This window comes from Excalfactoria chinensis, chromosome 5 (genome assembly GCF_039878825.1).
Source record: "Excalfactoria chinensis isolate bCotChi1 chromosome 5, bCotChi1.hap2, whole genome shotgun sequence".
Classification (NCBI taxonomy): Eukaryota; Metazoa; Chordata; class Aves; order Galliformes; family Phasianidae; genus Excalfactoria; species Excalfactoria chinensis.
This window is the reverse complement of record NC_092829.1, coordinates 9,017,385-9,158,242: the sequence shown is the minus strand read 5'-3', so window position 1 is coordinate 9,158,242 and position 140,858 is coordinate 9,017,385. Positions and strand designations below refer to the sequence as shown.

At 44.7% G+C, this 140,858-nt stretch overlaps 4 protein-coding genes and 1 non-coding gene across 19 annotated transcripts; 4 read left to right on the top strand and 1 right to left on the bottom strand.

Moving 5' to 3' along the window:
* Positions 1–509: 509 nt before the first annotated feature.
* On the top strand, positions 510–8,059 carry EIF5 (eukaryotic translation initiation factor 5). Its single transcript, XM_072338256.1, has 12 exons — positions 510–726; positions 902–1,093; positions 3,085–3,364; positions 3,624–3,705; positions 3,932–4,104; positions 4,415–4,526; positions 5,246–5,385; positions 5,889–6,047; positions 6,230–6,391; positions 6,647–6,811; positions 7,055–7,189; positions 7,669–8,059. The coding sequence occupies exons 3-12, from the start codon at positions 3,293–3,295 to the stop codon at positions 7,759–7,761; spliced, it is 1,293 nt and encodes a 430-aa protein (XP_072194357.1). The 5' UTR covers positions 510–726; positions 902–1,093; positions 3,085–3,292; the 3' UTR covers positions 7,762–8,059.
* LOC140253659 (small nucleolar RNA SNORA28) lies at positions 4,916–5,039 on the top strand. Its single transcript, XR_011903935.1, has one exon. It is a non-coding gene; the product is annotated as a small nucleolar RNA SNORA28 (small nucleolar RNA).
* Positions 8,060–27,673: 19,614 nt separating the features above from the next.
* On the top strand, positions 27,674–86,905 carry MARK3 (microtubule affinity regulating kinase 3). 9 transcript variants are annotated; one of them, XM_072339237.1, is made up of 19 exons: positions 27,688–27,872; positions 39,990–40,181; positions 46,059–46,112; positions 52,774–52,822; positions 53,479–53,544; positions 56,012–56,082; positions 60,942–60,998; positions 62,154–62,390; positions 62,489–62,608; positions 63,303–63,402; positions 63,654–63,766; positions 64,540–64,693; positions 65,892–66,109; positions 68,971–69,048; positions 69,700–69,803; positions 74,368–74,532; positions 75,249–75,506; positions 82,530–82,574; positions 84,424–86,894. In XM_072339237.1, the coding sequence occupies exons 1-19, from the start codon at positions 27,822–27,824 to the stop codon at positions 84,767–84,769; spliced, it is 2,478 nt and encodes an 825-aa protein (XP_072195338.1). In that variant the 5' UTR covers positions 27,688–27,821; the 3' UTR covers positions 84,770–86,894. The 9 variants fall into 9 exon arrangements, with proteins under 9 accessions (XP_072195337.1, XP_072195338.1, XP_072195333.1 ...); XM_072339232.1 differs by lacking the exon at positions 68,971–69,048 and having other exon boundaries at positions 74,431–74,532; positions 84,424–86,905; XM_072339233.1 differs by lacking the exons at positions 68,971–69,048; positions 82,530–82,574 and adding an exon at positions 77,865–77,891 and having other exon boundaries at positions 74,431–74,532; positions 84,424–86,905.
* Positions 86,906–97,584: 10,679 nt separating this feature from the next.
* On the bottom strand, positions 97,585–105,322 carry CKB (creatine kinase B). 2 transcript variants are annotated; one of them, XM_072337015.1, is made up of 8 exons: positions 105,219–105,322; positions 104,330–104,542; positions 103,096–103,250; positions 102,095–102,227; positions 101,060–101,231; positions 99,437–99,560; positions 98,522–98,711; positions 97,585–97,949 (listed from the first exon to the last, which is right to left on the bottom strand). In XM_072337015.1, exons 2-8 carry the CDS (start codon positions 104,520–104,522, stop codon positions 97,771–97,773), a joined length of 1,146 nt encoding a protein of 381 aa, XP_072193116.1. In that variant the 5' UTR covers positions 104,523–104,542; positions 105,219–105,322; the 3' UTR covers positions 97,585–97,770. The 2 variants fall into 2 exon arrangements, with proteins under 2 accessions (XP_072193116.1, XP_072193117.1); XM_072337016.1 differs by lacking the exon at positions 104,330–104,542 and adding an exon at positions 103,728–103,915 and having other exon boundaries at positions 105,219–105,312.
* A 2,957-nt stretch (positions 105,323–108,279) lies between these two features.
* TRMT61A (tRNA methyltransferase 61A) lies at positions 108,280–130,721 on the top strand. 6 transcript variants are annotated; one of them, XM_072337020.1, is made up of 5 exons: positions 108,413–108,513; positions 109,208–109,343; positions 110,736–111,100; positions 119,273–119,539; positions 127,815–130,715. In XM_072337020.1, the coding sequence occupies exons 3-5, from the start codon at positions 110,770–110,772 to the stop codon at positions 128,141–128,143; spliced, it is 927 nt and encodes a 308-aa protein (XP_072193121.1). In that variant the 5' UTR covers positions 108,413–108,513; positions 109,208–109,343; positions 110,736–110,769; the 3' UTR covers positions 128,144–130,715. The 6 variants fall into 6 exon arrangements, with proteins under 6 accessions (XP_072193123.1, XP_072193121.1, XP_072193120.1 ...); XM_072337021.1 differs by lacking the exon at positions 108,413–108,513 and adding an exon at positions 108,670–108,685; XM_072337019.1 differs by lacking the exons at positions 108,413–108,513; positions 109,208–109,343 and adding an exon at positions 108,550–108,685.
* Positions 130,722–140,858: the final 10,137 nt, after the last annotated feature.

The window sequence follows — 140,858 nt, the reverse complement described above, 5'->3', positions numbered from 1 at the left end:
AAGGCACAGCGATAGGAACTGGAGCCTTCTTGTGCTGCCTGGCAGCACTTAGAGCAGTAAGAGCTGATGAAGGGTTGATTGGAAAGAACACTGTTAGTGGGCGTGGGTGATGGGGAAGGGCTGATTTAGCTGACCTTAATGATTCAATGATTGATTGATTGGAGTTTTCAGAATCTCTTTGCCCCTCGAATGTTATTCATGTTCTAAACCATCCAAAATCTGTAATTCTCATTGCATTGGAAGGCAGACTACTTGGAAACGATAGAGCCAGGAAGGAAAAGGCCTCAAGCTCATAGTTTCAAGGTATCCACAAGCCCAGGCAGGGTCCCAGCAGGGCTGAGGGCAGGCAGGGCAGGGGGCGGCCCCTCAGCACAGGGGGAGCGAACTGACGGCCCCGCCCGGCCCCGAACCCGCCGCCCGGACTCGGCCCCGCACCCGCCGCTCCCCGCAGCGCCGTCCCGCGCTGTCTCGCGAGACCCGGCCGCTGTAGACGCGATGTCCTTTGGGGCACTGGGGGGGGGAGGGACGAGGGAGGGAAGCGAGGCGAGGGGTGGATTGATCGATAGTGGCTTTCACCAATAAGAGTGAGGGACGGAGAGCTCGGGGCCAATAGATTCATCCCAGGGCGAGCGGCGAGCCAATGGAGGGGCTGGGGAGGCGGGGCGCGCCGCTGGCTGATTGATCCCAGCTTTGGCGTTGTTCAGTCAGAGCGAGAACATTCTAGAGGTGAGTACGGGGCGGCCATTGCTGGGGTCCCATCAACCGCCCCCTTCTGCCCGAGCTGCGCGCCGGCCGCCGCAGCTCCCTCCCCCCCCTTCCCTCTTCTCCCCCTTCCTCCTCCTCCTCCCTCTCCTCACAGGTGCCGGCGCTAACGATGCCCCTGATTGTGTCTCCTCCGCAGGTTGTCCGGCACTGCTGTCCCTGCTGATAACGCCCGTCACAGGACGCCCGGACCCGGAGGCTGCGGCGTCCGCCTCCGCCTCCTCCCCCGCCCGGCTATAAGCGCCGCACGGCCTCGTTCTCCTCGCACACTCGGCTTCATCGCAGCCCAGGGCGAGCAGCGTTGGGTTTATGTCTTTATTGGACGAAAACGGTGAGTGTGGGTGTGGAGGTGGAGCGGGTGAGGGCGGCGGGGCTGAAAGAGCGGTTGGGCCCCGGGAAGGGGCGAGCGGGCTGGGCTGGGGCTGCCGTTGGTGGGCGGGGGGCTGTGAGGAGCCGTGCCAGGAGCCCTCCGGGAAGGAGAAGGAGATAACAGGAGCTGTCGCGTTAACGGCTCGCCCTCGTTGGTTCGATATTTCTGGTGGCTGTTTTTCCTTGGCGTTATTTTTATTATTTTCACTCGGTATTTTCCCCACCACCCCCTGCGCCATGCGACGAGACAAGATGGCGGCGGCCGGGCCGCGCCTCCCTGCGCTGTGGGCGGTTGGGGGGAGGGGGGGGGGGAAGCACACGGGGCGGGGGGAGCTGTGGCGCAGTTAGAGACACTGCGGGGGGGGGAGGGGGCGCCGCTCCGACAGCGGAGGGGATGGGGGGGGAGGGAATGGGGGGGGGAGGGAGAAGAGGCGCACGCGGAGCATCCCCCCTTTAGAGCTGGGGAACGCATGCGCGGTTGGAGGTTTCCCCCCGGTCTATTCCGGGGCTGAGTCAGTGCTTAATTGCTGCATTTATGACTCATCACAGGCCCGATCGGGGCGGGGAGTGTTGTTGCTGAGCGCTCTGCCCTCCCGCTTTTTTTCTTTTTTTTTTTTTCCTTTCTGTGCGCGGCATATTGGGGGGGGGAGGGGGGAGGGTTGCTTGCTTGGGAGGAGGAGTCGCGGGGACCAGGGGAGGGAGCTTCAGCCTGCAGCCCGCAGATAGAAGCTGTGAGGGGAAGCGGCTCGTTAGCTCTGCAAGCTCCCACAGAGAGGTACTGCTTCCTCAGCGCTTCTCAGGCACATGCTCAGGTCACGTGGGGGCTCTTTTTTAGCCGTTCTGAGGAAGGACACCTCCTGCCTGAAGCAGAATCCTTGGGGCGGCTTTTGCTGAAGAAGGGTAAAGCTGTGTTGGGACTAATGTGGAATACATAGAATGCACGTATCTGTTTGCTTCTCACCGAAGGATTTGTAAACCCGAGCAGAGGAACTCTGCATGGAATCGCACTCTTCCACAGGAACATGGAGGAGTCTGTTTTAATGTGTCAACACTCGTGTCATTAACGATAACGTGGTGACGTGTTCAAGTGAGCATGCTGCAGGCAGGGCTGCCAGTCTAGTCAACCAGTTGTGGCTTACGTAACCTTAGATCTGATTACAGGGGCGCATGTTTATTTAAATATGTAAATACTGCTTAAGGCAACTTTAATAATAGGATTCATCCTCCTTCCCCCAAGAAAAAAAATCAACTGGAGAAGCTGTTGCACTGCTCTGTACTTGTCTGTGCTGCTAGGCTTTCTATAGTGAAGCAGCTTATGTCAGAATTTATCAGGCTTATTAAGTCAAAACTCCACAGAAGCTGCATTGAGAATCTGTAAGTGAGAGGGAGAATTACCTAATTTTCCATTCTGAGCCAGAAAACTGGTAAGCCACGTAAAAGTACTGTTGGACTGTGGATTGCTGCTGCTTCACCTTGCAGATATTTCTCAGTGTTCTGACAGACCAGGGTTTATTTAATTAGTTCATGCTATGATGCAGAATTTGAGTCTGTTTTTTTTCTCCCACATCCCTTTCCACTTCAGCGTGGACCATACCGCATGACCTTAGTGTAAGAGCCCTTGGTCTTCATTAATCGGGCAGTGTTCCTTTCTTTTTCTTACTGATTATGGCAGTCTTGGGAGTTAATTGTACAGAAAATACTGTTCAGTTGCCCATTGTTTTTTGGGGAGTAAGGTAGAAAAGAACTTAAAGGTCTGTAGCATAGGTGAGGAAAAGCTATTCAGCAGTGCAGTTCAAGGCTATTGTTTTCAGCTTCACAGGCTGAAGAAAGGTATATAGTAATGAACTTAGTTTCCCTACCCATAAATATAGTTTCTCGTATAGCTGCATGGCAAGATTTTATTGGTGTATGTGAAGATAAACTTTTTACTTTTCTGTCTGTTAATGTTTGCAGAGCTGTTGCGCAGCCACTGGTACCTGTATTGGGGAAACATAGCATACAAGCAAGAACCTTACAGCCTCAGTGGCGAAAATTTTTTCATGTCAGAGACCGAGAACTCTTGCAGTCGTTTATGTCATCCCGTCTTCTCCAGACAGAAGATACCAAAAAACTGCAATCAAAGATCTCTTCATCTTATTGATAAAGCTACTAATAAGGCAAAATGTCTGTCAACGTCAACCGCAGTGTTTCAGATCAGTTCTATCGCTACAAAATGCCCCGTCTGATTGCCAAGGTAACTTAATAGCTATTAGTGATAAGTAGATAGGGTTTCACATTGGTTGCTTTCTATATAAAGGAATGGAGGTAATGTTATCAACCCTAGCCAGTCATAGGGAGCAGATGTCTGCATCTTTCTGTCTGGACTAATTGTACATTAATGCCTCTGAAGTAGACCATTCAAAGCAGAACTTCATTGTAGTAAGATGGGAAATACATGCTGGGTTGGGCTGCTGTGGTCCTTCTAACTTAAGACTTGGTTTTGTTTTTTAAAGGTTGAGGGCAAAGGAAATGGAATAAAGACGGTTATAGTCAACATGGTTGACGTTGCAAAGGCGCTTAATCGGCCTCCAACGTGTAAGTACTCTGTGCAGTGATGCAGCCTGGTTTTAACTTCATCTAATGCTTTCACTTCATTTGAAGTTGTCAGTGCAAGGAATTTTTTTCAAGTTTTCTTAGGAAAAAAAAAAACAAACAAGGGGGAAATAGGAGACAGCAGCATTGGCATATTTACTTGATGTTTATTTACTTCAGTCAACAAAGAAAACTTAAAGGCATTGGTTGTTATTTTACTTCCTTGCAGATCCTACCAAATTTTTTGGTTGTGAGCTGGGAGCACAGACCCAGTTTGATGTTAAGAATGACCGTTACATTGTCAATGGATCTCATGAGGCGAATAAGCTGCAAGACATGTTGGATGGATTCATTAAAAAATTTGTTCTCTGTCCTGAGTGTGAGAATCCTGAAACTGATCTGGTGAGTGCTCTATCTGTATGAATGGTAACAGCACGGTACAGAAGCACTGTGTGTAGGGTTTGTGGAAATGGTGTGGGTTTTAAAAGCTGACTGGAATAGCAATTCAGAGAGATCTGATTTATTCCTACTCAACCCAGGCTGTAGGTTTACGCTGGTTCAGAATTTCTTGGCTAAATTGCTTGTTTAAACTCAAGTTGTTAGGGCTAATGAAAGCATAACTTAATCCTAGGAGATTACAAGGTAAATACCAGATGTAAGCCTTAATGTGTGTCTGTTTTGTATTTTTACTTGAGTTTGTTCTTTCTTACAGCATGTCAATCCTAAGAAACAAACTATAGGCAACTCTTGCAAAGCCTGTGGCTATCGAGGCATGCTTGACACAAACCATAAACTCTGCACATTCATTCTCAAAAACCCACCTGGTAAGTGTATGCCCCCTTATTTTTGTGGGGAGAGGGAGATGATTAATAAGGAATTTTTTCAGTGTGAGTGTTGTTAATCAAGTAGAAAAGCAAACAGCTGATTTCTGAGTAAACTGTAAAAATGCTGTGGTATGCTGCTAGCGTGTTAGTGGGCTGGGGGCAAAGTAGCTTTGTTCATAGTTTAAATGTGAAAAGCAGGATGCAAGAGAACTGGCTGCTCAGGTAGGAAGTATCTGAAGAATTTTACTTGCCTAGACAGGACCAAACTTGCTAGGAAGTTGTCAGCAGGTGCTCACAGCTGATTGCTGGTTAAGTCAGCGTGAAGCAGAAGGTTAGGAAGTAAAAGCCATATAATAAAAGTGAACTAAAGTGGACAACTTCCTCTGTGCAAGCAACACTCTGTAGTAAGCATTTGGTTGCCTGCTGCAATTTAAGCTTGCTAAATTAGAAAAGTCTAACCTATTCCGGGGATCTCTGCTTTGTGAGGTCGCTTGTTATATAGACTTGTACAGCCTTAGTGTGTAATGAGAAAATGGACTTTGCTAGAACAATGGATTTTTCTGAGCAGTGTATGCTTTCTTGTACATATTCAGAACAGTAAGCATGCATAACCTGACGCTGATTTTAAAACCACATCAGTTTCCCATGGGAGTTGAGCAGCAGTGCAGTAGCACAGGGAGTTCATGCAATAAAGCTAATACGCTGAAGTTCATTTTCAGAAAGTGGTGACACTGGTACAGGGAAGAAAGAGAAGGAGAAGAAAAATAGAAAAGGCAAGGACAAAGAAAATGGTTCTGTGTCCAGCAATGAGACACCTCCACCTCCACCACCAGAGGAGATCACTCCTCCACAGGTTGTGGTAAGTAGAAGGAAAAAAGTGCGGAGATGAGGATGTGTGGTGTTTTACTTTGATTTAAAACTGAAAATCACTCCTTGTTAGTCAGCACTGCATTGGAGTTTTACTGTATGTGAGAAACTTGCAACTGGAGTAGAAGCAGCCCTGCATCTCCCCCATAGTAACTCCTCAGTATGCATGTTCCTTGCTAAATGTGTGTTATGTACTCTTTATTCCTCAAGAGATCTAGATTATATCTAAATGGCTTTAATAGGTAGTGGTAAGACAGTGCTTGAAAGTAACCTCAGAGCTGACTGTAAATGTGTGTTTAGTTAGCATAACTTCTGCATTGGCTTTATCCATTTCTGTGACATGTAGTTACAGAATCAGCTGTGCTTCTGTAGGGAAGAGTCGGAAATACTTGACTATAAAATGCTCTCAGATCTGTCTCTAGAGACAGCGTTCGGTTTGTTTTAGTAAGCTTGTGGTAGAACTGTATGAATCTCTTGGACTTGTTTACTCTTAAGGAGGAAGAGGATGATGATGACTGGGGTGAAGACACAACAGAAGAAGCCCAAAGGCGCAGAATGGATGAAATCAGTGACCATGCAAAGAACCTCACACTTAGTGAAGACTTGGAAAGAACAGTGGAAGAGAGAGTCAACATACTGTTTGATTTTGTGAAGGTGAGTGTATGTAAAAGTGCTCATAAGGAGATGAAGAATGAGCTGTTTCTTCCCTAAAAGTCTTTCAACCCTAGAGATGAAGCTGTTACAGCAGTACTGCTTCCACTGTTGGTTGGGACTCTCCTGGTAGAACAGTAATGCAGTTTTCAGAAGCTTTAAAATATTCCCTTCCTGTCTTGTAGAAAAAGAAGGAAGAAGGTGTCATTGATTCTTCTGACAAGGACATTGTAGCAGAAGCAGAGAGACTGGATGTCAAGGCTATGGGCCCTCTAGTTCTGACTGAAGTCCTTTTTGATGAGAAGATTCGTGAACAGATAAGGAAATACAGGCGTCACTTCCTTCGTGTAAGCAGTCTCTTGTTCTGTACCCAGTGCAATGGCTGTTCTGGTTTCTGTGAGAACGGCTTGGTTGGTTCTGGATTGTTTGCTACTGTGGGAAGATGACTTGTCATTTGTTTAACCAGTACTTCCTAACTGGGGAAAACTGGGCGGGGGGGGCTGATAAAGCTGTAGTAAATTCTGCCATCAACAGCTGAAGCAACAGCTCATCCTGCAGAGGGGAGAAAAGCTAATTTATCTGCTCTTCTATCCCAACTCTAGTTCTGCCACAATAACAAGAAAGCTCAGAGGTACCTTCTCCATGGCTTCGAGTGTGTGGTAGCCATGCATCAGTCTCAGCTTATTTCTAAAATACCACATATTTTGAAGGAGATGTATGATGCAGATCTTCTAGAAGAAGAGGTCATCCTTGGCTGGGCAGAAAAGGTAAAGGGAAAAATATTCTGTGCTATACCTGCTTTGTACCTGAACGTAGCTTAGTGCACCTCACCATTCTGGTAAGAGTTTGTATGTGGACTTGGCAAGTCCTGAGACTTTAGTTCTCAGGAGAAACAGATCTCCCAGAAACAGCCTGTTGAAGCTGGTAGGGTGAGGTTTGACATGCTGTGTTTTCTGTGACCTGATAGAATCCCTTTGGTGTTTTAAGCAGAACGTCCTTCTGTTTTTCAGGCCTCAAAGAAATATGTTTCAAAGGAGCTTGCCAAAGAAATCCGTGTCAAAGCAGAACCATTTATTAAATGGCTGAAGGAAGCTGAAGAAGAATCTTCCGGAAATGAAGAAGAGGATGAAGATGAAAACATAGAGGTAAGGCTTATTTCTTCTTACTGAGTAACCTGAGAGCCCTGTGTTGTGCTCTAGTCCTGATGCACTTGGTCTTGGTGCACTATGGAGTAGCACACTTGATGTATTGCTGTTGATGTGGGGAAGCATGAAAGCTTTTAGAAGAGCCTTGTGCTTGTGTGTTAGAGACGTTAACTAAAGGAGAAATGGCTGTTTTTCTGCACAGCTTAGGCCTTAGGTTAATCTGTTAATTGTATCCAGCGGGTTGTGCCTGTGCTGAAGTCTCAACATGTGTATGTTTAGACTGCATATACAGGTAATGGTCTCATATGGGAAGCTGCTGGGTGCTGCATTTAGAACATGCAGCAGCATGCTGAGCATTGTTGACAGACAAGGGGAACTGCAGAGCATGTAGACATTTGTCCCCTGCAGTGTTAAAGCAAAACTCATGTATGATGCTCTGCCTGCAAGCACTAGTAAAGGTGCATTTCATGTCTCCACAGGTGGTATACTCTACAACTGCCAGTGTACCTAAAGTTGAAACTGTGAAGCCTGCAAACAATAAAGATGATGATATTGATATTGATGCCATTTAAAGTGACGCAACGTAGCTTCCAGCATAACTTCTCTGCGTTCTCTGCCAGAAGTGTGACTTGTATGTGCACAAACTGAAATGGCTTAACATCCTGCTACTCTTTGTACTCTAAAATGTATCTTTTTACTGTGACTGGTCTTGTGTAACTAAGCCTAATTCCAAGGAGTCAGCACATCGATGAACTGATCTAGTTTGCGAATGGCATGTTCTGTTTTGTTTTTCTAACTTGTGTTGGACACCTACTTGGAGCACATTTATACAGTTACGGAAATAAAGGATTTGGGTTTGGTCAATCTTCACTCGTGCCTCAGCATTGCTTTATTTTCCGAGTAAGTATTGACACAACTGGGTGCAATTTCCCTGGTGGGATGAGCATTGCAACACGGGTGTGATCATGAATTACCTCGGACCGAAGACATGCTACGGGTAGGAGTTTTGTCTCAGGTTTAGCACAAATTGTCTTAAAGAGCTTCTCAGCAACACCATTAAATCTGTAGGTCAGTGCTTTGAGCTGCCACTGCTGGTGGTGTAATGCATGTCCTGAGGTGAGAAATCCATGGTGTGAGCAGAGAGCGGGCTTAGAGCAAAGGGAAGATGTTGTTTGCTGTTCAAGAGCTTCAGGTTGGACTCCTTGCAGTAGCTGGGTGTAGAGCTGTGAGCTGAGCACTGCATTGCAGGCCATCTTGGATTCAGGTTGTCAGCACTCATGCATTGGGCAGGCTGCGTTAGGGGGGGTGAAGTTGCCACGGATGCCAGCTCACTGCAGTAATAGAACGTGACTTGTAGTGGGGTTAGTCCTGGCGTTGTTCCTGTATCTCAAAAGTAATGATCAGTTGTTAGACCTGTTTGGAATGTGGAAGGTGAGTTACTACCAATCCCTGTGTGACCTTTCCAGAAGGTGTTTCTCTTTCCTGGTCCAGGCTCACACCTCTATTGTGTGATAGCTGTGAGCACAACAATAGCAGCATTTTGCCTGCTGTGCTGGAGTTGGGTGTGAGAGCAGAGATGAAATAGAGCTCAATGTATTAGAGGGTAGCTGTTGCAGAGCTAATGATTTTTGCCTGCTATTATGGTAGCAAATTATATGAGCAATTTTTGGTTAACATAGGTAGCAATTAAGAGACTGGGATCTATTACTTTCATCAAAGCAATAGGCTTGGCATGCAGGGCTGGTGACAACAGAAGCTTAAAAGGGAACAGTTAATGATGCTGCCTGGTTTCCAGTGGAGTTTCAGCCTGGTCTTCATGCTAGCTTGGATCAGCAGGGTTTCATCTTATGGAGGGAACGAAGAGTCTTGCATGTTGCCAGGGCTGTGTTCTGCCTGCAATGCTGAGCAGTTCTGAGGTGCCTGAACTGACAGCACAGAAATGTTGTTCTCTGCAGGACGGGCGGCTCCAACAGAATTAGTGCAGCCTGACTCCTAGTGGGTGTAGGTCAGGGTCATTCACCAATGTAATCACTTGATCCATACTGACAGCCTGCAGATGTGGCTTTGCAGAGCCAGATATCTCCTGTCCTGAGTGTCACTGGAAGAGTTTAAAGCAGGGCTTTGTGCAGTGGTGGCCGCTACCACCTGTGTAGCTGCTTTCGCATTGAAACAGATTTGATTGTAATTGTAGGCAGCCACTAAAGGAGATTTCTCTCTTTCCACTCCAGACCTATTGACCTCCAGAAGGGAATTAGGAAATAAACTCTAAAAGCAGCTTTCCCTGGGATTAGTGAACTGATGAAATCATAACCGAGCTGTATGATGGTAAACAGATGGTGGGAGAATACAGTGAGTGAAAGCATTCCTCCTTTTAGCAGCCCACAGGTAGGTCACATTGTGTTACAAAGCTGTACCCTAATAGCCACGTTCTAAGAATGGTGAGGCTGGAGCGTGACATTCCTGGTTGGAAGTGCAGCACAGTGCCCGATCTTCATGTGTGCACTGATGTTTCCATCTCACGTAATCGGGGATTCCACCAGTTAATGAAAATGAGCTTGTTTTGTTAGGGAAGAACTCTATGGGGTTTCCCCAGTCTTTGAATGTATTGCTGCTATCTGATCAACAGTAACAAGTCGGCATTCAGAACCTCGGCTGGCTATTTAGATGCAATCTGCTTCAAGCTTCAAAGGAACTCCTGGCACCTGGAAAGGAAGCAATGAGCATTGGGTGATTTCCCTCACTCCTTACCCTACAGTCTGTTTAAAAACCTCATATTGAACGCACTGATCACAGCAGGTGGGAAGTTTTAACAGCAGATCCATGACCTGGGCTGTATAAACCTTCATCTTCCCCTCTGAGCCTGCAATCCAGAGCTCTCCTGCAGCTCAGCAGCTCCTGTCAGCACCCAGCACAATGGGAGCAGCTCTGCTGATGGGCTGCTCGGGGCAGCAGCAGCACAGCAGTATTGCAGGTGAAAAAAGCTTCAACTGGGGTTTGAAATCCTGCTGGCCATTGTGTAAAAGAAGTAAAACTCTCTTAATTTTTATCGCCTAGAGCCTAATGCTTTTCATTTCATTCTAGGTGATCATGAGGTCAGGGCTTCCCTCAGATGGATGTGATAGACATGTATCATGTCCAAGGATGCTCTTCGCCCCCAAGAGCATATAGCTCAGGCTTGTAGTGAGGCAACGGCTAAAGATAATGCAATGTGATCTGAAGCAGTTGAGGTAGGCATAGGAACGTGCTCAGCTCTTATTGATTCCCATTGCAGTAGCTGTTCCAGTCAGTACAACCCCAGTGCACAGCTTCCAGAGAGAGCATCTTTGCAAACAGCGATTCAGTCTGCAGGGCCACTTATAGGAGGCATTGCAAGCACAGAGCTCATCATCTGCACGCACTGCGTGGCACTTCTCTGCCTCACATTGCATGCATTCCTGTGTCCTCGCCTCATCTTCATGCACAAGGCTCTGAGAGCTTTCTTGTTTGGGTCGCAGTGCTCGCTAGGAGATCCCAATCTCCACCAATGTCTCCAGCTCAGCTGATTTGTTGCTCTGCTGATAGGCCATAAAGTCAAACAAGCTGATTTGTATCTGATGAAATTACACTTAGCACATGGGAGTGTTCCAGTTGTGCAAGATCTGCACCTTGATGCCTGAGAGAAGAGATACTGCAGAGCAGTGGTTAACAGTGATCCGTACCAAAGCTGTCCTTCCACGTGATGGCTGCTGTGCAGCAATAAAGATCACAGCAATTCCGCATTCCCAGAGAACAGAAGTGTCTGGGATGGAAGGAGCAGCAGCTGCTGACCCTCCAATGGGTCTTGCAAAGCACAGCAGCTGTTTTCTTCTCTAATTACTCCGAAAGAGCCTGGGAGGGCTGTTGCTGAGAGTCGACTCCTTGGCATTCAGTGACACCACTGAACCATGAAGATGCGGAACGGAAACCCCAGAGGGAAAGACAACAAAAAGCACCTTGAAAACACATTGCTCCTTAAAGCCTTATCTGTGAAACGCTGTTTGCGTGCTTCACTTTCAGCTTCGGTTATATAATCTTGTTGGAGCCACTGGCATTGATTACTTACGTGCTTGATGGGCTGATGGTGTTGTTAACCTGTTGAAGACAATCATGCTGCTCCATGGGCCACACAAGTCTGTAGTGGTGGAACAGCGTGGGGTGAAGGCTGGCAGCCTGGGCAGCAGGCACGGCTGGGAGCAGCAAGGTGCATGGTGGGGGCAGGCAGGGCCTCTCCCAGCTCACCCTGCTCCTCCTGCACTGCTCAGCTCTAAGGTCGCTCTGCTGCACCGTGTTGGAGCTGCCCTTGAACACCAACAGCCCTGCAAGGCAGGGGAGAGGCTGAAGAGCTGGCTCCAGCTCTCGGGGCCTGTTGTTTTCCAAGGCTGCGGGTGGAGAGTGAAGTCTATTTGACTTGTAATCTTATCGCTGTTATTAGATGTGTGTCATGCACAGCAGTTTCTTATCAAGAGAGGAACAAATCAAGCAAAGAGGAGCTCTGGTTGGAGTCTGGGGTCCTGGGAGCACCAGCTGTACATTGCAAGTAAGGGGAGCAGCAGCACTGGGAGCTCTGTGTGGGTGTTTGCATCACCAGCTCCAAAGTTTTGCTTGATCCTGACTGATTTTTATATTGATCTGCTACTAATAAAATCCAGCCAGCAACACTGACGTCAATGGAGTTAGCCTGGATTTGTATCTGTGTCATTAAGGAAGTCATCCGGCATCTTGAAAAGAAATGTGAGGAAACAAGCATGTTATCCATTCCTGCGCTGACGGGGAACTGCTAATTTAAGAATCACTCCTATTAGACAAAGTTACAGGCATGTAGGATGTCAGCAAAGTAGTTCGCATAGGAAAAGATTAGGTAAAAACGTAAGAGGCTTTTTCACTTCATCTCTGCTGCTGGGACAGCTGGACTGAGAGGTTTCTGTCTCCTGCCCAGCCTGTGTCTGTGCGCTGCACCATGAGCCAGGTGGGCATGGATGGAGGTGCATGACTTAGGGCGGCTCTGGATGGTGGGCAAACACATGCAGGGGTGAAATGGATCACCAGAACACAGCCGTGGTCACAGGAAAATGCCTCGGGCAGATCCCAGTGGGTGGGTTCAGGTTGAGGTTGGACATTCACCCACCTGAGCTGCTGCCCACAGTGCAGCACTTCCAGAGGAGCCAAGTCCCCCTTAGAGGCACAGACAACCAGAACTGAAACCCCCATACAGTGTAAGCAGGTGGCATTCAGGGCCGTGGCTTAGTGGGCACGATGGGGGTGGGTTGGGGTTCATTTATCTGAATCACCGAGGGGGAGCAGAGCGTCCCTATGCGAGTTGAGGTGTGAGAGCTGCTCCCTGTCTGCCGTTACAGCCTTTCCTGGGGGCGTCTGGTGATGTTTGCTGGGAAGCTGTGGGGCTCCACCAGCACAAGGTATGAACCACCGCGGGTTCTTTGTTTTACGCAGTCTTTTATGATACCGTCGCCTCCTTTGTTCCTTATGCTGGGAGGTGGGAGTGGAAGGCAGAGAGAAGCAGCGCAATCATTAATGCCAGAAAACCCGTTCAGCAGGAAAACCCGCAGGTGCTGCCGAGCCGGATGGGAAGGAGTGGCCGCGCTCATGACACAACCTGCAGCGCACGGGGCCGGCCGGGGGCAATGAGGGACCGCAGCCGCCTTCCCCTGACCTCAGCGGCGCACACCCGCCCTCACGCTCGGATCCAGGTGCCTTCCTTGGGATCAGGATAAGCTGCTCTTTGGGGCCTTCGCCCAACGAGGCTGGACCCTCGTGCTCTCCCGCCTCACAGCCAGCCCCTTCCCAAGGGAACCCACAAGGAACCACCCGACCGAGGGTTGGGGCTCACGGAGCTGCCGCCAGGGGGCGCCCGTGCACCAGAGCCACCGCACCGCTCCCCCCATCGGCCGGCGGAGGGTGGCTGCGGCAGGGAGAGGAGTGAAATACAATGAGATAAAATAATGGCTCCCTCTGCAATGTTCAGCCTCTGCTGCAGCGCCCAGAGTCTATGAATCGGAAGGTGTTATCCTCTGGGAGGTGTCAACGAGTTGCTCGCTGAGCTGTAGCCTGTACTGCGCCGTGCACCGATGGATGACCTTAAAGCCCCGCGCCCTGTAATGCATGTGCACGAGCAGAGGCTGATCCCTGCAGCGGGCACTGCGAGGGCAGGCAGGCCCAGCAGGGAAGAGGCGTCCTGCAGAACAGGCACAGCCTTCAGATGGCAACGGGTGCAGTCTGTGTGAGGCTGTGGGAAATGGGAGGATGATCCTTTGCCGTAGATGGAGACGGCGGGGCTGCTTGGGTTGTGTTTGGTTTGTGTTTGGTTTGGTCTCTTTATTTAAAAGCTCCTTTTCTTTTTTACTTCATGTATTTCTAAGCTCTCTGCAAACAAGCACGGCCTGCATTTCCGGGGAGGGCTTTTAGGTGGCTGTCAGAGCACGGAATTTATGGCCCTGCAGGTGTCGGAGAAGCCAAACCTGATCGTCAAACTGCAACACAGCGATTTCAGCGTATTTCAGCATCACGGCTGGCTGTGTGGGCAGGGCTGACTCGCCCTCATCTCCCATCCCGGCCATCTGCAGGAGCTGGGCGCTCCCTGCATGTGACATTCCCCAGCGCTGCCGTGGTGGCAGCTTGACAGCGCGCTGCTCCTCTGCCTCTTGCTAACCCACGTGGGGACGTCAGACCCCTTTGTCTCAGCTCTCTGCTACGTGGGTGCTCGGTTCCCCCTGCCCACCCTGCCCCACCTCCCGGGCTTTGATCACAGCAGCTGTGGAAGCCAGACTTTGAAAACGCGGTGATTTCAGAGACGTGTTGATTAGGAAATTCTGAGTAGCAAATGAGAACCCAGCTGTACTGCCGGGCTCTGTGAGGCTGCAGCTCCCACCAGGAAACGTGTTTTCCTCCTTTTTGACACATCCAGGGTGTTGTATTATTAATAAAAAATGCAGGCAGGACTTCTTAAGAGAAAATGACTTCCAAAGGAATAATAGCTTTCTTGGTGTGTGTGCTGTGAATCTGCAGCCTTCCTTGAAGGCAGCTCAGAGCTTCCTCTTTACTGCAGATCAGAAATGGAGCATAGGAACAAAAGTGAAGCATAACCTTACCCTGCGGTGGGGACCATCTCCTGGGCAAGGAGAAGGACCGGTGACTTCTCTCCCTTAGCAGGTTGTTCATCAAGGTCTCCAGGTTCATAAGCAAATGGATTGAATGGAGGATGGAGGTTGGGCCTTACCTTTGTAAGGCCACACAGTGACTCCAGTCTGCCCTCAGCAGAGCATGAGCTTGGGCAGTATTGCACTCCAAACCTTGGACAAGCAAGAGGGGAACTCACACAGCCTCACTGGCCACTGCCATAGCACCATGGGGCCGAGCAAGGAGTAGGAACAGGGGGAGGCCACCTCCTTGATCCCTTGGCATCTGCCTGAAGGCAGCCACAGTGTAAGTCTGGTCCTCTCCCTGCAGCTGCAGGTGCTTTGTTCCTTTGGCAGCAAGAGCCCGGGTAGACAACAGCCTTCAAGCCCCATCAGCACAGAAAGGGTGAAGCCATTCCTCTCTCAATCAGTTGCCTCCCTGCTCTTGGTACTGCTTAAAAATCACTCCAAAACTCAAAGCCAGGAATCAGCCCTTACTTTTGTAGCTCATTCTGCAACAAGACACCCTGCTGGAAAGAGAGTTTTCATAGAGAGCAACTGAAATCCCCGTTAGCTCTCCAAAGAGCCCACAGCCCTGCAGGTGCCATTGCAATACAATAACTCAGCATAAGACTATGAAAAAGCCAAAGTGGTAATGGATGGCAGCAGTCAGGAGCTTCTGTAGGAAGGACAAACTGCAAGCCATGCAGTGTAACAGCTTGGGAGCTGGGGAAGAGGCTGCATTCATCTATCACAGCATCCTGGGCTGACTGGAGGGCTCGAAGCTCAGCTTCCTGTGGGGGGCTGAGCACAGCAAATGCTCTCATCCGTGCACATCTGGAGCTGCCTGGGGACTTCAACCTGCAGCAGTCCAAGTATTACAGAGATCTCCAGTTTTAATTCCCTGTTCCCATTGCCTCCCCTCAACTCACCGGCCAGCAAGGAGGCAAAGGCATGCACGGGTTTCACTATGTGTCTCATTTTTAATGCATTTATTTTTAGCTTGTTTTGTGTGTGTGTGTGGCCGGTAGAGGATTCCACAGGAAATCCTGCAGCCAGGGGATCATGAAAAGCTCAGGTTCCCGATTGCGTTACATACGTTAGCAGAGATGTGAGCTATATGTTAGTTATAAAAGGCAGCTATAAATACTTCCTCCAGCTGCACCAATATCCCCTCGTCCCTCTTCTCCTCACAACACCTGTTGACACTCGTGTACCAAATAAAGATTCACTGCTCAGTGGGGAGGAGACACCATGGCTCCAGCCTTCAGTAAGGCAAGCCGTGTGGCAGCAGCACCTGGACTATGAGAAGAGGGGCTTCTCTTGGTCTCCAATCAGCTCTGCAGGGAAGGTGCTGCTCCGGGTGCCCATGCCTGGAGGAAGCAGCATTGGGAACCTGCCCTCTGGGTTTCAACCCCCATCCTAAAATCCTGCACCTATGATAAAGCTGAGCAGGCTGCAAGGATGAGATGAAGTCCCTGTTCCAGTCTGGTCACAGTGGGAGCTTTGCACTGCTCTGGCCTTGGGCTTGCTCCAAAGTGCTCCCTGGAGCCAGGAGGGCTATTGGGCTGGAGCTGAGCTGAACTGGAGCCATTCAACGTTCTGCCTTTCACAAATCAGTGTTCACTGGTACAAATGCACCCAGTGGCTGCACCATGACACAGAGAGCCTGGTGCAGGGGGGTTGTTTTCAAGATGTGTTCGGTCTGAAGTTAAAGTCACTGGCAGTTTAGCCCATTGCTTGGAATGACCCTCACCTGTGTTGTGTGGAGCACTGGAGCACAGACACAGATTAGAGGCAGAGGACGTTGGCTCAGAGGTTCATTTATTGTCAGTGAAGGTCTCAGGTTTGGACCTGGCACTGCAGTGAAGTCTCTGGCCCGGAGCAGCTGTGGTTACACACCTCAGGACCTCCAGCCCTGTGTGGCCTCCTGCACCAGAGGGGTCATACTTAAGGGAGCAAAGGAAAAGCAGCCTTTTCTTTCTTCTGTTTGCTCCTCCCCAGCCCTGTCAGGACTCCTGGCAGCCCTTTCAGCTGAAGCGTGCTCCAAAAACGTGTGTAGGGTTATGTAAGACACGTACCCTGTGTGACTCACAGGCCGTGCCGCAGCACGCAGCTCCCACATCCGTGGTGCACACAGCCACCTCAATGACCCACAAGGATCATTGAGTCCAACTCCTGGCTCCACACAGGGCGACCCAAAATCTACACCCTACGTGCTTTGAAAGCATTGTTCACATGCTCCTTGTGACTCCGGGGACAGATCATCAGTTGGGTTAAGTTAGAATAGCTGCACTGAAGGCAGTGAAGATGAGTAGATATTTTCCTGGTGTCTTGCCAGCTCTTGGTTCCTGTCCAGGGCTCCACACCTACCCCGGCCTACCCCCTGGTGCAAAAATGCTCTGTTTGAGTCAGAGGATCCGCAGCTTGGCTTATTAGCAGAAAGGAATCACAAAGTTAATGAAACTCTTCTTGTTTGTGCCTGCCAAGGATCCAGCTCCCGGTGTTCGGTTGCTCTGCAGTGGAGGGATTACATATTGGGGCTGACTCTCAGCTTCAGACTCCACTTTTTGACTGGTGTAAAATGATAGAGGTAATCAGACTCATTATTTGTGATACAGGCCAGAAAGCTGCTGAGTGGAAAGCAGCAGAAGTGCCCACTCCAATGCACAGCTCCAGCTCCCAGCTGGGAGCCCAGTGCAGCCGGTGTTGGGATGTGCTGAGGAGGATCCAGCCAGCTGCTCTCTGGGATGAACAAGGCAGGATGGACCCCCACACGGTGCTCTAGCATCTTGGATCCACATGTGCACACTCTGACTGCCAGCTGCCTCATGGGGGTGGGCTGGACTGAGACTGGGAAGGTGGCATAAGGAGCCACGAGAGGAAAGGAGGGACTCAGAGGACATAGGACTGAAGGTGGAGATCTTCCCCACAGTCAGAAGTGTCCCCCACAGTAGCTGGGGTGAAAAATAATACTTCCATCTACACTTCTCCTCTACCATCAGAGAAGACTGAGGTTACCAAGTCATTCTCTCTGGAGTTAGGAAATGCAGGAGGAAGGCTGCCTCTGCATGTTTCTCATTTTGTTATTTCCCCAAGGCTCGCCACCCTGCCTCCTCACTGAGCACAAAATGGATGGCGCCCACCTGCAGAACAACTGCTAAGCAGAAATCTGGCTTGAAGAGAGACCTGAAGTAGCCCTCTGTGAGCCCTAAAGCAGTTTAACTGCTGAGCTTAGGGTAAATTAGCCCACTCCATTGTGCTAATGCATGCATATTGCTCCTGGTAGAGACACCGGCTCCAGCTCAGCAACACCCGCACATCCTGGTGAACAGTGCTGTGATTTTCTGTTCTCCAAGCTGCCCAACATGCCGGCTCTGCCCTGTGGTTACAGCTGGTCACACAAACTTCCCTCAGGCTTCAGTGTCACAGGGCTCCACGGCTGCTGTTGGATTGAACCCAGCTATGATGGCACAAGGCAGCATATCTGGGGAATAGAAATAAGGTGAGATTTGGGTCCAAAAGTGTCCCTGTGCCCCAGGAACGAGTCCCCTGCATTCCCACTCTTCCTCAGCCTTATCAGCTCCAGTAGCAAAACAAAGGGGGTTTCTCTGCAAAGGCAATGGGATCTGTAATTAAAGCCTGGATCCTAATGCACAAGCACAGAAGCCACACACCGGCTGATTTACTTTGTAGCTTTGAGAGCTTTAATGTAGGAGGGTTGTTGGGTTTTTCTTCTTTCTTTTTTTTGCATGCACGAGCAACATAAATAGCGCTTCATCTTTTATGCATTTTCTTGTGCCTTCCAGACCCAGAGCTCCTCTCTATCATTTGACATTGCTCCTTGTTTTGATAGATGCACTTACTGGAAAAAGATGTAAGGGTATTTTCATTGCAGTACATCATATTCACATGTATAAAATATTAAAAGCAATAGAGCTGAGCCTAAAAACAATGCAGTACTTTAGAAAATAGTACTAGTCTTTTCCTTTGGTATTGCAGAAGGTGATAAATCCCCCTCTGTTAAACACTACAGCCCCCAATGGGCTCCCAAGGGATGGGGATCCTTGGGTGTGATACTTGCAGGTAGTGGGAGTGTCTGTAGCAGAGACAGCAAGAATGTTACGCGTGCATGCAGAGGGATATAAATATATGTATGTGTGTGTATAGGTTCTTACATAGCATTTTTCAGCAGTGCTGCTCTCTGCAGAGCTTGCATTTCCAAAGTCCTGTCCTGGGGTCTGTATTGCATCTGCACAGAGGACATGGAGCATGCAGGACACAGAGCCACTGGTGATTACAGGACATGGAAATGTGTAGCACACATGCAACCAAAGTATGGCAACAACATGTTTTTGCTGCCTTGAAACAAATACTTTAGAAGTTTATGTTAATATCCCTGGTTCTCTTTGGAAAAGCTGGCAGCCCAGGCCCTTGAATGTCCTCCAGAGGTCCCCTCTCCACACACTGCAGTCAGAGTTAGGCCCAGGTGAGCTCAGGCTTGGTCTCGGGTGGTTGCAGTTGATGCCTTGGTCCTTCAGCATCACGCCCTGGGGATCAGTGCTTTGTCAGGTCAGATGAAGGTTGCTGAAGGCAGGTGACATTAGAAAATAAGAACTGAGAGTTAAGCCATCAAGGATCACACGCAGTGTAGGTGCTCTCGGTTCGTCCCTCCTTATGAGAGGAATGAACTTATTCAAAAGGAAAATTCTTCAGGGTCAGTGTTTGGGTGTTTTTCCATCAGCTCTTTCCCCATTCCTCAGTCCCGTGTGCTTTTCCCCTCTGTCAGATCTTGCCTTCTGTCCCGAATGCTCCTTCCTTCCATGCTGTCCCCAGCCACCCCTGGCCCCACTGCAGCTGCCCTGCAAGCACCACATGCCTCAAAGAGGCACGCAGCAAAAGGTTGATATTCCAACTACTGGTTGCTCTTCTTCATTGGTATTTGATTCTCTCTTCTTCCTTTTTTTTTTTCCCTCAAAGATCAGGTGGCTCCAGCTGCAGTAGGTACTGGAATGAACAGAAAACAGGGAAACTTGTTTATAGGCACAAGATGTTAGTGGGAGAAACAGTAAGGGTGTTAATGGTCATATTAATACCATGAGCAGCACCTCCTATAAATGGGTAATGGAATGTTATGGTTGGCAATCCTGGTCAATGAGAGGAAGTATTTATGGGCACAGTGGGATCTTATGCTTGCAAGGGTAAGTCCTGCTAGCAAGACTTACTGCTCTGCTGCAGAGAGGGGAGTGAGGATGTGAGTGGAAGCAGGTGGTAGATCTCTGCTGTGGGAGAGGCATACTTACAGGGGGGCTGGTCAGCCACCACCTGAAGTAGCAGGTTAAAACAAGGGAGGATGAGTGGAGGGAAGAAAAGCAATGAGTGGTAATTAAGGTAATATATTTGTAATCACATCTGCCTCTGAATGATGTGAAGCTGAATAATGTGTAAAAAGAAAGTTGATATAAGATATACAGACAACTCTTCGGTTTGATGCCAGAGGTGGATTTTCTCTACAGAGAATACCTGCAGCACACACAGACCTCACTGCCAGAAGGAACAATTCATTTATTAGGTTTATATAGCACTGAACACTTCAAGCAAGGCACACAGAGCCACATGATTCATGCAGACTACAGAGCTAATCTTGAAATGCCCATTGCCACCAGTGAAGGAGTGCTGTGCTGTGACTGGCACTCTGTCCCAGGTACATGCAGAGCTTCAGCCTGCTCTACTTGGAGCTGAGGGCATCCCATTGCTCCAAACCTGGGGCTGGGAGCAGCAGCACCATGCCCTGCTCAGGTGTGCTCACTGAGCACAGCAGGGGTCATCCAGCCCTCCCCAGCACCTTCTGACACCCCTACAGACTAACACACTTGTGAGAGAATACAGGGCTTCTGGTTGTTATTTGTGTTTGTTTGAGAGACAGCCCTAATTTTCAATTGCTGCTTTTTATTTCAGTAACAGGGAAACATTCCTTCCAATTCATTTTGCTCTTTTCTTCTATGCGTCTTGAAAACAGCGCTGTGCTCGGGTGATAAAACATCCTCTCTCTCTCCAAAAGTGTTTTTATGTTCTTGTGTGATGGGAATTCTAATCAGGATTGTGGCAACAGCATTAATTTGATATTTTTCCAATTCAATTTGAAGCTGTTGACCTCCTGTCAGACACTCTCCAATCAGCAGCTCATCTTTTCCTATGAAACAAGCCCAAATACGTTCTGTATTTGTCATCTTCTTGATGTTCTGAAACGAAAGGAAAAAAAAAACATAAAAGGGTGATGATGTTACTACACAGCTACTGTAACAGTGGGGATGTTTCTTCATTTCCTGGGTCACTGTCAGCATTAGAGGAGAATGAGAAGCAAAAGGTGGTTTAGTGCTGGAAGAGTGTTGTGAAGCCCCATGCTGGGGACAGTGCACCAAACCTGTCTGTCCTGTGCAGCCTGTACCTGGCCTGCCATAAATCCTTTTCTTTACATCATGCACACTTTTCTTTTTAAAGACCCTTCGTAGTTATAGCTCTATATTATAATATAGAAAGTCAAAGATGAACAGGCAAAGTAAATCTTCCCGTGTATCCGCAAAGGTTGTTTGTAACTGTAACATAAATTCTCTGTTCAAAACCCTTTGCTCCAGCAGAATCTAACCTGTGCTTGGCTTTGTCAGGTAATTATCAAGGATGTGTTCCCTCTCACATCAAGGCAAGGCAGAAGATGTATGCAGGCACTGGTGACTTTCTGGGCTCTGGGGAAGCTCCAAAGGAAAGCAAATGTGGAAGCTTATAGGAAAGGAGGCAAGAAAGATATAACTACAGGCTTGTCTCTGACACGAGTCCCAGCAATATAATGAAATGACTCATATAGATCTCGATGAACAAAGAATTAAGGGAGGGAAATGCAATTAATGCCAATCAAGTGGATTTTATGGGAAGAGACCCTTTCCAACAGACATGTTGGAATCATTTCGAGGAGCGTGCAAGATTGAGTGATAAAGATAACAAAGCTGATGAAAAACACCATGACTCCTTTAAGGCCCTCGACTTGTTGCAGCAGAACATGTTGATTGAGAAACCAGAGCTATGGAACCCATGGTGACATTCATCAAGTATCAAACTGCTTGCCCTTGCAGCACCGCAGTGTCCTGGAAGGGTGCTGGAACCCTTTGTCTGCTCAGCAGCCCCTGGCCCTGTTTTGACACCTCAGCCCTTACACCCCTTCTTTTGCTCAACCCACAGCTGTCTGTTTTTTTTTTTTCACTGATTTATTCTCCCTCCAGCCTTTTCCCAGCCCAGACTGCATGTTGTGTGAACGTTCAAGGTAGCAACTCCTTTTTATCAGCAGAAAAACATAATGCAGTGATGGAGCCCAGCACGACTGGTTCTCGGCCTGCACCAATGTGTGTGGGACATAAGGGAACAGAAAGACTGACCAATAAGCCTTGCAGCTGCACCCAGGATGGAGAAGGGGCTTAAAATTAAACGGTGGCATTGGGGCAGAGCAAAACTGTTTGCAAACGTGTGTTTGGGTGAGTGATACACATTTTATCAAGGCCAAAGTTACAAATTATGCTTGCGGGAAAAACAAAGCATACTTACAAGATGGGGGACTCTGTGTGGAGGGGAAGGGTCAGAGATATTGAAAGGGCATGTGAGTCACAGGAATGTGGGTTTCCAGAGTTCAGTTACTGTATCTGAAAGGGCTACACAGGTTCTTTGACTGTGGCATCAGCAAAATAAGTTACATCACGTCTGTATTTGGGTTGTGCATTATTACAACTGGAATACTATGTTCATGCCTGGCATCCATGGCAGAAACAGATCGATAAGGTGACAACGCATCAGGGAAAACCTGCATGCTAACACTTAGGGAATCGGATTCGTTTTAGTGACAGCCTCCAGAACTGAAATCTCTCTGGCAAAACCCAGCCCTTGGGGTCTACTGAGGGCCATGGGAACTTCAGCTGAGCTGTGTATTTTCCACTAGCCTGTCAACAGTTTTAGATGTTCCTTTTTGAACAAGCGTGGGCTTGTTCTTTTTTAGATAACCTGTGCCCAAAAAGCCTGCATTTATCTCTCCACTACCAAGGAATTGCTTCCCACTGACACTCAGGCACACCAGTTATTAATCTGAGCTTGAAAACGTTACGTGTGCTGGAGTCATCTATTCTTTCCCCATCGCTGTGAATGGAGCCTTTGATTCAGTATTAACCACACAGGAAACAGTGTAGGAGGAACAGTAACGTGCCTGACTCAGATGGCAAGGCATCCGATTTTGTGTTCAATTTGTGTTTAAGATGCAGCCCTGCTGGGGTCATGCACTAGCAGGAATAGAAGAGGTTGTCATAAAACACCTAGGTTAGCTTCAAACATAGGGTCAAGTTCAGAGCACGGCTGCCAACTGACTGCTTCTCCTGGTGTTTCCTTCAGAGCCTGCAAGGCATCAGGTTTATGGAAAGTTAAGGAGGTATTTTTGTTTCACTTTTCACAACATTAACCCAGTGCCAACACCAGAACAACACTCTCACCCAGCTCCTCAGAGCAATGTGATTCTGCCCCAGACCCCATGAGCCTTGCAACTGGAAACAGCAGTGGAAATAGTGCAGTTCATGCTCCAGATAGATATTCCATCATGAAGGTTCATGTCTCACACGTCATGCTATATGGTTCCGCCATGCACAGCTTGTCTGGCCTGACAGGTAAGGAATTACATGAAGCTTGCAATCCAGAAGCCTCTATTGCTCACTCCTGCTTTCTCATACTCACAGCCCAGTGCCTGAGCTCTCTGATGCCTGAGAAATGACGAGCAGTTGCACTGCCACAACCAACCTGCTGTCCCCAGAGACCCTGAGGGGAAATGCAAGACTGGAAGTGAAAACTGCATGGATGAAAAGAGGAAGTTAGCAAACTAAATCTCATCCCACCTTTTGGATCTGATTCCAGGCTGGAATGACAGCACAGATGCAACACTGAGAAGGAAGATCTTTTGCTTTTCCATTGTTTTCTCTGCTGTCAAAACCACGTGTCAGCCTGGCCTTGCAGTGGGTTGCACTTGGGCCTCATTATATGAGCAGGGACTATTGATTCAGCTCATAGACAGTAATCAGTACTTTTCTATCAATAGCTTTGTCATCACCATTATCGAAATCACACATTTCTCCTATTATAAAACACTGCTTTCGTGCATTCTATGGAATTCAACATTTGGAAAACAAATACAAATAATGATATCAGTTTCAGAGGTAACCCTGATGATGAAATGGTCCTAAAAACCACCCACCGCATGGAACTGTTTTAGAATTTCATAGAACCATAGAATCACAGAATGGCATGGGTTGAAAAAGGCCATAATGATCACCCAACAACATGTTGGAATAAGAAGAAATAATACTGGGTACGTTACTGGGGCTTTTAAAACACATTTTGTAAAGGCTTGAAGGAACAAGAGTGGCACCAGGGTTAATAATTATCAGCCTAAACTGGTGTTTTTGTGTAAATGAAGATGATTTCATATTTCAGCAGACTCCCAGGCGGTGTATTCTCTCATAGCTGCAGTGCAGGACGAGGCGGCTCTAACAATTACATTAGCTGATCCCCTACTCTCCTCTACCAGCTGATGTCTTCCAGTCCCCAGCCTCTAAAGTGAGGTGAGGGGAATCTAATTACCTAAGTCAATTCTGCACACGTAATCCTTTTTGCAGAATTAAGCCTGAAACCTCACGCGTTTGAATAATTTAAAATGAATCCTTGCATTTTGTCCAGCATTTTTAATCGATTACATCATTTTTGCTCTGATCACAACGCTAAAGTGAGGATTCACTCTGCACGTACATTGTGCTGCTCAGAGATTCTTAGCGATCGCTGCGACTTTCAGCATTCAGAAGAGAGAGAAAATAAAAAGAAATTGAAATGCTTCATCATAATGATGTTGTTTTGAACCAGATTCTTTTGTTTTCTGCGTGTGGTGAGAGCCAGAAAAGTGACATCAAAACGGCACCTTAACTGAGCTGCTTCCTGTGTGTCTTTGAGTCATATTCTCCAGCTCCACTGACAAAAACAACTGTTACAATCGTAGCGGCTGTGCAGCTCGAAGCACAAGTTGCAGCTTATCCTGGATAACATTACAAGCGTTGTCATCAGAGTTCCACCTAGGAAAGCACTGTCACTATCGCCTGTGACGGCACAAGGAGCAGGAAAACACAACTGGATTATCAGATTCCTGTGTTTTCAGAGCCCTTCTGGTTGTGAATGCAGCTTAAGCAGTACCTGATATTGCACAGAGTATTTATGAGCACCAAAGAAATAAGAAAGCCATGCAATCTTTATTTATTTATTCATTTCTTTTAAAGTATGGCCGAATTTCTAAGAAAGTTTATACGCCTCACCTGTCTGAACATGAGAAACAGAATATAGCAAGAATTAAATGAAACAATAAAGCAGCTGCTATGTCGTTTGTTATCCCCTGTGCAGGTTTTGCTGCATGGAACTGCCAACACAAATCAGTGTTTCCCATTACTGGTGATAAAACAACAAAACGAGCTGCTGTTGTTTTCTGTGGTCTCGAGCACTTTCTTCAAAAGCTCTTGCTTCAGCATCACTTCACCAGTCAGAAACATCACTCTGAAAGAAACAAGCATTCCTTCCCCCACGGCCCCCCTTCCTTTGTCACCTGCTATCAACCCCACTTAATTTGGGCAGTGTTAGATGTGGGCTTTACCCAAGTAGTGGAACTTCTATTGCCTGGACAGGCCTAGGACTTTCACCTAACCACCCAGAATAGCATAGTTTGGATTTATCTGTGCCCTGGAATAGCAAGGCATATATATATATATATATATATATATATATATATATATATAGCCCCCATACTTCGGTGTCACTTGGTGTATGTTTGTACATACAAACAGCACTGGGGAAATCAAGGCACACTCTGAAAATCGCCGCCAGGTTTTGATGCTGGCAGTTCGGCACTCCCATGTCAGCTGCAGTTCCCACCAGCGCAGGATGAGAGCAGTCACCTGGTTAACAACCAAAGCAAATCTCTGCCTATTTTTCCTTTTTCTAACTCTGCCACAAGTCAGTTACCATTCTTCATAAACAAACTCTAAAGAACACCTTCTGCTGGCAGCCAAAAATGAAGAAGCAGCAGGCCGGTGGTAAAAGCAGCGAGCCAGGAGATCTGGATACTTTGCCTGGCTCTGCTGTGACTGACCTTGGCACATCAGATAGACACAACTCCCTCTCCATTCCCAGCACAAAGGGTCCTGCCTGCTACAGCAGGAGGGAGAGCAGCTCTTATGTAAGCTGATGTGCACATCAGAGTTCCACCTATATATGTGCACACATGTGATGCGTCGATTATCGGATTAGATGATCTTAGTGGTCTTTTCCAACCTTAATGATTCTATGAAACACAAACACAAGGGGTAAGTATTCAAATTACCCCAAATTCCTGCCACTGACATAAAGGAAGGTGTCAGCTTGGCTTGAGAACAAGGAGGACATGAGTCCATGCAAATCTACTGAGTTTCTCCTTCCACTGGTTAGGTGTGTGGAGTTTGGTAGTCTAGATGACAAAGTAACAAGACAAGCAACTCTCTTACTAGATAGTGCTCAGGGGCTGCCTCTCCTCGCTACTGTCTCGGAAAGTGGGGAAAATATCACCTATATTGCAGGATGGATTTCAAGGCTAAGCTGGTAAATATTTATGAGAGACATGAAGTTTGTCAGAGAAACTATGCTTTAGAAACACACAGTGTTAGCACTATGCTGCCAGATCTCCAGAGATAAGTCGCTTACAAATCCCATCCAAACCCACATTTATTTCTGCAGAGTTTTTCTTCTGCCTTTTCTCCAGAAAAATAATACCAAAAATAGGTCAGTTTTGAAGCTAGCTATATACTGAATACATAAAGGTTACTTCTTTTTCCTGTTCTTATTAGATCCACTCATAGCTACATCAAGATCTTAAGCAGGGTCTGCTGTGATAGGATAGGGGAAATGGTTTCAAACTAACAAGGGAGATTTAGACTGGATATAAGATGTTTTTTACACTAAGGGTGGCGAGGCACTGGCACAGTTTGCCCAGAGAGGTGGTGGATGCCCCTGCAGATACCCAAGGTCAGGCTGGGTGGGGCTCTGAGCACCTAGTGGAGCTGTGGCTGTCCCAGCTCAGTGCCATGAGGGTTGTAGTAAATGGCCTTTAAGGGTCCGTTCCAACTGCAACGGTGCTACAACTCGATGAACTTCCTCGTATACTCGACAGTGACCGCAGTGATCTCTGGGCAGACGAAGCACGTGGTGAGAGCACAGACTTCCTCTCGCCAGCCAATGAACCTTTACAGCTGCAGCCCCTCTGAGCCTGGTGTGCTCGGTCGGAGCCAGCAGCCTCGGGCTCTAACCACACGTGAGGCGCCCTCATCACACGTGCGCTGTGCTCTCTGGATTCAGGGACACACGGCAGCAGGGCAGCAAGGCTCAAGGCCCAAACTGCCTCACCACACAGAGCGGGAAGCTCCCCTGACAGCGAGCAGCCCTACAAACGGGCGACAGGACCGACCCCGCACCGCCACAGTCCGTCAGAGGACGAGGGCTCGTTTTTTAGTGACGTCTTTCCACTGATGTTCCCCCACGCTCCCTCCGCTCCCCTCCTTCACACCGCTCCCACCCGCCCCTGCCCTCCCGGCCACCCCAACCCCCCTCCAGAGCCCGGCTCAACGCCACGCCGAGGAGGAGCCCGCTGAGAGCCGCACACGGCCCGGCTCCTCCCCTCTCCGCCCCTCTCTGCCCATAGCAACACGCCGCCGGCCTCCTCGCCGCGGCCGGGCGCGGGGTGGGCCCTTCCGGTTCATGTCGGAGCTGGGCTCGGCGCGGAGGAAGCCGGGCGGCCATCTTGGCTCGTCAGGGAGCGGCGGAGGGGCGGGGGGCGGCCGGCAGCGAGCGCAGGAGGGAGGACGGGAAGGAGAAGCGGACGGGCGGGCAGTCGCCGTTCTCAGCCCGCCGGCGGCCCGCGGGGTGCCGGCCTTTTCGGGGCGCGGGGCGGGATGCGAGGAGCGGCGGTGACCCGGTGAAGCGGGGGCGAAGAACGGGGAGCTCTCCCCCTTAGCGGGCGGCCTGCGCTCAGCAGCCGAGAGGCCGGCGAGACGGGCCGAGCCGCTCCGCTTCCCCGGCAGCCCCTCCGCCGTCCCCTTCCCCCCGCCGTCCCCGCCCGATGAGGCGCCGCCGCTGAGCCCCCCGCCCGGTCCGGCTGAGCGTAGGATGAGCCCGCAGCAGGCGGAGGGCGAGAGGCCGCCCCGCTCCCTCGGGGGGATCTAACGCGGCCGCGAAGGCGGGGGGGGACACGGAGCGACGCCGCCCCCCGGCACCTCGTCCTTCATGGTGGCTCTCTGCGCCCGACGCCTCCCAGCAGAAGCGCGGCCCGGCCCGGCCCGGGGGTGGTGTGCGAGTGCGTGTGCGCGCCGCGGGCAGCGCTCCTGCCCGAGCGAGGGAAAATGTCCACTCGGACTCCATTGCCCACGGTGAACGAGCGCGACACCGAGAACGTGAGTACCGCGGGCGGGGGGGGGAACGTCGCCCCGAGCTCTGCCTGCCTCCGTGCCCGGGCTGCCTTATCCTTATTCTCCTTTCTAGCCCGTTGAGCGCTGCGTGCCTCCCGGCAGACCCGGCGGCCTGCTCGGCTCTGCTGCTGTATCGCGGGGTTGCTCGGGTCCCTAACGCGGTGGAGAGGAGGAATCCCACCCCGCTGCTCTGCTCTCCGTGCCCGGAGCGGCCGCAACGCCCCGGAGCGAGCAGATGGCAAACACTGGGCGTCGGGAGGGGTGGGCGAGGTGACCTACATAATGGGCCTCTTCCCTGCTGGGTGTGCGGGGTTCTGCACGGCAGTGACGCTCTCGGGCTCTGTCACCTGTGCCGATGGCATGAAACGGTCCGTTTTATTGAAATCCCGTTCCGATCCAGAGAGCCTGTTCCTTTGTAATTGTTTTTCTCTTAGGTCTTATTGACGAGATCGAGTTGAGGCACCGGATTAATAATTGCACAGGCTAAAGGGGGGGGGGGGAAACAAACTGAAGTGGTACCGCATGAGCAGGCAGCCAAAAATGAAGCTGGGTGGGAGCCTCCCTTTCTGCAAATAAGAACTGTGTTTCTTCTGTGTGAAAACTTACTTGATCCCAGGGTAATCCTGTCTGAGCATTTTTTATTGCTGGGGGAAAATGCAGAGGCTGTGCAGAAGGGAGTTGTCAGTCACCGTAGCCTGAAATGAGTCGATGGGTGAAGTTGGTATTGAGCTTTCTGTAAAGGCTCTCAAGGGCTCTATAGAGATGAGATGCTTAACTTGACACAGGAGGGTTTTTGTGAGGGCTTGCGTCTGTGTCCGACATAAAAGGTGGAAACTTTGGTTACGGATCAGGAAAAACTGTTGGATTGTTCAGCCCATAAATAGTCCAAGGAAGGTGATGGTTGCCCCATTGTTTAAAACAAGACCAGACAAAGCACTGGAAAGCACGCTGCGTGGAACAATTACTGCATTACGAGGGATTGGGATTTTATTGACATAATAGGCACTTCTAACTTGTGTGATCTTTATTTGTTTTAGCACCAGATGCAACCTGCAGGCTAAGGGCTGCGCTGGAACAAAAAGCCAACCAAGCATATTTGGTTGTAAAATCTCACTGCGCTTCCTGCCTCGTGGAAGAACATAATTAAAGTGCTATGTGGCTCTTCCTATGCCGTGGGGAGAGGTGATGCAGCGCACTCCAGAAAATACAAAGTTTATTCAGATAATTGTTTGGTCTATAGGTGAACCTGACCGAGGTTTTTGAGCTCCGGTATATGCATGAAGGCCTTCCAGTAAATCCTTTTAGGTGCTGCTTAGATAAGGTCCTCCAGTGTGGTTAACTCCAACCCTGCTATGGATAGCTTAATGGTAGGAAGACTTAGCATGTGCTTGATGAAATGCATTATTCACAAGCCGAGTGTTTTAGCGCTTGAAGTTAGGCTTTACATATCTTCCACTTAAGGCACCTTGTTCTCACTTCAGATTGTTGGTCTGGCACTTCTCTGTAGTAATCTCCATAATTTAACATACAGGGGTTGTCTGGCTTGCAGACGAATCGCCTTAGGTTTTGATTAAGGCGTATCTTTCAACTGCCATGCTTTGGCTGGTGACCACAGAAACACCTGTAGGTAGTGATGCTGGCAGGAAACAATCAACCTGAGTCGCCTCCAGATCCGTTGCACCGATCCCACAGCACAGTGCTGCAGCCCTCGAGAAGCAACCTCTGATGTTCTGACTGCTGGTGGTCTACAGCTTCACCCAAATGCCGACTTGTTTTGCCTTTTTAAAATGTCAATCCAGGTTGTTTAGTCTGGGTGAGTTAGTTACCCATTGGGCTGGAAATGGATACAAAATGCACTGTTTTATTTTTAAATGCAAAATATAGCGTTTTTGATTTGTCAACTAATTGTTCTTCCAGCCTGAAGCTGAATGCTGCTTTCACAGGGGAATGGAACCCTTGGTTTTCTTCCACTTAAGAGAAGTTAGTTCAGATTCATAGGACTCTTTGAAGTTCGGATGGCTTAAGAAGTGCCAAGGTGTTCAGCCAGCCTTTGGGGCATGGCGGTGGACCCTCCGAATGCTGTTTGGGAGATTACCACTGCTGAGAATGCCTTGGCTGGTGTTGAATGTGGTTTAAGTGAGCTGATCATACTTTACCCGTGCCTATACTTGCAGTTTTGAGCATGGAGTTAGCCTCCAGAATGATGGTGCACTTAAATTATCATTGCCTATACTTGCAGTTAACCACGTTCAGCACTTGGCAGTTCCTGTTAAATAGACAAGGTCTAATTGTCAGCACTTGATGTTTTTCTTTGAAGGCGGTGTATACCACTTCTTACTCAGGTGCTTCGTGCACGTACTGCTGAAGTGGAAATGTTGTCACAGTGACTTTCCCTCAAAGCCACTGGCAGCCATCAAGCTGTAACCGCCTCTGAGATTAAAGAATTCGGCGAGGAGTCACCTGGTGTTGAGAGGAAAGGCATCCCAGATGATCTGTGATCATAGGAACTTCACACTTGGGCAGTTGGGAGCTGGCTGCTTGCCTGCAAATGAGCCTGCTGCTCACCACAAAGGTGGAACAACTCCTCGCTGGTAGTGGCAGAGTGACTGCCAGCTGCTTAGGGGACACGAGCGAAGGAGAGGATCTCAGAGCTGTCTCCCCTTCTGCCATCTGCAGAACTGTGTCCTGAATGTAAGAGAAGCAGCAGAAACCTTCATCCAAAACTGGGAGTAAAGGTCAATACAGAATAAGGACCTTTAGGGACAGATGGATGAGCAAACCTGTTTTATTAGTGATGAGGGGAGAGGAGATCCATGGAGGAGGAAAAAGAGTGGAAACAGTGAAAAAGGATGGTAGATGGTGGAAAAGAGGAGGCACAGAGCGTTGTGCATATGGCAGGATGGAGGACAACCAGGGACAAAGAAACTGGAGCAGGAGGAGAGAGATCCTGGAGAATAGGACAAATACTCATCAAAATCCCCAGGGAATGGCAAGATGTGAGGGAGAGAACTGTGGGTAGAAAGAAGGAAATGCAGGTGGTAGGGAAGGTTGGCTTAATTTAAGAGTATGAAATAGCAAAGTTTTAGACTAGCGAATTTAATTTGAACCTCTGTGTTAGTTACACGGCTGTGTTTCTGAGGGGAAGGGATGGTAATGCCAGTGCTGCAGACCGTTCTGAATTCCAAATGTAAGTAATTTGAGTAAAAGCGAGACTAAAATATGCTCTTATCTCCATGACTGTGCCTAATGTGAAAAATTTGCTATTGAAGAATGCCAGTGTGATGGCAACTGTGCTTGGACAAGCCTATACAAAAGGATTCTGTGCAGCAAAAGTGTCCCGTTGAATTTTTCATTTAAAAAAGATTTAGTAAAGTTGAGAATAGATTCAAAAATTGAAGATGCTGTGGAGCTTAGTGCTACCTCTTGGTTTATTATTACCAGTTAGGTATGAAATGCATTAAAGCATTTGCAGACAATAGACAAGCTGGCATTATTCTATATATATTATTTGTCAGACTTCTCCTATGGCGAACGGATCCATAATCAGAATGCTTTCCTCCATGGTGTGGCTTTTTAAGGAGGGGATGAGGAGTGCAGCATGCCCATGGCCCACAGTTGTGCATTGTCTTCTACAGGGATAGCTATGTTTCTCTCCCTGTTTTTCACCAGTATAAAAGCTCTGTTTTGAGTTAAATCGGGTGAAGGTAGCAGGATACCTGCAAATGAAGTATGTTTTATCAGTTCATCTGGGGTGTGTTTTTATTCCGTTTTTTGTTTTATTTTTGTTATTTACAGAATGGTTTCTGTACGTTTCTTAGCACCTGGAATACCTGATAGCCTGATACCGTGGTGGTTGTACTCAAGAAGATAATAATACCCAATTAGGCTGTGTAGTATTGCAGTCAAAAGGGGACGGTTGATGCTTCAGCCCTGCTAAACAACCTGTGCTGTATCATCTCATCGCTGTCAGTTCCACTGGTGTAATGCTGCTGTAGGAATTGGCCTTGGCTGCCTCTTCCTACCCATGGTTTGTGTTGGCGCTGATAATTACGGAGCTGTACAACAAGTCTGGTCGGCTCTGTGATCTGACTGAAATGAATCCTTTAAAACAGTGGTTTTATTCCCGTTCTGTGTGGCTGCAAATACTGACAAAGGAGAAAAGGGAGCCATCCAGTTCAGATGGGAAAGGCTAGAAACACATCTTAGAGTTTTGGTTCTGTTTGATTTAAACCAGCCTAAAGGCTGAGATGAAACAAGGTTGCTTTTTCTTTTTAACAAGTGGCTGCAGTGGTGCACCATTCAGATTGTGTTCGTGTGCTTCTGCAAGCTCACGTTTTATTTATCTTTTACCTTGTTTCAGTAGCTCAGAAAAAGCAGAACATGGGACCTTATGCCAGAATTAGTTAGAAAATGAGACTTGGTGTGCCTGTTTTTTATTTATTAGTACGTCTCAGTGTGGCTTATTAGATGAAGCAGCCTGTAGAACAGAACACGGCTACGGAAATTACTGAAAGAAAACTGAAAGAGCAGATCTGGTTTTTAATATCCAAAACTTGGTAGGCTTCCTCTTAAGATTTCTTACCAGTTCACTCACCTGCCAGGTGCCGTGTTTTAATTCTAGTTGAGGAACGTTCCTGTTGATGTGAGCAGACGATCCCCAGTGACCACACATCACAGGTGACTTAAGCCTAAGGAATTCTAAGAGTGGAGGCATTTGTCTCTCTAATCTCCATTTCATGTGATATTTAAATAGCATGCGTCTGCAACTTCCTCCTCCGCCAAGTAATGCTGCCTTGTTGACGGCAGCCAGATCAGAAATGGAGGTGGCTTTGGTTTTGGCTTGTGTCGTATTGAGGTTGGCTCTGCTTAATGTGAAGATCAGCCTTTAAAAATCATGGAGTGTGTATGGGAGTGGAGGGCTGCTGCTATTAAGGCACAGGCCTGAAAGGTGCAGAGTACACCTGTGATAACACTGCTGTCAGCCTCCCCGGTGAAACCCTCAGGTTAGTAAGAATTCTTGGCCTGTAAAGCAGCAGCTCGTTGAGCTCTGTGTGTATGTGTACATGTAAACAGAAATTAACTTTCAAATAGAACTTGTTCCTGCAGGGTTAAAGCCTGAACACAGCTCTCTATCTGCAAGCTCAGTGTGGTCTTTGAAAACAGACTGCGAGGTTTGTTTTTTTTTGTTTAGCATGTAATTACTGACAATGATGATTCTGGAAACGACTTAGTTGGCAGTATTGTTGATGAAGGTTAGAATATAGTTGGCTCTTCAGCTTCTGTTCCCCAGGCTGATGTCAATAAATATCCGTTTTAATCAGCAGTAAAGAAACTTTGGCTTGAAAGATATGGTAAATGTCAGATCTTGATAATGTGAAGCAACAAAAGAGCTTTTAAAAAGCTTTTCTGACCGGCCCCAGACTTATCGTTTTGATTGTATAAGCAGGATTTCTTCGCTGCTGTTGTTCAGCGCTAATCATGGAATTACAAATTCTCTCTTTCATACATTGTATGGAGTATGACCCAAACAGTATCGAATGCATCAACACAGCCTGTACTGTGAGAGGTGAAGGACTCCAGGCTGGAACCTGCACGTCTGAAGGGCAGCCTCTGTGCTTTGCCAAAGGCTGTAGCATGGGCTGCCAGCTCTGTCCCACCCTCTTCTCTAGGGTGGTGGTGTCCAACTCTGTCACATTCCTTTAGCACAGGCTGGCTATGGCCAAAATCTGCAAGTGTCTGAGAACTGAGTGTGATACCCTCATTAGCAGTGTTTGTGAAGTGGGGGGGTCCCTCGTGCATCTGTGCCGCCTGCCTGCGTGCTGCCCCATGCTGGGAGGTGGTTGCAGTGCTTTGTATGAGCCTTGGTCTCTCTCACTGCTGGTTTTTGCCCTCCTTTCTTCCTGTTCACTCACACACATAGGAAGAACTGAGAATATGTGTCAAGAGGTATACAAAGATTGTGTTTACTCTTAAGGTTCTCTTTAAACCGGTTGTTTGTCAAATGTGACCTAATTGAACTGGCCACTCATTTTCCCAGTGTCATACCAGATAAATAAATGAGTACCACAGCAGGCCGCGAACTGTGTGGTGAGTCCTCCACCTTTTGACAGTAGAAGCATCCAAATTAGCATTTCCACTCCTTTACCAGCTACGCTGTATTTACAGAAGGTCTCTTTATTTCTCGCTGAGTCCTGACCCTCTCAGTTGTTCCACTCAATCCCAGCAGCCGCAATGGCTCAGTGAATAAATCTGCTGTCATGGGTTGGTAACTGTAGTGCCACATTGGAAAGCTTTTGCCTTTGTAAGACGCCTTTAAAATTTCATGAGATGGAAGCCATGGCCGTTGTTCCTTAAGATTGATTATGTAGCAAGCTAATTTAAAAACTGCCTTTTAAAGATATGTGATGAAGCCCAAGAGTTATGCATACGTACACACAGCACAGTGGGCCTGACAAAGTCCATTCCACTCCATGCCCTGCTCTGTGCACTGGCCAGTGGTGCAAGGGAATTAAATACTTCGCTGCTACCTTCCTATTGTATAATACGGGAAAATAATGTGATATTTTATAATTAAACAACAATTTGAAGATTGAGTACTGATTTATATATAGATAATTGCGGCCAAGTGTTTGCCACGAAACCTCTTAGTTGTTACTAGAAACTGAGGTCTTTGTTTTGACTTGCCGGCAGAATTCCTTTGTAAGTAGTCACAGGATACCTTACTCTGCTTTTTCATGGGTATATCTGCACAATAAGACACTCCCTTGGTGAATATTTTTAGGGCTAACCTCTTTTCTCTTACACTGAGTAGGACTCAGCAGTCTGTGCGTTTGAATGTGTATTAATGATAAATGTGAAGTAAAGTACAACATATCGTTACGAAAAGTTGCAGGGGAGTTGTGTGCACAAGATGAAGAGATTTAGTGTCTCAAATGTTTATTGTGTCCCGGAATGTTTAGGTTATTAACGATGCAAAGATTAGGTTTTAAATGTAACTTGTAGCTATAATTACAAACTCTGAATCTGCTGAGACTGTCACAGTTCTTGACAGAGTCTGACAGCTCTCCAGGAAGCTCTGTAACATCTCTGCATAGCATCTCATGCACACATGATAACAGCTAAGGTAATAAACGTTCCCAGAGATTTTTGTAAGGGTAGTTTTTCTAAGTTCATTGGGTTGGTCGGAAAGTAGTTTTCAACACTGTGCACAGTATGTGGGTAGTGTTTGTCCTCCCTGTTTCAGGAAGAACACTCCCCACTGACCATCATTAATGGGATTTTTGTATCTCCTGGCCATTCTGAATTTTTTCATATGTTTCAGCTCTCCCAGTGGATGTCAGATTCTGTGTCTTCCAGGTGTTTTCTTAGTTGCTGGAACCTTTTTAAGTACTAGAATAACTTTGATAGTAGCCATTCCTTACCATGCAGGTTTCAGTGCTCTGAATGTTAAGATAAGGGACTGGATAATGCTAACACCTACCAGCGAGCTTTCAGTTAACCAGCACCTTCATGCTTCGTTTGCTTTTTACTTTCTTTTCTTTTTCTCCCTCTTCATGCTAATCATTGTTTGGCTGTGAAAGGATGTCAGCTCATCGTTGGGGGAAGGCTTTTGTGGAAAGGTGGGTTTTGTGTTGTGTTGCAGTTATAGTTGGTGTTGGGCTCAGTCCCTTGCAGTAAGGCCTTTCACAAGTGGAGATGTTTTACTGCATTTCCAAGTCCTGGGTTGAGTATTAGCAGGGTGGTGCTGGAATGGGGGTCTAATTGGCTTGGAAACTTAAAGGTTTTCTTAGAGGACTCCCCTACTATGTGCAAACAAACAAATAAAAAACAAGTCTTTGAAGTCTTTAAAAGATTTAAAGATTGAACCTGATGCATGCTAAAATATAGAGGAAAACAGTGTCTTCTCACAAGTGGAATGCAGGCAACCTTGATTTTAAAATAAGCTGGGTCATTGAGTAGCCCAAGCCCGCAGATGACATTTAGTCCCCTTCCTTCAGGTCTCCACTTGCAGGACAGCAAGCTTCCCTACACCGTTGTTTCTTCAGGGGGAGATAGGGACTGGTAGACTGCAGTGATGCTTTTTGCTGTATCAGAGTAGCTGCTGAGGAAGCTGCCTTGGGAATCAGCTTAGTAGTCAAATGCTTTACAATCCAATGCCTGATGTGAGCTGTTCCCGGACCATCTATGTTCTTTTTGCCTGTACCATTTTGCTTTTCTTCCCATCTACCTATTGTGGATTCTTGAAAATGATTTGAGTGGGAGCAACACTTTTAGCACTTTCTGACCTTGCGCCTTTTTGTACTGTATGCTACCAAGTTCTCTTCTTCCTTCATTTCCATCATTAAAAAGAAAGAATCCATGTTGAAACTGCAAACCTGTTTTCTGCAGTTTTTAGAAAGCTTGTCTTTCGTTCAATATAATTTTGTGTTTGACAGAAGAAGGACTTGCTGATAGATTTACTGATGTGAGATGAAGTAAAGGTTGAAATTAGGTATTCCTGTAAATGGACAGATTTCTATGGAGCTGAACACAAGCTCTGTGCAAGTCAATTGGAGAGAACTGAACTGCTTAGGAACACACAGCTTGATATTCCAAAAGCTCAACTGAAAAAGGTCATATTCTTGAAAAGAAATCAGCAGAGTTAGGGTGGAAATGCAAACCTCCATACAAGGAGATTATGTTAAATTTATCAACACTCATCCAAATAAGTTCACAGCTGTTAGTTCCCCCCTTTAAGTGCAAAGCTAGAAAGCATGAAGAAAATGATAGGGCACAAGAAGTCATTCCTCAACAGAGGACAGTGAAGCTCTCAAAATTATTGACTGAAGTGCTTTACTACATTACATAGAACATATAAGTATCTGTCTTTTACCTAATACTGCTTATACAGAGTAGGAGAATATGAGTAAGGTCAGTTATGAATAGTCTGTACACAAGTTCTCTGGTTTGAGGATACATTGTGTCTGATACCCATGTCTGAACTGCACGCAAGGTAGGTCAGGTAGCTCAGGCAGTGTGTGTGTGCCTGTACCATGTGCCCAGATGTGGAAATGCTGTCGCTTCATTAGTTCTGCTTTACTTTCCTTTCTGAGGTAAATCATCGGCTCAGTGTAGTGCCACGTAAGTAGGGCAGCTGTATTCCTGGAGTGCTGTATGTGAAGCAGAAGTGAACCTTCTTCTAACGCACCCAAGAAATAGCCTCATGGTGCTGTACAGGACATCCCAGTCCCTGGTTGCAAGGGATAGCAGTTTAGAAGGGTGTTAACATCTAGCATCAGCAGTTGCTGCTTTTTTTTTCTAGCAGGTCTGAATGACTTGATACTTGAAGATAGCAGGGCAGTTGGCAGAGAAATTCTCTGTGTTGTCTGTTGCGAGGTGTGTTAGAAGTCAAAGTTTAGTGGACTATAATGGATTGGCGTAGCTATGTCACTGCATGCAAGGATGAAGAGGGCATTCCAGACATCCAGCGTTGGGCTGGCGTTAATGGCATGCAGAGCAGTGACATTGTTGGAAGTTGGAGAGGATGCAGTCGGTCGTGTTGATCCTCTCCTTGAGAATGCTCTATTGGTAAGCACTGAGCAGTTGTTGTAGGTCTTGAGATAGTATTGAAAACGTGGGATTGTTCTCGAGCTCTTGAATGAAGATCTTGTTATGGTTGTGCTTTTGGTTCTTGTGCCATTAGTGGTTTGGAAGACATGTATACTGCCACTCCTAAAAACTAGGATGGAGGTTGCTAAAATACTAAGTAGGTCAGCATGGGCCAGTCATCAGGAACATGTAATAAGCTGCATATGAGGAAACTGTATTTCACTGCAGCCAAAGGTAAGGTAACATTTGTGAGGAACCAGGAGTGAAAGTTGTGTGTGTTAAGGGACTGGGAAGCAGTAATTCATAGAGCTGGGGTTACTTTTGGGTGTTGCAATCTCTGTGTTTAGTTCAGCTGCAACATCTGTTGGTATGGTGTGCCCAGCATTAGCATGAACACCACTAAAGGTGTTGGAAAAAATGGAGTGCTCTGAAAAGAGCTACAAGAAACATTTCCTAGTCTTTAATCATTTGTACAGCAGCTCTCTTAGGGAGGCTGTATGTATCTTACTAAAGTAAATGGATTATGTGACCAGAGTAATTAAGTGCTACACTGGAAGTAGAAATCTGGTAACAGTGGCTAGGCCATAAAGAGAAGCCAAAGCCAGGCTGACACTAAAACATGATATGCACCACCATTATTATTTTTTTCTTTTTTAATAGTAACTATTGCAATAAATCTCTGAGGGCTGATATGGCCTTCCTATCGCTAGTACTTCTTAAATGAAACAAATGACTTTTTAAAAATAGTTTGATCACAGCTGTTGCACTCAGATTAACAAACCAAGGAACGTAAGGTGCCAGAGTATGTGGTCACAGGGTTACAGCAGGTTATTAAATAGTGCCTGAACTTGCCAAGTGCCCTACAAGCATGGGTGTTTTATTTGTGCTTGTACCATGGTTGTTAGCTCTTCAGTTCTGTTCTCTTATCCCTTTGCTGCAGTGATTTCAGACTGAGTGTTGCTGTCTGCCAGGTTTTCGGCTGTCCCTGTTGGGTTTCAGCAAGAGTAGAAGAGCTACAACTAATGCAGGAAGGAGTTGGAGGGATGGGTAACTAGATGGGGCCCTTTGGGGCTGCAATAAACAGCATGACAAGTGTTGGAAAGAGCAGAAGGGAATGCGGGATAAATAGAGGTAACTTTTTGCTGTCATACGTGATACAGACTTCAAGGAGGGAGAAAGCTATTGCGTTATTTGGGAAATAAACACTGTGATATTACAGAAAATGTACTTCAGTCATACAGAAAATGTCATTTTCCTTTAAGAAGCAGGGCAGCATACTTAGACTGCTTGAGAAGAAAATGTACTTCTAAATGCTTTATTGAACGTTCTTTCCTTAGAGGCTTGTGTATGTGCTGCTTTCTTTATTTATAATATGGTGAGCCTAATCCTTATTCTCGAATTCCCAAAGGAGTATAAAATATATGAAGCAAAGCTTATTCCATTCTGCCAGTGGATGACAAGATAGATGTCTCCAGTAGAAGCAGAGTAGATTTACCCATGGGACGTAAATAAGATCCCTTTTCTAAAGGTGGTGCTTTGTGGTAAAGATGAGGCCACAAGCAATGTGTTAAACAGATACCTGAGCACATTGTTACAAGTCCTTGTTGCCTGTTGGTGTAACAGATGTTTGATAGTTATGTTTTTGTAAGTAAAGGTGTATTTGATACTGAGACACTGAAACAGAGAGAATGATAGCTAAGCCTCTGCGTACTCACTTGTTTGGGGTGGAACTGGATGATCTTGAAGGGTCCCTTCCAACCCGAACCATTCTATGGTTGTGTTTTTGAAGGAGCTTCGAAGTTCTATCCTCTAAGCTGACCTGTATGCTTGAGTAGTGTTTGAAGAGAAGATCAAGCTTCTTTGTGTTTGGGTTACAGCAAAGATTTGATTGAGGCTAATGCTTTAACTTCTCGATGAATGCCATTGCTTCTGGAAACTGGAATCAGCAAAAAAGAATGAGCAAGGAGAGCAGAAAAACATAACGTTTCGAGAGGGGAGAATTAAGAACACCTTCTGTTTTTTGCCCTAAACCTCCTCTGGATGTCTCTAGACAGAGATGTGGGAATTCTGGGATGGCAGTAAATTTAGCCTGTTCACTTCTGTGGAGCCGAGCCTTTGCTCCACATCTGCAGGCTACTGAGTGTATCTGAGTAATACTTTAATTGGTGGGCATGGTGTATAGACTGCAGGCATGAGCTGGGGGCTAAGGGATATGAGGGGGACCTTCTCTTTCAGAAACAAGCTCTGCCAGGAGATGAAGAAGTCCTGTTAATTGCTATTAATTATACCTATTAATATTTGAGGTTTCTATATATGAAGATTACTTCCACAGTTCTCCAGACTGTTTTGTGTATTTTCAGACGTGATGTTTTGTAGGAACGGGCATCTCAGGACAAGAAGGAAAAAACCCTCTTGGAGAAGCATTTTTATTTTATCAGTAGTATTGAACCGTCTGAACGTTGATGTTCTTTTTTCTTCATTTCTCAGTTTTATGTGTGTATGTTTTCATTGCAGCACACGTCCCATGGAGATGGACGGCAGGAAGTTTCCTCTCGAACTGGGCGCTCCGGAGCTCGTTGCAGGAATTCTATAGCTTCCTGTGCAGATGAGCAACCACATATTGGAAATTACAGACTCCTCAAAACGATTGGAAAGGGGAATTTTGCAAAAGTAAAGCTGGCAAGACATATCCTCACAGGCAGAGAGGTAAAGTAGTATGGATGTGAGCAACAGTGAATTGCTGTCATTTGAATTATCTCTTAAAATAATATTATCCAAGTCTGTGAACTTTTTACTAGAGCTATTGACACTGATGCAGGGGGGAAAAGCCTAAAAATAAAATCTGCATTTTTATGTCTATTGATCTTCAAGTAGCTTCTTAAATTTGTCTTTTCTGCAAATCTCTGTGCATGTGAGTTAATGTTCGGGTTTGGTACTAGAATTCTTGTCTAAATTCTCCAGTCCTGGAAAACAGGCTAGATATACAGTAATCAAATAAGCTTGCCGGGAAGATTGCTTCTTGGTGTTGCTAACCAGAACAGCTCAGGGCTGTATTGGAAGTGGAGTCAGGGAAGGCAGTGAATCCACGTAATTGATTATGGTGATCTGCTTGGTCTGGGTAGCCAACACAGCATTTTCTGGTTAAAGCGATGTGTCTCTGAGTGGCTCTGCTGGTGTCTGCAGTTCTGGGCTGCCCTAGGAAGACGTTCCAGTTTGTTCTGTGGGTCTGCTGCGTGGTGCAGACAGACTTAACTCTCGTATCTCATCGTAGTGTCTAACTCAGCCTCATAATTAGTTTCTGCATGCCACTGTAACATAATTAATGACTTAAACATAATGATGGTTCTGGTTTGGAAAGTTATGTTGCTGTTTGCTCACTACAGCAAGGTGTATCTTGGTGCTGATCTTATTAATAGCAACACTACATACTAAAAGAAAGAGAAACTCCTTGTTGACCTATTCTTTCCAAACCTGTGTAATTAATTAAATGTTGATTAAAGCAAGAATTTTTAAAGAAATCTAAGTAGTTGACTGTAGCACTTCAGGAGAATTTATTTTTCTGAGTTAATATGGAATCCAATCCAGTATCGCTGGGAAGAGCTGAGAGGCATCATTTTGCAGGAGCTGCTGAGAGGGATTATTTGTTTTGTTTTGGTTTTCAAAGCTGTCAGTTGGTGGTCAGCAGTTGCCTTCTGGTGCTAAACTTAGTATTCTTTTCTAGAAAAAGTCTTCAGTTAGTTGCTTTCCCCTTAAATTTCCTTCTCTCTGTACTGGTTCTTAACACAGGAAATACGTGTACTTGGTTAGTATTTCTTTGCTATTATTGTAGGTATGAGTGTTGGAGATAAGTATCATAGAGCCTATTTGGAGCCTTTGCGACACACTGCTTTGCAAAAATGCAACTATGGCTTCTTTTTGTTGCACACAGCTGTGTGCTGTTATTGTTTGAGATTTCAACAAATCATGGGATGCCATAAAATCTTTGGCCAAACTTGGAAAGATTTAGGTACTAAGTTTCTGCAGCTCTCGTGGAATAGTTGCCGTTCAGTCAGTTCAAAGCATAAATACTTCCAAGGCTCTGGCCATTGGTCCAGGTCACCTAAAGGAGTGCATTCCTTTGAAGGAAACAAGCTACTTTCACAAGAATATCTTGAAGGTATTTTAAACTGTTTTTCCTTTTTGTAGGAGTGATGTGCAAAACTTTCTCTTCCTTATAGATAAACTGTAGTGCATTGATAGTGCTTTCAGATTTTAGATGTACATGGCCAGAATTGTTCCCAGCATACTGGATAACAGTTTCCCCACTGCCATTAATTTACCCTTGCCCCTACAGAAGTTATGGGATCTATCTTTAGATTACAGTTACCTTGTTCATAGCAGTTACATTAATGTTTGGTTTGGTCATGATCTTCATCAGCACCTTGTGCTTTGAATCTTGTTTTCATTGCTAATTCTCATCTCCAAGCTTTTTTTACATCTCTTCTCCATCATCTTTGACGCTGACTCTTAATTCCTTCAGCAAACTTAACACAGGAAGTCAAGCCATAATGATAAAGGCCACTGATGCAGGTATTAAACGGGATGGGTCACAGGTCTAATCCTTATAAAACTCTTATTTACTTCCAACCTAGTATGTCTTCACTGAGTTGTTTATCTAATTAATAGACCTGCACACATTCCAGTTTGTTTAGTACAGTAATTTGTTTGTTCTCCTAAGTGAGGCTTTGCAGTAACCAAGGTAGGCATACTTGGTGTATTTCCATCAGGCTCAATTAGAGGTGGGGAGGTGTGTTGCATTTAACCCTTCTCTCCATTTCCCTGCTTTTCCCTTGCAAGGTTTGAGCTCAATGATTTGGTGGTAAATGGTTCTGCCAGAAAGCTGATAAGGTGCTTCCTTCACTTTTCCCTTAAAAAAACCCTCTCAGTTTCTAAATCTGTGTTGCCATGTTGTATTTGTTGTATTTGTGTTATAAGTCTCTGCTGCTACGACAGAAAGGTGATTCTTCAAACCACTCTTAGTCCTGGAATAATGTTCTTGGTACGGTCTCAGCCAGACAGCTCACATCTTCCTGAATTTGTGACTTCCTGCTTTACACACTCGTTCCTGCTGTCTGTCCTGTCTTTGTTCCTGTTCCTTTTTCCACCTTATCTACTGAACCCCAAAATAAAGTACTTAGTTTTGGGAGTTGCTCTTAAACATGTTTTTGTCTCTCCCACATCCTTGCTGTATTTTAACCCTACTTGTCATCTTCTTGTTACCTGTGTGGCTATTCCAGCTCCATTTTGCTTCACAGCTCTTCCTTTTTTGTATCTCTGTACTGATTAACTCCTAAATCATGCAGTAGGTCTGCACTTTTCTGATCATTTTTTGTGAGGTGGGTATATTTGTTCAAGCGTTCTTCTAGGGTATTTATTCATCTTACATCTGGAATCCTTCCCTAGAGTTTTCTTTTTTGAGATAACAGCTTTCATATTTCCAATGGAAGCAAATACAAGGACTTCTTCCATTTACATCTTCAGAGTGTATCTGTGGAAGTTTAGGATGAGAACCTACCCTTAAATCATGGGAAGGGAAAAATGAGCAGCCCTTTGTGGGGGATCAGAACACCAGCTTAACCTAGGGGGTTGAATTCTGCCAAGGAGTGAATGTCCTTTGTTCCCTGTGGAGGTGAGGAGGGGGATTTAGCTTCCCTGTACTAGAGCTTGTATTTAGAAGTACTCCTTTGAGATCCACTGTCTAGGAGACTATTATCTGTAGTCTGTCTGCCCTTTTGAAATCAAGAATCTTCATTGTAAATCTGCTTTTGTTAAGTCTTTGGCTTTAAGCCGTATATTTGCTGCTGCAAATTATCAGAGATTATTTCCTCTGACAAATTTTCCATGCTTGCCAAAATTAATCTAAAAGATAAAACTACCTTTTGCTGTTTCCAAGGTGGTTGGAATCAGAGCCAAGAACATATGGACCCTTCTGTTTGGTAAGGGCTGGTTTCAGCTGATAGCCAGGAAGTTAAAGTTTCCTACTAGGACAGAATTCTTTCAGGATCCAAGTCTGACTCCAAGGAGTTCATTGTCTCTCTTGCTCATCATTTGGAAAAAGAGTAAAACTGAAGAGGGAGAAAATAACCAGAATGCAGTCTGGTTGCTTTGCTTAGTGTTTCAGCTTTTTTTGACTGCCTAAAGTGCCTTGTTCAAGCCATGTAGGAGGGATGTTTTAACGCACGTTATCATCATGTATAGCGAAAGCAAAGACAGTTGTAATTCTGTTAATAATCTCACGGAATATCATGGCTGCTGCAGCAACATAATGGTGTAGGTGAACTTGCATTCTTCCAGCCTTGGCTGTTGCACACAATGCTTGAAATTGTTCCAGACTTGCTTTCTGTAGAGAGCAAAGTCTGTGCTTGAGAAGGCAATTTGATGCTTCACTAACTATGCTTAGTAAAACCGGATTTTCTTTTTCAAGCTCATGAGAAATATTCTGGAGGGCAGCCTCCCTTTGTTTGTGCTTTGAGGGTCTTATCAAGAAGCCTGAAGTTGTCCCGTTCTCTGAGCAGTCCATGTTGGCATACTGTACTGCTAGTGTTCATGTGGATAGTTCTTTCAGTCCTGCCTTGAAGGCTATAATTAGCGTGCTGAACAGTCCTGTGAGTCTACCTGTCAGAACATTGAGGTGTGTACCATCCCTGTATCTCCAGGGCTGAATTATTTTGCCAGTGTTAGACCTCTCAGTTTGATTGGCAACACCACACCACACAGGGAGAGAGGTGAACTGTGTTTTGCTGAAACCCAGTGCTTTGTGGGTTGAAACAAGTTGAAATCTTTAGGAGGGGGTAAGGGACAGTATACATGGACAGTATAGCAGGGGTAAGAAAGCAGATGCAGCTTCTCCTGACTGGGATGCGTTTAAGGAAACAGATGTATTCTGTGGCATAGGTAGACTTGGGATGGCAGATGGGTTTCAGGTAACGCCTTCTGCTGTTCAAAAAGTTAATGTTCACTCTACATCCAGTCTGAAGGAAAGAGATTCCAGAAAGTAACTGTTACCTGCATGAGAAGAGTTCAACAGGCATAAGGCAGAGATAAATATCTTGTTTTTGTCTTCAGCTGCTAATATAAAAATACCGATTGCTTAATGTGCATGTCTTTTGTTTGTATTTTTGAAGCGATTTCTCAAGGTTTGTGATGGAATTTTGCTTTAGGAAACAGTGATCTGTAATTTTGGTAACATACCTTCGGAGGTATTTCTCAAAGCAGAAGTATTCTTAAATAGTTTCTTGGTAACATCTTGCAGTATCTTCCATCTAGAAGGGCTCAAAATAAATCGTGAATCTCAGTTTCAGAAAGCACCACATGTATCATGCAAGTCTGTGACACACCCAGGCATTGAACGCTGTGTTCACCTCTTCCCTCTCCATCATAATAACCACCCATGTGTTCTTGCGCTTGATTGCAGGGAAACAAATCTGCTTTGGTGCAGGATTTTCTGTATCCCATATGTTGCCAAGCCCAGGTTGATGAGATTACAAAGATGGCACAGAGTGATGCAGGGAAATAGGAGCTGTGGCATAGTGTCTACTACTTGAGCCAAAAATTCAAGGGGAACTGAGAGCCCTTTCTTTGTACCAGCAGAGTATTATAATCAGCTGACTTGCAGCATCTTGCCTCTGCGAGAGGCACCATCTCCTTGGCTTCTGCAGAGTTTCTTCTGGTATGTTTAGCCTATAATTTAGAAGGGAAAAATACCAATTGGCACGTAATTCTAGCAAGATTCCTCCTTGTTTTAATGCAGTCTCTATCCAAATTGCATTGCACTAAGGCTCATCTCTGCCTATTCATTGTCTCAAATCTTCAGGCTCTGACTAGTTACCATGGTACTGAATTTCTTTTGGTTATTTTGTGGAGTTTTCATTCTGTTCTTTTTAACATTTCTGTGCAGTATTTACCCAGAAGGTGAGAACGACAAAAAAGGAATGAACTTTCCCAAATTGCTGCAGTACAGCCAATGGGTTTTTGATGACACAGAAGTGGTTTTTCATTTAGTAGCCATCAGGGAGCGAACTGATACAAATATGCAGTGAATTTCCAAGGGTGAACTTAGTTTTAGCAGAATTTGTGCCGTTATTTTCGATTTGCTCTGAAAGCTTTGCTTTTAGATGCATCTTCATAAATTGCCAATGCACAGTCAGTTCTGCATAATCCGTAGTGTGATTATGTTGTGTAAATATCATCTGTAGGCACCCTGCTCTCTATCAGAGCACTGTCTGGTATCAGAATTTCCACTGTAATGCGTGTGATGACTTTAGTGTAAAGTCAAAGACTAAGTGACTTTCTCTTGTCTTAATAACATTAAAATACCAGTGTGTTTTTTTTCTACTCTCCTGTTTATAGTTTGAAGTAGAAATAAATTATACATCGGTCATTAATTTCAAATGCTTTCAGCTTAAAATTGAATACAGGTACATAATTTTCTAAAGAAACTCGAGTATTTTTGTGTTATTTTCAATTTGCTACTGGATTTGTCCATGTAGTTGTAATGTGACAATTGATCATATGGAAAACACTGATCCTGAACCCTTTTTTTAGGTTGCCATAAAGATAATTGACAAAACACAGCTGAATCCAACTAGTCTACAAAAGGTAAGTTTCCGCATTTCATCTTTCCATTTCTATTGTAATTTGTTTCCTTTCACCACCTCCTACCATTAATCCTGAGTGCCCGTGCTGAAGAATGTGAAGCACTGTATACCTTGCGCACATCTGACTACTGTATTTAATAACTGGTTTTGTAACCGATACGTTTTGAACAGTTGTTCAGAATGCATGTACTGTTTTACACATGGGCTTGTACAGAGCTATGAACTGAGAAAACAGTGCTGTTAGCTGCTTCCTTTCCCACAAGTGAGAATGTCTGTGCTTTGGTGTCATGCCCCTGTGTCTCCTTCGTGCTGGTCATTTTGTTGAGCCTACAAATAGAAAGTGTGTTCTGTCCTGTCCTCCCCAGCTGGCCTTTAAAATACTGCCTCTGAACCGAAGGCCAGGCAGCATTTATGCCTTTCACATAGTTTTCAGCTGAAAAGGTGCTACAGTTTTAAGGAATAACTCGAAGAATGACTACTCTGGTTTCTTCCTTTTAGCCTAAAGTGTTTAATGTGCTGTTACAGTTGTATTGCCTTATCTATTTTAGTAAGTCGTGATAAATCCTACTCTTTCATCAAGCGAGCCAATCTGCTTTGGAGTGCCTGCAGGAAGTACATTTAAATGTCACTTTACCTAGGACTTTTCTAACTCTGTCCTTTGGAGCACTGCACTCAAAGGCTTTTTTTTATTTGAGTCCTTGCAATATCTCTATTTAAAGGAGAGAATACCCAGAACTTACCTGCAGATAAAGTTAAATTATGTAATAAGAGCAAATGAATATACACATTTGGGTTTTATGCCAATACTAAAAAGATTGTGTGCTGAAATTGTTCTTGTGAAAATACAAAAGTTCTTGCATTCAGTGGTTTGTTGGGGAGAGAAAGAACAGCCTGCAGGAGGAAGGCAGCATCATCTTAGCAAGTAATGATGTCACTGCTCCCTACCGCCCCTGCAGATGGGATCAAAGGAGGTAATATGGTTGCAGTCTTCTGAGATTTTTCAGCATAGTTCATGTTGTTGTTATTAATTTCTGGCTAAGCAGGAAGGAAATGAAATGCAAATGAGATAATGTGATGATTTAAGTGAAGTGGATTTGTGCTGCAGATCTGTGCAAATTGGAATACCTGAAAAAAAATTAACTGCTTGGAGGAGAAACCGAAGCTGCAATAAGAACAGGAGGGGGTCAGAGAAGTGCAGAGAGGCAGCATTTCTGGAAGGAAAAAGTAAAACTTACTCCTTCCAATGGTGTTAACCTGGAAGCTCTTGGTGCTGGTCAGAGCTAAAAGCCAGGTGCAGAGCTACCCCTTCCTGGTGGCTGGAGCTCACTCAGCACACAGCTGGCTGGAGGTGTGCATGGTCCTGCAGCTCCTGGCTGCTGCCTGCTTGGCCTGCTCTCACCTCTTAGGCTCAGCTGTCATTTCATCTGTATTCAGGCTGTATAACATCAGATGATAAGGTGTGGTTTGTTAGTTGGTATTTCCTACCATTAAGTACCTTAAATGGGAGTCTGGAGGAACAGTACAAAATAGCGGGATATAAATCTGAAGGGATTTGAAGGCTGAGATTGCCTGTTTGTTTGCTTTTTTAACCAATCTCATTTTTTACATGAGCAGTGAAGTTTTAGCAAGGTATGTCCATGCTCTCCATTCAGAAGTGGAAAGTCATTTCCTTAATGTTGAGTGCTTACTTAGCACAGTAAGCACACAGTGCATTCCTTATCGATTTTGCTTTGTCAAAGCTTTTCTGAAAGCTTTCGCCCACTCCGGCACTGTCAGCACTGCCGTAGTCTCAGTGCATTGGAAGCGAAATGTGTTTGTGACCCATGGGTTCAGGGCAAGCTGAGATGGAAGTGCCTCTGGGCTGGCACTTGTGGAGGGAGTGATGAATTACAGAGGTTCGGTAGGGAGGGAAGGGCTTTGCTGAGAAGAGGTGGGGTGTGGAGCATGGGCTGCCGCCTGCGTGTCTGCTCATCCTCAGGTGGTGAAACAAGGGGATTAAGGCAGATTCCAGCTTTACATCATCCACACCCATCCTTCAGATGCAGGAGAGGCTGCCCTTGCTGGGGGTGCCTCACCCCCTGGAGCAGCAGTTCTCACTGTGTGTGTATGTGGCTGCAGCTCTGACCACTGAGTTTTCAGCAGTGCTGCTCTTCAGGGGAGCGAGCAGCCTGTGGGAGATACAGCAGCTACTCCAGCTCTTGTCTCAGGAGCTAATTATGGCTCTGCTGCCTTTGCTTAGGGAAGAGGAAACTGTAGTCGGTACTTCCCTGCCCTAAAAGAAAAGGGAATTCTTAGAGCTTTTTTCCCATGCTATTGCTGTTAGTCATAGTCATTATTCTCCAAAAATGTACTCCTGTACCCAGTCCCTGAATATCGGTCTGTCGGTCTCATTGGAAACAAGTGTTGATGCTACAGTAGCTCACTTCCTTCTAGACCAAAGAAAAATGCTGTTTGCTTTTGAATTAGCAGTGCCATTATATGCGAGATTTTTATTTTTACCAAGCCCACGTAATAGCTCAGAATCACTTCTCATTTTCCTTTTTTAGAACTTGGCTCCTCAGCCAAATGTTTCTGTTCAGACCTTTTTTCTACAGTCCTTTTAGAGCTTTTAAACTATAAGTTTTTACGTGCACTGCGTCCTTTCTGACCTTGGGTCTGTCTGTGTTTTGAAAAGCACAGGGGAGGTAGGAGAGCTTAAAATGCACAGGATTTTTTGTTTCTTAATGTTTATTGTGTCTGTTTTCAAGTTGTTCTTCGTTTGGTGCAGATTTGTGCTGCATAAAGCCTTCCTGATTGAGGCTTCCAGTTATATAGAGGGTATATTTCAGAGAGCAGTTATCAGGAGGAGCCTAACACATGGTTAAAGCTTGATGTGGCTAGGGAGAACATCTTGTGCAAAGCCTCCCTGCTTTGAGGGAAGGAGGTCAGGAAATGGGCTCTGCATCTGACTAGCGTACTGACTTGCTTTTTAGCAAACTTTTTTTCAGTGTTTTTGAAGTCCTTTGTTACTGAAGCTCTTGCAATAGCTAATGCAGGAACACTTGTAATCTGTCTTTCAGCTTATTCAAAGAGTTGGCTTAAAAGCTGGTTCCCCATTTCCTCAATCCGTGTTGTTTTAGATGTATCAGCATAATAAAGTTCAAGTAAAATTGCTTCAAGATTGTTACTCGGTATGTGTCTGTGTTTCCGTTGCTGATTTTCTTTTTGCTGTTTGTCCCCTGGCAGCACTAAATTCTTTCCCAGTATCTAGCATAACTTACAGTCAGAGGACCAGACCACAACAAAGCTGAAAGCCATTTGTTTGGCAGACTTAGGATGTTTGTCTTTCCCTGGAAACATTTGTAGAGCTCCTGTTGACGGAAAACGAGCTATTCAACATGTTGGGAGTAGTTTTTAATCTCTGTATTAGAAATTAAACTGATAAGCACTGTTTGCAGCTGATAGTCAGCCTTTATGGTCACACGGTGACGAGTTCCCGAAACTACGAAAACGATTTTCAGAGTGGAGAACCCTAATGTTACCCCTCTGATGATATAACACCTTCTGGAACAGCCAATTATGGCTGTTAATGAATTGTGCCGTGGGCTTTAGAAAGGCTGGCAGTAATTAATACTGCATTTATCAGACATTGATGTACGTTGTATTGTGGGGGAATTAAATCTAGGAAAGCTTTCTGCACAGTGTGAAAGCCATATCATGTTTTATGGTCTATTCCTCATAGAAATAGAAGATCATACAGTGTCAGTCCCTGTAGAGGTTGCTGTCCATGTCAGAATTCCAAACGTAACATTTAAACTGTTTATGGAACACAATCTGAAGTGCATTTATATAACTAAAATTATAAGAAAGCATCTGGTGCAGTTTGTATCCTATTCTTAAGCATTTCTATTTCGAATTTTCCCTAAGACAAAAATAACCTTTTTTTTTAAAAGCTCGTTTCCAGTCACCCAGTTCTACAAATGGCTCATATGCAGAAGTTACTTTTTTGATAGGCTTCAGTTGGGTGAGTAAAGCAGAGAGTAATAGTCTTGTAGACGAATGATATATTTAGAATAGCTCAAAACGTAGCCAGGCTTTATCGCATTAGACTATCAAACTGCAATGGAGGAAGTAGCCAGCTCCAGCCAAGTCAGCTTTCTTTATAAAAAGATTAGATTAATGAGTGTGTTTGTTTACATGATGACACTGTGAATGTTAGCCTCATCCTTAACTTCATTTTTCTATTGTGACCCAATAGATTTTGTGTTATCGTCTAGCAAAGTGTCAGGCACCGACCTGGATAATGATTATATGATAACTAAAACCATTTGAAAACGGTTTTGTTGTATTTTGGTGCTCGGTTAGCAAACTGTTCACAGCTGTGGCTGTAGAATAGAGGGCAAAGCTTTTGGGGCAGTTTGATGAAGATTGCTACCAAATGGCAGCCTTGACAAGAGACATCAGAAAGCAGAAAAAGGTTAAGAGTGCTCTCCAGTCTAGTAGTTTGTTGTGTGAAAAGACACAAAGATGGAAGGATTTTATTTTATTTTTTGGCTCTTTGGTGTTTTTTTTTGTTTCATTTGTTTTGCCTTTATTCATTTAGTATCTATTGAGTAACTACACAGATTTCTTGAGTCCTTAGTAATAAATGTAGACATATTTAATGTCTTCCTTTCACATGAAATGTAACCTGAAGGTGAATCTTAATAGCATCACTTTTTACTTTCTCACTGTTAGCAGCAATGCTGTTACCTCTTGCTTTAGAAAATGCTTTCTTTTTCTCCCTTGTCTGCACTCCCGTGGAGTTTGTACTTTCTGCTTTGTTCTCTTTACATTAGGTTCAGTGTGATCAGCTATGTTACTAGTGTTCCTGTAAACATTGGCGTTAGATTTATAATAAAGCCACTCAGTTACTCCCTCATTTTGAAGCGTGCTGTTCGAAAATAATCAAGGCTTAAGAATGTCAGCCATCTGGAGTCCTGGGCTGCCATGATGGGAACTATAGAGGGAGAGCTGTTTTGCGCATGGCTACCGTGTAACATGCTGCCTAAAAAAGGTCATTCTTTGTAGGTTTTATTTGTTGCTGTTTGTTTTAACAGTGGCTGTAGAGAATTGAAGGAATCTGAATACAGCAGTATTTGCACTTGGAGGTTTTTTGTAGTGTTTTTTTTATCTTTAGTCTTCTCTGGGAGAAAAAATGGGACTTTATTGCTATTATTTCATCTACTATTAACAAGCATCTTTAAAACGTTTTATGTTGCAATAACAACACCTGTGGCATTCTTAATATTGCACTGTGTTTATTGTGCCTCTTAAAATTGGTTTTTGCAGAAGAGAATTTTCAAAGGTGAAAATAATTAACAGCTGATCAGCAATAAGTTTGGCTTTCATTTGTTATGTGTTAAATGCAGTTGCATGTCCCACTGCAGGAGGACAGAAAGTACCCTAGATAGGCAGAGTTGAACTCTTTGGGAGTAACTACTCAAGCAAGACCCTCTTCACATGACTGCTGAAGTCAGGATTTGGGGAAAGAAGCCCTGCAGAACCAGTATGTGGTCTGTGAAAACAACACTGTTGATCTAAATCCATGCTGCAGCCCAAAAGAGGCAGTTGTACTCCTCTGGCATCCAACCTGTCCGCATCCCTTCTGCTAGAATAGATGTGCTGGGATAGATAAGGGAGCTGCAGCAAAAGGCTTATGGATTTTTGGAGGGAGTTCTGGTTTTGGCGAGATTTTCCTGTAAATTTCCTGTAAAATTCATGCTTTGACCATATACATCATTTCAGATTAACTTGCGTGAAGGAAGGCAGCAGTCCTGTGCATGGTGGTGAGGGTGGCGGTAGGCTGATCGCTTTGAGGTTTTACCCTCAGATAGTGGTATCTTTTCTCTACCAGGGATTGTTTGGTCAGGAAAAGACGGCTGGAATTTTGCCCCATGAACTGGCTATCACAGTCTGTGCACTGGGTCAGAAGTCTTGGAGACTGGATGTCTGGCAATGAATTCTTGAAGCTGTGCTACCAAGGCCTGAACTAGATGTTCCTGTGCCTTAGGCATCTTGAAGGGGTGCTCTTGAAGGCCCAAGGAGGAGCCTCACATGACCATTTATCTGTGCATAAACTTGTTCATTGAACAGCACAGTTTCTGTTATATGAGCAGTTGATTTTTCACCTCCAAGTTCCTGTCATACACCACAGCATTTCTGTAGCATCCTGTGGAAGGCGGACCTCTAACAAAGCGCTGAAGAATCTGTACCAGTAATGTAATATAGTGTTCTTCAAATGGTTCTTTGCATGAGGTTTGTAGAACTTTCAAACCAAGCTTTTTCTGTGAGGAAATGAAAGCATATGAGATGTGTAGTGGCCTGTGAGGAGCTGTGTAGGCTCAGAGTGGTTTTTGGGCCCCAAAGTGCGAGAACCACAAAGCTGAGATCACCGATTTCCTGAGCTACCTGCAGCACTTTGAGGTTGTTTTCATGTTTTGTGGGGATTTGGAGCTGGCCTATAGCAAGGAGGTACTCAGCTTTTCCCCACAGTAAGTGGTTAATTCAATGACTTTTGTTGAAATGCTAATAGTAATGTTTACTCTTAAAATTAGGTAAGTATATCACATTGTTCAGGCTTTGGGAAGAACAGTTGTTGCCTATTGCTTTCATTAACATTTCATATTTTATGTTTATTTCAGCTCTTTAGAGAAGTAAGAATAATGAAGATCTTAAATCATCCAAATATAGGTACCTTGTTTATTTTGTGTAATATATACGTTTAAAAGAAGGTCCTGCACAAGGGGGTTGATGCACTGTTAAGAAGCAGTAAAAAAATATACAGTGCCATAACTGTTTAACAAAACAAAAAATGTTGACCCTTTTGCATGAAACTAGTATTTACATAGCTTAGAAGTCCGCATCTTTTGAGTAGAATAATGATTTTTTCTGAATTTAATTTCTCATCAAAATAATTCTTTACCAAAATAAGAAATGGCCAAGAAATTGTTCAGGATTGTAAGGCTTTAGTTGAAACATCTCTGTTATAGTACTGTCAGCAAAATGATTGATAACTTACTTGTCAACATGTATTCCAGCACAGTGTGTAATAATGGCTATTGCTGACACTCAGTGCTGACACTCAAATTTGAGGAAGTTGTGCATAAGTTACTTGCTTTTTCCTCATAGCCAACAGTCTTGTTTCATGATGAAATGTTGATCCTTGTGAGTTGAGCAAATATTTATATTTTCCATTTGGGGATATTGGAGAAAAAAGCTTCTCTAGAGTAATATTCTGATACTGTCAAGCAGCAAGCAAATTATTGTTCTCCAACAGAATTCCCCATGGAATTAAATTAATACTTCTGCAACTAGATAATTGACTAATAAGTTGCTTTCTTTTCCAGTGAAATTATTTGAAGTCATTGAAACTGAAAAAACTCTCTATTTAATAATGGAATATGCAAGTGGGGGTAAGTAATTTTGTTATTAGAGCTAAGAGGCAAACAAATTGCCAAGTGGCAGAAAGCACTTTTTTGTTTAATGCTTTGATTTCGTTTTTAGTAAATACTTATGTCATGGTAGGATACAATTTTAAGCAGTCTTTAGTATCAAAAACTTGCTCAGTCTTTGTATCTTGAAAACCTTCATTCTGAGCTTACTAGAATTTAGTAACCTTAGCTTTGTTTTCCAACTTAAATTTAATTGGAATCTTTGAATTTTTCTTCAGCCTTTGATTGCTCTTGTCAATAATAAATGTCAGCCTTTTATTGTCTTCAGCTCCCCGGGACTAATGTCTTGTTTTGTATAAGATACTTGGTAAAAACATGGATGAGACACGTGAAAAGTACGAGTACTGCAGCTTCACGTTTTTTTAGATGGTGGTGGTGTCTGACATATCTTCATCACAGGCGTTCTGCTGTCAGATATTACTATACTACCTATGTCCATTTCAGAAGGGAAGTTTTGGAAAAAATTAAATGTTTAATCCTGATTGCAGAGGGGGAAAAACGTCTGCGCCATGCAGTGTCAGATATTTTCAGCAAAGCTAGAATTAAGGTATTTGGGCTTAAGTTACTCCTGGCTGGCTAAAACCTGATAGCCTGTTCTTTGTCAATGTGACCCTTTAGCATCAGCACCTGGGAATCTCAAATAGTTGAGCCTTTTCTTCAGCTTTGGGAGGGAAATAGAATTTCTTCTCATCTAAGTTTCAACACTGAATTCTGTTAGATTATGTGAAGGTTAGCTGATTATTACAAAACATGTAAAGGATCGCCAGATTGCCCCTGTTGTTTTTTATCAACTCCATGAATGTTCAGCCAAACTTTGTCTAAACAGAAACAAATGTTGTAAAACACTTCTGTGATATTGGCCAGTACACATCTGTGAAGGCATCTCTGCAGTTCAATGGTGCTACACTTGAAAACAAAGTCCTATTGCCATCTAGTGATTGGCTTCCACAAGGTAGAAGGGCCAACAGTTCTCTTAAGTAGTGAGATCTTAGAGTGATGGAGAAATGCGTGTTGTTCTGAAAGGCTGTGAGCAGTGCTCTCTGCACATGTGGTGGTGTGCAAAGCAGGAATGGCCACTTATCTGAGTGACAAGGATCAATGTTCTGTTTTCAAGAGACTGATCTCACGTGAGCTGTGTGAGCCCTGGTTGGAGGATGAGGGGAATTTATTCCAGTAACTGCAGTATTTTGCATAAATTGAGTATAATTCCTGATCTGGCATCGTTTTACCTGAATTATGAAAGCATTCAGACTTGCTGCTTCAAATTTTATGAAGAAACAGCTGTGAAATGTACCTGAGAGAATTTTCTGACTTGGGTGTTAAGTAGGAATGTTATGAGGGAAGCAAGGATATTCTGTAGAAAATCCCCACGTTCCCTCAGAAGACTCAGTTATTGCTTTTTCTAGCTTTTTTAATTATTTTTCAGTTTGCTCAAGTTCCTTCTTTGAAAACAAATGTGTAGTTACTCAGCAGTTTCCTTGTGAAGTGGCTATCTGCAGAACAGGAGAAAATATTTAGGTATTTGATTCGATTCTAAGATGAATATTAATCTTGCATATTGATGAAGAATCTCAAGCTGTGTGCTATCCTGTGCTGATGGATGGGAGTTCTTTTATTTTTTGGTATTTGTCAGTTCTTAGTAAAGATTTGTGCTTTCACCAACACACCAGTGTTCCATGGGCCTGCAGGCCGTGCCTTCAGCTCAAATATAGCCTGCACTGACTTGCTACAGAATGGCAAGATTGGCTTAAAACCAATGAAAAACCAAGTTTTTTGAAAAGCACAGATTTTATTTTGTGCTGCTTTGGTAATCTCCCTTAGACATCTACAGCCATACAGCGCTGGGCTTGTACATTCAGAGGTAACATTGCTGTCAGTAACCGACCTCATGCTTGTGTGATGGGTCATCTCAGTGTCCTGCTAGCTTCATTATTACAACTTTCATGGGAATGCCTCCTTCAGACCTAGGTTAAGTCTAAGATTTCTGTTTTGATTAAAATACTTCATATACCTGTGCAAAGAAAAATCATGGTGCTGGTATAACAATATTTATAGGTATCATCAGACACTTTAATATATGAAGCTTATTTTTGCAGTGCAAAAGGTACCCTTGTGAGAAAGTCTGTGGAGCATTACAAGTCACCTCTATTTGCAAAATAGGAGTATTGCCATTTGTTTTCTGTCATAAACAATTGGAAGGAAATGGTTTTATCTATATCCAGTCTTTCATTAAGCCTTATTGTTCTCTTGTGTAAGAGTAGCTGTTGTTTGTGTTCTCTTTTGCCTTGTTCCCTTGGGCTAACCCATAATCTTAACCTCGAGTTCAACTTGTAATACAGTCATTCCAGTGAAGCTTCTGTGGGTAACTGCTAGAAAGGAATCTCTGCATTCTGAGTTGGCATTAATGTGTCTCATTATTAAATTATAGGGGAGGTGTTTGACTATCTGGTTGCGCATGGAAGAATGAAGGAAAAGGAAGCAAGAGCTAAATTTAGACAGGTATGTATAACATTCCTATACATCAGCTTTTTCCACCTTGTTTTTAATGCTGAAATGGATGAAACAGCTGTCCTTTGTGTTTGACTCCTAGCTGTGTTCACTGGGATGTGTGGACTTGCAGCACTCAGTGAGAGGAAACTTGGGTTACGACAGTGTTTTGGAGGGGTTAGCAGTCCATTCAGCAGTGCTGGCTTCCTTTGTGTTCGTGCCAGGGTGTCTGGGAGTGCCAGAACACAGTGACTGCTTGGTGGACTCTGTTCCAAAATTCATTTCCTTTGGGTTGATTTCATACATCCTTACTTCAGCTGGTCTGCAACCTTTTGGAGGTTGTTCAAGTATAACACACTGCAAACCAGGTCAGGAGCAAACATGGGCAGTGCCTGGAGCACGCACCCACTCACGCACTTGTATGAAAAGATGCAATTTAACAGCTGTTGTAAAACACCACTGAAGAATAATTTCTAGGCTTGTTAGTTTATAGTTTTCTTTATGATGGATAAACTGAACATATGAAAATATTGGAATGTCACTAATCATTAGAAAGTCATTTCTGTTCTACGATAAAACAATATTGAACATAAGTATTTTTGCATAACTAAAGATCCAGATTCTCTTGTAGCATCTGGTGTTTCATTTGCAGATCTCACTGGCCTAATATATTCTCTTTTCTGCCCTTGTGCGGAAACTTGTAAGTGCTTATGTGATTACCATCCTATTGGGTAACTTAAGATGATGTTGTGAGAATTAAGAAAGAAGTCTTGTGTTTATTTTTGCAGAAGATTAAAAGAAACTAATAACAAAAAAGGCAGCTGCAGACTTTGAGAGATGTGATTTGTGTTTGTTAGACTGATAGCTTTAGCATAAGAAAATTTTTCTACCGCTGTAATAAAACCTTGTCTTTATATTTAATATTCCATCAGGTAGAGCACTTTCCTTTGTGATTAAGAATTTCTTATGTACTGCTTTGCCGTGCATTGGAATATGTGTGATCAGTTGTGCTGCGTTGTGGAGCAGTCATTTCTACCTTCGCTGTCTTTAAATCCCAAACTATTACCTTTCTCTTTGTATTGTCACCTGAAGTTCTTCAGAATATCTTCAAAGAATTTGCTGTTCTTTCTCTCATGTGAATGCTGAGAACTGATTCTCTGATCTTCGTGCCACCTTTCTTCTAGCAGGAGTTGTGCGGAAATGAATCTTGCAGTAATTCCATTGCTCATTTACCTTTTTTATCTCAAGTCTTAAGGATTCAGCTCTCCTTTATGTGAGAACTTGTGGAAGCACATCAGATGCATGTTATGGAATAATGTGGGTTGTAGAGAATATAGGCAACTTCAAAATAAAATAAAAAAGTCCCACCTTCTTCAAAAACAAATAGAAAGGAAAAGAACTTAAAAGATAAAACTGCTGAGCTGAATGTTTGACCTATCAAGTGCTTTACTTCAGATTCCCTGCTTTATTTCTGTAATTCAGTAGGATAAATGCTGTTCATAAAGATACATAGGTGGCTGCACTTCATTCTACTGCAGTATGATTTAAGTCTCTTTCTGTAAGTCTGGTTTCCTTTCAGAAACCTGGAGTAGGCAGCTGCCTCTGTCTTTCCTCAATAGCACTTTTCTGGTTTCTGAATTCAGGCAATTGTTGAGGATCTCGATCTCAAAGATAGGTTGTTGAGAGCAACAAAAGCTTGAGTGTCTGGGGAAAAAAGAGAACCATAGTAATACCCTAAGGATAGAAGCTATAGTGTGAGCTCATCACACTTTGCTGGAGAAAAGAGCACGCATATGGGACAGAAGTCAGAAAACTTTGATCAGAGCTTGACATTTATGCAACACCAGGACTTTGACTGCAGGACAGTGAGGGGAAACTGGATCTTACTGGGTTTATGGGTCATAAAACCATTCTTTTTTACCTTACTGAAGTCTCACAATGGCTTCATGTAGCTTTTAGCCGTTGCTGGAGGGAGAATTCTCTGTGTAGGACTTTTATCTGATTCAGTGCATCTGTCCTAATGTTAGATGGGTTTAGGACATAATAGGGATATATATTTTTTTAATTCACTAACTAGTTTAACAGAGAGGGGCCTCTTTAAACTGCAGAAACAGTTGTGCCATGGTATTGAGCTTAGTACTTACAATAGATTATATCTTATTTTCAGATTCTGTTTCTTCTTTCAGTAGATGTAATTTAGGCATAAAACATTTGCGTCTTATCAGAAGAAGCATTTTAGCTTCTCCCTCAAACAGACAAGGAGCAGGATTTGGTAATTCTCCTGTCTTTATTTGTTTAAAAATATATTTATATACAGATACATCTTTTGTCCATTTTGTTATGCATACTTGGGCTCTTTAACAGGGGAAAAAAAACCAAGACAGAGATCAAGTTATTCCAGTCATGCTTGAAAAGGAACACATGAGAAGGTACAATCACTAAAAATACAGCTATGCTCTGCAGTTCTCCATTTCAGTTTCCTTTTGTGCAGCCGTATATGAGAAATTCAAATCCAGAATGTTTTGCATTCTTAATGTCACCTAGTTTTAATTTCCCCATTACAGACTTCCAGACAGTTCTGGTTCAGTCCCACCATCCTTACTCTGTTTGGAAATCTACCTGTCTGGTTAAGAATTGATGCAAAAATGGGGAGTCAGGTCAAGAGGAAGGTGAATGAGTGTTCTCCTCCCACCCACAAAGTAGAAAACGAATATGTATTACTTCCCTCTCTTCCTCTACTCTGTCAGATTAGATCCGGCTTCCTTCAGTCTTCCCACTCTTTCCTGTAGAAGCAGTTCATTGAGTCTTGTTAGTGTTATATATTAGGACAAGTCTTAGAAAATGAAAAATCCACGAAATCCTTATTACTGCTGGATATTCCAGTTAAGAAACAAAATGCTCATTTTGGCACTGTGGAAGAGACCTGGGGAGGTTGTTTATCTGTCCTTTGTTCTGTTCATTCAACCAGCTAATCCTTACAAAGAATAGTTTGTCTCCTTAGAGGTAACATGTTCCATCTTGTTCTTTAAATCCTGTGATTAGACGGATTTCTTTAAAATTCCTCCAGAGAAATGCATAGAAGTGCTCCTGTTGTTACAGCTAGAAGTCTTCTGTTCCTTACTCTGTTCTCCCAACCTACCAAGCATCAGCAAGTTTCTCTACTAATAGGATGGGAATGAGGGGGCAACAAAGGAGCATGTGGCAGAATGTGGAAGGCATGAAGCTCAACCAAGTGAAGCTGTACTTTGTGTTCTTCATTCAGTTTTGACTGCTGTTAATCTTTCTTACATGTATTGCGTTATTTCCCTTCCTTTTGCATTTGAGTTGCTTCTGCAGTCTGTGCTATCCAGTTGCGGTGCAGAATAGTTCAGAGGTATCCCTGGAGAAAACAGCTGATTGATAATCTGTTAGACTTCCTGCTCTTAGAGTAAAAGCAGTTCAGAAGCGAGCAGTATAGTGCTGTGTCTCTGCAGTGCTGAATAAAGCATGAGGTGTTTGCAGTGCTGGCAGGTTTGGGAGCACCTGGAGAAGGGGAGCTTGTAACTGGTGCAAGGGAATGGTAGTGGGGAGGAGAAGGAGAACATTGTGATGGTGCAAGTGGTGGCATGGGAGAGCTGGTCTGCTTTTAGTGGCTGGCAGAAGCTGAACTGGGAGTCTGAAAGAGGGAATCGGTGCATAAAGGAACAAAAGCTGAATGGAAGTGTAGGAAACAGAAGTATTTCAACTTTTCATTGAACACTTGGCTTCTGAGATTGCATTTTGCACATACACATGATTCAGTAATACAGGCACACAAATAAGACAATATTACTGAAGTTTCAAATGCAAAATGGCTGGTAGGACACTTCTTTGACCTTGCAGGAACATTGCTTTCACCTGTTCTAAATACTGAGAGTGCAACATTGCTTCCTACAGATGCAGGAGGATTGTTAATGCTAAGCTGGGTTACTTTCTAATGAGTTGCTTTTGGTAGCATTAATGTCATCTCATCTTTCTGTACTGGCAATGTTAATCTTCAACACAGGATGGAAAAGCATGTACTTAAGTGTAGTTATCACAGTAATTATTTTTACATGCAATTAACATATTTTAAATCATAATATCTGCCTCAATTCTGAACACACATGGATTACATTAAAATGTATTTTGACAGCATTTGTGATCATGTAACAATATGACCGTATCCAGCTTTTCTCTACATGTAAAGTTCTGTGCTTGTAGCTCTAAAGCAATATACTAGGACAGCTGTGTAAGTAGCTTATATAGTTAGTTACATAAAGCAGGAGAAACTAAAGATATTTGGAAATTATGATGAAAGAAATTACTCTGTATTGCTCTGCATTTAGTTTTTGTATTGTTTGCTACTCTCCTACAGTATACAAAATAGAGCATACACAGCTTTTGTCAGTGCATAGTTGAAATTTAGCCAGACAAGCTTTTCCTCAGTAATTTCTCCAGTAGCCATGCCATTTCTTTGCCTTTCCTCTCTGTGATCTGGCATGAAAAGTCACCTTTGGACAGGGACTGGAAAACTTCAGTCTAGGGGGAAAGCTTTTATAGCTGTATACGGTATTGGAATGGAAATACTTCAGTAACCTTTCTGTAAGACATTGCTTCTACTATTCTATAATTAGTCATACGGGAGAAAACAAAATCCTCTTTCAAATGTAGTAGAAACCAAATAGATTAAGCAACAAATAACTAAATAACCTAAGTTATTTAGCAGCTTTCCTTTAAATATGTTGGAGTAGTTGCATACATAGATCTGAATTGATAAGTGCCTGTCCGCATTAGTAATAAATGTTGAACTTTTTGATTAAAACTGTTTCTTTAAGATACCACTTATATAATTGGGCTTGTTTTCTATCCAGATAGTATCTGCAGTGCAGTACTGCCATCAAAAGCATATTGTTCATCGAGATCTCAAGGTGAGTGGGAAAAAGCGTGTGTGTGTCTGCAACTAACTTACCTGTGGGTGTGATCTTTGTTGTGCCTATAAAATCTAGTATATACATATAGTATATGTAACATATACTATACTTTGGGGTATGGGGTTTCTTTTGCTTCCATTATAGCAGACTTTGGTAAATATTTACAGTATACAAAACTATTTCAAATAAAAGGAAGAGGATTATGCTTCTCAATACTGAAATCTAGTGGCTTCTAAAAGAGGGCTTTTTACCTTCTGCTCAAATTTAAGTCTGTTAGAGGTCAATGTTAGCTGCGAGGTCTTAAAAACAAAGAAAAATTAAGCAAACAAATCACTCCACAAACGTAGTTTACTAGAGATGTGATGAGTTTTGATGGTGAACAGAATGAATGATCAATCGTGATGACAAAACTGAAATATGTGGGTTTTTTTTTGTGTCTCTTGACACAAAATGGTAATTGTAGAATCACAGCGTGACTTAGCTTGAAGACCTGTCCACTCCAACCCCCTGCAATGTGCTGGTTGCCCCCCACCTGCTCAGGCTGCCCAGGGCCCCATCCAACTGGCACAGTTTCTCTGGGCAACCTGTTCCTGTGCCTCACCACCCTCTGAGTAAAAAATGTTCTCCTGACATCAAATCTAAATCTCCCCTTTAAAGCCGTAGTGCCTCGACTTATCCCTTCCTGAAACTGTGCCTTTTGAATTAATATATTGCTACATAACATGGTAAATATATCATAGCTTTCTAATTCGAAAGCACAAAATGCACCAGTCCAAACTTGAACAATATTTTAAAGGTTGTGTGTACTATCAGACTTCTAGAGGAATGACGTGTAAATAAGGAGCAGTGAGAGAATTCTTTTTTTAATCTTCATAGATTAAAAATGTCAGCTACGGTACTTCCATGGAGAAAACAGATGGTAATAGCACAGTTTTCAGTTATCGCAACAGCTGCCATAGACTGAAGCCATTGTACAGACTATTTTAAAAGGGAATATATGAACAGTAAGAAGTATATCAAAAGATCTTGCAAGGAAGGGGAATGTTCACAAATGTTCCAGCTTTTTGCATTTTAAGAATGAGTTTAAATGTGCATTAGCCTCTTAAATCTGGTATTTTAAGTTTATTTTACGCACCTTTATTTCTCTTTCAGGCTGAAAATCTATTGCTAGATGCAGATATGAACATTAAAATAGCTGACTTTGGTTTTAGCAATGAGTTTACAGTTGGAAATAAACTGGACACCTTTTGTGGCAGCCCACCGTATGCTGCTCCAGAACTTTTTCAAGGGAAAAAATACGATGGACCTGAAGTAGATGTTTGGAGTTTAGGTGTTATTCTTTATACCCTCGTCAGTGGATCTCTTCCTTTTGATGGACAGAACTTAAAGGTGAGCTTTGTGCAGGAATGTTGGCCTTCAAGGGGCACATTACTAATGTTTTAGTTATACGCTGCTTTCAACTTACTGTCTCTTCTTCTGTTACCAAGGAACTTAGAGAAAGAGTACTAAGGGGAAAATACAGGATTCCTTTCTACATGTCTACAGACTGTGAAAACCTCCTCAAACGTTTCCTGGTGCTAAACCCAACAAAAAGAGGCACTCTAGAGGTAATGGCAAAAAATAACCGTCCTAGCTTGTCGTTATATTTTGCAAGCTTTATTTTTGAGCTGGTCAATAACTTACTGTCGTGCTGTTCATGAATAGTTTATTTGGAGTGGGTTCCAGGGGAATTCAGTAGAGGGCACGGCTTTCTTGTTAAAGTTTCATTTTGCAGGGATTACAATACAACCAATTCTGCATTACTTTCAAAATGAATGAGACTTCACACTGCACACATCATACAAACTTTTCCTGATAGCAGGCGTTTTGATTTCCTGTGCTAATGGATGATTAACAAAAGTGATGTGTGAGTATTCACTACTAGGTTATGGTGTGGTTGCCTTCTGCTTGCTTTTTGTGCCACAGTGGAGAAGAAAGAGCACAAAATAATGCTGGCTTCCATAGACTTCTGTAGTCAGTTGTGACTCATCAGAGGTGACCTGGTGCTCCTTGTCTTTGTACTGGGCTTTTACTTTTCAGCTGTGTGCTAGAATACTGCTGATTGGGCAGCCATTCACTCTGATGTGCATAGTTGATTCCTGTCACTGGAGCAAAGCAAAACTGAATATGTGCTGGGGCCTATTTTGGAAAAGAAAAATGAAGAGCAAGCATTAGTATTTGATAGATGGAGGAGTCATTCTTTCCACAGCTCGCTTTCTTTGCTGCTAAGCGTATTGTAGTAACAAAAACCTTTCTTTATAGCAAATTATGAAGGACAGGTGGATCAATGCGGGGCATGAGGAGGATGAACTTAAACCTTTTGTTGAACCAGAACTAGATATCTCGGACCAGAAAAGAATAGGTAATTGAGTATTTTTCAGAATCTGTTACTGTTTCTTCTTATGTATTTTTTTCTACACCACACTACATTTCTTTCCCATTTAGATGAAGTAGCTAACCTTTTAGTTTGATGTTTTATTAGGCTTTTTTGTTCTCATAGTTTACTGGTTTGTTTCATTCTTTAAATATTTCTTCCTCTTCTTTCTCAAGTTGAGTGCTCAAGCAGTGTAAACATCAAAGTGTTTGTTGCTTACAGTGTGTGTTTGTTTTTAGATATTATGGTAGGAATGGGATATTCTCAAGAAGAAATTCAAGAATCCCTTAGTAAAATGAAGTATGATGAAATCACAGCTACATACTTATTGCTAGGAAGGAAATCATCAGAGGTAAGGGTCACTCTTCCAAATGCAAAGAACCAAATGTATCAGTGTCAGCAGGAAGAATTAGAAGCAAAAATTAAATCAGTAACTACAGGCACTGCATTCCTGCATGCAGGAAGTCTAGTACACTTTGCATCAATTTTTTCTAATCATCAGTGTCAACTTTCAGTCTGAATAATGCTGTATGTGATCTCAGCGTGATCTGATTCTGTTAACTAGTGTCTGTAGGATACCAAGAACTCTCCTGCTTGATCAGCAGTTACTCCTCTTTAAGGACTGTATGCCTGTTACTATCCTGTCTAGTCTAAGAGCTCAAGTGCAAATGTGCTTGCAGTAAATATTTTAAGAGAACTGAGGAATGGGACCTGTCAGTCTAAAAATGTTCTCACATTGCAGAGTACTTTCCCATGTGATACCAAGTGAACGAGGCATCATTGAACTGCTCTCAGTTCCTCTGCTGAAGGAGTTAGTCTGGTGACTTCTGCTGAAAAGTTCAAATCTCCTTCTTTAAATCTTACGGAACTCTGAGGGGACGGAGAGTGTTGGAAGTATTGAGATGGATTTTCATTGTCCTTTCAAAGACTTCAGATTCTGCTGAGCTTCACCTAAGGCAGTTGCACAAGAACTTAATAGGTGTTGGGACTGGCATAGTTAGGCATTGGTACCTGCACCTCTAAGCAGCTTCTTGCTGTCACAAAATGTCTTGCATACTAGAGGCATTTTGGTAGACGTTTGTTTTGTCTGCACCTGTTGTTTTAATATTTGCATTTCTGTTGCAGTTGGATGCAAGTGATTCAAGCTCCAGCAGCAATCTTTCACTTGCTAAAGTTCGGCCAAGTAGTGATCTTAATAATAGCACTGGACAATCTCCTCATCACAAAGTTCAGAGAAGCATATCTTCTAGCCAGAAACAGCGGCGCTACAGCGATCATGGTGAGCAGTTCTCATTTGCGGTGTTGTGGCATATAACGACTGCTAGTTGTTTGGCTTCTGAGTTTGTCTCCATCCCCCAAAGATAGATAATGACCATATGTCGTTCATTGTACAGTGATAAAATAGTTTACTGAATAACTAACATTTTATAATATTTTTTTTGTTATAAAGCTTTCCAAAACAGCTTCTAGGGGAAGCCCTCTTTTTAATAAAGAGTGCAGCATTCCTTCCCACATGGTTGTATGTTGTATGTGTTGTCTTCTTTTGACGCTAGTAGGTCAGCTTGTGTCTAAAACTTGTAGAAGCATCAGTTTGCCAATACTTCTTGTTTCCCGAGGACAGCATCACTTGACTGTGCTGTAAAAATTAGATTTCTAATGACCAGTGAGTCAGACTCTCGGGTGTGCCAACACAGTTTTCTGTATTTCCCAGTTGCTCCTGGCATACCTGGGAGGTTAGTGGCAATCTGAAGCAGTTTCTTGGCTCTTCAGGCTGAACATAGCCTGCAGGCCATTAGTACTGCTGGCAGTATGGGGTTATATCTCCAGGTATGTGTCTCAAAAATCCATTTTTGGCTTGTACAGCGTGTGTTGGGGTAATACTAGTGAAGGTCTCCTCTGATCTGAATGAGTCAGTTAATTGTTCAGTGTCCTTAGATGACTCTCTAAGTTGTGGGGTTTTTTCCTTCCAAGCTAAACCAGCGTTGTCAGTACTTAAAAACCAAGACTCCATTAGGTTCCTAATTCTTACATTGAAATCAAATAGTAACTTCACCTAATAAATTCAAGTAATTGTTTGTTGTGACCTTCCCTGCAAGCTGAATTGAAGAGTGTTACATGTCTTTGAATGGTTATAGAAGGGAAGACATTACTGGAGGTGATGTGAATGTCAAATGTGCCAGATTTGTTAAAAAAAAAAAGTGGGTGGGTGAAGCTTTCTTCATATTCTCCTCCAAAGAGGAAGAAGCAAAGGTGATGGCACAAGTGTTTAAAAAGCAAGAGTTAGTTGCTCTCAATATTTTGTCTCCTAAGGTATGCATATTTTAATAATTAAAGAATGACCTTTTTGCACCTCTGATTCTCAGTGTTCATTATTTCAATTTTCATGAGCGTGAATGCGTTTCCATTGTAGGGAAAAGCAGCAACTTTACCTCGGAGAAGAAAAATCATTTTTCTGTTTCTTTTGTTTGCTTTTTAAGCTGGACCATCCATCCCCCCAGTAGTGGCATATCCCAAAAGAAGCCAAACTAGTACTACTGACAGTGACCTAAAAGAGGAAGGAATTCAATCAAGAAAATCTAGCAGTAGCGCTGTTGCAGGAAGAGGAATTGCACCAGCTAGTCCAATGCTTGGAAATGCCAGCAATCCAAATAAGGCTGATATTCCTGAGCGTAAGAAAAGTTCGGCTGTCCCTAGTGTAAGTAGAAGCACTTATTTATCAAATCCACAAAGCGTTTTTGAGAGAGAGTACTAATCTAGCAATTTATCATTGATGTTGATTTTACTTTTCATGTAGAGTAAATGTAGGTATCTCATATTCATGGCTTTCTCTTCCTTGCATCCGTCAGCTGTTCAGTTATTTGTTCCTGAAATAGTAGGTATTAGTAATCAGCACTAATAGCTGTTAGTGAAAAAGGAAGGAAATAAATTGAAGGCCATCTCCTGAAACTTAGTATGAAATATTACTTCTGATATCCCCACCTATTTTTTGTGACCTTCTGTACAGAAGAACAAAATCAGTCTGTACTACTGCATTTTATAATTTCGTATGCTGAAGGAGCCTGGTCATCTTTGTTCCCAAGTATGCGCTTAAGGAAAAGAGTTGCTCTCTCATAGCAAATAACTTAAGTGTGGTGTTGGAGTTAGGACTCCAAGCTCTGCTTCTAAAGTTGAAAAAGCATGGAACTATTGCAATCTAGTTCTGCAGACTAAGGGAGCATGTATCAGTAAGCTTCAGGCTCATTAGGGAAGTACCGAGTTAATAACAAAGACCTGCTACAGTGGATGCATAGGTAGCAGCAGTTAACAATTCATTGTTTATTATTCACAGCTTTGGGTTTTTCTTCATAAGGCTGCCCGAGAAACTTTGATATAGCTTTTAGAAAAGTGGAAGGAGAGAATGGATGGCATATTTAGGACCAAAAAAATAAAGTAAAACCCATCACCACAACAAATTGGTAAATAGGTTGGTTCGTTGTTGTTAGTCAGAAGCTGATTCTTTGAAAATTTTTCATCAGTCCTCGGCTTGCTGCCTCCTAATGTGAAAATTACCCATCTAAACAGTGGGCGCAAAACTTACTGTGCGAAGAGAGGAGGACTCTGTACCACAAATGCATCCTTTGTACTGTGGATGGGACCTTAAGCTCAGAAGTCTCAAAATGTACTTTGCGTCACCTGAAAAGAAGGCGCCCAATGCCATGAGGATGAACTTAGCTCAATTCTGTCTCATCATTCCATCAGAGTGTGATGCTGTTGACACTGATTTCAGATGTCCTGTACCAATCACCTGTGCAATTTAGTTGTGTCCAGAGAACAGCAATATACAGCTTAACCAAACAAAAAAATAGCTGGTGAGCTCCCTAAATCAAAGCATTAAAGGCTGCACACCAAGAAGGGTAATGACTCCCATACCAGGACTGCATTCTTGCTGTAACTGAAATATGAAAGCTCAAAATACTGTGATTTCCTATCAGGGCCTTTGTAATCTGAGCGCTTTTTTAGATTCCTGTAATTTCATTATGAAAACCAAAACTTAAAATACCCATTCTGAAACTTCAAAATGCATTTCTTTATGGTTTGATCCAGCACAGATGACTTCTGTGACTTTCCACATGTGCAGCGTCATGTAACGTTAAAATGTACAGTGATGTCTTCTCAAGGGAACCAAACATTTAATGTTCCAAGGGAGCAGGTAGATAGAAGGAAGCTATCCATTATTGTGCACAATTCCCAGCAGAAGACATCAGCTATTCTGGGTGCTTTCTTTAATATCTTCAGGAATGCAGAAGCAACAATATGCAGATACTAATGTGCAATAATTGAATGTACCATAGCTTGGTGGGGGCCACACAAAGTGACTTGTGCACTGTTTCCTTGTGAACATATAAACGGAGCTTCATGGTAGATGCACAGCCTTCATTGCTGGATAATTTAATGAAGAAAGGGGGAGTTTCTTCCCACATTTGTGGGAACTTAACAAAGTTTAAGAATCAATATTTTACAAATAATAATAATAATAATGGATGAGGGTCACATAAGGAATAACATAAAAGGAAAGAACCAGCAATAGGAGGCGGACTTCTGATGATTGGCATGTGCCTGTCACTAAAGAATACCTGGTGAAGAACACTTCAAAACCCAGGAGACAACTACATGTGTTTGATGACTTAACTACTAGTCCTTCCTGCTCATCTGAAATACTCTTTGTCTTCTTAGTACGTTTCCATGCCAGGTGATTGCATGGTTCACTCCTACGTTTTTATTTGTACCTTCACACAGACGTCTAACAAGTCACTTGTCTTTTAAGTTGACAAGATGACTTCATTGTTAAATCTGCCACTCAGAAGTTGTGCTGTTTGAGACTCACTGACTGTATGAGCCCATATTTTTGCCTTACGGCAGCAGAATCTGTTTGCGTAGAAGGCACTGGAGACGCATTTGCTTGTTGAGAATATTTTATTTAACAGTTTTATTTCAGGTTTGGAAACAAGAAAAGGTTTGGCTGCTCTCCTTTTGTGCTCAGACTACCTTTTCCTTAGTTTCTTTTTTCACCATTCTTCCCGTGATACTCTACTGTGACCAGTTCATGACATGTTTTCTTAATGCTATTTTAAAAGTCCGCTGAATTTCCCTTGCCTATCATAGCTGTAATTCTTCAAAGAACTCCAAAAGGTTAGTTGAGCATGAAGTCCCCTGCCTGACTCTTGGTGGCCATCCTTACTCAACATGTGCTTATCCAGGTGCTGACTAGTCATTCCTTTAAGCTAGCCTCCAAGATATTCCCCAGCAGTGATATTTAAAGTTAATAGTGTATTTTGCTTCCTGCTTTACCCCTTGATCCTTTTCTTTAAAGAAACATTTTAAAGGTTTTGTTTTTTTTCCATTTTCCAACTGTATGCAGTTTGTGTTCTGTTCTGTTCTTGGGGTGGGGAAAAACTATAAGGCTTGCCAGCTTGTACTTCCTCTACAACCTGGGGTGCATGTTTTCTGGACCACCATGCTTTTCCTAAAGTAATTGCATCTAACATTGTATAACTCTGTTATCTGTGAATTACCTAGCTTCTCAGTCGTTCCTGGAAAATTGACCGCCAACTTGGGCATATCTCCACCCTCTTTCTCTGTAAAGACAGAGGCAAAGTAATTCTATTTCTTTTCTCCCTCTAAAATAAGGTCTGTAGCTTAAGTTCCCCTGGTTCTCCTGTCCTCAATGTATTATGCTCGTATTATATGTGTATTTATAAAAATGTCTTACTAAAATTCTCTATTTGTCTCTTTAATTTGACTTGCTCTTCCCTGTTTTTCAAAACTTGTCTAGTGTTCTATAGTATTTTAATATTTGAAAGTCCATGTTTACCTTCCCACTGAATTTTTCCATGCCTGTTTCTTAAGTCTTTGCTTTTCCAATCTTGTCTAAGGATGTGATTTTTAACTTAAATGGAAATTGTGCATTATACAAGTGGTAAAGAACCTCAAAAATAGGCTGCAATGTAGTACTCTCTCTAGTAGATGAATTATATACATGCTGGAGATTTGGATTTCAGAACGCTGGTAATTTAAATGGTATATTAATTTTGAGACATCAACATGAAATACAGCAGCTGTTTTTTTTATTGCATTATTCTTCAAAAATACTTAGATATGTTTGTCTATTAACTAGTTAACTTCCCAAAGTATTGTGTTATAACTGTGTAGAAGTAGCATTACATAGAACAGCCTTCAAATATATGTAGCCTTAATCCCAGAAAAGTCTTTTTGTGGGGAGTAACAAGCCTGTGTTTTTAATTGTAGAATAATACTGCCCCTGGAGCAATGACACGGCGCAACACATATGTCTGTAGTGAAAGAACCACTGCTGATAGGCATTCAGTGATACAAAATGGCAAGGAGAACAGGTATATGAAATGTCTTCCTATGGTGTACGTCCCTTGTCTTCACATTTCCCCCCAAAAATGTAATGCCTAATTTAAAAATCAGTAATACTGTAGTGTCATTCATGAAGAAAGGTGAGTACAGATCTTTGGTTGTGGAATACCTGTGTAAGTATTTTTTCTCTATATGCTTAATACTTACTGTCTTTATATAGAGAATGATCATGATGTCTGGTTAAATACATTTCATATTTGTGCAGCTCCCATCTTGAATTGGTGGTCAACTCCTGTGGTCAAATGGCATCAGCTTGCAGAAGAGGCTTACTTACTTGCAATCCGTAAAAGTCTATCTCTCTTGAACCATTCTGTTTTTGTATTCCATTCTAAACTGTACTTGCAGGTGTGATTGTTTGGGATATCTTTTTCCTCTGTAAAATTTTAAGGAGATAATCAGTTTTCTCTAAGCGAAGATGAAAACAGTGCCAGGCAATTGTCTTGGACTGATAACGTTCAGTACCAATATCCTTGTAGTCTCATAGCTTCACAGTGTTTACAGAATTCATCTTCAAAAAGGGAAGCACAGGCATCTCCATACTCTGAGTGAAAACAGACAAAGGACAGGTTTACCATTACTTTACAGGAAGCCTAACTGGAATATGAAGTGGAATTGGGGTCACCTAACTCACGTGTTAGCACCACAGCTACATGTAGTGCTATCCTGTCCTTTGTACTGGTGGCTGTAGAGAGTTGCAGGAAAAAGTATCTGTGAACGTAGACTGTAGAGTAACACTTGTGAAGAATACTACTAAATTTCCTGGCTGGCAGAAGTGTTTTAAGTTCCAGCCAACTGTTCTTCACAGAATTTTGCTAGTCTTGAAAGGTGGTAACAATGCTGTAGCTGATTGTTGCCAGGAGAGCAGTTTTTGTTGATTGCTTGTAATCAGCAAAAATGTTTAAGCCTGGAGGGATGTATACCTTTTTCCCTACTCTTACTACTTTTTCCCTACCTCTTTCCAGTTTTAGGATACATTATAAAATATAGGAAGAAAACACTTTTATTTTCTTCCTCTAGCTCATGTTGAAGTTGGTGAAAGATTTGCAATTTTTGCACAGAGTATCTCCCTTTCCTTTTGAAAACATATTAGGAAGAGTGGTCAAGTTGTGAAGTTGAATGGAAAATCTGTCCATCATGGCGTGTTTGACCCACATAGCCTAGGGTAAAGAACATGACTTTGACCCTGTCTCTTCCTCCTAGCTTTCTGCAAACTGAAAGTGATAAGGAAAATGTCAAGTGTAAGTTTCAAGAGAGCCAAAAGTCTAGCTGGCCAGCTGGGCCTACAGTCAGCTGTCTTGTGAAGTACAGCCCAGCTATTTGGTACTGTCTCTTAGTGTGTCTGTCTCATCTGTTAGTTCCTGTTAACATCACCAAGTTCATTTAGATTAAAGTTCACCATCCTTCATTTCATTTGAAATGTTAAATTTCTTACTTTCCCAACTCACTTTGAAAATGAATCTTCCTCTCCAGGATAGCTTTGATTAGATTTGTTTACTTGATTTCTTGTTTTGTTAATAACAATTTAATTCATCTTTAAACTGATACCTTTACAATATTTTGTCAAAAAAAAAAAAATTCTTTATTATGATTCTTGTGAGTTATTTACCAGGAATGCTTGCAACTCAGGTAACCTCTTAATTTAAGGGTGACTTTATACTTTTGACGAGTTGTCTATTGGAGATGCTTTTTTCCCCCAGCTTTGACTTTCTCAGCGAATTCTTTCTGATTTGTCATGTAATGGTTTTTAAGTTCAGAGTTGACATTGTATATCTGACATCTCTTTTAATTCTATTTTCTATCCATATCTGCTCATCCTTACGTAACTTACCTTTTACTGTCAATGCAGTGTATGGTTTAAAAACATCATTTGCTTCTCCTGCAAACTTTACCTCTGTTGGGATCGCTTGGTGTGTCTGAACATTTATGTTTTGACTGTTGGAAAAAAGGTCATTATAGGTTTTATCGTGTACTTTTGCTTACTCTACCTCCTTGACTCCTTATATAGGGTCAAACAAGATAAGAGAATGAAAGTGAACTCCTGATTGTTTTAGAACTCGAGACTTCTTGTTGTCTGAAATGCTTTGGTGTTAAACTGCACATTAATTTTGACACAAATTTGGAGTTTTTGTGGAGATTTACAGAAGTCTGATAGTGTGTTGCTATAACTGGGCAAAGGCTTGGCTGATTGCATGAAACGCAGACCTTTAATGCAGGTTAAACAAGCATGATTCTTTGAGACTGGCTCTTCAGAATGAATCCTGCCTTTCTTCAGGTGTGTTTTTGTATAATCTCTAATATTATTGTTCTGTCAGCTTAGCAAAAAGTAACTTTAGATGGTGATAGATTTTTTTCCCGCTGAAGTAGAACCTAAGCTTTGTAAAAATCCATGGTTTTGTTTAAGAAAAGCAACCCTTTCCGTGCTTCTGAAATGTCTGTTTGTGGAGTAAAAGCAGGAGAAGTTCCTTCGAATGATTTGTTACAGACTGGATTTTGGATTTTCTGTAGCCAGCCAGATACTGACAGTGACCTGGTGAAAACTTGAGAGACTTGCTTTGAAATGCAAAATGCATTTAAATTCTCTGTTCTTTCTGTAGAGAAAATAATAAAGTGTCAGTTGTTCTGTTTTTATCTTACATGTTGACTCCTTAGAAGGCGCTGCTTTGAGAGCATGGTAGCTGTCAAGAATCAATAGTCAGTCAGTGGATTTCATGTTCAAGAAAGCCGTCTCGAAGACCTCACGCCAGATTGATAGAAGAGTTTTCAAATCTCGCATCCCTACTTCCACACATTGTGTGGCTGACACAGGCATGCTGATGGAGATGACTCTGGCTCTCCTCCAAAGCTTAAGCATTAATTAATGCACTTGGGGACTCATGAAACACTTTTCATAATGATAGGCAATTGCTTTAAATCATTTGTATTACAAATGATTTACAACAGCCTCAGATTTTAATAAGCCTTGGCACTAATTGATGAATTTTAGCTTGCTGTTTCTATGTTTCCAGGCTGGTAATCCAGGGAAGTTAATTTCCAGCTTAGCTTCAGTTGAAGAACTCCCACGATTTAGTATGTGCACTGGTACCTTATTGATAGCTTCAGTTACCACATCTTTGGAGGCAGATGACTAAAATTATAAGGCTAAATAAGACTCAAGTCTCATGTTGCAGAACTAGATTCTTTATCGTTTACAGCAGACTAGGAGGAAAGTAGCTAGAATGGTGCAGTGCTTGAGTGCTTAGTGACCACATTTGGGGATTACTTCAATTTTGTGTACTGTTTTGGGATGAATGCTCATTTCCTCAGAATTTATTAATGTTCTGGTATAATGTAAACGCTGGACTGTTTTGCAAGGTTGGTTTTAGCAGATCGTAGTTGGCATCTTACAGGATTCAGCTGTGCAAAGAGATGTGTGACTCAGGTGAAGTTCCTCTTGTGTTTTAACTTTTCCAGACTCAACAAAACAGAGTAAATTTTGCTGTTTTAGCAAGGAGTTCTGATGTCTGAATTCTAAGGTGTATTTCAGTAGTACTTACGAGAGCTAAGCCCAAGAAATGGTTTATCTCATACTTGTACCTGAATTTAGTGTTATCCTCTCCAAAGCCCAACATACCAAAATGCGAGAGCAGGACATGAATTTCAGTATATAAAGCAGTGAAGTTACTTGGAAATGAGCATGCAGTGTCATGAAACTGTCACTGACAATTACTGAGTTCTTAACCTCCAGTGTAATTTTGGAATTGCAATTGACGTACTCCAAAAGCAAATTTAAGCTATATGATTTATGGTGCTGTAGCCCTGAAGGTCCAATATGTAATGTGCCTCTCAGATATCTCCCATTCCTGTTGCTACTAGATAATACAAAGGCTGAGAAGAATGTTTTGGCCCAGAGGAAGATTAAATCTTTGAATTTCAACATACTGTGTGGCTGACAGATTACTGGCCAGCACTGTAGTCTCCTTCAAATCCTGAATGGTTACTTGAAGAACTTGAGGCTCATAACCAGGCAATATGAGGTGCTCTCTAGTAGTCACGCCTTTTCTTTCAGAGAACACCAAGCATTACTCATTTCTTCCTATATGTACCAGCTGATGAATAAGTAGCTTTCTTGTTTGGACCTCTGTGGACTTGTTAAATGTCATGATACTGTTTCTCTTTTGTCCATGAAGTTCCCTCAGTCATTAGGCGTAGGTCAAGATTTGAATGTGTATCCAACTTGCATTGATTTCTGTAAACATGGATAATTTCTGGAAACGGGTATTTCACTGCAGTGTGGGAGGGTGCCACCACTACCTAATGCTACTGGTAAGAACTATTACTTAATAGAGATGTCAAGTGCTCTGTATAATAAGGATGTCATTTAAGAGGAACGTAGGACAGTTACTGTTGTCTACGTAGAAGAGGGCTATTAGAGTTCATGTTCTTTTCACAGATTGGTTAATAGAAGGAAAAGTTTGCTTTTTTCTATGCAGTAGTTTGTTGTTGGTCCATCATGCTCTTCTTTCTGCCTCTGCCTGAACCCAAACCCCCTCACAGCCTGACAGAAATGTTCGCTTACGCAGCTAGCCCTGCTTCAGTTTGTACTACATCCTTCTCCAGTGTTCGGCTGCGACATCAGAAGTCGATGTCCATGTCAGCCTCTGTGCACACGAAGATGATGTTGCCTCCAATAGACAATGGCGCAGATAACTTCAGGCCTATGTAAGAACCTGAAATCATTGTGAAACTAACTTATACCCACTGCTTCTTAACTTTGTGCTGTGGAATTTTAGTCCTAGAGTGTTCTAGTATATATTGCCCACAAGATGTGTGTTTCCTTATTTTTAGTCTTGTTTACATTTGTCTTGTGGTGTGTCAGGCTGTCTGTGACATAATCCTGCAATAATAAATGTTAATTATTTTAGTGTTAGGCGTATTGGACATTCCCTATTGTCAAAGTTTGTGGGAGAATGTAATCTGTACTCAGAAGGACTTCACTGCTTGGAGCCGTTCACTTGTAGAGAATTTCCTATAGGACTTTTTAAAGTAATTGAGGTTTTTTGAAGATGTACAGGATATGAAGGGAGCGATACTGAAGTTATCTATTGCTTCTTTTTCCTGGAAGGGAACTTTACTCATCTATTCTTTTATCAGTCTTCTCAGTGAAACACTGAATGCCTGGTTTATCTGGTCTTCTCCAGGATACGTGTGTTGCGTTTTTCTGCCTATGTGGGTTTCTGTTTCAGCAGCCTTTTAATCCTAACTTACGAATTTTGATTCCATACAGTGCTGTAATAGTGCTGATATTTCCAACCCTGGCCTATGATAGAAGTGTCTGCTTATGCTTTACCGTAGAACGTAGTGTGTTGTGTTTCCTGCAGAAGCCATCCTGCTCCCGTAAAGAAGTCCTAGCGTGTTTTTTTTGTTTTCTGCTCTAGCACTATTCCCGATCAAAGAACGCCTGTCGCTTCAACTCACAGCATAAGCAGTGCAACCACACCTGACCGTATTCGTTTCCCCAGAGGAACGGCCAGTCGGAGCACCTTCCACGGCCAGCTCCGTGAGCGACGTACCGCTACCTACAACGGGCCCCCGGCCTCCCCCAGCCTGTCCCACGAGGCAACACCGCTCTCTCAGACTCGAACCAGGGGTTCCACTAACCTGTTCAGCAAACTAACTTCAAAACTCACAAGAAGGTACGTCTTTTGAAACGGTGATGCTATACGGGAACGCTTTCTTATTGTCAGAGAGTAGAAACATGTAGTAGTTAATTGCGTAGGAGGCATTGTCTGCAGTTGCTGGTCAATAATTTAACTATGTCTGCAACTTAGAAATACACCTGATGATGAGTTATTTTTTCATAGTTCAGAAAGCCATTTGTTTTTAGCAATTGAATCAACTGGGAATAAAAACAGATGCAGCTCGATCTGTGCTGATTATTCTGGGCTCACTGGTTTTCATGTCTGCAGCACCAGTGCTGCAGAGCTGAAACACTGCAGCTCAGTTCAAAAGCTGCCCACTGTGCATGATCTGTCAGTAGAAGGCATAAGCTAGAATATCAGTCCATATTTATATGTATTTAATGCAGTGTTAGGAACTCAGGGTGTTTCTCTCAGTCTCTTTGGCTGTTTCCACACAGGCAAGTGGAAGGGTAGAGGCAGAAGTGAACAGTTGATTTTGGCAGCAGTGCTGGCACAGGTCATCCTGAAGTAATGGCAGCACTGTGGTTTCTGTCTAGGCAGTAGTTTGGTCAGGCCTAAAAGATTGACTCCTGTTTCAGCACTTAGCTCATGCAGATTCCAGTGTTGGTATGAAGATGTGCTGGTGTAGCCAAAGCCTGGCTTAAGCAGGCACTTGTTCCTGTACTGTTTTTGTTCTAATTGGACTCCTACTTTCAAACATGTGTAGGATTGAAATTAGCTCCCACAAATGATAGAACTGGAGTAGGAGGGGAGAAAATATCATGTGGGTTTTTTTTAAGCACATAAAACCAATGGGTTAGTGTATTACCTACTTCAGACCACTCAGGTACACACAGCTTGTGTTTGCAGAAGTGAGAATTTCTTTACTTTTGTTTGAAGCTAATCTCAGTGCTTTTGTACCCTCCACATCTCATGAAACTTTGTAGAGTACATCATTCTAATCTTGGCACACTTGCTTTTATTTTAGGCCTGTGACAATGGCATCGAACCATTTCCTTGCTGTATGTTCTGGGGCTGTACGTGCCCTCTCCCCAGTTATCTTCTTCATAGTCTCCTATGCAAAGCATTGTTAAGCCAAAGTCCAGTTTTTCACAGCTTGCTGATTTCAATTTAGGAATGAATTTCCTCTTTTGAAAAAAAAAAAGAAAATTGTGGAAAAATGTTCCAAAAGGCAAGAAGGCTGTCTGTTCAAACGTTTTACCCTGCACTCTCAGCTAATGTTTCTTTGGGAGACTGTGTGCTGTGGGAAGTGTCTTTTATTTTTCTTCTTAGAGATGAAAGTTGAACTTGGTTTTTACTTTTTGAATACAAAGTTTTCTGCTTTTTGTCAAGTGAGGTCTTAAATCAGACTTCGTTCTGCACTTTGGTGTGTTATACTCTAAATTTTCCATTCTGACATTCCAAACGTGGACACTCAAACTGCAAACATGCAAAGCTTTTTACTCGTGCTGCTGGACAATGTACTATTTTTCATTCACTGTGACGCTCCCTTGTTCAGACAGCAGTTCAACTTCTATCATTATCTCCCAATTTTTCAGCTTGTGCAGTTTGCTTTAAGAAGTTCTTCCCCAAGTACTTTACGCAATGGTTGAAATTCCATCTGCACTTGATTAAATAACAAAAGTTTTAACACAATGGCTGTGCTACAGATGGGTTGTTACACATGCACTTGGTGGACCTCTTGCAGTTGGTGCTCTGTTATGCTAGGTACAAACTACAAGGAAGTAGATGGTGCCATCAAAGAACACGTTTCTTCTCTTTAAATAGAAGTAAATACCTTGAAGTGTGCTATTTCATTCTTGTTTCTTCTGTAGGAGATCAGAATCTTTTTGATAATTAGCTGCTTATGTCCTGGTCCAGGCATTAGTTACAGATTTTTGTCACTATTAGCCAAGTAATTGAGGCAGTTTTTAGCACAATATGGGTGATAGTGTTATGAAGGAAGGATGAAAGCTAACTCTGAGGGTACTCAAGGTCTACTAATAGTTGGAGTTAAAGTTTTTGCTTTCTATTTAAACTCCTTTTAAATAAAAACATCTTTTTTACGTGACCTTGCATGTTTTTGGTTTTCAAGTGTTTTGAAACTAATGTATATGCTCATAACTGGTGTAGTAACTCAGTAACTGCTGGCAGTGTATTTCCCAGAAACAAATCCGTTTGGAAATATTAATGTTTTATAAAAACAAAAGTTCTCTAGACCTTAAGTCATGTGCCTAGTCTCAGAATGTACTGAAGTGTAATTTCATTGTGCATTTAAATGAGGTCTGTTGCATGTTTCACTCTAAATGGATTTTTTTCAATTTACTTTGTACAAAACTTTGTTAATTATTATTTTGGCTTAATTTCTTTTAGAAACATGTCATTCAGGTTTATCAAAAGGTAGGATTTATTTATATTTAAAAAAGTGGCTCCTGCAATTAACAACAGATTTGGCTTTTCTAGCCTTGGTTTTCTGAAAACTAAACTTTCTGCTGAGAACTAAATACTGTCTTTCTTGAGAGGAAAGCATAAATCAGTGCATTAACTCATGATGATATCTAAGAGTCTGCAGCACATGAATAACAAGATGCTAAGCATGCCTTGTGAATCCTTCTTTCTTTGATAGAGTTGGTAGCACCACAAAGTAATTCTGTTCTATGTACTAATACACTTAGCATGCTTATGTTTGAAAAATGAGGTGTTTGATAACAGTGATAAAAGTTTCAAAATGTAAGGTTACAAGCAAATAAAGGTAAGTGGTGGTAAATTGACATTCTCTGCTCTGTGGTATTTAAATTAAGATGTCATTGTGATGTGTTGTCAGTAGCTGATACTGAATGTGGCTGTGCCTCTAGCAGCTTGTTTTGTGTGGAAGATTGAAAGAAGGTGAAATGTTTGCATTTTGGTTTTAAAATGGGATGCCTTCGCTGAAGTGAATTGCAGCTGAGCTGCAAACAGAGCACTTGAGTTACAAATAAGCCATAACATCTACGTGAATTTTTTAACTAAAGGAAAAGCTAAAAAGCGTTACTCACATTTCAAGTCCAAAAGACTGAATTTAGGCTTACAATTTGGGAATCCTGTATGTATTTTAAATCCATTATGAGTTGCTAAAGTTGGTAATAAAGTTTTGATCCACTTACAGATTTTTCCAGTAGAATCTTGTAATATTCACTGTTATACTTAGGAGTTCCTTAAAGAATGTTTCTTCCTTTCCCAACTGTTGACTGGAAATGTCATCTGTTTTAACTTTCAAACTACGAGGCTGTGCATGTTTCTGCAGTTTGAAATTAGACCATTTCAAGGAAGTGCTTAGAACAGGGAGACCTCAGCTACATTAACAGCTACTTAAGTTTGGGCTTATTCTGTATGTCATCTAAACGAGTAAATTCCATTCCACTTTAATAATTATCAGGGCACTTCTGAACATGACTGTGTTTAGAACTGATGCTGATTGGATTGGCTAACATTGTCACCACTTTCTTGAGAAGAGGAACATGCACAGACTGGTAGCTATGGAAAGGAACCGTCCAGCATGGTATACAGATGAGACTAAGCAGAGGCAATAGTTCTCACTCACCATGCGTAACGAGCTTTGGAGCACATACCACTTTATAAAAGGAGCTTTTGTCTCTGTAGTCACATTCATTCTTAAACAAAGGATTGTGATCTGTGTAACCTCCACAACTGAATGCATGTAAGCGTGGTATTCAGTTGCTCAGAACTAAAATGAAAAGTGCCAGTGGAAGTTCAGATTGAAGCTAGAAGGCCAGCCATCATCTTTGAGACTTTAAAAAAGTAACTTTAATTATTCTTTTTAAAGTACCTTTGACTGCTGGCCAGGAATTATAGGCAGTAGTAGAAGTAACTGCTGCAAATTTCACTGAAATATGTCTTTTGAGTAAGAGATCTGCAGTCTTACACCACCTACTCAGGACCACACTGTGCATTTTAAATTCCGTTGTACATGTGCATCGTATTCCTCAGCACCTGATGCTGTGTGTAGGTACAGAATTAAATTCAAAATGTTGTATTCTTGGCAGTTTCTTCTCGCTTCATACACTGTGAGTTTAGGTAAAACTCACTTTCTTTGGTACTGGAAGAACTACTATAACCATATAGTACTGCAATGTTACCTCTGAGGAGTCCTAGAATAGGTTGGGTATTGTGCCTGGTACATGGACCTACTTATATATGTGTGTGTATATATCTTACACCATGCACTCTGTTTGCAAATCTGCATAGCATGGAAAACTAACTTCTTTTCTGACAGCAGAAATCTCGTTCTATACTCTGGATTTGAATACAGCATCTGCTCTTCAGTTCCACAAATTGCTGTTGTTTTAGTCTTGCCCTCTTTGCTGTTTTTCAATATCTTTTAGACAATTTTCTGTTGAGCTGAATTTTAAACCAAGAGCGTACAAAGATGTAAAGAACAGAAAGTGGTGTAACTCAGGACAGATAGATGGAAACAGCCTTACTTTAGAAATCAGTTCACAGACTGCATAGCAGGAAAGAAAAGATTGTGTGTAGGCATTGCCTGACAAATGAGAGCCCAAATTTTTTATACATTTGTTCCATTCTAAAGACCAAGGATCATCTTGGACCATAAAATTAACTTCTGTAAAAATACAAGCAAAAGCATCAGATTGAAAACACGAACCACCAATTTGTGGTTCCCACAGAAGTGGTGTTTGTGTTAGCATTGAGGAGGCCTAAGGGCTGCATCTGAACTGTGGAGCTACTAAAACAATACTGGCAGTACCGTAAGTTAATGTTCCCAATGCGTGAGTGCTGTGCTGTAGAACTCAACTTCCTTTCACGAAGGAAAGGGCATCTGGAGAGATTGGCACAGCTGTCCCTGCCTTGGCTTGGTGTTTCATATTTGAGAGCATTAAGTCACTGAGTACAATTCCTGGTGCTGAATGGATGGATGCTGGAGCACAGGAAAACTTAATAACGTGAGGATTTCCAAATAGGTTTCAAAGAAGTAGAGTTTGTCATTTCAAGGCGGTGTGTATTTTGTTATTTTTGATTCTCAAATAGCATTTTAGAACCTGAACAGTTCAGCCTAGAAAGGCTGGAGAACATAGGTAGACAGGGATTTTTCCTCAGGCTTTTCTGGACAGGTTCCATTAACAGTAAGACTGTTCACTGTTGGGAATGCAGGTTAGCTTAAAGTTAAAACTTAAAAATGGAAGCAAAATTTGTCTCGAGATGCTTGCAGCTTTTAATGAGGTTTTACTTTCTAGGAACACAGCAGTCTGTTTTAAAGCTCAGATAGTCCTCAGTTGAGCAGTGTCTTCACACTCGTTTGCTTTCCTCAGTAAAACAAGCCTGTCACAGATCTCACATATCTGGAAGGACTGGCTTTGTTCTGCTGCTATAAAGGTTCTCTCCCTTGCAGCATCCTCCCATTTCAGTCTTAGAACATTGTTGTAAAGGTTGAGTTTGTGAATGTTATCTACCTTCTGTAATACTCACCGTAGTAGAGTAGTAGCACTTGATCTTAATCTGCCTGGAAGTTCATCAGTGCTATTGATGTCTTAAACATCATGTGAGTTTCAGAAATGTGACATAAGTGTGGGCTGCAGTCAGTCTACTAAAGCATGTTGGAAGGGCTGTCTGTAGCCTTTGGGTCAGCTGCCCTCCTGTCTGACTGAACAAGTGGAAAATTCTCCCCTTAAGAAGGTTGAATGCTAATATTTGAATATAGACAAAAATAGCTACAAATAAAATGCACTTTGAAGTGCTGGAATTGGTTGAGGACTTGCCAGTTGCTCTCATAATCTTCATCGTCATCTTTGTTACAGCTTTTTATTAGTCCATTAGTCTCCTACCAGAGATCCCATCTTACCATGTGCTGTGCAGGACCTTGTTGTATAGGGTTCTTGCTGGATGTTCTTGTGATGAACATTGTGATGAGTGATACCGTGTTTTCTTACCTGTACTTATATTGCAGCATTGATTTTGAGTTCCACATCCTCCACGTGCTGCACAAGGAGTACTACCATTTTGCTCCTTGTGGTACTCTTGTAGCATTCCGTTGTGACAAGTCTGCACGGAGCAAGGGTTGTCTCTTTCCACTGATCTCAAAGACCTGTTCCCTCACCACAACCCTCAGAAGGAAATAAAAGGAGCAAATTAAGCCTATATATAACATATATAAATATAACATGCGTTTAAAAAAACCCCAAACTTTTTGTCATGCGTTCTTAACCACACACATCGCCCAACAGAGGTGTTTTAATATACGTACTTACAAAGATGGCTCTCCTCTGAGCAGAATGAATGCTGAGATGTGGAGCCATGGGACTGCAGTAATGGGAAGAGCAAAGGAGGATGACTTTCCTCTTAATTCTGCCCAATGCTGGGATATCAGCAGTCAGCAACGTAGCTTTAAACAGTGCAAAAGGATAGAAAGCTTAACTTCCTTTGATATAGAAGATGTGAAAGTGTGAGAATTAATAGGAGATCTTGGATTTACCTCTAAACTTTGGTTAAAATGTACACGTATGTTGATCTTTTGCTTTAGGTGGCTTGGTGTTGTTTAAATATCCAGTTCTTCAGATTGGGTATGTGTGCAGACCAAGTCTGGACTAGTTCATAAGCAGTATGTTTTTTCACATACACACTTTTATTCCCAAATCACTTAAAACAAGCAAACAAACAAAAAGCTTAAAACAATGAGAACTTATTTATTAAAAGATAATTTCAATATATTTTGTTATTTTAATTTGACAGTTCCCACTTTGGACATTCAACTTTAATGAATTCTACAACGTAAATATATAAGCATACCATGCCAAAAATAGCTAAGGGTCTTTTAAAAGCTGTAGTTAATAGACTTGGGTAAGATGTTATGTTCTGAACTTGGTCTAATCTAGAAAGTTCATTACATCTTTGTTGCTTTGTATTTTAACTCGACTTTGCTATGATTGCAGTGTCTTTTAGCAACTACTCAGATATTGTATATTGTAGTGTAAGATTTGTCTTCTCTTTCCCACTTCCTTTTGCTTCTGCATTCTTTTCAATGAGGCTCCCGACTGAATATGAGAGGAACGGGAGATTTGAGGGCTCAAGGTGAGGGTAAAATTTTTGTTTGAAATGTTATTTAGGTGAGTTTGAACCTTTCTTCCCTTGATTATGTGGCACAGTGGCTTGAGGCAGCAGCTTTTGTTTTGTTTAAGGCTTTGAAACTAAACAAAGAAGTGTTTTTGTCTGCAGAACAGCTACTAAAGCACTGACTGGCTTGTTTCTAAACTTCCATCTTTCCTGTTGCCTTCTCCCTCGTGTGTTTTTTTTGCGTTTTAGTATTTATGATTTGCTGTTGTCTCGTAGATCTGTAGGTAAGTGGTGTCCAGTGAGACTGCACGTGTGGGATAACCACTGAAGGATGTTAAGTTGTGCTTTTGTCTCCAAAATCGCAAATATTTTCCATATTAAACTCTTCCTCAAATCCTCATGTTAAAAGTACTAGAAATCATTGGCTTTGTATTTGTTCTGCCAACCATTTTCAAGTAGAAAAGGCTTTCTAAAATCGGCACTGAATAAGAGTTGGTGTTACTCCCCCTATCCTTTTTGCCAGCTCCTGCAGCTTCATTAAATTAAAACCTTACAGTTAAAACATACATCAGCAGTCAAAGAGTACGTAGCATCTGAAAAATCATGCAGCTGGATTTGACAGCATAATCCTTTTATTCTTGCAGTTACCGGGAGTCTTTAGAATAGAATATAAAATTACGAGACAGGTTATCTTTGCAATAGGTTTTTTGTGACCTTGCCATTGCTTTTTATGTAACTTTTTCATAATTGCCTGCTTAATGGTCGGAGAAGGAAGAAAGCGTTGTGTAAGCAGAAATTCACTGCCAAATATCTGAGAGAAGAGCTTAATTTAATTGTAAACTGAACTTTGAAGTTCAACGTGAAACCTAAACTGCGTGGTTTAGGGTTAGCAAGGTTATGTGTTTTCAGAACATATTAAAGCATCGTGGCCAGTATATTAAAGTCTCTTGCCCTGGGGACAAGTAATTTGAAGATATGACTGACAGCATGCAGTCTTTCCAAAAGAAAATCTGTCCCATTTTTTTCCTTAAAGGTTTAAATGTAGCTCCTTATGCTTTAGCTCTGACTGCTGATTTTAATGGAAGTAGAGGTATCGTTATGAACTAGAAATTTCTGGATCATTTTTTACTGTCCTGTATAACCTTATTTCTCCTTAGCAAGGGAAAAGCTTTAAAGAAACAAACAAAAGAACAACCTTGCAGACTTGGGAAATGGGAAGTACCAAGGCATATTTTTTGCTGTCTTTTAGAACTGTGGCAGTAATAGGAACCCTCTTGCCCTGGTTGCTTATTAACCATATCAGTACTTCCAGCTCTCCTTCCTGCATTTTGGCCTCCAGGATACGAGTAGGACATTCTAGCTGCAAAAGATTTCACCGCATTACTTGATTGGTATTAACCAAATTACTGACCAGCTTAAAGACAGAACATTTCCTCCCTGTTGAAAGTAGCCCCAGTATCCTACAATACGGTGGTTCTTTTGTGCACAACTCGTAGAGTGAAACCTGTCCAGCCCAGAACTGGGTGGCAGGTGGCCCAAGAGTAGGGCTTGGAGCAACACTTGACTTAAAACTGAATCACAGCTGATGTGTGTGGTTTTTCCTCAGTGAGGTAACTTCTCTCACGTTCCCAACTCCAGTGACCTCCAGTTGTTTCTCCTATCAAGCCTTACCTTTGTTTCAGCCCCGAACGCTGACGCTTTATCTTTACTGTGTGTCTGTATGGCAGTGAGGGAGATGGGGTGCTGCCCGTTGCCAGGGCCCCTAGACATTGCTCTTGTAGTGTGTGTTGCCCGTGAGTTTGCTTTGCTAACACCTGTCCCTTGGGAAGTGTCTGGCCCCGCTGACTGATGAATTGCTCTCTTTCAGCCGTAATGTAGCCGTGGATCAGAAGGATGAGAACAAGGAAGCCAAGCCTCGCTCGCTGCGTTTTACATGGAGCATGAAAACCACCAGCTCCATGGATCCCAATGACATGATGAGGGAGATCCGGAAGGTCCTGGATGCCAATAATTGTGACTATGAACAAAGAGAGCGTTTCTTGCTTTTCTGTGTCCATGGAGATGGGCACGCGGAGAACCTCGTGCAGTGGGAAATGGAGGTGTGTAAACTGCCAAGACTGTCCCTGAACGGAGTTCGCTTTAAGCGGATATCGGGAACATCCATAGCTTTTAAAAACATTGCTTCCAAAATTGCCAATGAGTTAAAGCTGTAACAAGAAAAAAAATAGTTAAGTTGTAAATTAGTTAGCAATTTCAAGTGTTTGGAGAATTCCGATGGAAATGTATAGAATAACATTTAGGCAATAACTTCTGCATCCTTCTGAATAGTGATATTAAAGAAAACAAAGCTGCTGAGCTGGGAGGGAGAGTTGGACTTTTTTATAAGTGCACTACAGCATTAAAGTTGCCTACTATGTAAAATATTACCCCTTCTGCTTTATTTCCATTGCTCCTAAGTCTTTGACAACAAATTGAAACACAGAATATATTCATTTAAATATGCCTCCCGTTTGTGTGGACGTGTGAATGTACAGTATGTGTGTATAATATATAAAGTATTATATGTAAACAATTCATTTACCACATGGAGCTGTACCAGTACCTCGTTTTGGGCTAATTTTGGTGCTAAAAATTGAAATGGCCAAGGAGGAAACACTTGAGTTAAATATTTAAAAGAACTGAAGAGATAACCAGTAAACGCAGGTTTACAATTCACTGCTGTGTTAAGGAACAAAAGGGTGTGAAGGGTTTGGATTTACGGTTGTGAACATTATTAGTCCTGTTTTCTAAGTAGAGCTCATGAAATTATTAAAAATTCACTTTTACCCAGTAAGTCTTGCATTATGTTTTGCCCACCTATTTATTATTTAAGTCCGAATCAGATTTTAATAATGTAGTTGATTTGTGCATTAAAATTTGGGTAAATGCTTCCATTCTTCTGCTGAGCTACTAAAACTGTATCTTTATCCTTCTGGCTTACGAGTTTTGATTGCAGCTATAAGAGTACTTTTCCGTTGCTCCACAGTCCCTCTGCAGAACAGTGCTGTGTGCTGAGTGCTGACCTGTGGCTTCTTTCAGAGTTCTCCACCTTACACTAGGCCAGCCTGATAACAGCACAAAAGGACTCTCAAATTGCAGCCACGTTCTGATGCACATCACCATACATGAGTCTGTGCTGCTCCGAAGTATTGCTGCGGGCACGGCAGTGCTTTCCTTTGCTTTCTGAGCGCTCACAGTATTGAAACTCAAAAGTGTGAGTCAAATTTGGCTGCTGATGTCCCCTGTTGTAACATCCAGCTTGCTTAACTACAGCCATAGGCGGTGGCAGCTAAATCTTTCCTTGCAGCTCTCTTCCAGCATGCTCCCGCTTGGCTCTGGGCACCTTGCTGCTGGCTTTATGCCGGCTGTGTCTCTAGATCCTGCTGAGGAAGGAGTCCGCTCTTCTCTTGTGCCGTGCGGTGTGGAACCTGCCCTGATGGACGCTGATGGCCAGCTAGTTTCTGTAGGACACCGAGCTGCCGTCGGATGGTCCCCGCTTCTTAAACCACTGCTGTGGTGAGCTGGATTTGGGCTGGCAGACCGGAACCAGGAGCTTTCTTCAAGCGTTGCTTCCTGCTGAATACTCAGTTCATTTCATGGAGGACTTCTGTAGATAAAACGCTGCGTTATCTCCCTGACTTTTTGTATGAATGTTTTATGGTTATATTTCGGTGAAGCACTTAAGCATGTACTTCACGCGTGCTTTAAACTGGAGCCTAAATTGGCATTGCAATTTGCAGTGAGCTAATAGCTATTCATAGTGCGCAGTTCGGGTCTGACACGAGGTGAAACTCCGTGGTGTTTTGCAAGTTAGTTCTTGTGACCCGCGGTCTGTGAAGGCAGCAGACTTCCCCTCAATTTCTTCCCCTGAGCATCGATATTGACTCTGCTAGTTTTAAAGGATGATGGTAGTTGTTCAATGTAGTAAATATTCCTGGATTTGCATTTTATTCTCTGTATATTCTGTGTCATGCCATGGCTTTGGGACTCCCGGCGTTCGCTCAGAGTTCAGTTGGCTTTCAGTGCTCTGCCCGTGCTGCTCAGTATGGTTTTTCCCTCAAGAAGTCCACTTTGTAATAGCAATAAAACCTTTCAGGGCAGTCATTGTACCTTCTCAGGTGAGCAGTCACCTTCTCCTTTCACTTCCCACACTTCCAGCACTCCTCCAAATGTACTATTTTTTTTCTCCACCTGGCAGTGCACTTTGTTGTCTGAACTGAAACGGTGTTCTGATAAATGATGTAAATCTGTATTCGATGGAAGTTCCAAAAGGTTTCATATTAAATGTTTTCTGAAAGACTCTGTTCCTACTTCACCTCTTAAGTACCTCATTCTTTCTATAGAGTGCACCCTTTGGATATTTAACGCTTGTGTTTAAGTACGGAGGTGTTTTCGGAGGGTTCTGTCTGAGTTCATCTGTCTTCGAGGTATTTGGAAAAGAAAAGTGTGATGATCATGAACAGATTTTCAACAGCCTGCTTCCCGAATGCCCTGCTGGATGACCAAGCTGCAAGAACATACCCTTGTTTCCTTACCATCCTGCGTGCCTTCTGTGCAGGCCTCCAGCAGCTGCCTGCAAAGGAAACTTCTTCCTTCAGATCTGCAGCCGGACACCAACCTCTGCCTTTCGTTTCTTGGTCTGCTTTGAGGTCCGTCGGTGCTGCTCCTGATCCAGCTTCGCAGATCGGCATTGCAATCAATCAGGTGATGGTGAGCATCTCAGCATCCTGAGCTGTGTGTGGCAGCCAGGCGGTGTTCTGTCATCGTGTGGCTGGATCCTGGGACGTGTGGTCTGAGTGCAGTGGTGGAGGGTGTTTGTAATCGGCTCATGACTGAAGTTCTGCAGTGCTAAAACCCGTCCCGTCCAGTTCTGAAGATGTCTTTGGTTGCTGGGTCTGGTTAAGAGCAATGTCTTCAGAGTTACGGGGGAGGTTGGCTGCTTTGAATCAAAGGGCTCTGGGTTTTAATAGACGCATTCAAGAAAGGGGCGAGGGGGCAGAACTAACAACAGAACTCTCGATTCAGTTACAGTTGGTCTCAAATTCTGCCTGTATTTCGGCTTTCTAAAATGCCGACATCTTTTACCTGGTGTGGATTTAGATGTAAGGCAAGGTTTAGGGCCTTGGGCCATGCTGAGAGATGGGGAGAGGTCTGTTAATGCAGCGGGATTCGAGTGAGTTAGGACCGAAAGTTGGTATTTGTATCTTTATGGTGAAGAAATCAAGTCAGCCGTTGGGCAGTTCCGTGACTCATTGGGTACCGGTGGCGTTGCGGGGCGCAGCGGCGCCGGCAATTCCCGCGGCGGCCACGCGGGGTCGCCCTCGGGCAGCGGCTGATGGTCGGCTCCGCCGAGGCGGTGCGGGGCGGATCCCGCAACCCAGCTCAGGCTCCGCGATCTGCCGTTGTGATGGAGCGCTGTCAGGTCGGCGTAAAGCCGCCCGTGTGCTGCGCAGCGATGCAAACAGCTCCTCTTCCACTGGGTGCATAGGGCGTGCGGGGATGCGTGCTCAGAGCTAACAGCCTGTAGCTCCGAAGTCAGTGAGAGGGCAGAGCCGGCAGCCGGGGACACGTGTGCTCACAGCCTGTGCGTTACACAAGCTCGTTCCCCCAGGAAAGTGCTAACGCTCACAGCGGGAACCGAGCCGTGGTGCTGGCGGCGCTCCTTAAAAGGCCACTTAGCGGCACGGAGCTGCGCTTGGGTGAAGGCTGGTAAAATACGGCTGGGTTCTGCGGGGCGCCGGAGCTGCTTTGTGCACCTGATGCTCTGCTGACTTCAGATGTTGAAGGCAGAGGGAATAAAGAAATGAGAACTGAGTTGAGGGGGAACACGTAAGGCTCCGGATCGGCGTGCTGCTGCATTGGGATCAGTGGTTATGCTGGCTGCGCTGCTGCGCTCACGGCTGCAAGATGTCCTTGTACCTTCATGTCCTGCTCGGACAAATGTCCTGCATGGGGGTGTGTGGGTCGTTATCTCTCATCAGTGTTGGCTGGGGCTGGAGAAATGGAGGTTTGTGCTGCTAAATTCAGTGGTGATACAGCAGCCCTGTGGGTAAGGCACTGCAGAAGACAAAGACAAATGAGGCCAACTTCTGATCTCAGAAAGGGGGCTGATAGGGATCGTAGAATCCTTTGAAATGGAAAGAGACCCCCAGAGGCCATCTGGTCCAGCTCCCCTGCACTGAGCAGGGGCACCCACAGCTCCACCAGGTGCTCAGAGCCCCATCTGGCCTGACCTTGATGGTTTCTAGGGATGGGGCATCCACCGCCTCTCTGGGCAAGCTGTGCCAGAGCCTCACCGCCCTTATTGTGAAAAGCTCCTTCCCGATATCCAGACTAAATTTCCCCTCTTTTAGTTTGAAACCATTTCCTCTTATTCTATCGTAGACAACAGGGCTGCTGCAGGCACTGTGCAGGGGCTCTCCTTTCTCCTGCTAGTAGTGCTCAACCTTGGCAGTTCATTAGAGAAAGGACTGTGTGCCTGGAGTCTGTCTTTTCAAATCAAAAAGCACAGGCAGCTTCTGCAGGTGCCTTTGTGCAGCTCAGGAAGACCTCGGCCTGCTCTGTGGCACCCTGACAAGTCACTTGTGCTGATGAAGAAACCTTTGGAGTGCTCACCAACAGCGTGGTCACCTGCAGACCTGAGCTCCCAAACCAGCTCTATGGATCTTAGTGGGGTGAGCACTTGCATGTTGTTGTACCTTTTGCTATTGAGACTCAAAGGCTTGCGGCCTTCCTTACCCATGTTTCTGGGGCACACAGCAAAGGAGGAGCTGGAACACAGCCGTGTGATGCCTTGATGCCATCGGAGATGTGCAGGCCTGCCAGCAATCCCACTCAGCAGCTGCGGCGAGGATGCTGCCTAACCATTGCTGCTGCCTCTTCCTATCTCAGCTGGTTTCGTTTCTCTTTCCTGGCCCGAGGCCATGCTGGCTTGTGGCCAGCATATTTCTTAGCCCCGTGGTTTCTTGTCTAGCTGCTGCACTGACTTCTCCTTTTGCTGGCTGTCCGCTGTTCCAAGGGCTGCCATGTGGCCATGCTTTGGAAGGACCTTCTGTGTTGGCCAGGCTGGGGACTGTGTAAAAGAGGAAGGGCAGGTCTTGGCTGCACACACTTGACTGGTGATGCTTGTGCAAGTTGGTCACAAGGCAGGAAGAGTCAGACTTTCCTCAGTCTGAAATTAGAGCTCTTCCTGGCTGCCTCAGTCGTCTGGATGAGCGTGGGGAGGGTGGGCTGACGGGGGACAACAGAAGCTCTCTGTTGGTAGGTGTGAGTCGTTTCAGAAGGTCCCAGATTTCCTTCTCAGCAAAGTAAAGCAGCAGCTTCTCACGGTGTGGTGTGAGCTTGGCTCAAATTGCTTCTCTTCTGGAGAATGGAAGAGATGTGTCTTGTGTGCGTGCTGGGGAAGAGGGCAAGGAAAAGAGACAATTGTGTGTGAAGCTGGGAGACGTGTCCTGGAGTCTCCCTGGCTGGATAACTGTGACCATCCCACCACCACTGCGGGAGGAAACAGGGAGCTTTTTTGTGAATCCCTTTCCCAGCAGCAAGCCAGGAAAAACAGAGCGTTGGCTCTTGCTTGGACTGTCACACGCTTGGATTCAAGCAATGTTTTCTCCTTTGGCAGGGAAGGAGCAAAGCCACCCTCTGCTTTGGAAGCCGGCTCTGCTTCCCTTCCTGCCTCTCCCTGAGGATTCCGGGGGTGCCAGCTGGGTCTCAGGGCAGCAAACAGCTCTGTGGGGCTGCTGCCTCCATGGCCATGTTCCTTTGGGCAGCTCCCCGTGTGTGACACAGTGCAGAGGGAGTCCCCAGAGCTCAGGAAGCCTCTGGACAGCGCTCTCAGACATAGAGATCAGATTTGGGGCGGCTCCTTGTGCAGCCAGGAGGTGGATTTCATCCTTGTGGGTCCCTTCCAGCTCGGGATATTCTGTGGTTGTGGGATCTGAGGGAAGGAGCACTCGTTAGCAGGAAGCACGGCTCTCGTGGATGCCTTTTGAAGGCGCTGGGCAGGGCTAAAGAGCAGAGTTCCTGCAGCAGGGATGCAGCGGAAACCTGGAGGAAAAGCAGCCTTGGAGATAAAGCAGCAGTGACAATCAGAAGAGGTGGGATCGAGCTCAGCTCAAAGACAGCACGTCGACTGAAGCAGACGTCTGCTTCCGTGGAAAAAGTCATGCATTGCAGTGCTGAGCCTTTGCCCCTCCCTGCCCTGGGGGAGCTGGGAGGAAGGGAAGGAGGAATGGAGGTGGCCGGTGTGCTGCTGGCCTGGCCTGGCTGTGCCGGAGCCGCAGGCAGAGCACCTCCAGGCGGTGGGTTGGAGGTTTGGATCCCGGCACCTGCCTGCTCTGCTCTGGGCAGCCCTGCTTTGCTTCAGAGCCACATCCTTCACAAAAGCACGAGCATCCCCAAACGCTCCCGAGCTCCTGATGTGCTGCCAAGGCTTTCTGCCAGGCTCTGCTTCCATCGTGTGCAAGCACCAGGGCAGGCTGGAGAGTAAACAATATCCTTTAATAGGAACACCGGGCAGCTGCTTCTAGTGCAGGCAGAAAGGAGCATTCCCCATTCAGAGCTTGCACAGGGGAAGCAGGAAAGCAGAAGGGGAACCGAAATGCCCTGATTTGGAAGTAAGTCTCTAGTAGAAAGGCGGCTGTCTCACGTGCCACGGCCAAGGGAGATATTTTTATTCAGTGGGAAATAGTCCATATCTGCTCAGTGCAGAGGCTCCATCCCGTGCTTCTGGCCCTCACTGAGTGTGACCATGACCTGTGGCAGGCACAGGAGCTGCTGCCAGCTTCTCAGGGCCTCTGTGTGGGGCTGGGCAGGGGCTGCAGCCCTCTCCCCATTGCCCAGCCCAAGCCTTACCTGCTCTCTACAGCCCACCCGTTTCCTGTGGCCTAAATTGCTCCCTACAACCATCAGGGCCAGGAAGGGAGATGCCAAAGTGTGAGCAGGCATCCAAGCAGCGAAAACAGTGAAGCTGGTGGGCATGGCTCCCGTTTCCATGAGAACGAGGGGAAGAAGAAGATGAGGAGCCTGGCTCCAGCTGTTCATTTCCTACTGCACTGTCGCCCACTGATGGGTTCTCTCCTTGGCTCATCTCTGCTTTTTCCCCCCCTTTTCTTTATACAGGCTGTTCTCAATGGAGTCCAGCTGCTTGTCCCACTTGCTGCAAACACTCCTGCAAGCTCCAGGCAGTCACTGCCCGTATTCAGGCAGCAGGAGTCCCAAAGACAACAAAGCTTTGAGAGCAAAGCACCTGCGGCTGGGGGCTGGGAGGGGGCTGCTCCAGGGCTGTCATCATTAAGGTTGGAAAGGCCCACTTAGATCACCTGGTCCAACCCATCAGCACTATGCCCACTCAACGTGTCCCTCGGTGCCATCTCCTTCACTTTGGTGCTGCTTGCTGCCAGCCCTTGGGCCAAAGCAAAGGCCAGTGCTGTAGGCTGATGTCCACTTCTGTGCCATCCCCACCCCGGTGGGAGGTGACCTTTGAGAGACGGGGGGTCTCCAGCTGGAAGGAGCGAGCAGACCAGACCACCCCAGCAGACTGTTCACCTCCCATGCTGTGCCTTATACAGATTGCTCAGCCCCTGGGAGATGTTCTGCAGGCAGTTCTTGATGTTTCTGAAGGGCAGGGAAAGGAAAGGTTGAGCTCCCTTGGGATCTTTGCACTTTATTTTTACTTCTGTTTTTGTTTCTTTAATCTTGAGGAAGGAACGGGCTACAAGGGGCATAAAGGGAAAAAAAGTGCAGCTTGTTGAGACAAAAATATGCAGCTGAAGCCTTTGCCCAGGGCTGTGAGTGAGCTTGTGCACAAGAGATGCTCTATAAGGGGAGGACTCTCCATGTCAAAGTGGGGCTTCATTTCATTTTACCTCTGTTTCTTCTGGAGGTGTGACCAGAGTGATCCTCCCCTCCAAAGGTGAGTGGGGTGGCAGGGGACCACCTCCAAGAGCGAGCCCCCAAGGGCCGTGATCTGCCAAGCTCCAAGATTAGTGCTTTGCTTACTGGGTTTTCTTCTGAGCTCATGTTGAGCAGCACACACAGAAGTCAGATGCGAGGAGTAACCAAGGCTGGGGGCTGGTGTTTGGGAAGGTTTGGGGGACGAGGGGGTTGCATGCAGCAGTGTTTCCCCTCCCCAGAGCCCAGGAGGTATTTCCTAGCATCCAGCCAGCAGGCACAAAGTGTTTTATCCCACTTGTGCTGTTATGCATGAACCTTTTTAACAACTATTCCCCTACGTGACCAAATAGCTCTTGGTTTTATAAACGCGTTTCATTGCTTCTCTGTATCTATAACATAAAATCCCTTCAAGTAAATTAATGTGTGTTTTCCGCGATCCCTTCTCAGGGTTAGTGTTAATTGACTGTGAGTGATGGGAGCTGAAAGGCCCATCAGCAGCGCGTTGTGCACGAATGTAGGTGATGGCTCTCAGGAGGGGCTGTTCGTGGTGGAGACTTCAATCCGGAGCTAAATGGTAAGAAAACTCAATGCAGCCTGGCCAATGGCAAACAGAATGGAGACGGTGGGAAGAAGAGTGCGCAGGTACAGCAGGACACGAGGGCTGGGTGTGCTCGGCTCATTGTGAACACATGTCGTTGCTGTTTTTAACGCTGATTATGTAAAAGTATTTGGAAAAGGCGTGCAGACCATCTGCTGCCCTGCGCCCCTCCGGGGGCTCCAGCTGACCGCCCGCTCTCTGTCCTCTCATTGCCACTTTCCCCAGGGCTCAATTCCTCGTCAGAAAAGGGGACTGCACCTTCTGTCTGCTTTCCAAAACGCTAAGAGCAGTGCACAGCTGGGGAGAGCTTTGCTTGGGGACACGGCCCTGCTGCAGCTCCACAGCCTGTCATCACCCCCATCGCACTGGTTTGCAAGCAGCAGTGTTTCTCCCCGTGCTGCTGTGCTCCCCAGTACTGCCACCACGGGTATCACACACCTGCAGGAGTCATGGAGAACATGGAACCAGTCAGAGAATCACCATTGAAGGTCATTTTGTGCAACTCCTCTGCAATGAGCTGCTGGAGCAGCAGAGCCCCTTGCACGGCAATGCTGCCCCTGGCTCCCTGCTCTGGCTAAGCAGGGCAGGAGCTGCTGCAGTCCATGGCAGGCAGCTGCCCCATGCTCAGCTGTACACTCTCTATCCTGCTGACCAGTCTTTTAGCAAACCACAGGCTTTATTGCAAAAACAAATAAACAGGGACATGCACCAAAAAAAGACCAAACCAAACCACCGGGTGCTAGAAAACACATGGCTTGCGGCTGCCGTTGGTCACATCCCAAAGGCAGAGGGATGGAAGCAGGGTGCTCGGAAGCGAGATGCTGGGTGATGCTTTGCTTTAAAAAGAAGGCTTATACAAACAAAAAGAAGCCGGCTCTTACTCTCCCGTGGCGGGGAGCAGACTCTCTGGGGCCGTGGGTGTTTGTGCCCATTGCAATCCTCTTCCCATGCAGGTTCCCACAGTATCTCTGCAGTCAGCCTTCCCCAGACAAGTCCCAACTCGGAGGCAGTTGCGTGGCAGCGATCCGACCCGACGCCGTCCCTCTGCGAGGCTGTGCTGTTGGTGTCCTGCTGTCCTTCCCACATCAAAAGAGGGCTCAGCTGGCCGTGCCAACAGCCCCAGCCACCGTTTGCCACAGCTTGGGGATCTCTGAGTGCACTCGGGATGCTCAGAACAGGACAACAAACAGGGATTACTGGGTAGGTTATGTGTGATCATCTCCCGGGGTCTCAACGCATTCCGGAGTAATCCAGGCAAGTTTTGCTATGCTGAAACCTTTGCCTCTCGATTAAAAGAAACCAGCCCGAATGAGTCCTTGCTGCCTATTTACCTATCAGACCCGCTCTGTGGGTGCAACAGATGCATTTTCCCACTCGATGAAGGTTGAAGGACCCTCTTTCCCATCAGTCTCACCTTGGTTTGGTCTGTGGGTACCCTCCTCCACTGTGGGGCTTAGCTCTCCCTTCCCTAGGATGAATAACAGCATGCTAAGCCCTGGGGTGGCAGAGAGATCCACATGGAGGGGGGATGGCTGGGCTGCACCAATCAATAGCTACTGGGATTTTTTAGGAGAGGGGAAGGCAGAGCAGCCAGAGGAACGCGGAGAAGCCACAGGAGCCTCCCAGCTGCTGCTTGGGCAAAAAGCAAAGCAAGATGAAAAGGCTGTGATGCCATCTCTATTCCCAGCAGTGTGCCCTGCCCACCACACCACCACATTTTTGTGTGGGTGGAACAAAATTCACTCCAACGCTCCCACTCGAGCTATTCTGTGTTGTGTCAAATACGGGAACACTCATCTAAGCGTTGGATGCAGGCTGAGCACCGACGGCCCACCTGCAATGTGGGTGTCAGAGCCATTGAGCAATAGCACCCTCCTTTTCCTTCTGAGCAAAAAAAAGAAGCTGGAGGCAAAGACTGTCCTGGTCTGGGCTGTAGGCAGAGCACAGCGGAGCACTGCAGCCTTGTGCAGCCCACGGATGAAGGCACCTGTCCCCAGGCCTTGGTTTTGGGAGAGGAGCCACCCACTGCTGGGGCTCTTGCAGCTTGTGGCCTTATTCCACGCTCAGCTGCTGCACCAGGGAGGCTGTGGCAGGGCTGGGAGCTTCCTGCCCCCATAGCACCATGCCCAGAGCCAACATCCCATTGCCATCCCCCAAGTGGCTTTAGCCTGCGAGTGGATAAAACACCGTGAATAATTTCCCAGTAAATGGCATAAAAACGATAAAAGGAGCATTTATGGGCTGCCTGCTGCCAGTAAGTGTAACGTGAGAAGCAAACAGCTTCCCAGGGAGCTCAGTTCCTAGTCAAGGAGCTGGGAAGGCAGCAGGCAGCTGTAGGGGCTCTTAGGGGGAGGCAGGAGCATCTGGATGAAGAAGGGGATTAAAAGGAAGAAATTCCCCTTGAAAACACCATAAAAGCTGTGCGTGTTGAGACTGGAGAACACGTCAAGTTGTGCAACAAGGCAATGCAACCAGCACTGCGTTACAGCCAGCAGACCCCCATCCGCTCTCACTTGTGCTGGGCTGCCAGCACGGTTAACTGCAGCTCCCTGCACCAAGCATGCCAGCTACCGCTGCCTGTCCCTTGGGCCCTCCAGGATGAGGCCATTGCCTCCCTAACACAGGGCACAATGAGGTGCAGCTGGATCCTTGGCACTGTTCCCTCATGTCACCAGGACAAGGGGGTGGAAGGTTTAGTTCTCTCTCGAGCATAGATTTCTAGCAAGCACCACCACAGCAGGACATCTTGTCCAGCTTTCTATACCATGCCAGGTTTGAGCCCAGTTGCTCGCCGCAAGCTCAAACAAAAGCATGGTGTTGTTCCTCTTAGCAGTGACAGCAGCTAAGGTGGTGGGTGGGAAAGAAAATCAATTAAAAATAAGCAGTATTTTCTGGTTGGATGCAGCATGAAGAACTAGTTTGCCATTCCCAGGGTCTGTCAGCTAGCTCTGGGTCCTGCCTCATACTGCTGAAACCAGGTGAACAGATACAGCTCTGATAGGAAAAGGGCATAAGAGAAACAAGACACAGAGGCACGGCCTTATTAGTGCAGCCAACAGAACTGAAACAGAGAAGGTTTCAGGCACCTCCTTACATTGGATAATTGCTGACTGCAGTAACAACAACATCTCAAAGAGATGCATCACTAAATTAATGCTCCCTGATTACAAGATGCAGTACCAGCTGTTTGCATGGTGTCTGGAACAACAACACGAAGCACAGCAAGGAAGATCTGAAGGGTACACAACTCATCAGCTCCTTCTGGCACCATTTCCCCCCCAGCTCTCACAAGCCTCCTCCATCCAGCTAAACCCGAATAATGTACAGTGCTGCATTTAGAAGGAGTCTCATCTAAGATGTTCTCACAAGCCTTCAGCTTATCCCAATTGCAGCCATCACATGAACTCAGTGACAGTGTGCAATCACAGCCTTGCAAATATCACAGCTTCTACAAAAGAAAGCTTCAGTTATCTACACGAGGCTATATAAAGCTGCACGCTGCACAGGCTGTGCATCAACCTTTCATCACGTTCCCTCTATAAAACCCAGATTTTAGCTGTGGGTAGAGCTGCTGAGCAGGTGTTAGCTGCTGCTTTCCAGGTTGCACGAGCTGCAAAAGGTATTGTTACTAATGGTTCAGCACTGCTTGCTTCTGGAAAATAACAGGGGCTCTTGCAGATTAATAAGAGGAGTCTTGCCCACAGTAAGCGTATATGCACAAATTACAGTCATCCTGGATCTTGATGCAAGAGTATAAGCTCACAACCCTGAGAACAGCCTGGGTTTGCAAGTCAGACCAGGAAAAAGTGACCCTGTTGTTCAGTTTTAGGTTCACAGGGCAACCAGAGCACAGAGCACCCACAACAAACTGAGCAAAGCAGCAGTTATGATACTTTCCTGTAACTCGTATCCCCATCTCTTCCCCAGCTAAAACCCAAAAGCTTAGTTGGAAGCATCATTTTAGTCTGAGCTCTGCCCCACTCTACCCCCAAAAGAGCCAATTAGCTGCTTACTTTGACTCTCTACACATCCACAGGCACAAGGACGTGATCTTTTCCCAACAAACCAGCACAGTATGGGTATAACTTGGAGCTGAAGTCTGACCTCAGAGCTTCGCCCTACAGCACAAGGAAGACGTGGCTGTGAACAGCAGCCCTTTGTACCCAGATCCCCTCCCTTGCAGGAGTCAGTCTGGCTTGCCCTGCTCAGGATAATGACAGCTTACGCTCATCATGAGCAGATGCATAAGCTGAAGCCTTCAAGGTAGGGCAGGTTTAAAGTGACTCATGTTTAGCACCAGTTCTCAGGTTTCCAGCAGCTGCAATCACATTAAAGGTTTGCTTCTGACACTGCTATAAGCACATTTCTAACCCCAACAGACAGACACTAGCACAGCCAGGACAATGTGCTAGCACATCCAACCAAGCAGTTCAGCTCACCAGCTGACAGCAAGTCACTTAAAACTCCAAACCATTCAGTTAACACATCTAAGACAGGTCAGGCCAAAACATCAGTTTATTTCATTTTCAGCAACATTTCAGCCATCAAAAAATAAACTCTAACACAGATGGATGGAAGACTTCTCTACAGTGTAACTAAGCGGGCTCTGACCCAAGGGGTTTGAAATTGGAGTGACATTTTATTATTCATCCAATAAGTTAGGAAGCATGAGAATAAAGTGCTTTATTTCTGGGCTGGCATGAGGTCATCAATGGACTGGCCTTTTTCAAGGCGTTTTTCCATTTCAGTGAGCAGCTTCACACCATCTACCACCATCTGCACCAGCTCTACCTCAGAGAAGCCAAGACGATCAGCATTGGAGACATCAAACACCCCTCCGACTGCAGCTGTGTCCACACCACCTGGAGCAAGAGATTTAATTAGTACACTGAGCACTGCCCGAGCCACTCAATCAGCCTTTCTGCCCTCACCAGAAAAAGGCAGGAGCACAGGAAAGACGATCCTCTACAAGTTACCACCACCTCCTCTTCCCTTCAGGGAGATAAAGCTGAATGTGATGAAATATGAACCACTTTTGAATTCTTTGAAGCCATGAGTAATCTAACCTGCGCTCAGAAGTACTTGCTGTAGCTATATCCTAGCCAGAAGTTAAAAATCACAAGTCCCATCCCTTGTTACAACAGGCCCAACTAGGTTCACTTTACCTGGTGCTTACAACACCATATGGATAGATATGCCCAAGAGTGCTCACAAGCTGGATATAATAAGGCTTAAGCAAAGTACCAGCATCTCTACCTCCTCCAAGCTACACTTGTAACGTTGGTTGTCACCTCATGCTTTAGAGGGGTCTCTTCTGGATGGTCTGTCAGACGCTGTCAGCATGAACCAAGACTCAGCTGTAGCCAGGCTCTCATTGCTGTGTGGTCAGAGGCAGCCTGCCTGCTTGGGGCATCACTGCATCACCACCTCTCACCTGTGCCTCGTTTCTGCAGCCGAAGCCTCTTAAGGACTTCTCCAAACTTCTCATGCTTCCCAAGGTTTGGTAGCTTGATGTGCACACCAGCACGGAGCCCCGTTCCAAGGTTGGATGGGCAGGTCAGGATGTAGCCCAAGTGTGGGTTCCACATGAACTCGTAGTTTTTGGACTTGAAGAGATTTTCTATCTATAAATAGAGAGAATGGATGTTTAGAGATTGTTCTCTGCCTGAACGATGTAGGTCATCCATTAAGTGCTCATTTGCAGCTTCAGTTGCATAGCAACAGCCACAACAGTTTGAGCAGCTATTTAAGTCAGTTACATAGGCCCCCTCCATTTGTAGAAGAGGGTCACCAGCGAGGGGCTTTTTAAGGCCTTAATCTTGCTCCCAGCAGCGAGACAGTCTTAGTTCAAGCTACACTACAAAGCCTGAAGTTGCTGGATTTAGTAAACGTCAAAGTGGTGTATCTGCTGGGATTAGGGAAGGGGCCGGTAAAGCACAAGCTGATATCAAGACCAGAAGCTGAGAAAAGCACGCAGCCTAGAAACTTCTGTCCAATGTCACCCATCCACATTTAAACCATTTTCCCTCCCACCCAGGGTCTCTAAATGCTGTGATTTATAGAACCATGCAGAGATCCTTTAAGGACAGTCTGATAAAGCTGTCACATTAGAGGATTTATTCCAGATTTCATAGCGATAAAGCTTTGCCAGTACAGGCATCTCAGAGCCCTCACAGCAGAGGATCTCATCGAAATGGTCCCAGAGACTCAAACTATAAAGAAGCAGCCTGCAGAACAAAGGAGAAGGACGTCACCTCCTGTGTACATGCTCCCAGCCTGGAAGAGCCTGTATGGTCAGCTCTAACCAGATTAATATTTAGACCCAGAGCTCAAGCAGTATTTGATTTACCTGTGTTAGTCCTGTACAGAAGCGGGTAAACACTTCCTTCATGTTGCCACCTTTCTGCATGGAAATAACCCTGAGGTGATCCTCCTCATTGATCCAAACAAGGAAGGTCTTGTTGTCATTGTGCCTGGGAGACAAGACAAACTCATTGTCTCACCTGACATTTTCAAGATGGATTTAGTAGCACCAAGTTACTCACTGCTGTAGCTTCCAAGAGGCTCATCTAATTGCTCCTTCAAAGAAATTCATCTTCCTGTTCTCCATTCAAGCATTAACAAAATTAAGCTTGTATTTTACCCTACTCTTTTCAAGAGCTATTTGGAAGTGGCCTGTATCTATGCATGTCAGAAAGTAATAGTGTGACATTAACCAGGGGTAGAGCACCAAAACTTAAAGAGTTCAGTCATTTCTCACCTCATTTATGTTCAAGTCCACAAATTCAGCAGATTTAATCTGTCCTGAGTTTGCAGAGGGGCAATTAATACAGGCATTGAAGCAGACCCACTGACAGATGCTCACACAGATACCACGCTGACAGTGAATAACCAGAACTAGATGAAAATGATCACGTTGTTAGGCTGCCCTTTTACCTTGTAAGAGAGCTAAGGTGAGTTTCCACTATGCATTTAGATCTGGGGCTCTTCAGAGATACCATAAAAACCTCTGAATACCAAAGGCCCCTCTGTACTAGCTTGCAGCTGGTCAACATATATCACACTGATGATTTCTCAGCTTGATTACAGTAAGAATTAACTAGTATCTGATGAAAGCTATTTACACAGGCTGAGACTTTACACTTCAAACCTGTACATTAGCCATGCTCAGCTGGCAGCACTATCTAACACTGGCAATCTGCAGGTAGATGATGCAATCTTAAAGGTGACCTACAGAAACAAAGCATGTTTCCTCTGCGTTTATTGAAGCAGCTACAATAGTAAGCCTGAAGCGTTCCAGCTAAGAACAAACCCTTGCCTTATAGGGGAGCAAATTAATTTCGCTGCAGAAGCTCCTGAGATGCAGTTTTATGTAGGTGACCTACATGTGACAAGCAGAATCCTTCTACTCCATACCCCTGCATCAGTCAACTGATGCCACTGATGCAGGGGAAAAAATACCACTGATAAGGTAACACCATATTGGTCTGGCATCAGTGAGTTTCTGCACACAAAAGCAATGAGATTACAAAGGAGCAACTATGCGCCAGGTATTAAGACTCAGTTAAGTTCATGCCATGGTTTGTTACCTTAGTTACTCTAAACTCATGGTAGGAGAGCTGAATGTAGCTGAACATTAACTCTTTTAGAAGTGATCTACTTCCCTAAATTGCTTGAGTTATTGCTTGGTGCTCTGCAAACCTGTGCCGGATGGACAGGCTCTGGCAATAGGCCTGCCAAGCTGGCTTGTTCCTACCAGCCCAATGCAGTGCACACTAACACTTGGGGCAAGTTCTGCTTTCAGATACTGCTTCCCCAGGGGATACCACACAGAAGTTCCTCATTAGATTCAGCAGCAGAAGTTCACAACGTGCTGTTTTGTCCAACTATAATCAGCCACAACCAAAATTTCAAGGTGTTTTTTTTTGTTGCAGGGATTTCACACAACTTTCCCTTCTGAGCATTTACTCACCAGATACCCCTGGCATCAGGCCAGTCTCGTGCCATCCCAGACGCCAACAGAAGAGGAGAAACGGGTTTGTCAAACAAGAAGTGATCATCAATCAGCTGCTGCTGCTCTGCATCGGTCATGTTCCTCAGGGCATAGTACTTCCCCTTGAGATCACCTCCCAGACTGCCCAGAGCTGAAAGAGAGGCACTTTTAGGATGGGAGCAGAGACTACAAACATTCCCAGAACTTTAGAGATTGCATTCAAACTATCTGCTTTTGTTGATTCCTCCCCTGCTTTCATCCCTAATGGCAATGGCTTTGCATGGCATTACAAAACTTAGGGCTGTATCAGATGATTTGTATGCACCTTCCAGGCAGAAACAAGCAGTCTTTGTTCCCATAAAGTATGGGATCCTTACTGCTGCTTAACTGTAGAAGTGAAGTGCCTTCTCCCAAGGAGAATCAAGGCCACAAACACAACAAGCAGCAAAGCAGCGTTCTTGTCAAGGACTGTCACCCTGCCCTTCTGAAGCTTTGGAACAGTGACAGGATAGCACCTTGAGAAAGTATCCTGTCTTAAAGTAGGTAGGAGGCAACAGAAAGCTGCAGCTGAGGTGTTCTACCGAGAACCAGAGCTCGCCCAGAGCTGGATACACCTCTAAGCAAGCTGAATGTTAATGAAAGTCAATTAAAAGAAGCCACAAAATACTGCAACAGTGACTCAAGCCCTAGGGTTGCTCCATACCTATTACATCTCACATTAGAGCCATGATGAACCAACCTCTTATCCCACACACGGAAAGGAGCTTTCAAGATCAGAAAAGGTCAACTTAATACAGTCCAACTTCCCTGACATGTGCTCCTGCTCTGAGCTACAAGCTGCAATGCTGATGCAACCACAATCCAAGCTGCCTTTTTCAGGGAAGGTTCCACGTTCAAGTTAAGCCTTGAGGAAGGCAGCTGCTGCCAACCGCCTCCATTCTCCAACTGTACAGCTCACCTCCTTGCCTAGACAAGGTCAGCAGTTTCCCCTCATTGCCTCATTCAACACATTACCTTCAACAGAGAGCTTTTCAATAGCCCGTCTCTCTCCCCTGCTGCAATGAGGGGGAAGGCAGAATCCACGGATGCTCCTGCCAGTTCTCACGCGAGAGCTCAGCACGTAATTAGGATCCAAGTCGTCACCACCCTGCGAGATCAGAAAATTAGTCAGCGCTGCCTTGTTGCTAAGATGCTTACCCTAAATACACACGGGCCCTGTGCACTTGTATTTGAGACTGATCCGTTGTCCTGTAATATGATGCACTTCAGGACCATTTTTTCCAGCTTTCCAACAAGTATGAGAGTAACAAACCCCTTGTTTTGAGGCTAAAATTAGGGCTACTAAGTATGTGCTAGAAGATAGGGATACCATCAGTTTTACACCCATCTCAGACCCAGATCTTGGCTTCTGTTACTCCATTTACTGTGCAATCTCAAGGTATCAACGTGAGACAAATCCTTGTTTAGGTAGGCGTTTACTCTTGCAAATGAGGATTATTCATTCCTGTGAAGGCATTTTAGTTTTTGAGATGTCCTATGGCTAACCAACCAAGACAGCAGTTGGAAGAGATTGCAATAACATTTGAAATCCATAAGACAGGTAGAAGCCTCTACTTCCAGCCATAATGATGGCTACTCTATAACATGAAACCACTGGCTGATTTTTAGCATACAACATCATACAGTAGGAAGCATTAAGGTTTCTAACAGCCCTGGGACTGGGTTGTTTCACACAACTAGCACAGCCCAAAGAAATACATGCTCAACGTGTTTGGCATGACTTACATTGCAGCACCACGTGAAGCAAGTCCTGCTTGTCAGCTGCCTGGTTCTACCCAGTTACTGACAACCTACTGCAGCAGGCTCTTAAGTAAGACTACAGTGGGCACAGTGCCTGTCAGCCTGTGTATGGTAAAAGGGACAGGACAGAGCCTGAGCAATCCATTTAGGCAACCGCAAACAGCTTTCCCCAGGCCTCAGATCAGTGGGTATCAGTAACTAACCAACATTTATACCTGCAGGTTATCAGCATTCAGGTCGGTCTTGTGCTCATCGGTTGGTTTGTAGCCACCGTGCCTGTCCTCAATAACTGGATCAAAGAGTTCCTTAAATACTTCATAGGATTCTTCGTCACCAGCTACGCATCCTACTGTCATTATGAAGGGGTGGCCTGGAGTGGTAACAAAGGCAGAAGAGCTAAGTTGGGTGATGCTCGGCCATATTCCAGCACAGCACTAACCAGGCAAGTTTCTTCACATCAGATCTAGTCACTTAGAAATGCACTTGGTAAAGAGCAGTTGGGAGTCCCTACGTTTTACATTTCAACCAGTCAGTCAAATGCAGTGCTATGGGAAACCATAGCAGTTGCCATTAAGCCACACTCTTGTCAAGCTTTGGTTTAGGGCAATTTTGCACAGCACATCCAATTTTACTAACTAATGCAAACCCATAGACAGAACTACCCTTAGAATAACCACGCTTTGCTGTGAGCAAGCACGCATCGCTTCGCTCGCTCTTTGCTACAGACAGCACTGCATTTACACAGCCTGCTCATAAATACCACCTCCACCGGCTTAGCTTAAGTCACCACACTGAAAAGCACCGGTCACTTCAGCTGGCTCCCACACAATATCTCAGCGCCTTTTACCGGGATTATCAACCCCAGTCTGAATGACATCATCCAGGGTGAAGCCACTGGGCGTGACTCTGTCTCTCAGTTTCTTGTATAAATCCGGGGTTAGCACTTTGGCCATGTGGTTGTTGTGGGCGCTCAGGTCCGGGTACTCCTCCTCGGGAGGCAGCCTCTGATTATTTAGTTGGGCCATTTTGATATCGCTAGAGTAAAAATAAATACTGTAATGTTAACACATACGTGCATCTGCTCCCCCTTGTATTCATAGAAGTGCTACACAACATCATATAACCACTTTGGAATAGGCCGAGCTCAGAACAGCCGGGTAAGCCCACACAGCTCAGAGAATGCTTTTTTTTTTCCCCCAGTTGCATAAAAATTAGAACACATTCGAGATTTGCTTTTTTTTTTTTGGGTTCGGATTTGAAGTATTTAGCAGAGCAGTTACATAATGGGAGCGCCTGGGAATTGCTGTGTCAGATTGCAGCCAGGAGCACGGCTCCACAAATCACGGCCTCCTCAGCACAGCGTGTTGTGTGCGGGGTTTGCTGTCAAGGAGCACTTCCAGGAAGGAGGGAGAGCAGACAGCCCCGCAGTCCTAACGGTGCCGCCTTTACCTGGGTTATCAACCCCGGTTTGAATGACATCATCCAGAGTAAATCCACTGGGAGTCTGCTTGTCCCTCAACTTCTTGTACAGGTCCGGGGTCAGCACCTTGGCCATGTGATTGTTGTGCGCGCTCAGGTCGGGGAACTCATCGTCAGCAGAGTACTTCATCTTCAGGAGGTTGTGGCTGTTTGAGAAGGGCATGGCCGTCCCTACCGCAGTCACTGGGGGGAACAGAGGGAAGCCTATCACCAAGGGCCTGGGGGAGGCTGCCAGGCACCAAGCAAGGTCACCTTGGCTTCGCTTCCACCCGCGCCTTCCGCACCTTGGTTGCCACAACACCTTCCTCAAGGCCAAGCAAGGAGAAAAGGGCAAAAGAAAACCCCCAAAAAACCCTCTTTCGCTCTCCGCCAGCCTTGCCCCGCACTTCAGCATCCCGACCCGGCCGCTCCGGGACGCGGCCGTGCTGCAGGAAGGCGCTCACTCACTCAACGCGGCCGGGCAGCCCCAGCGGAGCCCCGCGAGGCGGCCGTTGGGAGCGCCGTATCCGTTGGTCCGTATCGGCAGCGCCAAGCGGGGTACGGGGCAGCACGCAGCGAGCCGTTACACAACGGGCGGCTCCCTCGGGGGACGTGACTGGGGGCGGGTGTATGTAACTACCCTGCTAAATACCGGGGGGAGCTGCTTGCAAAGCGGGGCTCCGGCTCAAGCTGCGGCCGCACCCGGTACGCACCTGCCCCGCGCCGCCCCGCCGCATCCCGCCTTCCCCCGCCGCTTTCCCGGCCGGACCGGCTCCAACCCACACCATATTCACTAAATATACAGTTTCCTTATAAAAGTTAAATCGCTTCCTTCGTCTTTTCTTTAAGCTGCAGGCGGCTCGGCTGCCCCGGGACTTACCGAGGGCTCCGCAGCCGTTGTAAGGACCTCAGCGCCCGCTCCGCACCCACCCACTGCCCGAGCCGGAGTGGAGCCCCGATTCAGCCGCCGCGCCCCTTTTATATAGAGCGCGACCCGCCGCCCCATTGGCTGCTATTTATAACCCATTCATTCCATTGGTAGAGCCGAGAGTGGGCGGAGCCAGCGGCTCCTCCTGGCCGGTGAAGGCGTGCCGCCATTTTGCGCGGCGGTTGGGCGGCTCGTGCCGTCGGGTTGGTGTCCCGCCCGCCTCGGGCCCGGAGCGGTGCGCGTCGTGACCGTTACCGTGTAGGGCTCGTCGCGAGGCTCCAGTGCAGCCCGGAGTTCAGTTTTGCAGCACTGAAGCGCAAGGTGATGTGGAGCCGCCCTCCATGTAACGGTCACTTTATCTTTTATCTCATAGTTCATCCCCACACCCGGACGGTGTCGGTCATCTCAGAGATGACCGGAGTCTTCCCCGCCGTGCTTCTCTCAGTACCACCAGTGCCCTCAGTACCACCACAGCACCGAGGCGGCTCCAGCCTCAGGGGAAAGAATACATAGGAAAGCATTGCAGACTAAAAAGCACAGACTGCCTCAAATAAAGACGCACTGTGCTTGGCTGCCATCCACGCTTCCCAGTTAGCCCAGGTAGAGCACACGGGGCTGCAGGAGTCGGGCTCGGTGTCTGTGTGGACTCTTCATCTCCAGGATCAAAGAACAAATCCTCTCTAAGTCCCCTCTGCCTTTTTAACCTCACGGAACCTTCCCCTCCATCTCACTGGTTCCACGCAATGCTCTTCAGGGCAGCGTCAGCTCCTCCTATGCAAGTATTCAATGAGCATAACATCATTCCCAGGGCTGTCAAAATAGGTGTCAGATTCATGATCCGAGTTGCAACACTTTTCTCTCCTTTTTGCCAAGTCGGAGCTGTGCTTTGTTGGTCTTTCTTTTAACGTAAAACACTCACCGGAGTTATTTTTAATGTAGAACAATACAAATAACACCAGGAACGTACTGTTATTTACTCATTTTATAGATCTGTGGAGTCAAGGTTACCTCAAGAACTCCTTTCTATGCACTGCTGATGCTCTCCCTCCCCATCCTGCAGTACAGGGCACACCGGTCCTTACAGCCCTTATGAGCTGGTTGTGTTCTCAATGTGCCATTCATGATCGCACTTGCAACACAGCCACCTCTCCACCCAGCTTTTGTCTGAAAGAAGACACAAGGAGAGCAGAGCCATAGAGGGAACACCATGGAAATATACATAGAGGACGTGTTTAACGAACACTGCACCCCCTTACACCCTTTTTCTCACCATAGTTTGACATATTTATAGTACACACTAAGTGAGGAGTGGCTCTCAGCTCACGGTTGGAGATCTGCTGGAAGCTGTGTGCAAACTGGATCCTACCTTTGTTATGGTGTCCCATCCCTGCTTCCCCAGTGGCTTCATTAGAGATGCAGTGCTGTGTGTCAACAGCCTCTGATCAACTGCTTTATCTAGCTCATCTGCTGAGAGAATACTTTCCTTGGATCGGCCTGTATTGCCTGTTAGACTGTGATAAAGGCATCAACGTGTCCTTTCCATGCTGGGATGATACTGTAGTGCATGCTGACTTGTAAACTATGATGCAGTTTGGCACGTCAGGCTGGAAAGGTGGGGTGATTACTCCAGAGATCGCTGTGCTGAGCTTCAACAATGAAGAATGAAGGGAAGTTAATCATGGGCCGTGCAGCAAACACTTCCTAAGAGGCTTAATTATAAATGTTGTGCAGTGTACAACTGCAAGGAGATGAGCGAATGTGCCTTCTGAAATTACTCACGTGATAGCAACATCAACCTTAAGAACTGGGGGGAAACATCCTGAAAACCTAGAAGGATATTTCCAAATCAAGAAGTAGCAAAACAAAATGGTTTACTACATGTAACTCCATTGGTGCCAATGCCTCACTGACTAAACAGCACTTGAAATGAAACGTAGCACTCGTGCATCGATAGATGAAAGGAACTGGATGTAGCTGCATCTGTTTAACTTCCCAAACAAATGTTTTCTTTCCACTTACTGCTTTAGGTATATCTGCCTTGCTATTATCCCTATTATCTTCACATTAGTTGAGCGTCCTGTTGAAACTTACTTCAGCTCCTCGTTGAAGACTAAGAGCTGCTCCGTCTTGTGTACGGTCAGGCTCACAGTGATGTCAACAGCAGTTTTTGAAGGGAAAGAAAGGACACAAGAACATAAACTACGGCAAATGACATGGGAAAAAAAAAATGACACACATACATACAAGGTAGGTGCAGATATAAAGGCAGAATAGAGCATAAATACAAGGTAGGTGCAGATATAAAGGCAGAATAGAGCTGTGATTGCCAGTCAGAAAAACAGCTGAGTAGGAGTCTGCAGTTTAAGAAACCTCTGAAGCTGCATACATTACGTTTAGATGAGATGGAGGAGAGTTTCACAACGAAATAACAAAGCCTTCTGCAATTATGATACGGGCGGGTCAATAGCATGACATAGAAATGTTCTCACTGAAGATAATGAGCAAATTTTCCCTCACAGTTGATGAAATCGCATTGATTTAAAGAAAAAAAAGCCCCCAAATGGTCATCCATCCACACAGCTCTCAGCTGAGCGCGCGTTGATGGCGTTCTTGATTGTGAGGAACGACTTTTTCTCCACTCCTGTGCATCACAAGCCACTGGTGAACGCAGCAGTTATCTGATTTAGATGGAATATTACCTGCACGTCCGAGGTGACTCACATGCTGCTGTGCCCGCTCCCTCCCATGCCAAGTGGCCTGGGCTTGTTGGGAGCAGCAGATGAGGCGATATCCTCCTCGTGGGCATCTCCTGACTCCATCCCCGCGCCACCCGGGCACCTCCGGCTCTCCACATCACTGCAATCCTAAACATGAGACACAAGTAGGAGTTAGAGCCGCGCTATTTGGGGTTTTGATAATGATTCCGCTCCTTCTGAGCCCACACTCCGCTGTGGGTTTCTCCTGCAGCCTCCAGAAACCGGCACGAGGAGCTCGGTTGGCCTCGAGCTGCCTTTCCCCGGGGTGAGCAGGGGGAATAGCTGGAACGTTCTGGAAGCCACCTGCATGGCGGCTTGGGTGGCAAAGGCACGGCCTTTCCTTGGGGAAGGGGCTTCCCCCTATGGGACGCAGCCGCCAATTGCCCACACTTGAACACGAGATCCTCCCCGGGTTCATCGCTAACTGTGCCCGTGGAGGTGTTCAGGGGGAAGCAGCCGGGAAGGGCTGTCCAGCCACCCACCCACCGCCCGTAGGGACCTCTCGTTTCACCGTAGGCAGGGACCGGCTCGGCTGCACGCAGGAGCCACCAGGCGCGGGGCTCGCTGTGCCCGGCCCCGCTGAGGGACGGCGGCTGGGGCGGGCAGCGCGGGGCGAGCGAGCGGGGCCGGGAGCGGAGCTGCCCGAACCGGGAGCGGGTGGCGGTGAGCGGCCGCTACGGGCAGGGCTGGCGGGGGCGGAGGCGGCGGAGCGTCAGCATCCTGCGACCGGCTCGGGGAGCGCGGGGCGGGCACCGCGTGTGAGGAGAGCCGGGCCGGGCCTGCTAGCGGTACTCGGCCGCGGGAGGTAACGGCTGTGGGGACGGGGAGAGCCGGCGCTGCTGGGGGGCCGCGAGCCCCCCGCCCTGGGTGAGGCTCTGCGGGGCGGCGGTGCTGCGTAGAGCCGAGTGCGGCGGGGGCCGCGTTGAGCTGCTGCGGGCCGAGCCGCCTCCGCGCCGGTTATGCTTTTGTTTCCCCTCGGCACACGCGGCCTTCTGGCGTTTGGTTGGGGACTTCGTAGGAGAGGGGGGGACCGAGGCCTCGGCACTGAGCCGTGCGTGGGGAGCAGTGAGTGCGGGGCCGGCTGAAAGGAACGCATGTAGTTGAGATGGAATCAGAGCCGCTTCCAAATGATGTTGTTCTAAATACAAGCTGAAAACTACGACTCACAAACAGTGTCTGCTGCAGGAGAGTTAAGAACATCGATATAATCCGATGGTGCAAGCTATAAAACCTCATTAGGCATCACTAGGATCTCACAGTGTCCAGTGTGTGTGCAGTTCTGAGCTGATGGGATGCCCTGGCCGATTCGCCATGTGTCCAGGCATGTCTGTCGTGCTTTGCTGTATGAGTGCCTACACCGCATGCCATACACTTTGCAGTCATGGCCTAGCAGCATGTCTGCTTCTCATTCTCACTGCAGCAGCACATTTATAAATCTGGCTGCTGAACAGCAGATTGAACTCATATTTTGGTCAAGAAAAACAGGCTACAGTTTCAAAATTAAATATTTGTTTGTTTGTTTTTAGCAAAACCAGCGAAGTAGGACAAAACTTTTACACATTGACTATGAAAGCACTGGAATCAAATCCAGTTGCCCAGGGAGGCGGTGGATGCTCTGTCCTTAAAGACAGCCAAGGTCAGGCTGGACAAGGCTCTGAGCACCTGGTGCAGCTGTGGGTGTCCCTGTGCATTGCAGGGGAGTTGGACTGGATGGCCTTTAAGGGTCATTTCCAACTCAAATGATTCAATGATTCTATTTTTCTATGGAAGGTAATGCTGCTTTTAATTTCCTTGTCCAGCTATCAGGAATCAGACTCCCAGACTCTTCTGTGGAAGACTTTAATCTCTAACTTCGGGATCACCTCATTACACAATTCTTTCCATGAATAGCTCAGCCTGCAGCTTAGGTTGTTAGCTGCCTTATCTGAAAAGCAGTGCCAGGTTTTACAGTAAGCTGCCTTCTCATTTTGAGGTTTTCTTCTCCAAGACAGCATCATTGAAGTTTGTTGCTCTCAGAACATGGGGCTAAAACAATGCCATGTGTTTGCACTGGCTGGCAAGTGGTTGTTTACTTTCAGCTGCAGCATGGATCGCTTCCCAGACAATCACTTTACACCCCCAATGGCAAATTAAAGGCCGCAATGTTATTCCTTAGTCGAATTTATACCTAAATTAATGTGGATACTACTTTTATCTCTAAAGCATCATTTGGAAAACTTTCAAGTAAACTTTTGCTAGTGTTCCTAATAATTGGTGATTGAGATTTAGGCACGTCGCAGTTGTCATATGCTGTAAATCACCAAGGGATAAGCCAGAAGAAGAAAATAAAATTCATTGCTGAATGACGTATCCTGAGAGCTTGTGAACTGGAACCAAGCAGATTGCTGAAATGGGTTCTGCCTTGCAAGTTTCCCAGTAGGGTTAGGGAGCAGGCTGAGCAAATGGTAACAAATTTCCTAATTTTTGCTTGTAAATGTACCATACAATGATACAAATAGTGGTTATATTCAAGTTAATAAGATCTTTCCATTCATATTAATTGGGTCAGGAGTGCATTGAGGGGAGGTCCCTGAGCTTCACGGGGTTCTCTTGCTAACATCTTACTTGCACAGTATGTCTTTTTCTTTAAATACTGGAGAAATAAAACAACTTGCCTGTACTTATAGCTTTATTGTGACGCCATAAAACTGCCTTGGCATTTGTCCCCTTTTAGGTGACGATCACCAGCCAACCACAAGACCGTTGCAATGAGCTTTGTTGAATATGGCGATACGATCAAGGATGGTGACACAGCTATTGTGTTCTTGGGCCACGAATCCATGTTTCCTGTGAAAGTCCAGCAGGGCAGTGTAACTCAGACTAAATATGGGGTCATCCGGCATTCCACGGATCTCATAGGCAAGAAGTATGGCTCCAAAGTGACCTGCAGTAAGGGAGGATGGGTTTTTATTCTTCATCCAACTCCAGAACTGTGGACAGTGAATCTTCCACACAGGACACAGATCCTGTATTCCACTGACATCTCTGTAATCACCATGATGTTAGAACTGAAGCCAGGCTCCATAGTATGTGAATCAGGTAATAATACTTTGAGATCTTGTTATTACGAACTAACACCATCGCTTTCCATGGAAAACACGCTTAGCTTTACATTTTGCAAAATCTCTCTTTTTTTTTCTGTTTCCATTGTGATACAGTTTTCTCAGCCCACACATGGAGTAATTCTATTTGCACATGCTATCAACTACTGCCTCTCTAACAAGCAGCACTGCTTCAGTATGCCAGCCTTACACACACATGCCTTTGAGTACACGATTAATTCATCTTAAATATATGAGCAATCTTCTTTCCCGTATCCAAAACTGCTAAGTTCTTAAGTCATGCTTTTAAAAAGCATGATTTGAATCAAAAATCAGACATTGCATTAGCAGTCTGCGAGAACATCATTGAAGTGAGTTAGAGGCTGGACCTAGTAGTATGGGAAATCAAATGTCAGTATTTCTATCATGTGACACCACAAAAGTACACATACTTTGTTGTTCTCTTCCCTACTGTGATCCTCTTGTAGTACTTCAGCTTCACGCAGAGCTCGCTGTAGTGGCACAGTAGAACAGATGATGCATTCATCACAGTGCTGTGCATTGTTTCTAAACTTGCTTTAATTTATTACCACTTCCATAATTTTACATAATTTTTAAGTACGGAGGAGTTAAATTTCATGTGGATAGATATTTTCATGGATAGATACAGTTTATAATAACACTTCCATGATTTCATTGCTGCAGGCAGTATGAGGCTTGCTTCATTTCATTTGATCTCTGTAGCTTGCAAAAATGTGAACTGTAGATATTTTGCCCTAATTTTTTCTGTCTGTCTGAGTCTTTTTAGGAAGCAGTTTTATATGCTTCCTTCTGAAGTGTAGATGTGGCAAAGGATCAGTGTGACTAGGTTGTACTGCTCTGCATTAACTTGCATTTAACGTTTCCTGCTCCTACCCAAGCATGATGTTGGACAGCTTTGGGGGTATTGTGGCTGCTTTACAATGCAACTGAAGTGCTGCTTATCTGCATCCAGTTACACCCAGTAATAAATGGATGTGCTGGAAACAGGCAAGGCCACGTAGAGAAGCTCCTGGCCCCATTCTTGGGATAGGTGCATGTTAAGGACAGAGCTGCAACATTACTGTTGTTGGTAATGATGAAAGATGAAAATCTTTGAAAGCTCATTTGTCTGAATAGCCAAGAAATGGAAATGCTTGATGAGCTAACCGATCCGCAGTCCCACAAACGCCGTGGGTCAAAAGTCATAGCTACAAAACAATCCTTTCTGTTAATGGAAAACTGTTCCCAGGTTTGTTTTAATGTCTGTGCTGTCCTAATTAGTGTTTTAACTTCAGCTTTCTAGGGAAAGCAAACAGTTCTACTACTAACGTTGTGCTTGTATTGCTTGAAAGATTCACTGTTCACAAAGAAAGAGGGAATATTAAGCAAGTATTAAGCAAGAGTTAATCTTGAAGCAAGAGTTCTTACTGCAGGTTTGCTTACGACTGACCAGAAGTGGTGATTTGAATTAAAAAATGTTGCATGTATTGACAACTGGAGCCTCCATTGTGATGATGTAACCTACTTTGGGGCCATCCAAAATTAGGCCACGTTCAGCAATCGAAAATCATTAGTGCTTGTTTAACCTTGTGTGGCTTAGGAGGAGCTAGCCAATGGTGATAACAGAAACAAGGCAGGAAGTCTGGTCTAGTAATGGCATTTGAGTCTGCTTCCTGTTAGTGCTGTCTTAGATGTATCTCGAGCATTAATTAGCATGGAAGTCTGTCTTTGTATTATCTGAACATGAACTGATGCGCATAGTTGCTGTGGGGGTGGAGGGACAAAACAGACACAGTAAACAGGCCAGGCTCTCTTCCCCTTTCCTTGCTGCTAGGCTGTGGCAGGTGTCCTGCACCCAGCTGGGGTAAGTGAGCAGAACTAGGGAGCAATGTGCACCGATGTACATAGAAAGGATGGGGAAAGTAAGATGAAATGCCCTCTGTGTCATGTTCTGATGTTGTGAATACTGGTATACATTACCTTACATGTGTAGGTAGGAAAAATCAGTTTAAAAAGTAAGGCTTAATTTTATATCACTTGAGTTGTTCAGCTTAAATTGATGCATAATGGCATGTCATAACCAATGCAAGCATATTAATACAGGTTTTACCATTTTTAACCATTTCTAATAAATACATAAAGAGCAAGTTGGTCAGCAGCGCATGCATAATTAAAGTCATCCCAGCACACTGCATTGAGGCTGTAAGGAGACTCAGCATCTGCCTGATGTTTCACGATGGAGGCATAGGAATATGATCCTTTTTCTGTCTCCTGCTAATTTCTAATTTATGAAAGTGTGTTGAGATTCAAGAACTGCTGTTGGAGCTAAGATCTCTTTGAAGTATTGGTCCCTGACCAGAGGAATTCACCAGTCTGAAAAGAGTTTTTGGCAGTCCAATCTTTCCAGAAGTAAAGGATACCTGAGGTAGCTGCTGCAGTACCTGAGGTGGGTAGTGTGAAACTTTCATTCTCGTCAGGTAACTCTGATCTCACTTGTGCTCATTGCACATGCAGTCACCGTTTAAGTAAAGGAATACATTCAATCTTTTTTGTTTCACCTCTCTCCGAAGCTCCAAAACTAACTTGATACCAACTTCCAAGCCTAGGCTATCTTCAGTCCAGTGATCGTAGCTGCCTGTAGGATAACAACTCCATTTGGCAACTAATTTTTTGGTTTTGTTTTAAAATGTATTTTTATACAACATTGGAGTAAATATGAATCTTTCTGATATTGTTGCTAAATATAAGACCTCTTTTTTCCTACTCCAATACCCACTTATCTGAGCTTTTTTACTGTGCTTCCTCCCTGCTGAGACCTAAACAAGTGTCCGTCCTTACCCTCAGAACTGCTCAGGGAATGCAGTGCAGCACTGTGAAACCTCGTTTAATCTGATAAATCTAAGAAATATTTTGGTTTCAACAGAGCATTGTATTTAGACAAAATGTAATTTAGTCAAAAGTATTCTGACCAGTATCCCACTGATCCTTCAGCCCTCGACAAAATCAGACTCACATGAGCAAAAATGTTAATTGGATTTTTGTTTCCCTTCAGCTAAGTCCCAAATTAAAAGTTGCTAAACCCTGTTCATTGCCACACAGCGGTGGGGTTCCAAAGCCACAGACGGGATTTGTGAAGACTGAGAACAGTCCTCTGGGTTCTTGTGGGCTTCTTTGTGGAGGGGGAACAAGAGCCCGTGGCCAGCCTGCCTTACACTGCAGCCCCTCCAAAACTGTTATGAAACTTTCAAACTCATGGTCTGAGTGTAGATTTTGTTAGGAGTGCACTCATAAAAAATTAAGGAGGACCTAATGATTAATGGATACTTAATAAATGATTAATAGATTATTGTGGAGTCCCAGCAAGTCAGCTGTAGTGCTATGACTCTTCTGACTGCTCATGTCTGCACCATCTCTTTGGCATAAGTGTATGTAAACTCTGCAGCTGTATCTTTTGTGTACACACCAAAGCTTTGTAACTATTAATTTGATTTTGGGACATATTCATATTAATTAAGTTTTATAATGCCTCCCATATCTGCCTCTTAGCAGATAAGAGGGAGAAGAACTCGAATGTGTGATTCTTTACGACACCTTCTGAAGTAGAAGAAAAGCCTCATCTGTACCAACATCAGAGAACACATATTCTCTAGACATACCAAAGAACTGAAGCAGAACTGTGGCCACATGAGGCATCGCTGCCACGGGTGCAGCCCTGTGGCTGAGGAATGCTGTTGGTACCCTGAAGTGCTTGTTTCCAGGCTTTGAGGGCTTCCTTTCATCTTACTCTGTTTGACCACAAAGTGTATTTCTCATGCAGCTCTGAACTTCACAGTATCACCTCCATTTTGCAGAAGATCCCTCCCTAATGACCTCTGCCTCTTGAATCTCTAAGAGCAAATTCTTTTCAGTCTTCACATTCCCATTCCTTTTGTAGGCAGTGCCAGCCTTGGAAACTTCCATGCCATCCTTCCCCAGCTCCTGAATCCAGTGAACGGTGGCCCTCTTTGGCCTCTAGTCTGCTTCCTAACATGCCCATTTGGGCAGCATGTCCGCAGCAGAAAGGCAAGAGAAGGATCTCATCTGTAAGGGGAACTCATTGACGTGCCATCTCCTCCTGCAGTAGCCAGCCCATTTCCTTGAAGCGCTCTCCTCCCTCTCCTCCTCCCTGCTATGTCTCTGATCTTGCAGTTTCTCACCTCTTTCACCATGATTTTGTGCCCAACTGCCCTCACAGAATGGCTCTTGAGATAGAACTACCAGATGCGTAAGATCTCATCATATATTCACTAAAAATAATTAAAGTTTCTCCCGTTACATAAACTTGACATGTACAGTGAGCAGTGCTCCTCTGCACTGTGTTTCTTGTCAGATACTGGCTGTGGAGATTTTAGCTGTGCCTAAAGATTAATTCTCCTTTGGTTTTGAGGCTCCATCCGTTCTCATGGCTGACTCATGACCCGTCTTATTATTTGCTAGGTTTAAGTGTGGTAGCTAGGAGACTAATACAGCAACACTGATTGTTTTCTCGTACTTGCCCATTTAGAATATCTCATGTAGCCAAATATTGCAGCAGACACTTCAGTTCCGCTAAAATGTTACTAGATACTGCATCGATCCAGAAATTAATAACATCACTTTTCCTGTTTTTGTGTTATATAAACCAATGTATGCACTTAAAGTTTAGCTTGGATTACAAACCTGCCATAATAAACCTGGCAAATATTTTGCATAAGCACAACTGTAAACATCTATGGGTTCAAAATCACAGTTTTACTTCCTTTCTTCAAAAGAGAAAGCCCATGAAAGGGAAATGTTGGGGGTAGGCAAGCATAGAGAAAACATAGTGGAACACAAAGGTCTCTTGGGTTGACAGCACAGGTGGGATTCCAGGAGGATAAGCAAACTGGAAAACCAGGCTAAACAGAAAACAGTGCGAGTGTGTTCCCTCTTATTCAGCTCTCTGTCAAGAGCTATATTTGATGCTGTTGGAATGCTTGCATTTCAGCTGCTCTCCTGATGCGTATCTACACACTGTTGAAGTAGCAGGTGTTATTTCTGAAGGGGTCAGATGTTGTCTGCTGCAGCTTTGAAATGAGGAATGATCTTAGTGTGGATGCTGCCTCATGGTGCTGAGGTGTGTGGAGGCTTCTCTGTGGCAAACACGTCACTTGAATCAGCAGAAGGTGAGAAGAACAAATCTTCCTGAGGTCAGGGGAATTGTTGGGTTGTTCATGTGGTCAGTACTTTGCCGTCTGTAAATCAGAAGCAGGTATCTATAGGTACTGAGGCTGAATGTTTCATCTGGGTATCCACTCATTAGGATATAAATCCTTCTAAATCTGCACTGGTTTTGTTGACTTGGGAGAGGGTAGAAGCTCTCCCCTGAGCTAAGAGTTGTCAAAGATGGATGGAGAGAAATGGAAAAGGAGTTGAGAAGGTGGTGAGGAAGCTCAGATGTTGAATATTGGAGATTCTCAGGGGAGAAGGAGAAAGTAAGCATTAATTCCCTTCTATAACATAGGAGAAATAGAGGTTTGAACCTGCTTTCTGTAGACAGCATTAGGAGTTGTGCTTGAGTACAGAACTGTGATCGACTGCCAGACCCTAATGAAGATATTCCTGATGAACCACAAGGAGTGTGTTCACTGTCAGGAATATGAGAGCTGAGGGTCGTCGTCATCTCACAGGATTGGGTTCGGAATCTGTGATCTCTTCAAGAAAAGAAGAAATGTTGCAATGGTGGATGATTCATAGCCACCTTGTTCTTTGTTTCCTCCAGTTTTGAGAGTGTTGTCATGGAGGAGGCAGGCAGCATCTTCAGAAATACTCTCATTAGTGATGTCAGCGTGAGAGAATTTGATAGAGTAAAATGCAATGTGTATGTATTAGTCTCATGTTTGCAGTAGCCAGTCAACAGTAAATAATTCCTGGCAACCTTGTTTGACAAAACTCAGTCTGCAATACACGCCTGCAAGCGATGACTTCCAGCATCCTGTTTTTGGTGCTGGGTTTGGCTTTGGAGTGTTTGTGAATAAAAAAAAGTACCGGAAAATAAACCAAAACAATGTAATGGGATTTAGTAGGAAGGAGACAAACTGTCATCTTCTCTGGTGTTTTGAAAAAGCAGATTTATAAGGAAAGTGATTAAAAATGTAAAAGGATATGAACGAGGAAACTGGATACGTGCACAAGCAGCCTCTCTTCTGCATCCATCCCAGCTGTGCTGGCAGACCTCCCGTTCACTCTTATAGATGAGCTGAGAACGATGCCAAAAGTCAGCAGCGCTGCCCTTAAGGAAGGTAAAATAATTGCATTCTGTAGGATTGCAGAAGTTCGCAGTCATGCAGTCCTGCTTTCTGGTGTGAAATGCCAGATTTCAGTCATTTTAGTGTCCTATGGGCATCCCTGCTTTTGTCATTACAGAAAACAGTGAAATGCTGTTTCTTTGCTATGTGTGTGCATTATTGAGTTTTGGCAGCCACGTGGCTCCCATGCTACCATTAATCGTTTTGACCAGTGAAAAGTTTATGTCAATATTTAGAGCCAACTGGTACCGCAAGTCGGTGATTTGTCACATGTGCACAGGTAAACTGCCCTCTGTCTTCTGTAATGCTGGTGTGGGTGCATGAATTTTCACATGAAGGAAATGCTTATGTTCCAGTTTCACTTTCTTCTTGGACCTTTTTGGGGCCAGCGCTAAAATCTGAGGTCCTCCATCCCATTAAAGCTGGGGGAGGTGCTGCTGTGCCTGCCGGGGTCAGGGCCCTCCCAGAGGGAAGCAAGAAAGTGGTGCCCATTCTGCACAGCACTCAGTTGGTCTCACGTCAAACATGGGCCCTAAGCTCTTCATGGTCTGAATGGGTCCCTTCTCAGAGCTGTCAGCTCAAATCCAGTGTCTTAGCAATATTTCTCCCCTTATGTGAGTAGAGGGCAAGGGCCTTGGATCTGTCACTAAACTCTGACTTCCTGTCCGAGTCAGGAAAGTATTGCTCCAATTAGGCAGCATAGCAACCTCTGAATCCCCTAATTGATTTCCTCTCTGCTGGTTTCTGAGCTTTCTCCACCGCTGCTGTTCTTCAGATTCTGTCTTTTAGCAGCAGGTTTAAGATTTGCGGTAGTTAAAAGAACTTGCTTCAGGCTGAAATTTAGCCTGAACAGCCACTGAAGTTAGCTAGAAATAGATTTTCTTTCTACAGGAAAAGTGTGTTCCAAGTACAGAATTATAAATCAATAAACACAGATAATTTGGGGTTGCCGTGGGGCTTTGAGTTTGGTGGGTTATTCTGCTAAATGCCACTTCAGTGAGTAATCTGCTATACGAGTCGGTATATGGGTGTTTTCTTCAGTGAAAACGCTGGTTATTAGTCATTATGTATTTAACGTGCCAATGGATCATTAAAAATAAGTTTCCCAAATTGCCAAGCTCAAACAAGAAAAAGTCTGTATCTTAATGGTTAGTCTGTGACTGTACATGGTAATCGTCCTTATGTGCAATTTTGGGTATGTGGTGGATCTCATTAGACTTCAATAAGACAGTGTAGACTTGTACAGGTAAGCCATCTGTGCAGTCAGGTCACTTGGTTGGCGTGATTGTGGGGAGCCCAGGGACCTCCATTCTGGGTAATTTCAGGGTGCACTGAGGATGGCCGGTGTGTGGCAAGGGGCCTGGGCAAAACAGGTTCCATGGTTGGCTGTCTGTATAGGCGCCAGGTTTTCAAACATAGGCTCTTGCTAACATCCCTTGTTTTAATGAAGTGTAAGGTTTTGGAAATACGCTGAACTTTGCCTTCATCTCTTCTTACCCTAGAAGAGTCTTGCACTTGGAGAAAAAAATCCATGGTTAATTTTCTTTCTATTTTCCCATTGCATTTAATTCCTGGTGTTCTCCCGTGGCCCTTTGTAGAGCTGTATTGCTGACCCTTAGCATTGTTTTTTACTCGTGGATTTTTAATTAACATTTTGAGGACCCTGAAAACTGTTTCATGGGTCATCTGATCCATCTCTCCTTGTTATCTTTTGTTAATTTAACCAATGGTTCCTGTTCGTTCTGTTTTTCATTTAGTGTTCTAAACAGGACTAATGAAGAAGATTGCTATAGCAGTGCCTAGCATTATCAAAAAGCATTTCACAAGCTGCTTTTCTTTTCTAGGTACAGGCAGCGGATCCCTGTCCCATGCTCTCATCAGGACAGTGGCTCCCACAGGGCACCTGTACACAGTGGAGTTCCACCAACAGAGGGCTGAGAAGGCCAAGGAGGAATTTCGGGAGCATGGAGTAGAGCATCTGGTCACGGTGACCAACCAGGATGTCTGCAAGAATGGGTTTGGTGTCTCAGACATTGCAGACGCTGTGTTCCTGGATATTCCATCTCCATGGGAAGCCATTGGACATGCAAAGTCAGCGTTAAAAGCTGAAGGTAACTGTGCTTATCTCTTTTTAGGAAGTGCTGTCTTGCCTCTCAGCTATATGCTAGATCTGTTCCTTTCCATTATGTGATCGCTGTTCTCGAATGTCAAAGTCTCTAAGCATTTCAAAGGATGAAAAAGAGGTCTTCAATTTGCAATGAAAGATTTAAAAGGAGCAGAACAACTTTTTTTCCTACAGGTCTGTGCTAGCTGCTACAATTAATGGGCAGTTTATAAAAGAAAATAACGTTTGAACCTTTGTCTAGTGCATTTTGTAGATCTGAGGATGTGTGGGAGGCAGCAGCAACAATAAATGCTGAAAGCAAATTTCTTTGGCACTTCAGTGGAAAGGCGTTTGTATAAAAGGTGTTCAGAATCACTTTACATCAATCATTGCAGATTGGACCGGTTTAACAATGCTCCACATCCATAATGTTAAAGAAAATGTGGTTATACTTAAATATGCATGCTGATTTCTGCCTTAAATCTCTGCTGTCAGAGCTAATGAGAAGTATGACATTGGTTGCGGTAGGAATTGAACCTAAAGGTTGTTCCTGCTTGCGCCAGCTGCTCCTGGATGGTGACAGTAAGTGGGGACTGCTATTGGGGATTGGATGGGTTTTGTCTGTTTATATCTTTTCCCTATTGAAAAATAGGGAGTATACCATCCTCCTATCCTGAAATGAGTTTTCCCCTGGTTACTGTTCTACCAATGTAACTGCATTAGTGTGAATCTCAGCTAACTTCTGCCAGGCTATGAAGTGACTTTTCTAATCAGGAGAGTATGGAGTGCAGAACAGTGCCCATGCTGGGACACGACTTCAGCAGGGTGCTGACTTTAGGTAAATTGCTTGGTCTAAATCACAGGATTTAAGCTTGTTCTTAAAGGTCACTGAATGTGCTTGAGTCAGGACCAACCCAGGCAGTAGGTTCCCTCCACTAGAATGGAAAATTTTCAAGGTAGCTTTCCAATACAACACATTCTTTTAAAAGTAAATAAACAAAAAGAGACTAATTAGCACTCTGTACCTGCAAGGGTAACAGCTGAATTTGTAGCTGCTTTCCAGTGTGTCCTGGGAAAAAAAACAAAACAATTTTCACTGCACTGTACGATGCCCTTCCCATGCTCAAATTATCTAATCTAGTGAGCAGAACACTCAGCTGACTTCCCAGCTTAGAAGGCGCTGCATTGCGTAGCCCAATTTGAATTATTTAAGTGCTGCATGTTTAGAATACTGAGCAGGGCTGCTTGAGCAGTTCCGAGGTTAGAATCCCTGTCTCACTCCAGCATTTGAAAGACAGATAAAAGCTACTATAGTACTAAACGGACGATACTCTTTGCCTACACTTTTCTGTGCTACAAGGTCCCACCTGCTAAGCCAATATGAAAAATACTTAAAACCCTGCCTTTTTTTTTGTCTGTAAAGTGACATCGCATGCATTTTACCCATCACAAGGGTGAAACTGCTTACTGCTGTTTTCAGATAGTTAAAGCTCTTCTGCAGTAAGAACAGGTTGTGCACGTACTGCTGCTGCTCACCTCCATTTTAGTGATAAGGCATCACTGGAGAGAGTGAGCCCTTGCACTCTTTTCCCTCCATTCCCTCTCGCATGCATCTGGACAGGATCATGTGGCAGGTTTCATTGCCATGTGCAATGTAAACACTGCGTCTGTGCTGCCAGGTAGCGGTCATTCATTCGCTGAGGTCGAAAGGTACTTAGATTGAAGTCCAGGCTAAATGAATTCAGTAGCATCAGTTAACCTCCTGTTTAGAACCACAATATTTCTTACAGAGTTTTCAGCTGAGAAGGCGTGTAAGAGAGTTCTTGACCTCAACAAATGCTTATCAAATCAGTATTTTCTCTCCTACTTATGCTCAAGATCCTGAGTCTTGCAGCTCCTAGTAGGCTGAGTGTTAACGATCCTCTTCACAGAGTACATTTATCACTCACGTTATGCCTAACAGTGGGCTGTAAATATGCTGCTTACGATAGCTTGGCCTCCCGTTTAATGCACTGCCAACTTGTGAAGAGCTAAAAGGATAAAAATGCACAGAGAGTTTTTGACTCGAAGGTTCTTGTTCTCTGGTGACATGTTCTGCTGATGCTCAGGCTTGTATCTCTGCTGCATCCTTCTGTTCTCATTTCACCAGTCATGCTTTCAAGCAGAAATGCTGCTTGTAATATCTCTCAGGCACTGCTGCACTGCAGAACTTGCTTTCATTTCCAGACCTGCACTGTTTTCCTTTTGCAGCATCTGCTGATGAATGCTTTTCTGTAGTCATAGCAGTATTTGACCTTGGTGGTTTTTTTGCAAAGTTGCTGTTAACCCCTTCAGGCTAGATTAAATAATAATAATAATAAATTAACAGAATGAAAAAAATGAGAGGTAACAGAAATATCCTCCACATCCTACAGTACTTAAATACCCTGAAACTTTTGACTCAGTCATCTCCCAGCTGAATACTGTACTGCTTTGATTATAATTCTGTACCCACCTACTCTGCTCTCTAAGTAAGGCCTATTTCATACATATATACATATAATTGTTAGAGTTGGAAGGAACCTGTAAAGGCCATCCAGTCCAACCCCCCCGCACTGAGCAGGGACACCCACAGCTCCATCAGGTGCTCAGAGCCCCATCCAGCCCGACCTTGGCTGTTTCTAGGGATGGGGCAACCTGTGCCAGAGCCTCACTGCCCTTATTGTAAAAAAGCTTATTTCTTATTTTCAGTCTACATCTCCTCTCTCCATAAAGCCCCTAAATTATGTGTTTATCAAATAGTGATCTGTGTGATCTCACCTGAATCAAGTGATATGGTTCTGTCAGGTCTTTCCAAGAAGCCCTGCAGCAGAAGTTCCCTCCAAGCACCTCCCTATATGTGCCTCTGTATTTCTGCCATTGCAGAAACCCTTTAGGAATACTCTGTTCTTCTTATAGAGGTAGTTGCTTTTCATTTCCAAAGTCTTTTGTTTGTTTTGCTAGTTCACAGTGGACTTAAAACAAGTATTGCTTGCATTTTTTTCTCTAGCATAGCCATTGATTGTTGTCCTAACCTGCCAGGTTTGATTCTTATGGTTGTTGTATAAGCAAACACCTCAACCTCCCAGTAGCCTGTGGTGTAGGTAAGGCACGGCCTGGCTTTGCTAATTTAGATTTTCATTTAGGTGTGCTTCTCTCCTCCCTGGTGCTTTCAGGGAATACCAGTTCCACGCAGAAATTCTCACTGGCTATTTCTCCTGAGCCCTAGAGGTTATTCATGGTCCCATTTTCAAACCACCCAGGTATGACTTTGTGGAGCAGCTGAAATCTTCAGCCACAAGTCTCACCTTCATGGCAGCTGGGCTGGGAGCCCCCCAGGCTGAAACACGCCAAGAGGGCAGTGATGTGAGGTTGCTGCTGGTTGGGCCCAGCTTGCCTCAGGAACACACAGGGAATGTGTTAGGGCAGGAAGTGGAGCCTGCTAGTCTAGTGTGCTGTCTAGATTTTCTTCCTCCACCCATGCAGGTGGTGCTCAAGATGGTATCAATGCTTCTCATGTCCATAGGAGTTTGTTTCGGAATAAGTGAATGAGGCCATAGGTGTCTGTAAAACATCATCACCAGGCTTTATTAGTGTGCCACCTGCTTAGATTCGAAGGAGAATTTGCTCAAGGTGAAGTCAAAGATAATCAAGGTCAGGTTGGACAGGGCCCTGATCTAACTGTAAGCATCCCTGTTCATTGCAGGGGAGTTGGGTTAGACGACCTTTAAAGTTCTCTTCCACCTCAAACAATGCTATGATTCTATGGTAGTTTGAAACATAACCTCCCAGTGCTGAGGGACCATCTGGTCTAGTGCAGAGCTGCCCCACTAGGATCAGAGGCAGGTGCTAACTCAGATTCCACCTGGTTCCCAAGCACTGCTTGCTGAGCTAAGCACGGCTGGTGTGTCTTGCTGGAGGACATTAAGCAAGCTGAGGCTGTGGGGATTTTCAGCTCAGGTGCACACAGTGGGTCTGGCCCAGCCACCTAAGCAGAAGTGATTCTCTCACCTGTCATGAGCTAAGCGGGATTCCTGCACTGTAATCCATGCTGTGGAATGCTGGCCAACATTGCTGGACTTTGCACAGCTTGTAGAAAGTAGCTGAGGATGAAGGGAATCTTAAAGGAAGTTGTTAGATTTTCTTCACAAGTCTGGTGCCAACTTTTTTTCTTCAGTTTTGATACGTGCTTTTGCCATCCCCATGGAAGGCAGTAGGAATGAATTGCTTTGGAAGGATGCACCTACAAACATAGAGGTTAAGGTCACATTTGCAGAAAATGGCATCGAGTTCCCATTAATGAGCTGGTAATTGATTTGGAAAAATTTTTCTTTTCTGAATCAAGAAACATCCTTTAATTTCTTCCAACAGCCAAATCCTCTCATTTCACTTGTCAGGGAAGCTGCATCAAATCGCCCACGAGCACACACTCATTTAAAGGACATTTTGTCCCCTTTTGCAGAGGCAATATTTTTAGTGTCCTACTAGCACAGAGTAAATGCCAGAGTGATGCTGCTCGGTGACTTTCCTGCCTCGCCCCTACATAATGATCGTGCCATGGGATCTTTGTAACGTAATCTTCCAATTATCACAATGCACTGAAATCCCCAAACCCAGAGCTGTGTTCTTTTACCAGAAATAAAAATGCTGTGCTGCATTTTCTGCGTCACAGAACCATTTCCAAAATTATGGGCCCATTTTCTCAGGAACTCAGCAGCGCTGCACTACATGTGTTCTTTTCACATCCTCTGAGTAATGCTGCGATGATGAACAAACCTAGCAGAGCACTTGTGACGCATACAGCAACCTGCAAAAGAGAGGGCACGTAACTCGGACACGTGTTGTTTTCATATCACGAGGATGCATTGAGTTTGTGTCAATTGGGTAGCGCTGCCAGATTTTCCACGCTGGATACCTAAAGCAGGCTTTAGGTAAGTAGAACTGGTAGAGGTGTTACTCTCTGCTCAGACAAACCAGAACTGCAGATGCTTGGTGGAGTTGCACAGAAGCATATCAAGGACTGTGTTGGAAGGAGGAGCAACTTCCAACGCACTGATCTCTAGTAAAGATAACAAGGCGCGTCTTTTGATTATTAATTAGATACTTTCAATACCATGCTTAAAAGAATGTACAGTGCTTTGTAGATGCAAATCCTCTCTTTTATTTCTTCCTCTTCCCCTAAGCTCTCTCTTCTAATTGTTCCAATTGCACTTTAATTTTCATAGGCTCTTGACCCCACTGCTGGTTACAACGGCTGCCAGGACTGTGTGGGCACCTTCCAGCCTACAGATTCAGATTTAACCTCTCCATTAAATGTTTCAAACAAACTCACTCTCTGTAAAATTGAAGGTGGAAAAAGAAATTTAAGTCTTTAATGCAGACTCATTATTTTCTTCTCAACGTTAGCACTTGTCAGATACATTATACATGAATAAACACATTTTTAGACAGCTCTTCAGATCAAAAAGCTCACACAGCTTCCCGATGTGAACAGGATTAATCTCAGATAATTGCTGTATCCATTTATGATGACACACAGGTCTCATTAAACAACTTTAGGAACGGTAGCTTTCCTAAAAGGAGAGCTCTGAGAGAACACAAAGGTGGCTTACACCTCCAAGTCCTGCTCCTTCAGCAGAAGAGCACGTCCTTCTCAATGCTGCTTTTCTTTTGCTCAGAGTCCACTGTTGGTTTTTTTTTTGCAGCTAAAAACACCGCGGCAAATGAAGCATCTCAAATCTATTTTAGGCAGTCTCCGTAAGTCTAGAGCTGCAATTTCATTTCTACCTTCAAGCCTTCTGCTAATTGCAGCCTTCCAACCTTTTCTTAACACCTGCTTAATGAAACGAGTTCAGCCCATGAATCCAACCCAGCCTGCAGGGTGGTGTGAAGAGCAGACAGCAAAGAAGATCCCCTTTCCTGTTTGACAGATGCCATCTGGATGTCAGCTATCACAAGAGCCTTCTTCTCTACCCAGTGGCTCAGAAGCCCATTTTCTGTAGCCCTGCTTTCCCAAGCAGCCTGCTTTACAAGGAAGCAGCCTAATAAATCAACACCAAGTTTGGTGCTGCCATGCTGTGCTCAGCTGACCATCCTGAGGCAAAATGAAGGTTGCTCTGGCTTTAATTGGAGGCTTGACAAGAGCCGTAGGCGGGTTGGCAGCTTATGTTGCCACAGTTGTGTGCAGGCTTCTTACTTTTCCTCTGTAAATCCCCAGCTTGTGCCTAAAGATGTCTTGAAATCCTTGCAGTCGGAGTAAATAAGGAGAACAGGTTTGCTGTAAATGTAAATATGTTGCCATCTTTTGTTTCAACATGAATGCAAAAAATGAAAAGCCTGAATGAAATCGTAGTAAGTCTCTGATCTCAGTGCAGATTCTTTCCTTGCAGACAAAGAGTTGCTGTGAGCTGACATTTAGCTAAGTTAGACGTTTGTTCAGTTCCCTACACAATGAGAATATGGCATCGTTCTCTATAACATATGTTCATTATAGTAACTTTCCAGTTATGTAACATAAATTTCTTCTCGAGCTTTTCTCTGTTGTATCTACGACCATGGCAGCAACGTCTGCTGCTGTGGCCAGAAGGGATGAGCTGTCGGATGCAGTTCTGGTAGTGCTGGCCACGTTGATAAACATATAAATCTAATTTCATGGGAACTAATGGACCGGGTGCACAATTAAATTGGCATCCCCAGAGTTGGTTAATAGTGACACATACCAGCATTAATTTTGCAGGTGGTTATTAGATTTGTTCTTTAATTGTCACTCCAGGGAATTACTTGTCTGGGGTACTTTGTTCTGAAGATGCATGATAAGAACTGCTGGCTGCGGAGACTTTATCCCAGGACTAAAATTAAATCCTGCTTAGTGTATGGTGGATTAACGGTCATGGAAAGTGTTCTTCCTCAATCAGTGCCCGGCACATCATTGCTGGGCAGTAACTGGAGTGCTACAGTGACACTTTCAGACCTGATGCTTTCTTTTTTTAGAGATGTGACTTTAGAAATGAGAAAGGGGGGGGGGGGGGGAAATAAATAAATAAAGAGCGAGTTTGAGATAAAGCAGAACTCGTGTAGTCCCAGCATTGCCTCTATTTTTAGCAGGATGCTTTGCTCTCAGCTGCACGGGTTTTTTAACTGCTTAGACAACGGGGCTTGGGAGGCTCAACGGGATGAGCCTGGGAGAGGGCTGGGAAGGAATGCAAATTAGGCCAGCACGCATTTTCATCTAATTATAAGAAGTGAAACAGTGGCTGAAGCTGCATTGTCCAGCTCCTTCCCCCAGCACAAAAGCTTTTCAGGAAGGGCTGTGTCCCTCGTGGGACAGTGTGTCCTGGGTGAAAGCACATGCCCTGGCTTTATGGCAGACAGCGTCCTTATAATTCTTTGATCTGATTTGGCTGTGGCTTTTCAGAGTAAATCTGAATCATTCTATTCTCAGCTGTTAAGGTGACATTGTAGCCAGCAGAATGTTGTAGGGAGCCTATTAGTGCTCTGAAAGTGGAATCAAAACTGAGCCATGTGCAGAGGAGGAGGTGTGTGTTAGTTTGTCACTAAGAGCCCTGTCCAAGGGGTTTGGGGCATTTGCTGTAAAGCTGCCCGATGTGGTATTCAGTAAGTTGTAACACTCAAGGGACATGCTACTCAGCTTGACTAAAAGGGTAAAGTCTTAACAGCGCTCCATCTATGGCCTGGAGAGATTACTTTATTCTGTACACGCATACCATCGTTCCCAAATAAACACAGCCGCTTTTGTCAGAGCGTGTGTGCACGCACACTAGATTCTAATGAAGGCAGCTCTGTACAGTGTGTGGAGAATGACTTCTGGCTTTGTGTAGGTGCCAGCTTCAGAGCAGTGCCTCGGCCCAGAGCAATGGATAGTGACTCCAAAAGAGGCACTGCTCTGAGGGGATTGACTTTAAGAGTTTCATCATGAGCAAGTGTAGTGGGCAATGCTGGGTTTGGAAGATGAGTGAGTTTACCACTGCAGCTTTTAAAGAGTCTGATGCATCTTGTGAAGTCATCCCTGCTTGATGCTGACACTTTGATCCCACAGAGTTGCCCCATGAAGATTTTCTTTCAGAATGTTTTTACTTTTGTATAATGCATAGGATCTAAGAACATCCCAAGTTGGAAGTGACCCATAAGAATCAGCGAGTCCAGCTCCTGACTGCAGTTCTGCATGCAGCTAGGAGAATCTGAAAAAAGAGAAGTGCTTCAGTTGTGGTTTTGCCCTCTTACCTACTACCTGTCTTCTTTTGCAGGTGGCCGCATCTGCTCTTTCTCCCCCTGCATCGAACAAGTCCAGAGGACCTGCCTAGCAATGGAAGAGAATGGTTTTACAGAGATTAACACCTTGGAAATTCTGCTCCGAGTGTACAATGTAAGGACAATTAGCTTGCAAATCCCCGACCTTGGAAAAGCAGCTGAGGATAATTCTAGCCCTGGCTTTGACAGCAGCAACCCGTCAACCCAAGGTAGCCCAGGCACTAATCTGCAGCAAGGAACAGTGCAGTTCAAAAGCGGCGTGCCACTGAGGGAGATGGTGGGTCACACTGGGTACCTGACCTTTGCCACTAAGAGCCTCTTCTAGTACACTTCAACTTGGGGAAGTTCGGAATGTTTTGTGTGTTTCTGTGCCTTTGCCGTTTTCATGGTTCCTTTTTGTAGGGCATCCAAATTTTTCCTTGTCAGGGAATTCCATATATAGTCAGATTTAGTTGGAATATGCTTTGTTTAAATAGCACGCAAGCATTAACCAGAACAGCATCAAGGGAATGTTGGAACTCTGGAGCGGTGCTCCGCTTGCCATCAAAAAGACAAAGTAATAGCAAGTGGCCATTCACTGGAATGTGCGGGATAGAGATTCCTCCTGATAAGAAAGTAAAACAGCACACTGATCACAAACAAGATGGACTTTTTTCCTCCTCTTTTCTGAATGACTTTCCCAGCTCTATGCTTTTATCACAGCACCATGAGGCACTTCTCTTGTTAAACTTCTCTGGCGGCTGCGTGTTGCTTTTAGGAATGTGGAGGGGCTTCCTTGCTTCCCTTTGGATATGGAAGTTGCAGAGCCGTATGGTTGCCTGCATGGAGGGTCACAGAATTAGAATTTCCTTGGAACTGTGTTGAGCTGCACAGAGGGTTGTTGGCAGCACTCAGGAACACAGCCTCTTACTCCATTCTGGCATCTGCAAATCACTTGGATGACACAGAGGTCCAATAAGTGTGCTGACTGTTGGATTTGGTCTAATATGATATTGCGATCAGTTGATAGTAGAAAATCAGGCATGGTACGATCATCTTCTAATAGGTCATCTGCTATCCGTGTTATGAGTCTGCCCTGAGAGTGCACTGAATGGATGGGGAATGTTACCTGAGCTTCTCTTTGTGAGCAGTGTGGCCGAAGTGCAGTTTGCTTGGTGTTTTCTGTGCATGGTGGTGCATTATCGTCCTACAGCTGAATGTCAGCAGGGTTGCTTTTGGCAGGACTTGTCTCCAAATGGCAACAGTAATGCAAACAATAATGCAAACATCAATCAGCCTCATTAATTTCAGTTTTTAGACCATTTACTCTTCTGTATTCCATAAAAGCTGGTGGGTGGGATGAACGTTTTGAATGCTGGATTGTGTTTTATTATTTACAGAGTAAAATAATGATGGAAAAAAATGTTGAAGTTTCTCTTTTTATTTTCTGTGGGTTTTTTGGTCACAGTTTCAGATATTCCAGCCACTGGTAATGTCTGGAAATGTCTAGCTGTGCCTTGCATTTGGCACCTTATATGTTGATCGTGTGAAAAACAGCCAGCCGTAACCTGCTGCCTGAGCAATTGAACCTGATATCCCTCCCCCATTCTTGACAGAAATAAACAAAGCTAAGCTTTTAACGTGTTATGGCAGAATGCTAATCCATAATGGTTTAAAGGAAGCTCAACCGATCACGACAGCAGAGATAAACTGTTGAGCAGATTAAAGGCAGAAAGCAATTCTGTAGCACTAAATCAGTTACGTAAGCAGCCCTACCATTGTAGCTTTTCTCCACAAATGATGTGAAAGTTCTGCTTCTGCTGCTGCTAACTTCCTCCAGACAGGTTTGTGATGAACTTCTAACAGTGATGATATGGTTTGGTGGCTGTATTAGAATGATGTGCCTGCAAGTGTGTATGCACTTGTTTGTGTGTGCTTGAATTGCCACCGTGGAAGTGATGCTGAGGGACTTGCATGAACCAGAAGGCGGCATGAGGAGATACACTTAATGCTACGAGACTGCTTACCTGGAGGCGATTCTCACTTCCTGACCAGTGGAATCCTCAGCCTTCACCAGGGATAACTCCAGCCTTAGACTTGGATTCTTTTCCTTTTCAGACATTCAAACAGGATTAAAGAGGAACAAAGTCACATTTCTGTCCTACAAATAGACATGGAATGGAAATACCGATGTGTCTTCATGCAGTTTGAAACAAGGCTGATGCTTCTTTGCCTACAAAGCCCAATTCAAAACCCCTTGAAATAAACCATTGACTTTGCATTGCCCATATTGATTTGATCCCTGCTGAGGAAGGGCAAGCATTGCGTAACAGGAGAAGGATTTCATTTCTGTCTTTGCAATATTAAAAAGGCCTCTGTGTCTTTGTTGCCAGTCCTGGCCATGGCCAGCACCACACCGCTTCCTGCTGCTGCTTTGCTGGCAGGGTCATGGGGAGAACCCCTCACTGCCCATCACAGACAGCACCGCGCTCCAGAGGCACCACTGCTTAGTTCTGCTTACGGTCACCCACCTTTTACATTCTGGCGATCTTTGCTGTCACACGTGCTAAATCAGAAGCATGGGATTTTCCCATCACAGTGGCTAAATCTGCCCAGGCCACGCTTCCAAAGCCTCACCTTTCCTTGTAAGACAATTTAGTCTGCAGTCTAGAATGAGACACCTCTTCCCCCCGCCCTGCCACAGGTCAGTCACACATTGCCAGGCCATCTTCCATCCCTCGCTTTGGACAAGCACCTGGGTTCAGCTTGTCCCCTGTGCTCTGTGCCCTCCAAGCCAGCAGTCGTTGACACCTTGCAACCTACAAGGCAAACAGTAATGACTCAGGTGAGGCTTGTGAAACACTCAAGAGGCCTGCTGTTGTTCACTGTCTTGCTGTGCCTTAATTAAAGCATCACAGATCTGTATCTCATTGTGGTTGTTTCCTGCTTGCTTGTTAGCACAAAACTTTTCCTCTGAAGATGTGAATATAAATCGTGCTTGAGAACCTGAAAGGGATCATGTAGCAAAAGCGGTACGACCTTCCTCTTTTGCCTAATTTCCTGCTCTGTTCTCCTTAGGTACTTTGGGCTACGTGATGGTGAGGAGATGGCTCTTGCTTGGAAGTGTTCCAGAGATGAGGGTTCTGGTTCACACACTCCCTCGAGAGTACATCTGTGCTGCATTAGTCCTGGGATGAGTGCGGAAGTCGTGGTGACCCAGAAAGGCGGGGGGCTCAGAGATGCAGCAAGTCTAGACCTGCTTGTAAATGCTAGTACACATCCCAGCCACCTGCACCATTAGGTGCGCAAGTACACTGGCAGCACATGTTGTGCAATACAGGTTCCTTCTGAACAGACTGCAGACAGCTGTGCCCTCCTGGGCTGCAGTTCAGTGGTACCCAGTGCCTCAAACTCACCCCTGGTGCAGCTGGGAGCAGGGCAGTCTCAGGAAAGGGGGGCTGGGGCTCTTGGAGACCATTTGCAGGGCTCCATCTCAGCTTCTGCTTGCCCAAGTATGAGAGGCACGGGGAGAGAAAAGTGGGAGAGCCAGTGTTGCATAATGATCGTGTTGCATCAAAGGTACATGCAGCTGTGAGTAGCTGAGGGGGGTTACTTGACTGCCAGAAAGTTCTGTCTGCGTCACCGTGAGGGAAAGCATTTACATGCTGCCGGCCTCCTGAGTGCTCCTGAGGAACCGTTGTTCAGATGCCAAAAGAAGGGAGCCAGACTCTGTTATTTCCTTTTTCCCTACGTGACAGATTCTGAACTGGAATGAATCTGCAACGGTATCAGTGCAGAGAACAAACAGACCTTGAATCAAATGATCAAATAAAAATAACGGTCCTCACTTTTACCTGCGTATCTCTCCCATGAGCTCCTCGTCCTTTTGTTGACTGCTCAGGACACGCTGTTTTTCTCTGAGGGAGGGAACAGCCTTGAACTCCTAGGTTAGCTGGCTGACGTGCTGATAGCAATGACTGCAGAAGGCAGCTGGGAGTGATCACTGTACCTACAGTTTCTCACCTGGTCCCAAGGGCAGGTTACATACATCTGCACCTGCCAGAAAGGGAAGACCTCAGCCTGAAGTTATTTCAGATGGGGCTGTGTAGGTTGATGCTAAGTTTTGTATTCCTTTATTGTTCTTGAGAGGGAGATTTGCATGAATGGTTCCACTGAAGCTGTGAATGACCCTCAGGGGATGCAGATAGCTGCAGGAGCTATCAGAGCCCAGGACCAAGGGCTTGCAGAGATGCTGGCTGAGCAGACACAGCTACCCAAGCAGAGAAAGAGCTTTTTGCATCTTTGTCTAGCTAGCACTGACACTGTTTCAGCATGAAATGTGACTAGTCTTGTACAGCCAGGAGAAACTGCTGTCTGAGCAGCCTCCCTTTGTGTCAGGCACTGTATAGGACAGAGATGTCTGCGAGGAAATGCCTCTCGTTGGTGTCTTTGGGAACTGAGAACCCCTCCTTCCTTCCTTGAGTCAAAAGAAGCTCGGCAGTCAACACCTCTAATGCAGGTGTGTGCATTCAGGCTAGATGGTCACTGGGCACGTGGGATGAAAGCTTGTGTTGCCAGAATATTCTGAGCCAGATGTGCTTTTATTCCACTTGAGGGATGAGAAAGATGATGAGGTTACAGGCTCTATGTCGCTTTTCACATTACCATTCATGACCTGAGAAACTGTCCATAAAGCACCATTTCCAAATGTTAAATCAGAATCAAGCTATCTGTAGGGATCTGAGAGAACCAATTCTGCCCATAGGAAGAAATGGAAGAGCCGGTAGCAAGGTAGAGAATGATTTATTGGAGAAGGCTTCTTGGATTTGTGCAATGAAGAGGCAATTTCCCAGAGGGTTCCAGATGTTCCCTGTATAAAAGTCACGGATCAGAAATGCTCGTTAGCGTGGATGTCTGTAATCTGGCATTTTACTGCATCAATTTAATCAGGCTGTTTTAACAGGGAAGGCAGGCAGGGGCATTGCTGAGCTCAGGCTGGTAGAGTGAAAAGGTGAGAGGGAGAGAGGAGGTTTAGAGTGTCTGCATTCATGTCAGCCTGCTGGATTACATGTACATTGTGTCACACTTGTTAGCAAAGCCACGCTGCTAAGTTAACTGGAGGTCTCGTACAATAGAATTACATACAGGACAGAAAAGAGTCACCCACTTCAGTATACAACTGGGCAAGTGCGTGGCACAAGAGATTTGATTACCTGGGTTGAGAAATCGGATTTAGAAACCAGTTATGATCTCTGCATGTTCTCTGTGGTTTTGTGTCCTCTGTGGAGGCATTTAAGAAAGTCAGCAAAACTGGAGTACGATATATACCCAGCACACTGAGCCTCTTTGGAGATGGACTTCAAGTTTTACTGCCCAGTGCTCACAGGAGGGTCATTCATTTAGAACATTTTCTCAGTGGTCTTAGCGGCACTTAAAAAAGAGAGAAAAGTGCCCTTTTTCAGTGGGAGATCAGAAACGCACGTGGTTGCAGCTGATGATCAGCCTGCAGGCACGTCAGAACAGGGATGGCAACAGCAAGCTCTGTAAGGTTTCTTTCTTGGAGACTGTAAATGGGACTGTACCCCTGCTGAGTTGCTCTCATTGCATCCACAGCAGGGAGAAGGCAATGGCATTTTGTGCCCCAGCACCAATTGGCCTTCCTTATTCACTTCAGCCTTTGGGAATCACACAGACCCACAGTCATCGTACTATGAGCACTCAGTGGCTGATGCACGAGAGCACTGTGGGAGTCAGAGGCAAGATGGAAAGTGGAGCCCTGAAGTTCCATGTCCTCCCCACTGCTACACTAGTTGTGGCTCCTACCTAAATAGCACTGCTCTGCTAATGCTCAGCAAGGAGCTCGTCTGAAGCAAAGCTGTTCCTGCCCTTGCCTGGCAACACATCACGGCCCACTAGTCCTCACAGTACCTGGATGCAAGAACAGTTAGATAACAGCGTTCACCAGGTCACAACCCACAGCTGAATCAGATCATGCAGCCACTTCAATCTTAACGATGTTCTGAAACTTTAATTCATTTCACTCTGTAGCCATTCTCATTTACTAGCTGAATTAAATTTATATGGATTAAAAATTCAAGTCAATCACTTTGAAGCAGAAAAGTGGCATTTTAAAATCTATATTCTGTCCCAAGCCTATAAATACGTCTGCCTCGCAAAAATCAGCTGTTGATGGCTGATCTTATAGCAGAGGATGACTCAGAGAGGCTTATGTGCTGCATTGTTTTCATCAGAGCTGAACAGAAAACACCTCCAAGTCCCCTGTGAATTAGGGAGGATCAATGCCTGGGTAGATCCTGTGTTGTTCCCCAGCCAGACCAAGTGGCACAGCTTTCTGGAGGCCTGTGCCCAGTGCTGTGCTGCCAGCAGCAGGCACTCACATCTTGTTATGCTTCCATACAACAGGCAGCACTCGATTTCCTCTAGTGAGAATTAACAAAGCAGAAATAGCGCATAGACTGCTGATGACTCCAAACATGGTTTCCTCCTTCCTTGCCCCGCTTTGTTACAGAGCACATACCAGTGTTGGATTGAATTATAAACCCCAAAATAATATTAGCAGATCACAAGCAATGCTGTAGAGCCAGCCCCTCATAAATGAGGGGATCTAATAGAATTAAGGTGCTTTTTGGAGCCATTAGGTGGGAGATGAGTAAGGCTGAGTGATGCCCTTGGGGATGAGAGCAGAATTGCTGAGGGGGAGCAGAAGTTGCATCAGGCATTGCCACATCCATCCTGGTGTAGCTCAAAGTAAATGACACAGAGATAGGAGGGAGCAGCTGGCCAAGGAAGTCTGGTGGTGGCACAGAGCTATTTAGGGTAGGGTAGGTTGTAAGGAAGTATAGAAAGGCCTTACAGGTAAGGCCTTGTTACCACTGAGTGGGCAGTGAAGCACAGGTGAAATTCACTAGGGGTAAATAGAAAGTACTACTTAGGGCAGGACCTCTATCTAGTAATTCAAAGGTTGGTGCCAGCACTATATGGGGAGGATGGAGAAGAGGACTCAGCTGCACTATAGCCTGGGCCAGGGGGAGCCCCTGCATCCCCTCAGAAGGCAGGGTGAGCCCCTTCCTCCATGGGGAGCTGCTCTGAGCCTCCTGCTCAGCCAGGGGAAGGCTGCTGAGTGTATGTCTGATTCAGTTCCAGTTGTGTTTTTGACCTCGGCGATTAGATTCATATTGCAAAACACCAGTTTGCCCGCTTGTGAGAGGGGAGGTGTTTGTTATGACTTTGTTTCCTAAACATGGGAAAGCCTTTGAAAAGCAAAGGGCTTGCTCAGCTGTGTCCGTAAACATTCAAATTACTCCTGATTTGTTTTCTTCACCCATGTTTACCCTCCTAGTCTGCTTGTTGCTGTTTAGCCAACGCAGCGATGGGAGCAGCCTCCTACCTACAGTGTGGGATCAAACCTCTTGGCCTCCACTCCTGAATTTCTGTTGAACTAAAGGGCCAGGCTCATAAGTTCTGTGTTAAAATTCCTCTCTTCACCCCAAAAAGAGCCCATTCCTGGCAGAGTTCAGCTGACGATGCAGAGCTGGGATAAATGCAGTTGCCACGTGCCTGCGGCTCTTGGCCCATTTATCAGCACGGGGCTCAGCTGTGAGCAGGTGTCTGCAGCCCCATTCCTCTGCCAAGCAGCTGGAGCAGCCCGAAGTCCAGCTCTTACACTTGGTTTGGAAGGACAAAAAAATATGCAATAAACACACGCTACAATTTGCGTGAATCCTTTTCCACAGCCAAGGCTAAAATCAGTCTTTATGTGCTTGGAATTTATTTAAAATAATTGCTATTTATCCTTTTTTTTTTTGCTTTTTCCCAATCTAATCGGCATAATTTGTCTGTGATGGAACAAATCTACAAGACTCCAGAAGTGCTCTGCAGATCATGCAGATGAAACATGAACTAGTTAGTAGATTTCTGGATCCCTTAAGTCCACAGCTTTGGAGAAAGCCATCAATGGCCACCAGTATTCCAGCATGGAGAGGGAGATGAAGCCCAGACACACCAGCAAAATGGCTACAGATGGAGCTAAGTGTGAAAGGTCTTTGCAGAAGAAAAACATAAAACAGCAACAACAAATAGAGATGCTGAACAGCAGCGATTCGTTTCTGTGTTTTCCTAACATGTTTTCAGAATGAAGACTTTTGGTTTTGTGATTTTAATACACTCTTCTGTGGAAATTCAACGTGACTCTCTAAGGACCGGTGGACATAAACCACCACGGGGTAAGAAGGAAAATATAGAAGCTGTGGAGATGAATCTTGAGTTCAGCCACGGCCAATCCAAATGCGTCTGAAAGCTGTGACGACAGCGAAAAGGAAAGACTGTGACTATTGCACTGGGAACAAACCCAACAATTGCTTTGCCAATACGTGAAGGCTTCTTCGTTCTGAAAGTTTTCTCAGAGTTTCCTCAGGAGACCACAATAACTCTACACCAAATGTTCCAGGAGATGATGAAGAACAATAACAGCTGCTCTGAAGACCATTGCAAACAATGGAAAGTCCCCATTTGGTTTGCTCGGTCTTGAATCAAGTCCAAAATTTGCAGAGTTTTGGAGAAGAAGTAAACTCAGCCTCTTGACTGCATCAGGGCAGGGAGTAAACTCGCGTGACCCCATCACTTAAGCCCCGTCCTACAGCTACCAGTGAAAGCCAAGTGCCTAACAAATGCTGTGGTTCAGTGCCGGTCCTGGGGGATGCTGCTCCCATCCCTTTGCTTGAAGGAGCAGCGTGAGTGTCTGTAGGAATTTGTTGTTTGCTGAATGTCAGTGGGATTGCAGCGGCCATTTGGTGCCAGCCAACATAGGCAGGCTGCCCACCGACTCCCACCAGCACTGGGTTTATGTGAAACCCAGTTTCACATGGTTTATGCTTGGGCTCACTGGCACTGAGCCCGGCTGCTCCTTGCTCTTACCATCCTCTCCAGGAGCCTTAGAGCTTGCCAGGAGGTGAGAGCATGAGCCAGAGCTGTTGGCCAGAGCTCTGGCAGAAGGATACATCCCTCCTTCACCTCTCTGGAACCTGAAGCAAAGATTCCAGAGCAGAGATTCCATCTCCTGGTCCTTCAACTTAAACCTCCTCCAGAATTCATCTCCATTTACCCAAAGAGCCACTTAGCAATATGGCAAAGAGCTCTAAACCTACTCTCGTGTTACTTGGAAGCACAAGCTCTAGCAGCTCCAAAGCATTTATTGAAAGCTCACCCACAACTTCTCATTCAGGGCTCATTTTCATGTGCCCCTCCTCAGGCAGCACAGTATTTGGGGCCGGTGCTGGGCACAGGAGGGCATGTGGGGCTTTTGTGGCCATGTGGACAAAGTTCCCAATGACTTCATGTCTTTGCATGTCCTCAAAGCACAGGGCAGGTCAGTTTGTGCCCCAAAAAGCACATTGGCATATGAGGGCAATGCAGTCAGCAACCTCTACTTTATCTCCTTAATCACCTTCCCAGCCCTACCTATGTCACATGCTGCTACTTCAGACATGATTTCAGGCTGGCTTTTGCAGTGAAGGCTTTATTTGGGGAAAACAAAGCAGCCAAAGGTTTGCACAAAATAAACATGTTCCTCTGTGAGTACAGCCTTACAAAGCTAAGGGTGGGCAGCAGAGTGCTAATGTGCTGCCTTATAATACTGCTTTCTGCTCTGCAGAGGCCTTATGGATCTGATGATAGATAACATACATAAGGCAAAGAGAAGGGTACTTTGTAAAATGAGCCTTTTGGTGCTTTATTTGGTAAAATAATGTCTTTCAGAATGCCTCTGTACATTGAAACAAGGATCTGCCATACATTACGTCTTTCAGGCCTATGATTTATGTTCAAACTTTTTGAAAGCCAGGGAATGATCCACTATAATTTAACCCTATCTCCATGCAAAATATGCTCTCCGTACTCTTTGTCATCTTAGCAACATGAAAGCAAAGCACTTGGAGTCTCCAAAGCAGAGCTGCAGCACCAAAACTCAGCTGTAATGCACTGCGTGGCAAGCCCCATCCACTGTGACAGGGCAGATAAAGAGCTTAAAGTCCCAGATTCTGGTACTTTTGGTTGTGTGATGTCTCGATGTCTGACGCTTCCATGTAAAAATGTGTTGGGTCATTTCTCTCCAGATCATCCTAAGGCACAGCCTGTTCTACATGTCAAGAACCTCAGACGCTTTGCTTTGCAGCACACGGGGATGAATGAAAATGTCCTTTCCTTAGAGAGAGTACTGCTATAAAATCTTAATGAGCTTCTCTTATTCGTAGCAATGCCTTGTTTTTAAAAGCTTGGCACTTCATTTTTCAGTAACAGTTTTGAACGTGTTTTTTGCACTCTTCAGAGTTGCAGCTTCCTTTCTTTCCACCTCCCTCCTAAGTCCCTGGAGCACAGAGATACAGCCTTTCACCTACCTCACCCCAAGGCAAGTCCAACAAGCTGCCAAACAGCAGCTATGAGGAAGTACCCACACAGAAGCATGGGAAGGGCACACAGAAGAAGGTGAAAGCCAGCTTGCGCTAGCAATGGAAACCATTAGGGACCCGTGGAAATCATACCCAAGGGGATTCAGCTTTACACTAAGCCATCACTGGGCTTTCAGCTTCTGCTTTTAAGGTTCAGTCCATCATCATGTAATGCAGACAACTCGCTGTGCCTGCATGACAGCCCTCTGCCTGCAAAAAGTTGAAGAACTGGCATTCTTGGTTCATTTCTTTCCAATCAAGAACTGTAATATTCTTTGTAGGTTTTAATGTCACTCCTGTGTTCTTGGGCACCCCGCTCGGTGCTTTTGAAGAGCAGCAGTGGTATCGTTAACAGTGATAAGATCTTTATATGCCCGTTGTCCTTGAGGACTTTGATATTATAGTAGCATTGCATTTGATGAAAACTTTATCTGCAGACAGTCCTTCCCTTTCGGCCTACCAGAAAACTCTATCTTTGACCTTCAAAGGCTTTTGAATTCACGTGCAGCAAAGACATTGCAAAGTGAGCACCTGACGTGCAGTGTTTGCTAGACCTGCCACTGCCAGCTCATAACCTTCAGCTCCTGCTTGTTCCCTCTCCCAAGCTCACTGAAATGCCTCCCAGCCCTTCCAGCAGCGGCAGCACCATTGACAGAGAGACTAAAGGTCAGTGTGGGATGCCATAGGAACTGTGGTATCTCTCCAGTTCTCTGCCAATATTTCAGGAACCAATTTCCTCGTATATCAGGATGTATATAGAAAATCTCTCTGCCTTATGCAAATACTTCCTATCAGCAGATAAATCCACCTGCACCACCAGGCGTATGCGATTACAGTGCCTGGGCTTGAGGTGACACAGTGGCAGCACATGGTACCACACAGTACAGCAGGTGGACTCCTGTCTGAAAGTTATTTGTACTAACTACAAGGAACGACCTGCTGAGCAAAAAATGACCCATTCAGCTCACTGCTGCGCAGAGCATCTCTGAGCAGACCCTCCAGCACCAGGTCAGGATGAGGATGGGGGAAATGTGGCTTTAATACTACCTTAGGTACTGAAGATGGGCAGTATAACGTGAGTATCTATAACATAAAACTGGACAGCCGTGATACAAGGTGCTACATGTGGCACATGGTTCATCAGCAATGCTTCCTTTCTTCTTAGGACAGTGGCTTGGAGACCCCTTCCTAAGGCTGACCTGTATGAAGTGTTTTTCTCAATAAACACATGCTTGGGATTTAGGAGTCCTCCCTGTGGCAGCCTCATTATCAGACGGGAGCAGGAGCAGCTGAAAGATCCCTTCTTGCAATGAGTTAATTTTCTCCCCTGCTGTACTTGTCGTCACTCATGTATATTGCCATTTGTTTCCTGCCCTCCTCCCGCTCAGGGAGCTGCTTAATCACTACCTGCCAAGTCCTGCCTTGCCGTATTTCAGGCTGCTAATTTCAAAGGGTGTTATTTGCTCCCCGGGCAGCAAGTAGTGAACCAGAGGAGCAATCAATACATGTCGTGAACCGGAGCTCAGGCTGCAAGCGGAAGTGTTGTCTCAAACAACAGGGGGAAGATAAACCCTTGTTTCCTTCCCTCAGCACTGCTGATGGCACGTGTGTGCTGATTTGCGTCAGCTTCACACCCCACAGCCCCAGACCCCAAGTGCCAACGTCCTCTCCTCCCATTGCTCTTTAGGCCCTCCCAGGCCTAGAGAAGTCCACGCCGGTGTGCTCCCCAGGGCCATCCTTTTGGAAACTGGAGAGATTATTCTTCTGAGAAGCAATTAGCACTTGGGCAATGCTACAAGGTTACAGCAAAACAAGAGCAAGAATTGGACCAGAACATTCCCTGCTGCAGCTAAAGGTGAAGGCACTGTCCAGGCTGGAAAGCTGCCTTCTCTTGGAACTTGTCACTTAACTTGGGGTACCAGAAGCCTCGTGGCAGCTGAACTAAGGGCTGTCAGTTCTGCTGGTGACACAATTAATAACTGGTAAGAAAAAAGGATAGTGGGTGGAATAGTGGTGGAAAACAACATTAGCTTGTAGAGCTGGTGATGGAGCTCATGTAGGTGGCTGCCCAGGGCTGCTGCTCTTTTCCTCCAGCAATCCCACCTGGAGCAGCACATGGGCCACCACATGTCCTGGGACCTGGGCTGGTGTTCCTGTGCCACTAACGTGGAGGAGAAGCAGCATGGGCACAGAATGGTGCTACACAGCCTAGCAAAGGGGCAAGGAGCACTGTGCCAAATGCAACTACTTCTAGACTTGGGCCCTGTGTTTAGGCAGCTCCAAGAGCTTTGTACTGATGTCTCACAATTAAAAGGCATCAGCCGTGTGGAATGGGGTTGCGTGACATCTGCACTACCCCAGGGGCATCTCAATAATCACTACATTAATTGCATCCCAGCTTCTACATTGTAGCCCAGTAAAACTGCAAACAATATCTTATGCACATACCTTTTAATTCTTCTTGAGCATTCAAGGGCATAAGAGGAGTTTTTCTTTTCTATGGATTCTGCCTGAGATGCTGGTTATGTCCACAAGTGTTTCCATTTGCACTCCTTACCATAACACTTTCTTGCTGCTGGTGATAGCTATTAGATATTA

What these genes read in the sequence shown, in the direction of transcription:
- EIF5 (XM_072338256.1), top strand. Translation starts at nt 3,293, where the DNA reads ATGTCTGTCAACGTCAACCGCAGTGTTTCAGATCAGTTCTATCGCTAC. An exon ending in TCACTCCTCCACAGGTTGTG is followed by an intron (nt 5,386 to 5,888) that starts GTAAGTAGAAGG and finishes TTTACTCTTAAG; the next exon opens with GAGGAAGAGGATGATGATGA. An exon ending in ACAGGCGTCACTTCCTTCGT is followed by an intron (nt 6,392 to 6,646) that starts GTAAGCAGTCTC and finishes TCCCAACTCTAG; the next exon opens with TTCTGCCACAATAACAAGAA.
- MARK3 (XM_072339237.1), top strand. Translation starts at nt 27,822, where the DNA reads ATGTCCACTCGGACTCCATTGCCCACGGTGAACGAGCGCGACACCGAG. An exon ending in CTCGGACCAGAAAAGAATAG is followed by an intron (nt 63,403 to 63,653) that starts GTAATTGAGTAT and finishes GTTTGTTTTTAG; the next exon opens with ATATTATGGTAGGAATGGGA. An exon ending in GCGGCGCTACAGCGATCATG is followed by an intron (nt 64,694 to 65,891) that starts GTGAGCAGTTCT and finishes TTGCTTTTTAAG; the next exon opens with CTGGACCATCCATCCCCCCA.
- CKB (XM_072337015.1), bottom strand. Translation starts at nt 104,522, where the DNA reads ATGCCCTTCTCAAACAGCCACAACCTCCTGAAGATGAAGTACTCTGCT. An exon ending in TCTGTACAGGACTAACACAG is followed by an intron (nt 98,712 to 99,436) that starts GTAAATCAAATA and finishes CTCTATTTATAG; the next exon opens with ATAGAAAATCTCTTCAAGTC. An exon ending in GCTGCAGAAACGAGGCACAG is followed by an intron (nt 97,950 to 98,521) that starts GTGAGAGGTGGT and finishes CTCTTGCTCCAG; the next exon opens with GTGGTGTGGACACAGCTGCA.
- TRMT61A (XM_072337017.1), top strand. Translation starts at nt 110,770, where the DNA reads ATGAGCTTTGTTGAATATGGCGATACGATCAAGGATGGTGACACAGCT. An exon ending in CTCCATAGTATGTGAATCAG is followed by an intron (nt 111,101 to 119,272) that starts GTAATAATACTT and finishes TTTCTTTTCTAG; the next exon opens with GTACAGGCAGCGGATCCCTG. An exon ending in GTCAGCGTTAAAAGCTGAAG is followed by an intron (nt 119,540 to 127,814) that starts GTAACTGTGCTT and finishes CTTCTTTTGCAG; the next exon opens with GTGGCCGCATCTGCTCTTTC.